The sequence below is a fragment of the Vulpes vulpes genome, chromosome 12, assembly GCF_048418805.1.
Source record: "Vulpes vulpes isolate BD-2025 chromosome 12, VulVul3, whole genome shotgun sequence".
NCBI lineage: Eukaryota > Metazoa > Chordata > Mammalia > Carnivora > Canidae > Vulpes > Vulpes vulpes.
This window is the reverse complement of record NC_132791.1, coordinates 77,206,906-77,351,084: the sequence shown is the minus strand read 5'-3', so window position 1 is coordinate 77,351,084 and position 144,179 is coordinate 77,206,906. Positions and strand designations below refer to the sequence as shown.

General features: G+C 41.3%; 1 long non-coding RNA gene across 1 annotated transcript; it reads left to right on the top strand.

Annotated features, from left to right (window-relative positions):
- The first annotated feature begins 57,954 nt into the window (after positions 1-57,954).
- LOC140594624 (uncharacterized) lies at positions 57,955-104,741 on the top strand. The gene is made up of 2 exons (XR_011995645.1): positions 57,955-58,089; positions 98,408-104,741. It is a non-coding gene; the product is annotated as an uncharacterized lncRNA (long non-coding RNA).
- The last annotated feature ends 39,438 nt before the right edge of the window (positions 104,742-144,179 follow it).

The window sequence follows — 144,179 nt, the reverse complement described above, 5'->3', positions numbered from 1 at the left end:
CCATTTTCTTTTCTTTTAAAGATTTTTATTTGTTTATTCATGAGAGACGCACAGAGAGAGAGAGAGAGAGGTAGAGACCTAGACAGAGGGAGGAGAAGCAGGCTCCATGCAGAGAACCCAATATGGGACTCAATCCTCGGATTCCCGGATCATGCCCTGAACCAAAGGCAAGACGCTCAACCACTCAGCCACCCAAGTGTCCCAAGGGAGTCCATGTTTATCTAAATATTTACACATAAAAAACCCAATATCTAAGTATCTTTTTATGAGATTCTATGAGTCAGACCTGGCTGTTAACTTTGGTTATCTGGTTTGGGTAACTAATGTGTTGGTAAAAAAACAAAAAGACAAACTATAAAACTACACAAAAAAGTGACTACAAAAAAAAAAATCAGCATTTATAGCCCATGCCTATAGAATTATGCATGTATATGTGCATAAATACACATGTGTATGTATTTGTTGATGTGTGCATGTACATACACAGGTACGGGAATGTATGTTTATGCATACATGTACACACACATATATATTGAGAGAGAGCGAGAGAGTTACAGTCTAATATCTAAGATAATTAGTTCTGTGGACAGAGATAAGCCTGACTTTCTTACTTAGGTTTTTCCTATATTGTTTAAAGTTCTATACAAAGGGCATTTATTTGTTCTGTAATCAGAAAAAGAAAAAAAGCCCATTTTGATTTTAGAAAAACCCAAAGCACCCAGGTCACTCCAAGTCAGGGAATAGTGGGAAATCTGTGTGAGAAGTCAGCAAGACCAGGTCACAAAGGCCTTTTATATAATATTCAAGAGCATGAATTTTACCTCGTGGTTTTTGTACTTCCTCAACACAAAAATCTATGTGGACACAGAAATAGGAAGGCATGGGGAGTGTGCTGAGACCACAGGAAAAGCACAAAATATTTTTCTGAAAGGCAGATTTTATGTAATACTTTGAGAAACATGTGTTTATGTGTCTTAAATAGTTTTGGTCAATGTAAAATTTGTATGAATTCTACACGGAAAAATACAGAGACTTAAAAAAGAGTCCATGCTGGGCTTTTTTTGTGTTTGTAACCCAGATCCACTCTGTAGTTAAAAATCATCTAGTGAGGGACACCTGGGTGGCTCAGTGGTTGAGCATCTGCCTTCAGCAGGGCATGATCCCGGAACACCAGGATCAAGTCATCAGGCTCCCTGCATGAGGCCTGCTTCTCCCTCTGCCTGTGTCTCTGCCTCTCTCTCTCTCTCTCTCTCTCTCTCTGTGTCTCTCATGAATAAATAAATACAGTCTTTAAAAAAAATAATCTAGTGGAAAAAAAGAAAAAAAAAGAAAAATGACTGGGAATTATTAAAATGTTTTAAGCAAGTGTGCGGCATGATCAGGTGTATACTTTTAGGAAGTTTAATTTGGTGGTTATGTCTGATGAATGATGGTATGTACATCCCTAACTGAAAAGTACTACAAAGTGAGAAACTCAAAGTGAGAGGAACAGAATGAAACCAGACTTTTGTGTTTAAGCAGGAGGCAGATGGATATAAGCAATGAGGAGGACACACAACGGACCACAGGAACTTCAGATTATGTCATTCTACTTCACTTCCCTAAGTGAACATCATAGAACTTACTCAAAATCTGGCTGCAGGGGCACCTGGGTGGCTCAGTGATTGAGCCCTTTGGCTCAGGTCATGATCCTGGGGTCCTGGGATCAAGTCCTGCCTATGTCTCTGCCTCTGTGTGTGTGTGTTTCATGAATAAATAAATAAAATCTTAAAAAAATATATCTGGCTGCAAAATAACACTGAGGTGGAAAGAAGTTGATAAATGGAGAGGCCTCCAGATCAAAGTCCCCAAGGATTTAAGCAATCGCCCACATTTGCCTTAAGTCCAGAAAGCAAATATCCCCAGGGGCTCTCTGAGTAAGTAAACACATATTATTTCTATAAGGCCATAGGCCTATGGGTGGGGCTTCTACCTCAGGTGTAGTATGCACCATATGGAAAAGGCTGATTTTGCCTCATTGTTCCAGGTGAAAAGGAGACTATGGAACCTCTTTCTTACCTTTTCCCTAGACCTGCAACCTGATCACACCTTTTGAGACCTAAGGCCCCAGGTGGCAAGAAGAGACAAAGAGGGACCAACCAAGTCCAAGTATACCCAACCAACCAAGTATACCAAGAAAAAAGCAGCTTTTGCTAGAATTTTAAGATAAAGAGAGACTCTTAAAAGTTACCATGGAAAGCTAACAGATTATCTATGAAAGGAACAACTTTTTATCCAATGGAGGAGTACCTCAACAATAAAGTAGAATGCAGCAAGGGAGAGACAGAAATCATCTGTATTTGTTCTGCTCAGGACTTGCAATGTTCTTATAATTTGAGAAATCCAGGTTCCTGATTCCAAAAAATTCTTACTTATTATCTCTCCAAATACTTCTGCTTTTGCTTTACTGGATTGACCTATAACAGGCATACAGAATCCTTTATCTATCTTTGACTCTTAACTGCATTTGCATATACATGTTTTTCTTGTCTTTCTCTTCTGTTCTGCATTCTGAGCAAATTCCTCAAAATTTTCTTCCACTGCCTTAAGGCAGCACATCTGAAATTCAATGTGCATATGAATTACCTGGGGAATTTGTGAAAGTGTTGAGTATCTCAGTGGGTGTGGGTTGAGCCTGAAGTTTTGTGTTCTATGAAACTTCTAGAATGATGCTTATCCTGAAGTTATTAGCCCATTGCTACTTTGTGTAGAAATGCTCTTATACTCTCTTCCACTATATTTTGTCTATAATTCAGTTTGGGAATAATATTTAGCCTAAGATTTATTTCAGCAATAAGCTTTCTTCTTTCAAGGTCTATATTTTTTTCTAGTATTTCTAAATTTTTAGAATAGTCAGTTTTTCTTATTTAACTTTGACCTATTTCAATTTCATAATTTTCTGGTGTCTATGTGGAAGTGAATCTTTCATTTATTTCCTTAAGCATCCTAACCATAGTTATCTTTGTCTGACTTTAAAATTATTTTCATCTGGAATAGATTCATAGGGTATTTGTTGAGTTTGATCACTGTCTTTTTGTTTTTTTTTTTAATTTTTATTTATTTATGATAGTCACACACACACACAGAGAGAGAGAGAGAGAGAGAGAGAGGGGCAGAGACACAGGCAGGGGGAGAAGCAGGCCCCATGCACCGGGAGCCCCATGTGGGATCCGATCCCGGGTCTCCAGGATCATGCCCTGGGCCAAAGGCAGGCGCCAAACCGCTTCGCCACCCAGGGATCCCTTGTATTTTTGGTTTATGTTAACTCATGAATTTTGAAATTTTGGTGTGCAAACAAAATTTCAGTGTTTTTACTTGTCTGTCTCCGAATCTCTTTCCTCTTCCTTCTCTCTCTCCCTCAGGGCTTACCCAGCACTTTTTTGTGTTGCCTTCACCTGCATTTTAAGGTTGATATTCTAGAACCATGCCAGGTTTTATACTAACATTCCAGGTCTCCTGTCTTGCAATGATATTCCAGCCATCACAAATCTGGCCTCTGATCCTGTAGGAAGCTTAACTGAGATTCTAGCTGCCAGCCTCAGTCTGTATTTGCCTCTCTACCTCTTCAGGACTATGTCTTGCTAAGGCTTGTAGCCCTAGACATATCAGGCTACAGATTGGTCTGCAGCTTCCTTTGTGATGTGGCAGACAGACTTAAACATGCCTCCATGATCCCTCATGTCTCCTCAAGTCCATGTCTATGTTTATGTCCTTGAGTATGGATGTGACCTCTGATTTGCTTCTAACCAATGGAATATGACAAAGGTGATGAGATGTCATTTCCACAATTATACTGTGTTATATTATCCCCTGTCTTGTTAACAGATCTGCCTCTCTGTCTCTCCTTTGCAGGCTCAGAGGAAGCAAGTGGTTGTATTTAGGAACCCCCATATAGGAAGAAACTGTGGGCAACCTCTACTAAGAAATTTAAACTTTCAGTTCTGCAGCTGTAAGGAACTGGATTTTGCCAACAGTCTGAGCTTAGAAGTAGCTATTTCCTGAGTTATGTTTTTGATGAGACCTCAGAATAAGTTAACAACTAGATTGCATTAAGGTGAGACCCTGAAGCAGAGAACCCAGCTAAGCCATGCTTCAACTTTGGATTTATGGAAGCTCGGTCAAGAAAAAAAAAAAAAAAAAAAGCAGCATTGTGTTAAGCCAGCAGGACAATTTTGAATAGCTCTGACATTTGGTTCATCAGAGCCTTGGAAGTAAAGGAGAAATAGCATAGAGTGGAAAAAAATATTTGAACCAATATGGACTGAAATCATCTCAAATACAATGAAATACAGAGTCAAGATAATCAGAAAACTTTAAACAGAATAAAAAAATCCATGCCCAGGATGGATTAGAAGTACAACATGCTGTTCTGAAAGTTCTCCTCTCAGTTGCAAAAAGAGAAATAGTTTGGGGATTCCTGGGTGGCTCAGCGGTTTAGTGCCTGCCTTTGGCCTAGGGCATGATCCTGGAGTGGGATCGAGTCCCACATCGGGGTCCCTGCATGGAGCCTGTTTCTCCCGCTGCCTGTGTCTCTGCCTCTCTCTCTCTCTCTCTGTGTGTGTGTGTGTGTGTGTGTTTCATAAATAAATAAATACATACATACATACATACAATCTTTTTTTTAAAAAAAGAGAGTGAGAAATAGTTAAAAAATAAGCAAGCAAGCAAAACAAACAAACAAGGCAACATAAACCATTGGGGGTAGAGAGAGATATAGACCAGACCATGGGAGTGAGAGTGAGATTTGATATTCAGAGGGGTGTGTGTATGTGTGTGTGTGTTTGTGTGTTTGAGAAACAGAGACAGAGAGACAGAACTCTAGTCTCAAAGGGAAGAACCGAGCAGCCTATCTCCTTGGGATCCCTTCATCTCACAGCCTAGAAGGCGCAGAGTCCTCACTGAAAGTGAGCCTGGTCATATAGGTCAAAGGTCAATGGGACTTGGGGTTTTTTAAAAGATTTATTTTGAAAGATTTCATTTATTTATTTTGAGAGAGACAGAGAGAGCATGAGAGTGGGGTGAAGGTTAGAGGAAGAAGCAGACTCCCAGCTGAGCAGGAAGCCCGACACAGGGCTTGATCCCAGGACTCTGGAATCATGACCAGAGCCAAAGGCAGACATTTAATGAACTGAGCCACCCAGGCACCCCTAAAAACTTATTTTGAAATAAATTCAAATTTACAGAAAAATTGCAAGATAAATATAAAGAATTATCCAATACCCTTTATGTAGGTTCACCAATTGTTAATATCATGCCACGTTAGCTTTCCTTCTACCCATCTATCTATTTATAGATCTGTGTCTCTATATATAATTGCTGAACCATTTGAGGTAAAGTTGCAGATATTATCCTCTATACTTAAACATTTTATCTCCAAATTTGAATTTCACTAGCTGTTTTCATGATGTTCTCTCCTAACATTTCCCACCCCACTCCTAGTCTGGGATCACACACTGCATTTAGTTGTCATTTTTCTTTTTTTTTAAATTAATTTTTATTGGTGTTCAATTTACCAACATACAGAAAAACACCCAGTGCTCATCCCGTCAAGTGTCCACCTCAGTGCCCGTCACCCATTCCCCTCCAACACCCGCCCTCCTCCCCTTCCACCACCCCTAGTTCGTTTCCCGGAGTAAGGAGTCTTTATGTTCTGTCTCCCTTCCTGATATTTCCCAACATTTCTTTTCCCTTCCTTTATATTCCCTTTCACTATTATTCATATTCCCCAAATGAATGAGAACATACACTGTTTGTCCTTCTCCGATTGACTTACTTCACTCAGCATAATACCCTCCAGTTCCATCCACGTCGAAGCAAATGGTGGGTATTTGTTGTTTCTAATTGCTGAGGAATATTCCATTGTATACATAAACCACATCTTCTTTATCCATTCATCTTTCGATGGACACCGAGGCTCCTTCCACAGTTTGGCTATTGTGGCCATTGCTGATAGAAACATCGAGGTGCAGGTGTCCCGACGTTTCATTGCATCTGAATCTTTGGGGTAAATCCCCAACAGTGCAATTGCTGGGTCGTAGGGCAGGTCTATTTTTAACTCTTTGAGGAACCTCCACACAGTTTTCCAGAGTGGCTGCACCAGTTCACATTCCCACCAACAGTGTAAGAGGGTTCCCTTTTCTCCGCATCCTCTCCAACATTTGTTGTTTCCTGCCTTGTTAATGTTCCCCATTCTCACTGGTGTGAGGTGGTATCTCATTGTGGTTTTGATTTGTATTTCCCTGATAGCAAGTGATGCGGAGCATTTTCTCATGTGCATGTTGGCCATGTCCATGTCTTCCTCTGTGAGATTTCTCTTCATGTCTTTTGCCCATTTCATGATTGGATTGTTTGTTTCTTTGGTGTTGAGTTTAATAAGTTCTTTATAGATTTTGGAAACTAGCCCTTTATCTGATATGTCATTTGCAAATATCTTCTCCCATTCTGTAGGTTGTCTTTTAGTTTTGTTGACTGTATCCTTTGCTGTGCAAAAGCTTCTTATCTTGATGAAGTCCCAATAGTTCATTTTTGCTTTTGTTTCTTTTGCCTTTGTGGATGTATCTTGCAAGAAGTTACTGTGGCCGAGTTCAAAGAGGGTGTTGCCTGTGTTCTCTTCTATGATTTTGATGGACTCTTGTCTCACATTTAGATCTCTCATCCATTTTGAGTTTATCTTTGTGTATGGTGAAAGAGAGTGGTCCAGTTTCATTCTTCTGCATGTGGATGTCCAATTTTCCCAGCACCATTTATTGAAGAGACTGTCTTTCTTCCAATGGATAGTCTTTCCTCCTTTATCGAATATTAGATGACCATACATTTCAGGGTCCACTTCTGGGTTCTCTATTCTGTTCCATTGATCTATGTGTCTGTTTTTGTGCCAGTACCACACTGTCTTGATGACCACAGCTTTGTAGTACAACCTGAAATCTGGCATTGTGATGCCCCCAGCTATGGTTTTCTTTTTTAAAATTCCCCTGGCTATTTGGGGTCTTTTCTGATTCTACACAAATCTTAAAATAATTTGTTCTAACTCTCTGAAGAAAGTCCATGGTATTTTGATAGGAATTGCATTAAACGTGTAAATTGCCCTGGGTAACATTGACATTTTTACAATATTAATTCTGCCAATTCATGAGCATGGAATATTTTTCCATCTCTTTGTGTCTTCCTCAATTTCTTTCAGAAGTGTTCTATAGTTTTTAGGGTATAGATCTTTTACCTCTTTGGTTAGGTTTATTCCTAGGTATCTCATGCTTTTGGGTGCAATTGTAAATGGGATTGACTCCTTAATTTCTCTTTCTTCAGTCTCATTGTTAGTGGATAGAAATGCCATTGATTTCTGGGCATTGATTTTGTATCCTGCCACGCTACCAAATTGCTGTATGAGTTCTAGCAATCTTGGGGTGGAGGCTTTTGGGTTTTCTATGTAGAGTATCATGTCATCGGCGAAGAGGGAGAGTTTGACTTCTTCTTTGCCAATTTGAATGCCTTTAATGTCTTTTTGTTGTCTGATTGCTGAGGCGAGGACTTCCAGAACTATGTTGAACAGCAGTGGTGAGAGTGGACATCCCTGTCTTGTTCCTGATCTTAGGGGAAAGGCTCCCAGTGCTTCCCCATTGAGAATGATATTTGCTGTGGGCTTTTCGTAAATGGCTTTTAAGATGTCGAGGAAAGTTCCCTCTATCCCAACACTCTGAAGGGTTTTGATCAGGAATGGATGCCGTATTTTGTCAAATGCTTTCTCTGCATCTAATGAGAGTATCATATGGTTCTTGGTTTTTCTCTTGCTGATATGATGAATCACATTGATGGTTTTACGAGTGTTGATCCAGCCTTGTGTCCCAGGGATAAATCCTACTTGGTCATGGTGAATAATTTTCTTAATGTGTTGTTGGATCCTATTGGCTAGTATCTTGTTGAGAATTTTTGCATCCATGTTCATCAGGGATATTGGTCTGTAATTCTCCTTTTTGGTGGGGTCTTTGTCTGGTTTCGGAATTAAGGTGATGCTGGCCTCATAGAACGAATTTGGAAGTACTCCATCTCTTTCTATCTTTCCAAACAGCTTTAGTAGAATAGGTATGATTTCTTCTTTAAATGTTTGATAGAATTCCCCTGGGAAGCCATCTGGCCCTGGACTCTTGTGTCTTGGGAGGTTTTTGATGACTGCTTCAATTTCCTCCCTGGTTATTGGCCTGTTCAGGTTTTCTATTTCTTCCTGCTCCAGTTTTGGTAGTTTGTGGCTTTCCAGGAATGCGTCCATTTCTTCTAGATTTCCTAATTTATTGGTGTACAGCTGTTCATAATATGTTTTTAAAATCGTTTGTATTTCCTTGGTGTTGGTAGTGATCTCTCCTTTCTCATTCATGATTTTATTAATTTGAGTCTTCTCTCTCTTCTTTTAATAAGCCTGGCTAATGGTTTATCTATCTTATTAATTCTTTCAAAGAACCAACTCCTGGTTCTGTTGATCTGTTCCACAGTTCTTTTGGTCTCGATATCATTGAGTTCTGCTCGAATTTTAATTAACTGTCTTCTTCTGCTGGGGGTGGGGTCTATTTGTTGCTTTTTCTCTAGTTCCTTTATGTGTAAGGTGAGCTTTTGAATTTGAGATCTTTCCAGTTTTTGAATGGATGCTTGTATTGTGATGTATTTCCCCCTCAGGACTGCTTTTGCTGCATCCCAAAGATTTTGAACGGTTGTATCTTCATTCTCATTAGTTTCCATGAATCTTTTTAATTCTTCCTTAATTTCCTGGTTGACCTTTTCATCTTTTAGCAGGATGGTCCTTAACCTCCATGTGTTTGTGGTCCTTCCAAACTTCTTGTTGTGATTAAGTTCTAATTTCAAGGCATTATGGTCTGAGAATATACAGGGGACTATCCCGATCTTTTGGTATCGGTTCAGACCCGATTTGTGACCCAGTATGTGGTCTATTCTGGAGAAAGTTCCATGTGCACTTGAGAAGAATGTGTATTCAGTTGAGTTTGGATGTAAAGTTCTGTAGATATCTGTGAAATCCATCTGGTCCAGTGTATCATTTAAAGCTCTCGTTTCTTTGGATATGTTGTGCTTAGAAGACCTATCTAGTATAGAGAGAGCTAGATTGAAGTCACCAAGTATAAGTGTATTATTATCAAAGTATTTCTTCAGTTTGGTTATTAATTGGTTTAAATATTTTGCAGCTCCCACATTCGGGGCATATATATTGAGGATTGTTAAGTCCTCTTGTTGGATAGATCCTTTGAGTATGAGATAGTGTCCCTCTTCATCTCTCACTATAGTCTTCGGGGTAAATTTTAATTTATCTGATATAAGGATGGCAACCCCTGCTTTCTTTTGAGGACCATTTGAATGGTAAATGGTTCTCCAACCTTTTATTTTCAGGTTGTAGGTGTCTAAAATGAGTCTCTTGTAGACAGCAAATAGATGGGTCCTGCTTTTTTATCTAGTCTGAAACCCTGCGCCTTTTGATGGGGTCATTAAGCCCGTTCACATTCAGAGTTACTATTGATAGATATGAGTTTAGTGTCATCATATCTATTCAGTCCTTGTTTTTGTGGATTGTTCCACTGAACTTCTTCTTAAAGGGGAATTTTAAGAGTCCCCCTTAAAATTTCTTGCAGAGCTGGTTTGGAGGTTACATATTCTTTCAGTTCCTGCCTGTCTTGGAAGCTCTTTATCTCTCCTTCCATTTTGAATGAGAGCCTTGCTGGATAAAGTATTCTTGGTTGCATGTTCTTTTCATTTAGGACCCTGAATATATCCTGCCAGCCCTTTCTGGCCTGCCAGGTCTCTGTGGAGAGGTCTGCTGTTACCCTAATATTCCTCCCCATAAAAGTCAGGGACTTTTTTTCTCTTGCTGCTTTAAGGATCTTCTCCTTATCTTTGGAATTTGCAAGCTTCACTATTAAATGTCGAGGTGTCGAACGGTTTTTGTTGATTTTAGGGGGGGATCTCTCTATTTCCTGGATCTGAATGCCTGTTTCCCTTCCCAGATTAGGAAAGTTTTCAGCTAGGATTTGTTCAAATACATATTCTGGCCCTCTGTCCCTTTTGGCGTCCTCAGGAACCCCAATTAAAGGTAGGTTTTTCTTCCTCAGGCTGTCATTTATTTCCCTTAATCTATCCTCATGATCTTTTAATTGCTTGTCTCTTTTTTCCTCAGTTTCCCTCTTTGCCATCAACTTGTCTTCTATGTCACTCACTCGTTCTTCCACCTCGTTAAGCCTTGTCGTTAGGACTTCTAGCTTGGATTGCATCTCATTTAATTGATTTTTAATTTCTGCCTGATTGGATCTAAATTCTGCAGTCATGACGTCTCTTGAGTCCTTTATGCTTTTTTCTAGAGCCACCAGTAGCTGTAAAATAGTGCTTCTGAATTGGCTTTCTGACATTGAATTGTAATCCATATTTTGTAACTCTGTGGGAGAGAGGGCTGTTTCTGATTCTTTTTTTTTTTTTGAGGTGAGGTTTTCCTTCTAGTCATTTTGCTCAGTGCAGAGTGGCCAAAAACAAGTTGTATTGGGAAAAGGAGAAAAAGAGAGAGAAGGAAAGAAAAGAGAAAAAGAAAAAAGAGAAAGAAGAAAAAAGGGAAAAAGAGAAGAAAAAGAAAGAAAAGAAAGGAGAAAAAAGAGAAAAAAAAAAGGTGGGGTGGGGTGGGGGAAGCAATCAGAAATCAAGAAGAAAGAAAGAAAAAAAAAGCACAAAGCAAAACAAAAACAAAACAAAACAAAAACACGGGGGAGTATCTTCCGATTCTGTATACTTTAAGTCCCTTGACTTCCCCTGGAACTGGTCCGTCCAGCTGGTCTTCTGGGGGAGGGGCCTGCTGTGCTGATTCTCAGGTGTTAGCACTTGGGGGAGCTGCTCTGCCCCTGCCTGGTGCAGGGCTCAGTGGGGGTTGTTCACCCCGTGAGGCCCCGGGAGGAAGCCACAGTGGCGGGGGCAGCTCTGGGACCCTGGAGTCAGCCCCCGCAGTAACTCCGGGTCTCTCCGTCTGCAGGGCCTGGGGGCTCCCGGGCGGGGCCACTGATCTGCTCAGCTCCGGGCAGGAGTGTCCTCGCTGACCTGGGCCCTCCCGGCCTCTGCCTGTCCCGGGGGAGGCCGGATCCTGGGCTGTGTCCCGGCGCCCTGTGGTCCGGGGCCTGCACTGTTGGATTCGTGCTCCCGGCCGCAGCCCCCTCCGCGGAGCCGCCGCCCGAGCCCCTCCGAGCTGTTCCCGGAGCCGCGCCGCCCCCTCCACGGAGCTTCTTCCTCCGCCCGAGCCGCCGCCGCCGAGCTGCTCCCGGAGCCCCGCAGCCCCCTCCGCGGAGCCGCCGCCCGAGCCCCTCCGAGCTGCTCCGGGTCCCGCCGAGCGCTGCAGCACTTAGGGAGCTCGGCGCACTCTCCGGGGCGCAGTTCCTCTGTTACTGTCCCAGGGAGCCCGAGGGCATCCCCGCCTTTCTGGGGATCCTGCTCCAATTCCCGGGAGCCCCTTTCCCCCGGGAAGGTTGGTGCAGCTCCTGCTCCTCCGGGACGGGGCTCTCCTGTCCTGGGGACACTCGCCCCGGCCTCAGCCCGGCTCCTCGCGGGCCCCTCCCCCTTGGAGGCCTTTTGTTTCTTTATTTCTTTTTCCCCGTCTTCCTACCTTGATAGAAGCGCGAACTCTTCTCACTGTAGCGTTCCAGCTGGTCTCTCTTTAAATCTCAGGCCGAATTCGTAGATTTTCAGGATGATTGGATGGTTTTCTAGGTAATTTGTTGAGGACAGGTGACTTGGAGACCCTGCTCTTCCGCCATCTTGCCCCTCCCCCTAGTTGTCATTTTTCTTTTAGTCTTTTTTAATCTGGAAAAGCTCCTCAGCCCCTTCATCTTTCACAATAGTGAGTTCTTAAAGGGTACGGGGGAGGTGTTTTGAAGATTACTTGAACTTTTAAACATCATTACAAAGCGGCCCTGGGGTCCAAAGATTTCTTGGCTGTAGAGTTTAAAACAGGTGGAAGATCATAGGAGTCACAGAAAAGGGTCCAATCCAAGGGCTGATGGCCTTCTCATCCCTGCACTGCTAATTTGGGCATTGAGCTAAGGACATGACAGCACCTCCATAACCCTGAATGGTGTTGAAGATGTTGAGGTGTCTTAGGGGTGGGAGATTCCTGGAAAGGGAGGCTGTCTGAGATTGAATTTGGCTATACTAAGAGAGTCAGGGGATGGTTGTAGTCCATCTTGGGGTAAACTCCACCTCAGAGTAGGCTCTGTATGCAGGTAAGGAGTCTCTAGGACCTGAACTTAGTCTGTCTGGGCCCCCTCAAAGGGAGACGATTTGGTGAGGAAGGGGAAGAGCCTAGTTTGGGATGAGTAAACCAAGCAGAGTCATTCTCCACCTTCCCCCAGCACCCCAACTCAGTGGTGGTTATGAATTTTAGCTACATGTAAACATCCTATAAAGGAAATGTGCAGAGCAGAGGAAGGAGATACAAGTGTTGCTAGATGCCTCACTATGTCAGCCCGGATTTATTTGAAATCAATCCTCCTCATGGATTCCATGCTCTTGGTTCTGGAGCTTCACTGAAGAAAGCAATTAAGGATATACTCTCATGTAAGAAAATGCTTTTATTTATTTATTTATGAGAAACACAGAGAGAGAAGCAGAGACATAGGCAGAGGGAGAAGCAGGTTTCCTACAGGAAGCCTGATGCAGGACTCAATCCCAGGATCCCTGGATCACGACCTGAGTCAAAAGCAGATGCTCAACCACTGAGTCACACAGGTGCCCCCAAAACATATAACATAAAAAGAAAAATCAATCTTTTTAGTGTTACAAGTTTATATAATTCATAAAAAGGACTTACCATGGAATTGTTAAAATAATAAACATCCCTACATGTTTAAGCATTTGGATTCTAATCATTCACTTATGCACAGGAGTGGAAAAATTGGGTTACAACAAACTTCAAACTTGTTATAAAAACTATTGCTAATCAGAAAATAAGTTAAAGCATCTAAGTGTACTTCTGGTTAGTATGTAATAATATTTACTTTCCAAAATCCAATTTAACATAGCATTTCAAGAAATTTAAAATGGGTATGTTTGGGGGTGCCTGGGTGGTTCAGTTGGTTAAGCATCCAACTCTTGATTCCAGCTCAGATCATCATCTTGGAGTCATGGGATCAAGCCCGGAGTCAGGCTCCACGCTCAGTGGGGAGTCTGCTTGAGATTCTCCCCCTCTCTCTGCCTCTCTCCCTGCCTGGCCTGTGAGCACAGTCTCTTTTCTCTCATATACATAAAATCTTTTAAAAATAATAAGATAGAATGTGTCGGTTTAGTTGTATTTATTGAATAAAATTAATAATAGGTATCTCTTGAAAATAAGAGCTCCAGGAACTAAAAAAATACCATAAAATTTCTGTCCCATTTCCTTATTAGCACAAACAAGTATCACTTTTACTTAGTGAGTATTATTCAGTTAACTCAGAATTTCACCAAAGTAAAAACAAAAATTTTATTGGAAATCTGAAACTCAAGAAAAGAAAAGATAATATAACTGACCTTGGTCTAGTAAGTATCAATGCTGTTATTTGAAGGGCGTGAGCTTGAGGTAGGAATCACTACATTTTCTCTTGGAGTAACATTTCTATCCAGCAGTAAACTACTAGTTAGATTTCCAACATAAGGCAGTTCCAAGACAGGTCTCATAGTAAGAGTGCTGTGGAAAGGTCTGTTCTGCTGTTTCTCCACCGGATATTTGGTAGTGATATCTGCCAGCCTCTCACTAGTCCTGTGAAGATTACACAACACAAATGTTTAGTATTTCATTTTTCTCCAAATCATTCCTAAATGACCTGCATTTTTTTAAGTTTCCATAATAGTAAACAGAATGTGCCATTAAACAGTGTTTTAATGCTGAAAATGTGACAGAGCAGAGATACTATATATAATCATAGGTCTAAAACTGTTCCAAAGGAGTATATATGATTCTAGGGATTCTTAACTAACAAGAAATTCAAATTAGGGGAGGGAAAGAAATGGCTGTCCATGATGTACATGGATTGGCAGGTAATACTTGCTACCTTCTGGAATGGCTGTAACTACAAGATTCTGGAGAATGCCATTACAAATATTTATATTTAGTAAACCAGTTTAGAGACATAAAAATAAACCATCCCTCAAAGACATTTTCAAGGATGTGCTTTCACCACTCTTGTACATTTCTCTCATTACCTCAGAGAAATTGAGTATTTGGCACCGAGAAATAACTCAGACCAATAATCTCTAGGGGCCAGGTAGATCACAGAGCTGTGATCAGAAAGGACTGAAACAGCTCCAGAGGCAGTTAGCTGATAACAGTTACCAAGGCCCTGGAGGTAGAATCTGCCCTTTTTATCTTCCACACACCCCCTCATGCCCACCATGATGCTATTTTTTAGCCACGTTGGGATATTTATTTATTTATTTATTTATTTATTTATTAGCATTTTATTTATTTATGCATAAGACACAGAGAGAGGCAGAGACACAGGCAGAGGGAGAAGCAGGCTCCCTGCAGGAAGCCTGATGCGGGACTTGATCCCTGGACCAGGATCATGCCCTGAGCCAAAGGCAGACACCCAACCTCTGAGCCACCCAGGTATCACCACTTTGGGATTTATACTGCCTTTCACCCATATGTGAATCTTTATGTATTTCACATGTACACCTTTATATAAATTAGAAAAGCTACAAAGGATAGTTCCCACCCCCCTCCCAAGGCTCTCTAGTAATAATACCAAAGATACAATCAAGAAAGTTAATTTACCAATCTGCCAGGATGTGCAGTATTGACACTTGATCTTTTGGGTTAAAGATGTAATCTTCCAAAAACAAACTCACTAATATTTCTATTTAGGGTAATTCTGACAAACAATTTTATAATAATATGCTGTCCAAATTATAAAGCTTTAAACAATTAGTTTGTAAAGATGATGAGACCAGATTAACTGAGAATATTAAGGGGAAAAAAATAAAGTCATATAAAACCAAAAAAAAAAAAAAATGGAGGAAAGAGGCTAACTGTCCTGGATTAACATATAAAGTTAAGTTTATTTACAAACATTATTTTCCAAAATTATACTATTCAATTGGTTTTCACTTCCTCACTTCCTACTCATCTCATAAACCCATCTCCATAAAAATTATGCTTTAAAGACAAATTAATAAGGTAAATCTATTTTCTATGATTCTGTTTTAACTGAATTGCTCAGTTTATTTGTCAATGACATTTGAATTTTTGATTCCTCTAGGTAGAGTTGCCTGTATTTTTCCAATTCTGCTTTATCTTCTTGAGAATTTTTGATTTTGGATATTTCAGATTCTAGCTCTTTAATTCTGAGTTCCAGTTGACCTCTTATTGAAGCATTATTACTTTCTCTTAACTGTTCTAAGTTTTCTTGAGGTGCTGCTTGTGTCTAAAGCAAATTAAAAACACAGTTTTAAAACAGCTATAACCTGGAAAATTATAGTATATTTCTTTCCTTTAGTTGTGAGTCAATGATTCAGAGAGGAATTTGAGAAAAAATAAAAAAAGGTTAAGTGTAAAATATTTATCATCAATGTCACCTGAATTAAATCTGAATGATAAAAATAAAGTTCAATCATTCTTATATTAGTACTAGTGTGATCTGATAATTCAAAGAACAAGAGAATCAATTAAAAATTTTAAAAAGTGCATAGTACAACCTAAGAATAACCCGATTCTTGATTTCTTCTCAGACCATGTTCTCCGGGGTCCTGAGGCCAAGCCCTGTGTCACACCTAGTACGGAATCTGCCCAGGATTCTTTCTCTCCCTCTGCCAATCCCCCTGCTCATGCTCGATAAATAAATAAGTAAATAAAAAAATAGAATCTTAAAAAAAGAAGAATAACCCAGGAATGGAATACGGAGCCCAGTGCAGGGCTTGATTTCACAAGCATGAGACCAAGACCTGAGCTGAGATCAAGAGTCAGCTGCTTAACCAGCTAAGCCACCCAGACACTCCACGGTAAAAGTTTTAAATCACAATTTTTTTCCTTTCCTCTTAATAGTCTTGATTCCTACAAACTGGTCTTAAAAATAAAGTGATTCTCAGGAGATCAATTTCGTGAGAATAATGATGAAAACAGAAATCTTTACAGGGAGGAATGAATGCCTCCAGAAATCTACCAAACAGATTGCTGTAAAGGAAGCAGAGGCAACATACACAATGCATATAACCAAAGTGTAATTTGTAGTGAAATAAATGCAAGCATATAACATACAGATTAATAAATTAACCTGTAAAAATAGATTGACTTCTTTTAAATTTTCTACTATAACCAATCTTGCTCTCTCTTCAATCTCCCGTTTAGACTTTTCTATTTGACTGCGTTCTACCACATTGACTTCTAAATGACTTCTGAGGTTTACTACTTTTTGTTCCAACTTCTTTATATTCTTTTCTAGTTTTTCACATTTCCTCTCTGTTGTTTTCATAGATAGTAACTCTTGTTGAAGAACTTGATTTTTTGTATCCAGGTGTAGACATCTTGAAGATTCAGTTTCCAGTTTTGCTGTAAGATCATCAATCTGCATGAATAAAACAATACGGTTTGGAAGTGGAGTGAAAATAGTATAACTAAAAACTATAACCAACATTATTTTTAAATATTTTATTTTTAAGTCTCTGAATTGAACCGTAGCCTCAAATTCTTAATGCCAAGATCAAGAGTCACATGCTCAGGCAGCCCTGGTGGCTCAGTGGTTTAGTGCCACCGTCAGCCTGGGGCGTGATCCTGGAGACCCGTGATCAAGTCCCACATCAGGCTCCCTGCATGGGACCTGCTTCTCCCTCTGCCTGTGTCTCTGCCTCTCTCTGTGTCTCTGTGCCTCCCATGAACAAATAAATAAAATCTTAAAAAAAAAAAAGAGTCACATGCTCTAAAGCGTAAGTCAGCCAGGTGCTCCCATTTTAAAATAAACTCATTTGCAATAAAATATAATCTATATTGTAGTAGTCTTAAAATGTAAAACCTTGAAGAACTTAGAAAATCAAGAACAGAGTTAAAACCACTAGGAGTTACTAAAATAGATTTCTGCTATCATTGTCTTTGCCACACAACATTTGTACTTCATTTTATGCTTTTATTTTTCTATGACTGCTTCAGATATTTCCTCCATAAAATACCTGTAAGTCACCTCTTAGTAGAAACTCTCTTATACAGGCATTTAATTTAAATAAAATTTTAAAAAAGAGAAGAAAGCCTCTTACCCTTTCCCCCATCCTAACATGCCATAATTTTTTAAAATTTATTTATTCATGAGAGACATAGAGAAAGAGAAAGAGAGGCAGAGATACAGGCAGATGGACAAGCTCCACAGGGAGCCCAATGAAGGACTCGATCCCAAGACCCCAGGATCATGCCCTGAACCAAAGACAGATATTCAAACCACTGAGCCACTTGGTTGTCCCAATACTCCATTAGTTTTTAAGAAGTTTTAGTAATATCATATTGACTTATGTAGGTCTGAGAAAATAAATGCTTTCTAAGAGAAGCCTTTGAAAATAAGACTCTAATTATTGAATCTATAAATACTGATTCTAATGCCACAAGCCCTTTTCTGAATTACAAATGATTTACACTAATTTGAATTGCACTCCCAGGAGAAATGATTCTCAGGGTTAAGAAATCACACCTCTCAGTATAAAAATTTAGTGAGATGAATCATATACTTTTGGACAAAAAAAAAAAAAAAGAATACCTAACTGAATAGTGTTATCTTATAATCCTCTGTTACTTCCACAAAACAAGAGAACATACTAAGCAACAAAAACAACCAAAAACCTGACAGATTTTCACTGATGCTGAGTTGGGAAGAACTTCTTTCTTCTGGATATGACTGATAAGTCAAGGTGAGTGGATGTGGCGGTTTTATAAATTCTTTGATACTTCGCCCATGATAATCCCTCCCCTTAAAATGTGCTGACCTTAGTAACTGGTTTCAAGTGAATAGAATTCAGCAGAACTGCTGTGTGATTTTTAAGGCTAGGTTAAAAAATGTGATATAGCTTCCACTGACATTCTTTTTCTAGGGAAGCTAACCCTTAGAATCTAGCTGCTGTGGGGAAGCCCAGGCCACCTGGTGTGTCTTCATGTAGACATTTCAGCTGAGACTGACCCAGCTAACATCCTAGCCAAAAGCCAGCTTCAACAGCCAAACATTTGTATGAACATGGTTTTAGATTATTCTAGTCCCCAGCTTCCAATCATTTCAGCTGATACCAAATGAAGAAGAAATGAGTTGGCCTTATTCAGCTTTGCCTAAACTAAACACTTGTGAACCAAAAAATGCTGTTTTGAGCAACTAGGTTTTGAGGTGGTTTATTATGCAGCAATAAACAACTGGCACAGATAACTGATATTAAAAATAGGGTGCTGCCATTACAAAAAATTAAACCTAAACCTCCTTTGAACCAAGAGGTAGGTGGAACCTGAAAGGATGTAGAGAAGAGTAAGAATGAAAACCAAAAGAGCTTCCAAGAGACTGTTAGTGGAAACCTGATGGCCCTTGAAGAGGCTGACAGCAAGGGTTCTAGGTAAGTGAAGAAAATGACACTAGAGGAAAAGGAACTCGTGCCACAAACCACTTGAAAGTAAAATTGATACGAAAGATAAACTAAAGAAGGTCTATTCAATATGAAAGAACCAGGACTAACTGGGTTCAAATATTTTTTCCACATTTATGGCCTTTCCATATGCTGAATTGCCAAATAATGCTAAAATAAAGAAATGGATCCTGGGTCAAGAACAAATCCAGGAAAACATGGCCTATGGATGAAGCCAAGACTATAAAACATTTTGTTAAGACCTCAGAAGGACTTAAGGTATGCCTCAAATTTCTTTAAGGATCTTAAGAGTATGAGCTTCACAGGAGACCTCAGGTGAAAAGTTTATCTCAAAAAGACCTGGGAGAGTGACTTTTCTACTGACATAAAATCCATTGATAGTCACAGAAAAATTCAAAAAGTTAAGAAAATTACAGCATCAAAAACACTGTTTGCGAGCCTGGACTAAAAGAGACCTAGATAGCACAGACTGAAAATAGGCCTTTGGGTCCTAGAAGTCCCACAGGGAGGAAGCAGGCTGAAAACACAGCTGCAAACACAAGTCATTTCTTAAGGACAGAACCAAGAGCTCAGAGGGGACAGACAGCAAAGAGCCATGAAGAAAAATTTCCATGGTTAAGACTAAGTCCTCACTGAAGAACTGATAGCATGCATTAGGCTGCATTTCAAACCCGCTATGGACTAGTGTCATTTCCATCTTCTTTCTGAATGTAAGAGTCTTTAGCAAGTTACCAGAATGTTGTGTTTTCAGTAGCAGAGAACTGTCTCTTTAATTCTCAAGTTTTCATTCCTATTGAGAAGACTTGCACTCAAGGGACTACAGAACCCCGGCACCTTATCCCCGCTGCACTTGATTAAGATGGCAAGATCTTGGACTCCATCCTGACCCCGATGCCATGATAACTGAGATTTGTGGGAGGTACTGGGAGGAGATGAGTGTATTTTTCATGTGAAAGGAATAATGAAAATTATGGCCGGTGGGTAAGGTACACTAAAAATTTTGTTCTTTAAATGTGTCCTTAGGTTTTAAAATATTCCATTAAAAAAAAAAAAGACTGTGGGCTAACCTTAGTAACTGGCTACTAACGAACCGAATATGGTCAATGTGATGTGTGTATTCCAAGGCTAGGCTACAAAAGGCAACACGGCTTCTGCCTTGTTCTGTATCTCAGGCTGCTTTCTTGGAATTTAGCCCCTCCTCTTATGAGGAACCTCAGGCCACAAAGAGAGTCCAGGTGAGCCAGTGTAAACATTTTGGCTTGCTTGCCCTAACTAAAATTCTAAGCAATAGCCAGCATCAACAATACCAGACGTGAAGTTTTTCTCTTGGTTTTTCTCCATTTATGATATTATTTGTGTATTTTTTCATATATTCCCTTTAGGTATGTTCCCTCTAAACCTACTTTGTGGGGGTTTTTATCATGAATGGATGTTGTATTTCATCAAATGCTTTTCCTACATCTATTGAGATGATTATGATTCTTCTCCTTTCTTTAATTAAGATGGTGTATTACACTGATTGATTTACAGATATTGAATCACCCGTGTAACCCAGAATAAGTCCCATTTGATCATGGTGGTGATTTTCTTAATGTATTGTTAGATTCAGTTTGCTACTATTTTTGTTAAGGATTTTTACACTAGAATATTGGCCTGTAATTCTCTTTGTGGTGTCTCTATCTGGTCTTGGTATCAGGGTAATGCTGGCCTCATAGCATGAATTTGGAAATTTTCCTTCCTTTTCTGTATTTTGGAACGGATTGAAAAGAATGTGTACTAACTCTTTCTTTAAACGCTTGGTAGAATTTGCCTCTGAAGCCATCTGGTCTTAGACTTGTGTTTGTTCTGAGTTTTTGGATTAGTGATTCAAGTTGTCTGCTGGTTATTGGTCTGCTCTAATTTCTTCCTGCTTCAGTTTTCATAATTTATATGTTTCTAGGAATTTATCCATTTCTTCTAGGTTGTCCAATTTGTTGGCATATATTTTTCATAATATTCCCTTATAATTGTTTGCATTTCTGCATTATTGGTATTTCTCCTGTGTCATTTGTGATTCTAATTGGGTCTTTCCCTTTTCTTTTTGATAACTATCGCTAGAGCCTTGTCAATTTTATTAATCTTTTCAAAGAACCAGCTACCGTTGATCTGTTCTATTTTTATCTTTGTATAGTTTATATATCATTTATTTCTGCTCTAATATTTTTTATAGAAGGCGGGGGGCACCAGGCAAAGGAAAAGGGAGAGAGAGAATCCTCCAGTAGATTCCTTGCTGAGGTTGGAGTCTGAAGCAGGGCTCAACTCCAGGACCCTGAGAACATGACCTGAGCCAAAATCAAGAGTTGGCCGCTTAACCAACTCAGGCACCCAGACACCCCTATTTTTGCTCTAATTTTTATTATTTTCTTCCTCTGCTGACTTTAGGCTTCGTTTGTTGTTCTTTTTCTAGCTGTTGTTCTTTTTCTAGCTGCTTTATGTGTAAGGTCAGGTGGTTTGAGATTTTTCTTGTGTCTTGCGGTAGGCCTGTATTGCTATATACTTCCATCTTAGAATCACTTTGGCTGCATCTTAAAGGTTTTGGAAAATTGAATTTTCATTTTCACTTGTTTCCATGTATTTTGAAATTCCTTCTTTTATTTCCTGGTTGGCCCACTCATTGATAGATGGATGTTATTTCACCTCCATGTTTTTGTGGTCTTTCCAGACTGTTTTTTGTAGTTGACTTCTAGTTTCATAGTATTGTGGTCAGGAAAGGTGCATGGTAGGACTTCAATCTTTTTGTACTTATTAAGGCCTGTTTTGTGGCCTAATACATGATCTATTCTAGAGAATATTCCAGATCTGTATTCTGCTGTTTAAGGATGGAACATTCTGAATATCTCTTTAGTCCATCGCCCATGGCCCAGTGTGTCATTTAAAGCCACTGTTTCCTTGTTGACTTTCTGCCGATTTATATAAATGGGGTGTTAAAGTACTGAATTAGGGATTTCTATGCCTTCCTAAAATATCCAAATTGTACACTGTGTTCATGGATACTTTTGTGACTAGGAATAAAAACAACTAATTCCAATTAAAATATACATTTAAAATAAAAATAGGGATCCCTGGGTGGCGCAGCGGTTTAGCGCCTGTCTTTGGCCCAGGGCGCGATCCTGGAGACCCGGGATCGAATCCCACATCGGGCTCCCGGTGCATGGAGCCTGCTTCTCCCTCTGCCTGTGTCTCTGCCTCTCTCTCTCTCTCTGTGTGACTATCATAAATAAATAAAAATTTAAAAAAAAATAAAAAATAAAAAATAAAAATAAAGTGCCATACAATTTTCTTGTATTATTACCAACTAGTTCTTTCATGTTTGTCATTAATTGTTTTATGTATTTGGGTGCTCCCATGTTAGGTACATAAATATTTACAATTGATAGATCTCCTGTTTGTCCACTTTGTTATAAGGCCCTTCTTTATCTCTTGTTACAGCTTTGTTTTGAAATCTATTTTCTCTGATATAAGTATTGCTATTCTTTCTTTTGACATCTATTGGCATGATAAATGTTTCTTCATCTCACTTTCAATCTGCAGGTATCTTTAAGTCTAAAAGGAGTCTCTTATAGGCAGAATGTAGACTTGTTTTTTAATCCATTCTGACATCCTATGTCTTTTGATTGGAGCATTTAGTCCATTTACATCCAAAGCAATTATTGATAGATATGTATGTGTCATTTTGCAACTTGTTTTGTGGTTGTTTCTGGAAATTTTCTCTGATTCTTTTTTGTGTCTTTGATGTTTTGCTGATTTTCTTTAGTGATATATTTGGATTTTGTTCTCTTCTTTGCATGTTTATTAGTGGTTTTGCCTTTGGTTTTGGTGTGTGTGTGTGTGTGTGTGTGTGTTTAATATTTCTTGCAGGGCTAGTTTCACAAACTCCTTTAGTTTTTGTTTGCCTGGAAAACTCTATCTGTCCTTCTATTCTAGGTAATAGGCTTGCTCAATAGAGTACTCTTGGCTGCAGATTTTTCCCACCACGTTGAATATATGATGCCACTCTCTTCTGGCTTACAAAGTTTCTGTTGAAAAAACCCCCAGTAACCTTAAGAGATTACTCATCGAAGCTTCTGATTTGTTTTCCTCCTTTTGTTTTCTTGATTGGTGTATTTTGCAAATTTAATTACAATGTGTTTTGATGTGGGCCTGCTTTTGTTGATTTTGATGGGAGTTTTTTCTGTGCCTCTTAGATCTTGGTATCTGTTGCCATCCCCAGATTAGAGAAGTTTTCAGCTATTCTTGCTTCAAATAAATTTTCTTACCCCTTCTCTCTCTCTTCTTTTACTGGGACTCTTATAATATGAATATTACTACATTTGATGGAGTCACTGATTTCCCTAGGTCAAATCTCATTTTGCATAATTCTTCTTTCTCTCTCTTATTCAGCTTCCTTGCTTTCCATTACTTTGTCTTCTAGGTCATTAATTTGTTCCTCTGCTTCCTCCTGTCTGATGTTCACTGCATCAGGTGTGTTTCTAATTGCATTTATTGCACTCTTCATCTCGGATTCTTTTTTAACTCTTTTATCTCTGTTGTAAGGGTCTCACTGATGTCTTCCATTCTTTACCCAAGTCCACTGAAAATCCTTATGGTCACTGCTTTAAATCCTCCATCAGGCACATTATTTATATCAGTCTCACTTTAATCTCTGGTACTGTGGCCTTATCATGTTCTTTCATTTGAGATAAATTCCTCTGTCTTCTCATTTTGTCTAGGTCTCTGTCAGTTCCTCTGGGTTAGAAAAGCCAGTTATGTCACCTGTTCTTAAAGTAATGGACCACTGAAAATGGTCACATAGTGCCCAGGGCCTGGCACTTCAGGGAGTGTCTCTAGGGTGTGCGGCATGCACTCTGCTACTGGGTTCTGGCTCCTCTATCCCTCAGGCCAGTCATCTGAGAGATAGGCTCTCAGTATCTGCTGCGGGCAGTGTTTGGTACTTGGCCTGAATCTAGCAGGTTTTAACTAGCTTGCAAAATGAGACCTGTCACACTCCACTGGATCTGAGACCCTGCAAAACTCTGGTCGGGACACATAGTGTTGGCAGGGGTTTGTACTGGTCTTCTGGGGGAAGGGCTTGCTGTGCTGAAACTGAGGCAAGCATGATTGAAAAGGGCAGTTCCCCTGGAGTGCAAACGGGTGGTGGTTGGTGTAAGCAAGTTAGGCAGCTGGTGTCAGAGTGGCACTGATTCCCACAGGTGGCTCTGTTTGTGCTCAGGGTCAGGGGAGGGAAATGGCACCAGCCAGCTGGTTCCTTTGTTCCCAGAGACACGTCTCCATGAACGCTGCCTCTCAGGGACATGGTCTGAGAAGAGTGAGTAATCTCTCCACTCTGTGCCCCTGGTACTCTTCAGATCACTATTTCCATGCTGTATGCTCCGAGGTAGATTGCCTGCCGCCTCTCTCCAAGCATAGTGCCCTACAGATTCTATCCCAGCCAAGCCCAGTAACCTTTAAAATTCTAGGCTTTAAGCCCCCTTCATTGCAAGAACTGCCGAAATTCAGCCACTCTCCTTTTCCAAGGCAGTGGCTATGTGCATTCCCAGGTGTTCCTCTCTCCTGCCCTTCACTATGACCACTATTCTCTCCCATTGGCAGCAAGTAGGATCTGTTTCTCTCCTAAACTATGTCTCTGTACTTCCTACTTTCTTTGAAGTGGCCTCTTCTCTCTCTTTAGTTGTGGCCTTTGTTTTTTCAGCCTTCAGGTAGATTTCTGAGGCATTTAGTATGACTTGATAGGTATTTAGTTGTATTAGTGGGACAGGGTGAGCCTAGGCTCCTCCTACCCTGCCACCATCTTCCTTTCTCTATGATATTTTTCTAAGATTCTCTTCAAATTACAAATTATTAAAACTAAGCAGGAACATTTCTTTTGAATTTCCCTTTAAGTTAAGGAAGAACAAAGACTGGCAAGCAGAGAGACATATGATTTGAAGTATAACAACTGAACTAGAAAGAGTTTAATAAGCAAAATGGAACCTTTTACCTAATTTCAATTAACTGCAATTCTAAAAGAAATAGGCAGCTTTGAGGGTTTCTAAATCAATAATCTTCATTCTCCCTTCATCAGTGATGAAATAAAGAGAACATTAGGGAATAATTTCTAATCTTTTCATTAGCAAAACAAATGTATTGTTCTTTGGCACATTTAAATTAAATACAAATTCTCCTTTATCTTACTGCAAGCTTACTTTTGTGGGGAGGTAAGACTATCTCATCTTTATATTGTACTACAATGCTTCTCCATATCATACAAATTGGCTTTGAAATTCTTTTGTAATTCAAATTGCTAACCTAATATTTGTCTCTGATAATTCAATTAAATGCAACCTGATATTTTACAGGTGTATTCTTGAAATAATGTAACGAAATGTTTATTCCATTAATTATGCATTGAGCTATCAAACTACGCTATAAATATCTCCCTATTTCAGTAAAATAAGATGGATGTGGGCAATTGCGTTTTCCAAGAATGTAAGATCTGTGCCGAGAACAGGATCGGCACCAGTGTTGTATGCACAAGAACCAGGTCAAAAGAGTATCTTATTGTGAACTTTAAAGATGATGGATGGATCAGCAAGACTTCCAAAGAGGAAGGCTGATAGCCCAGAGTTAATCTTTTATACAAATGGTACTGAGACAAATGGATATCCACACACAAAGTAATAAAATCAGACCTCTACCTTATAACATATATACAAAATTAACACAAAATATTAAGAGCTAAAATTATAAAACAGAAAAAAACATAGGTGTGTATGCTTGTGATTGGATTTGGCAACAGTTTCTTAAATATGGCATCAAAAGACAGAAACAGATTAAATATTTCATCAAAATTTAAAAAATAAAAACTTTTATGCTTTAAATGTAAGCATCAATAAAAAGTGAAAAGGCAAGGTAATGAATAAAATATTTGAAAATCCTATATCTGATAAGGGATAAGTAGTTAGAATATATAGATAACTCTTACAATAATGAAAAGACAATCCAATATAAGAATGGGCAAAAGAAATGATTAGTTCTTTAAGGAAGATATAGAAATGAATAATGACCACATGTAAAGATGCGATACTCAACATGACCAGTTCTTTTTTTTTAATAATAAATTTATTTTTTATTGGTGTTCAATTTGCCAACATACAGAATAACACCCAGTGCTCATCCCAAGTGCCCCCCTCAGTGCCTGTCACCCATTCACCCCACCCCCCGCCCTCCTCCCCTTCCACCACCTCTAGTTCAACATGACCAGTTCTAAGAAAAATGCAAATTAAAACCACAAGATAGATGGAACTCAACAGTGTATTATGCTAAGTGAAATAAGTCAGAGAAAGACGGATACCATATAATTTCAGTCATATGTGGAATTAAAAAAAAGACAGATGAACATAGGGGAAGAGGAAAAAAGAGAGAAAGGCAAATCATAAGAGATTCTCAACTATAGAGAATAAATTAAGTGTTGCTGTAGAGGTGGGAGGGGTTTTGGCTAGATGAGTGATGGGTATTAAGAAAGACACTTGTTCTGATGAGCACTGGGTATTTTTTTTATTCATGAGAAACACAGAGAGAGAGAGAAGGAGAGGGGCAGAGACACAGGCAGAGGGAGAAGCAGGCTCCATGCAGGGAACCTGACGTGGGACTCGATCCCAGGCCTCCAGGATCATGCCCTAGGCTGAAGGTGGTGCTAAACCACTGAGCCACCAGGGCTGCCCAGCACTGGGTATTTAAATGAGGAATCACTAAATTTTACTCCTGACATCAATATTACATGATATGTTAACTAACCAGAATTTAAATAAAAAATTGAAGCAAATCAAAATACCCCACAACATGTCATTTTATACTTAATAGGATAGTTATAATAAAAAATAACAGATAACAACAAACATTGACAAGAATCAGGGAAAATGAGAATCCTCAAACACTGGTGATAAAAATGTAAAATGGTGCAGCCAGTTTGGAAAATAGTCTGGCAGTGCCTCAAAGGTTTAAAAAAAATGGTAAAGATAGTTACCATATGAACTAACAATTTCATTTATAAGTATATACCGAAGAGAAATAAAATGTTCATGCAAAAACTTGTACATGGAAAAAAAAAACTTGTACATGAGTATTCATAATAGCATTGTTAACAACAGCCTAAAAGCAAAACAATCCAAATATCCACCAAATGATAAATACATAAATAAAATGTGGGCTGTCCATACAGTGGGATATTATCCAGCAATAAAAAATAATAAAGCACTGATACATGCTACAAAATAATCTAAAGACATGCTAAAGGAAAGAAGGCAGTCAGAAAAGATAAAATATTTTGTGATTCCATTGATATGAAATGTCCAAAATCAGTAACAAATCTATAGAGACAGAGAGTAGAGTAGTAACTCCCTATGGCTAAGAAGACTAGGGAAGGGGAAACTAGCATGAGGTGACAGTTAAAGGGCATAGGGTTTCTTTTTGGGTGACAAAATGTTCTAAAATGGATTGTGGTAATCTTTGAATATGCATCTTATGTTCATTACATCTCAATAAAGTTATTACCAAAAAAATATATCAAGTATGCAAAATTAACACACAAATCAGTATTTCACTGCTCAAAGCATGGAGTGATTTATTTCTCAATGATTTTAGAGTCCAAAAACTAATTAAAAATTACCTTATGTTTTAGTATATTAATCTGAATATCCATTTCCGTTTGACTGGTTTTTAAATCTCCATAGAAAGGAAGCTCTCCATTTTCATATTTATTTAACATCCTTCTTGTCATGTTTAAGAGGTTCTTAAATCTGCAGAAGGTATAGAATGAGTAAGTCAGGTCCTTTAAGAGAAAATATTTAATACTTATTTAAATAGATAATATGTTCTATCATATAAACAAATCTATAAATTATGATATCTCATTTGTTCTAATCTCACGTTGTTTGAGAAAATACCAACTAAATTATATTCCTAGGTAAAAAAATATGAAAAAGATTTTTATGACACATATGGCAGTTAAAGAGTTAATAGGGTAACTATATTAAGAGTTCTTGTAAGTTATTTTTAATATCTATTTTCAGTATTTAATATAAAAATTGATGTATTATTAAGTGGCTATCAACGAGAGACTAGTAATCCACGGTGAAGAGGAAAAGCATCCTCATCTATTAATGTTTTAAAAAGACACAAAAAATACATTTTGGTACCTACCTACCAGTCTACAAGAAGAAAAGAAAATACAGACAAAAAACATCAAAGGAGATCATTCAACAGAAAGAGAAACAGGAAATAAAAATATTTAAAGTCTGAGTTCAGAGGAAGAAGAAAGAGGCAGAGCTTTAGAAGAAAAGAAATCAGCAGAACGATAATGTATGATAGTCTATGAGACTGTTTTAAAAAGAAATCTAATATCTTGGCTAGCAGACTGTTAGCAAAGTGAGGGGATGCAAAACAATGCAGAGAAAACAGTTAAATGAGAGAAAGTATTGACGAATCAGAGCACAAGTTAAGTACTCAGCAAATAAACAGAAAGGAAGCCAGGTGGGAGCTTCAGAACATCAGAAAGACGGTTTTTTTATCTGAGTGGTAAAAATGCAATTGTTCATTTTATTCTTAAGTCAGACATATATTTTTGTGTGAATGATATATTTTATAACTAAAAAATACAGGAAGAAAAGGTAAGCCACTTGAATCAGAGATGGCAGAAGAACAGGAGAACATAGTTTTGTCTGATCCCAGAAATTCAGCCAGAGAGCTATCAAATCATTCTGAACACCCTGTGAAAACAACCAGAGATCTAAGGGAAGAATTGCAGCACTTCTACAAATAGAAGTGATCACTTTCTGCAAATCTTTTTTAACTTTCATTTTTACAGTTACATTCTATTCTTTCATTTTACCTAATTTTACTTCTTTATACATGTAAGTCATTCTATCTTCTCTTTCCTTTGGATAAATTACTCTAAAAACAGACCAAAATGTACCTTGGATATAGAATATTGCTCTGTTTTGTTCAACTGGCTGATAATATTGTTCTCATTTTGTCTTTTAATTTCCATTTTTACACTTACATTCTATCCTTCGGTTGTATCTGATTTTATTTTTGTATATATACAAGGTTTCCTTTCCTTATCATTCTGGGATGCAATTTCCTAACAAACAGACCAAAATACACATAGGATCCAGTGTACTGCTCTGCTCTCTTCAGCTGTCTAATTATATTATCTCCTTTTTTAACCTTTTTATCGTTTTTGGGTCTCTTCTGATTTGTTTAGTGTATTTCTCTGGAGTCATTGTTGCTATTTTTATAGTTTGCTCTCTCATTCATCTATTCTTCTCTGGACAGAATGACAAGATGGAAAATCTCACTGCAACAAAGAGAACAAGAGGCAGTACTGACTGCCAGGAAGCTAATCAGTACAGACATAAGTAAGAGGCTGGAGCTAGAGTTCAGAATAATGACTATAGCTGGGCTTAAAAACACACAGAAGATGCTAGAGAATGCCTTTCTGGAGAAATAAAACAACTAGTATCTAATCAAGTTGAAATTAAAAAAGGCTATTATTAGTGAGATGCAATAAAAAATGAAGGCTCCAACTGCTAGGATAAATGAGGCAGAACAGAGAAGTAGTGATATAGAAGACAAAATGATGGAGAATAAAGAAGCTAAGAAACAGAGAGAGAGAAACAACCACTGGATCATGACGGGAGAATTCAAGGGATAAGTGATACCATAAAGCAAAACAATATTAGGATAATTGGGATCCTAGAAAAAGGAAGTAGGGGGCAGAAGACATATTTGAGCAAATGAAAGCAGAGAGACCTTCCCTAATTTGGGGAAAGAAACAGGCATTCAAGTGCCAGGAGGTACAGAGAACCTTCCTCAAAATCAATAAAAAACAGGTCAATACATCAATATGTAATAGCAAAACTTGCAAATTTCAGAGACAAAGAGAAAAATCCTGAAAGCAGCTTGGAACAAGGAGCCCAGAACTGACAAGGAGAGAAACATTAGACTGGCAGCAGATGTATCCAAAGAGACCTACCAGGCCAGAAAGGGCTGGCATGATATATTCAGGGTGCTAAACAAGAAGAATATGCAGCCAAGAATACTTAAGAATATTTTATATATCAAGGCCATCATTGAAAAAAGAAGGAGAGATAGAAAGCTTCCAGGACAAACAGAAATTAAAAGAATTTGTGATCACTAAATCAGCCCTGCAAGCAGTACCTAAAGGGGGAACTTTAAGCAAACAGAGAGCCCAGAAGAAACACAGACAAGAAAGGAACAGAGACAATGCAGTGAAACAGGGACTTTACAGGTAATACAATGGCACTACATTCATATCTTTCAATAATTACTCTAAATGTAAACAAGCCAAATGCCCAAATCAAAAGGCACAGAGTATCAGAGTGGATAAAAAAGCAAGAGCCATCAATATGCTATCTATAAGAGACTCATTTTAGACACAGAAAAAACTCCATATTGAAAGCGAGGGAGTGAAAAACCATTTATCATGCTAATGGGTATTTAAAAAAAAGCTGGAGTGGCAATTTTTTATATCAGACAAATTAGATTTTAAACCAAAGACTGCAATAAGAGATGAAGGAGGAGACTATACCATAATTAAATGGTCTATTCAATAAGGAAATTGAACAATTATAAATATTAATGCCTCTAATGTCGGAGTAGCCAATTATAGGAGCCAATTTTCTTTTAAGATTTTATTTATTTATCTATCTATCTCTATCATCTATCTATCTATTTATTTATTTGACAGAAATAGAGGTGGGGGACACAAGCAGGGGGAGCAGGAGAGGGAGAAGCAGACTCCCTATCGAACAGGGAGCCCAGTCAGGGCTCGATCTGAGGATCCTGGCATCATTACCTGAGCCAAATCAGATGCTTACCCGACGGAGCCACCCAGGCCCCCTATAGGCCAATTAAAAACAAAATTAAAGGAACACATTGATAGTCATACAATAATAGTAGGGGCTTTAACACACCACTCACTGCAATGGTCAGATCATCTAAGCAGAAGATCCACAAGGACACAAGGGCTTTGGCTGACACACTGCACAAAATGGACTTGACAGATATCTTCAGAGCATTCCATCCTACAGCAACAGAATACACATTCTTCTCGGGTGCACAGGGAACATTCTCCACAGCAGATCACATACTGGGTCACAAATCGGGTCTCAACTGGTACCAAAAGATTAGGATCGTCCCCTGCATACTTTCAGACCATAATGCTTTGAAACTGGTACTTGATCACAACAGGAAATTTGGAAAGAATTCAAATACACAGAGGTTAAAGAATCAAACTGGGGAATTAAAGCACAATTTTAAAAACTCATAGAAAGAAATGAAAATGGAAACACAACTGCTCAAAACCTTTGGGATGCAGCAAAGGTCATCCTAAGAGGGAAGTATATAGCAATACAAGCTTTTCTCAAGAAAAAAGAAAGTTCCTAAACACACAACCTAAGCTAACACCTAAAGGAGCTGGAGAAAAAACAGCAGATAAATCCTAAATCCAGCAGGAGAAGAGAATTAAAGATCAGAGCAGCAATCAATGAAATAGAAAAGAAAGGAACAGTAGAACAATGAATCAGGAGCTGGTTCTTTGACAGAATTAATAAGATAGATAAACCCCTGGCCAGACTTCTCAAAAAAGAGAATGGACCCAAAGAAATAAGATTGTGAATGAAAGAAGACAGATCACGACCAGCACCAGAGAAATACAAACAACTGAACAGAACACATTCTGAGCAACTGTATGCCAACAAACTAGGCAATCTGGAAGAAATGGATCCCTTCCTATCAAAACTGAAAGAGGAAGACACAGAAACCTGAACAGACTCATAACCAGCAAGGAAATGGAAGCAGTCATCAAAAATCTTCCAACAAAAAAGAGTCCAGGACCGGGTGGCTTCCCAGGAGAATTCTACCACATGTTTCAGGAAGAATTAATCTATTCTTTGAAGCTGTTTCAAAAAATAGTAATGGAAGGGAAATTTCCAATGCTCTCTGTGAGGCCAGCATTACTCTGATCGCAAAATCATACCAAGACCCCACCCAAAAGAAGAATTACAGTCCAGTATCCCTGATGAACATGGATGCCAAAATTCTCACCAAGACGCTAGCTGGGAGGATTCAACAGTACATTAAAAGGATTATTCACCATGTTCAAGTGGGATTTATGCCCAGGCTGCAAGGGTGGTTCAACATCCGCATATCAATCAATGTGATACACTACAGTAATAAAAGAAAGGATAAGAACCATAGGATCCTCTCAACAGACGCAGAAAAAGCATTTAATAAAGAACAGCATCCTTTCTGGATCAAAACTCTTCACAGTGTAGGGAGGGAGGGAACATAATACTATAAAACCAATCGAGGAAAAGCCCACACCAAATGTCTTTCTTATTGGGGAAAAACTGAGAGCTTTTCCCGTAAGGTCAGGAACACGACAGGGATGTACACTCAGCACTGTTGTTCACATAGTCTCAGCATTTAGACAACAAAAGAAATAAAAAGGCATCTGAATCAAGAAAGAAGAAATCAAACTCTCACTCTTTACAGAGAACATGATATCCTATGTGGAAAACCCAAAAGACTCCACCCAAAATTATTAAGACTCATACAGGAATTCAGCAAAGCAGCAGGATATAAAACCAGTGCATGAAATCAGTTGCATTTCTATACATTAACAATGAGACAGAAGAAAGAGAAACTGAGGAGTTGATCCAATTTACCATTGCATCAATCACCATAAGATACTTAGGAATAAACTTACCTAAAGAGGCAAAGGATCTTCTGAAGACGACAAAACATTCAAGAAAGAAATTGAGAAAGACGTAAAGAATTGGAAAACCATTCCATGCTCATGGATTGGATGGACAAATATTGTTAAAATGCTTATGCTACCTTGAGCAATCTATGCATTCAATGCAATCTCTATCAAGATACCACCAACTTTTTTTTCAAAGAGCTGGAGTAAATGATACTAAAATTTGTTTGGAACACTAAAAAACCCCAAATAGCCAAAGAAAAGTTGAAAAAGAAAGCCAAAGCTGGTGGCATCACAAGCTGGACTTCAAGCTCTACTGCAAAGCTGTGATCATCAACACAGTATGGTACTGGCACAAAAGTAGGCATGTTGAACAATGGACCAGAAGAGAAAACCCAGAAATGGACCCTAACTCTATGGTCAACTCACGTTCAACAATACTGTTATCTAATGGAAAAAGGGCAGTCTTCAACAAATGGTGTGGGAAAATCAGACAGTCACATGAGAAGAATGAAACTGGACCATTTTCTTACACTGTACACAAAAAATAGACTCAAAATGGATGAAAGATCCCAATGTGAGACAGGGATCCATCAAAATCCTAGAGAACACAGGCAGCAGCAACCTCTCTGACCTCAGCTGCAGCAACTTCTTGCTAGACATGTCTCCAAATGCAAAAATGACCTACTGGAACTTCATCAAGATACAATGCTTTTGCACAGCAAGGAAACAGTTAACAAAACCAAAAGACAACTGACATAATGGGAGAAGATATTATATAAGACTCATGAATTACTGAACTCTACCTCTGAAATTAATAATACACTGTAAGTTAATTAATTTAAATTCAAATTATAAAATAAAAAGAAATAGAAGTCAAACCAAGATAATTTTTGATATTCTTACATGATGACAGGTAGGTTTTTAGAGTATCTGTTTTAAGAAAAGAACACTACTAAAAGGAAAGATTACCTAAGAACAAAGATATCTTGCAGAAATAATTCAAGGAGGACAATGAAAAGTGCAGTTGACTACCTATGTTAAAGGCATTGTTGTTATTATTTAAGGAATCACTGAACAGTAAATGTAGTATTTTACAAAACTTTCTATTTCTGTTTTTATAAAATAAAATTACAATTAAATCAATTAATTAATGGTTAAAGTGATGTGAAATATTATAGTCTTACCCAGTATTCTCTTTTTCTAATTCATAATTTTTCTTCACCTCTTGATCCAAACTGAATTCCAGAGATTGTTTTAACTCCATACATTTCTTTAGACTTTCCTTTTCATCGCTAGGCTTTGAAAAATTTTTCTCAAGAAAATTAGTTTCAAAAATCTAGAGACTAAAAAAAAAAAAAAAAAAAAAAAAAAAAATCTAGAGACTCCTTCTTTTATAAAATGTTACTTCTCATGAATTCATGAGTAATATGTGTTTAGACAGGTTTATAAAATACATATAAAATATAGTTTATGAACCAAATGTCACTAAAAACAGATTTCAAAAATAAGGACATTTCTTAAAACACTTAAACTGATTTTATATTTCCATCATTATTTCCTAGAATTTAAATTGCCAAAATTTACTCATGAAATACAGAGGTTTTTATCCATATTAATACTAAGTATTAATGAAAAAAATTAAAGTGGTTATACTTACATTTTAGTTTCTAAAGATGCCCTAGAAACATTTTCATCAATATCTTAAGATACCCTTGGTTTTGTGAGATCATACCTTATTAAGATAATATCTGAAAAATTCCCATGCAGTCCCCATTATAATTTTGAAGATCATCTAACTTTCGGATACTTTCATTTTCTGGAAGCATTTCAATCATTCTCTGCAAAATTTCAATTTCTTTTTTTCTTTTTTTTAATAAAATAATTTTTATTGGTGTTCATTTTACCAACATACAGAATAACACCCAGTACTCATCCTGTCAAGTGTCCCCCTCAGTGCCCGTCACCCACTCACCCCCACCCCCTGCCCTCCTCCCCTTCCACCACCCCTAGTTCATTTCCCAGAGTTAGGAGTCTTTATGTTCTGTCTCCCTTTCTGATATTTCCCACACGTTTCTTCTCCCTTCCCTATATTCCCTTTCACTATTATTTATATTCCCCAAATGAATGAGAACATACACTGTTTGTCCTTCTCCGATTGACTTACTTCACTCAGCATAATACCCTCCAGTTCCATCCACATTGAAGCAAATGGTGGGTATTTGTCGTTTCTAATGGCTGAGTAATATTCCATTGTATACATAGACCACATCTTCTTTATCCAGTCATCTTTCGATGGACACCGAGGCTCCTTCCACAGTTTGGCTATTGTGGACATTGCTGCTAGAAACATCGGGGTGCAGGTGTCCCGGCGTTTCATTGCATCTGCATCTTTGGGGTAAATCCCCAACAATGCAATTGCTGGGTGGTAGGGCAGGTCTATTTTTAACTCTTTGAGGAACCTCCACACAGTTTTCCAGAGTGGCTGCACCAGTTCACATTCCCACCAATAGTGCAAGAGGGTTCCCCTTTTCTCCGCATCCTCTCCAACATTTGTGGTTTCCTGCCTTGTTAATTTTCCCCATTTTCACTGGTGGGAGGTGGTATCTCACTGTGGTTTTGATTTGTATTTCCCTGATGGCAAGTGATGGGGAGCATTTTCTCATGTGCTTTGGCCATGTCTATGTCTTTTTCTGTGAGATTTCTGCTCATGTCTTTTGTCCATTTCATGATTAGATTGTTTCTTTGCTGTTGAGTTTAATAAGTTCTTTATAGATCTTGGATACTAGCCCTTTATCTGATAGGTCACTTGCAAATATCTTCTCCAATTCTGTACGTTGTTTTTTAGTTTTGTTGACTGTATCTTTTGCTGTGCAAAAGCTTCTTATCTTGATGAAGTCCCAATAGTTCATTTTTGCTTTTGTTTCTCCTGTCTTCATGGATGTATCTTGCAAGAAGTTACTGTGGCCAAATTCGAAAAGGGTGTTGCCTGTGTTCTCCTCTAGGATTCTGATGGAATCTTGTCTCACATTTAGATCTTTCGTCCATTTTGAGTTTATCTTTGTGTATGGTGTAAGAGAGTGGTCCAGTTTCATTCTTCTGCATGTGGATGTCCAATTTTCCCAGCACCATTTATTGAAGAGACTGTCTTTTTTTCCAGTGGATAGTCTTTTCTCCTTTGTCAAATATTTAAGATTTTCATTTTCCATTTTGAAGAGATGTATCTTATGTATCTGAGTCTGTTTCTTTTGTGATTTCTCCCCGTTTTTTATGACTTTCCAATCCTTGAGTCTGATAGTCACCTATATTTTCTTAAGTTAAGAAAAAAATGGTTTGCATGGCTTTACACTTAATTATTTTTTTATCCCATCTGGAATTACTCAGCTGACATCAAATTTGTGAGGTGAGGCTGTAACTTTATATTTTCATAAGTAATTAACGGGTGGTCCTAAAAATACTTCCTGAACAATCCTTTCACTCCTTTATATTGACACATACTTTGTACTAAAGTACCAGATGGTTTATTATTATGTCATGACCCGCACCCCCCCAAAAAACCCCAAAACCCAAAAAGGTGATTCTTAGTATGAGTTTAGAGAATTCTCCTACTGATGATACCAATACCAAAAAAACAGAAGTCATGATGGTGGTACTTGATACGAATTAAGAACTTACTAGATAACATACACCCCTCAAAGCCTTTATTTGGATTAATTCCTTAATTCTCACAGCAACCTAATAAGGTAGGCAGAATGCTCCCTGGGTTTAAGTGGTTCTTCTTTTCTTAAAATAAGTCAGTCAGAGAAGGACAAATACCATATGATTTCACTCATATGTGGAATTTAAGAAACAAAACAGATGAACATGGAGAGGAAAAAAGAAAGAGGCAAACCGTAAAACAGACCCTGAAGGATAGAGAACAAACTGAGGGTTAATGGAGGGATGTGGGGTAGGTGGGAGATGGGCTGGATGGAGGATGGGTGTTAAGGGGCACTTGCTATGAGCACCAGGTGTTTCATGTAAGTGATGAATCCCTAAATTCTATTCCTGAAAGTAATATTAGCATAGCACTATATGTTAACCAACTGGAATTTAAGTAAAAACCTGAAACAAAACAAAACAAAAAAATTACCCAGGCTTTGATTCACATATTAAATGATGAAAGAAAAAAGCAAGTCTGAATTGTTACTCCAAATACATATATGTATAATAGAAAAAGTGATGAGACTTCTATTACTTTATGAAATAAGTAAATAGAAAAAAAATAAAGGACCAGCAGTTTATCTTAGGGTTTAAAAATTATAAGCTCTTTTTTGTTGGAGACTTTTTTTTTCAGATACAATTAAATACATTTTTTTATTCCTATGTATGCAAGATGATGTGTAAAATATTAAAATGTATACAATGGTGTCTCTGCCCTCCAAAACTTCCCAACCTACCAGGGGACACAGAAATATTCCCAAATATCAATTTAAGGGTTTTCACAAACACAAGCTCATGACTAGAAACTAAGATTTTTAGGAAGTTCTGTAATTTAACACTGACATTTAAGTAAAAAAGTTAAACTTAGGAGTTGTGACTTGGTCATTTATAAAACTACTTAACTACATTTTATTTATGTAACACCATTCACCCAAAGACTATAAATTTAATTCTTACATATGTAAATTAAGACTCATTTATTATTAAAATGAGCTTCCTACTGTAGATAAGTATTACTATACCTATCAATCCTGTAATTTCAAATGTTAGTAACATTTTCAACAGTAAAAAAACAAACAAACAAAAAAAGCGACTTGAAGTACCCAACATATATATAAGTATGGGAATGATTAAATCAAGCCACACTTTTTCACATTTCAACTAAGAAATGAGGTTGAAGCCACTAAAATTATAATTCTAAAACTATACAGCACCATAAAATACATTTGGTATAAGACACTGTGCTGGGCTCAGCGGTAGACAGGCAGAAGTAAGAAGAGAATTAATGTCCTCAAAAAGCTTCAGAAGATTTAAGCATTTTCAACCAGAGCAAATATCTGAACCATATAATAAACAGTATCAAACAACTGAAAACAATAAGTGATACAATAATAATAATAATAATAATAAATGAAAAAATTGGACAGAATACAATAGTCATACTTACTAGTTTTATTGTTTTACTAATATAAAAGTTGGTTTGGATACATAACTGTGCAAGAAAATGCATGAAAACAGAAAATGGTTGTGTTAGGGTGAGAGGGCTGTGGGCAATTGTTATTGTTCTATTTCTCAAACTTTCCAGAATGTTATATAATTTGAAAAACAAATTTTAAAAGCCCACAAAACAAATTATTCATAGTATATGAACAACTGAACAAATGAAATCCACTACTGAAAGATATATTTGTGTGTCATATCAACGCATAATACAAATACATTTGATTATGTTTTAGAGGCAGGGTCTAGTCTTCTATATCTTGACATGATTATTGTAACAGACTACCTTTTTTATAATCGCAAGAGTTAAAAATAGCCAAATAATTAAAATATTAAAAAAAGGAATAAAACTAAAAATAATGGAAAATGGTTTCTTAAAAAATGAGAATATAAGAACCAAAGATCAAAGGTCAGGAGATTATCAAAGGTCAAGACAGATGGAGAAAAGCAGTCAGAGTTTTGAAAATTTGTAACCAAATTAATAAACTGGAATCTTTTTTAAAAACCATAAATTAGGGCAGTCTCGGTGGTGCAGCGGTTTATCGCCACCTGCAGCTTGGGGTGTAATCCTGGAGCCCTGGGATCCAGTCCCACGTCGGGCTTTCTGTGTGGAGCCTGCTTGCCTGTGTCTCTGCCTCTCTCTCTCTCTGAATAAATAAATAAATCTTTAAAAAAAATAAAAAATAAAAACCATAAATTGTTATTTTATCCCATTGGCTCCCATAAGTAGATAACTTCAGTGTGAATTTACAATGTAAATATTTATCATTGTAATAATCTTACTTTTTGTAAAACTTTAAGACATTGAAGATGACATTTTATAAAAAAACACATGATCATTTTATGAACAAATGTCCATTAACACAAAAGACCCTCCAACAGAGTCAAGGTGGCTCACCACCAATACTAACACAGCCCAAAAAAAAACCACACATGCTGAATGAGTGAAGTGACATCTGCTTTTCTGTTAATTCAAGGAAAATAAATACTACTAGGTTACCACCCACAATTTTCAAGTGGGAAAGTTTCCATCTTTGGTTACATTTCTTTTATATGGACAATTTGGTCCAACAACATCAGATATTATATATTTTCAGTGTTTTTAATAATAATGAGCTTTTAATGTTTAAATGTTGTAGATGTCTGTAGATGGGAAAAGAAGCATCTCAGGGAAATTGTTTGAATCCTAAAATAGCAATATTGATCGCAGGCACTTCAGAAATTAGAGACTGATGGAAGGATCCACTCTAAAGTTCTTGATTTTTTAAAAAATACATTTATTTGATACCAGCCCAATCAAGAAAACTGCTCACTTCCTTAAAAGGAGATAAAAATAAACATTTCGATTCTTGTTTCTCTCCTTAAATACATGAAAATGTGGATTCTTTTTTTTCAACTTGGGAAAACCACTGTACATTGTATGAGAATCATTTTTTGCATCTTAAAACACTGGATTAATTTGACAAAGCTAATATTTAATAGGTCAGTAGGTATCTTAGTTATAAGACAGAAAATATTTTAATGTAAATGAATTTTTTAAGACGTTCAAAAAATCCATGTGGACATTAATAAAAACTAAGCAGCTGGAAGTTATTATACAGTGTCAGGTTCCTGCCAACAAAACGTTGAAAATTTCCATTAAAATAAACATTTTTCAATATAATGCCAAAGTTGCTATAATGATATAAATCATAACTGACATGTAAAGTGTATGTAGATATGGTCCTAAGACACAATTATTTTTGAAATAATGCTTCCATAATACACCAATCATAAAATTGTTCCAAAGACAATTAAGGATAATTAAGGCCAAACAAATAAGCAGATAATAATCTTGGGAGGAGGTTTAAATTGAAAATAAATGCCTATACAAAACTTTAAAAGTAACAGCGATCTGATGAAGTGGGTTAGTCAGCTTCTTGCATTCATCTTATAAAACACTCTCAGGGGGAAAAAAATCATCAAAGACACATGAAAATTAATGTGAATTACATTAACCAACTTTATGTATGTTAATTTTGTGTATAAAGTGGAACAAGTCTTTTAAACAAACACAAAATCCATCTCTGGAATGTTACAGTTTAAAGTTGCTCTCAATAAAACTTAAAGAAATGCTGAAATGCCCTAAATACCCTTGAATCACTCAGCTCATCTCAAGCTAAAAATAAAAATAGAAACTCAAAGTGCCTAATGAAATCATGGGACCTAATATATCAATTTGCAATTTCCAAGAAAAAAAATTACTTAGGTCTTAAAAAGTTTTCCTGATACCACTGACGATTTTTTTTAAGCACAGCACAGTATTACCATAAAAAAAGGAGAAACCACATGAGAATTTAATTTTCTGCCAGCTAATAAAGAAATGAGTTTTTACTTATACTTTTGAAGTTATGAGAGTTCTAAAAAGAGGGAAAAATTGGATTTTAAAATTTTAATATATTTTTTTAAGTTTGAGCCTATACAACCAAAAAATTCTCCAAGCAGGAATGGTTTCTTTCTCTCAGAGAAAATATTTCCAAGTAGTATTCCAGACATGTTGAGATTATGCAGAGTTCTTGTTCAAGAAAGAAGCTCTACCATTTTTTAAAGAATGCTTCTAAATGTTCTTTTTGTATAAATTTTACTTTTGGGGAGAATATTAAGGCACTATTTTTTGACATAGCTGTGCTTACTACCTACAAAACATTCTTTAATAAAATAATTCAATAATAGGGCAAATAGGAATTCTTACTAGGTTTATAAAATAGTGCAATTTGTTAAGAATCAATGGTGCTCACACATAAAAAGAAGAAAAAGGATTGGAAAAAAAACACACAGAAGTAGAGATAGATAAATACACGTAAAAGAACACCAAATGGACAGTTTTCTTTATATTGAACTTCATGGTAAACAACTTCAATTAAATAAAAAGAACAGTCTAAACTTACATAAGTCCTAAAACTGATCTTGTTTTAAAAGAATGCATGAGGTATGCCAGCAAACGCAGAGGTGGAGAAATTGATGAGTTTTCAGGAAACCATTTGCAAGAAATTACGTTTGAAGACACATGCCTGATAAGCAGTTGTTCATTGATTATAACAAGATTTCAATACTGAATTAACCCGATGATAAACATTCTGTAATTCTTATCAATGTAAAAATGAAATATTCTCCATTTAAACTACTTTGTACTGCATTAGAAGGGAGAGAATCCTCAAAGCTGGCTATTATACTATTGAGAAACAATTGCCCTTTGGAAGCCAACACACACACATGCATGCACACACGCACTCCAATCATATCATCCACCAGAGCTAAATAAAATTTTCAAGAGCTCATGGAAGGAAATGAATTATTCCTAATAATTCATATATTTATATAACTATAAAAGGCTTGGCAAATAGGCAGCCCTTAACTTAGAGAGATTCAACTTTAAAAGGTCCAGTTTGTATACTTCATATTTACAGCATACTATCAATTTATCTTCATATCATGGTCATAAAATTTTATGCAATTAACACAACTTACAGTGCCCATTCGGTGAGCTTTTCCTTCCTTCCAATAATAACAGCCCAATCTCTTTTATTGATGAGCAAAGCCCTAAGAAACGTGGTGTGTTACACATCAGTAAGAATCACACTAACACAGTGTACATTTATATTGATTAAATATGGTTTTATGATATAATTCTTATAGACATTCAATTATTGGGGTATTACAATTTTATTTCTTCTGAAAGAGTTGAATTAGATCATTTTGACATGGGGTGTCAAAAATGTAATGGTCATGAGGTTAAGGGCTACTTACATATGCTATTTCATGCTTGATTTTATGGACATCAAAGAAAGTGAAATTCATCAAATGTATTCACTGAGCTACTGGTCTGATTTAAATCAACAGTGGTTGTGCATCTACCAGTAAATCCTGGGAAGCCCCATTTTTGATCCAAGGGTACTGTGCCTGTAGGATACTTCAGTTTTTCTTTTCCTTCTGTGGACTCAGGAGATACAGAATGTGAAAGTGGATGAGGGAGGGGCAAGGGTGAGGTTCTAAAATCAGCCAGAGTCTCAGAAATTCTTCTTAGTAGTCCTTGGAAAAGCTCCCATGAGAGGGCTAAATTTCTGGAAACTCCCTTGACTATTTTCCAGGGCTTTCCTAACACTGGATAAGGGTGCCAAGGGCTGAGGATGGATACAGACACATCCTGTGTATGTGGATAGTCTTTAATATCAGTGGCAATAGAACGTATGTGTGAACAATAGTGAACAAATCTATTGGGATTTGATGTACACCAGGATACTATGGTCATTTGTATGATATGCAGTAAGTGACTAAAATGTTACAAAATCATTTTTGTTGACTTGTACTATTTAAATTACTTCTTTTAGTAAGAGAAGAAATTGATGTGAAAGACAGTATCAAATCTCCAAAGGGCAAATATTTCTTCAATGCAATAATTACCATAGACATACTTAGTGTAGGAGAATATGATGGTTAATCTTATGTGTCAACACGGCTGGGCCATAGTGCTCAGATATTTGGTCAAACGTTATTCCAGATGTTTCTGTGAAGGCATTTTTTGAATGAGAGTAACCTTTTACATCAGTGAACTTTGAATAAAGCAGATTACCCCCTAGAATGTAGGTGGGCCTCATCTAATCAGTTGAAGAGGAAAAAAGTTAATCTCCTCTGCAAAGGAAGGAATTTTGCCAGCAGATGGCCTTTGAACTCATCCCTGGGTCTCTAGCCTCATGGCCTAACCTGCAGATTTTCTTATGAAGCCTCCACAATCATGCGAGCCAATGCCTTAGATTGTGTGTGTGGGTATGGGTGTGTGTGTGTGTGTGTGTGTGTGTATGTGTGTGTGTGTATGCACAGTTGCCTGACTAATACACAGATTAGGAGGGAAATGTTAAAATCTTAGAATAACTAGCATTTCCTAGTTAGTGTAGAAATAAACTGTAACATTTTAACATCTCTTAGAATAGAGATCAATAAAAAAATCAATAAAAAACAAATTTTTATTCTTTTGAGAGGATCAACAAGCCTGAGAAACCTTTAACATAAACAAACCAATAAAAAACGAGAAGACCTAAATTATTTAGGAATGAAAGAAGGCACTGTTACCAAGAAGAAATGAAAGGATTATAAGGGAATACTATAAACAGCTCGATGCCAACAAATTGGATAATCTAAATGAAAGAGACAAAGTATTAGAGATGCACTTACTAAAATTGAAAATCTGAACAAACCTTTAACAAATAAAGAGATTGAATGAGTAGTCAAAAAACTTCCCACAAAGAAAAGCCTTGAAATAGATGGCTTCACCAGTGAATTCTAGCAAATGTTTAGAAAACAATGAACACAATCAAGGTTTACAAATGTTTTCAAAAAGAGTAGGGAATGCCTCCCACCCCATCTTTTGAGACCAGTATTATTCTGATACCAAAATCAGACAAAGATATCACTAGAAAAAAAGAGAATCTGCACCCCAATATCTCTATTCCTCAAATACTAGTGACCCAAATTCAGCAACATATATAAAAGATTAGTTATCGGGTTTTAGTAGATGCCTTTCATCAGGTTGAGGAAATTCCCTTCTATTCTTAGGTTAAGTTTTTATCACCAAAGGGTGTTGGATTTTGTCAAATGCTTTTCAATGTAACTAAGTTGCCAACTGTTCATCACGGTTGCTGGCAACTTCCACACTGCTAAATCAAAGTCAGTTCTTTTTCCTCATCTTATTTGATCACTCTTTCCCTTCCTAAAACTTTACTTTTATTGGCTCCTAGTAGAATCATACCCCTGAGTGTATTTCCTTACTTCTCTTTGGGTTCTTTTCTTGCCCAAATCTACATCCATTCTATGGTGTTCTCATTCAGCTTCCTGACTTTAAATTTGACCTAACTTTGACCACTTCTAAATCAATGGCCTGAACTCAAAGCTGCCTATCCAGTTGCCCATTTAATACCTCTACATGAGTATTGTAAACTCAGTGGATCCCAACCAGCATCCTTGATGTTCCTCCACCCCAGACTTATGCTTCATGGTCTCTCCCATCTCAGGAAATGGTGACTCTACCCTTGTAGTTACTAAGTCCAAAAATGGTGCTTTCATCCTTGATTCTCTAACCTGTCTCAAAATCTTGTCAATCTTACTCTTAAACTGTATTCAGAATTCGATGTCTTATCACTACCTCCACAGAGAATATTTTGTTTCAAGCCACAGTCATTTCTTGCTTGGATTCCCACATAGCTCCTTGTTTCTGCCCTCGCTCCCTTATCCCCTCTCAACAGACCAGCCGAGTGATCCTTAAAAATGTCAGGTCATGTCATTGCTCTGCTCAGAACGCTTCAATGATTTCCAATCCCACACATATTAAAAGACAAAGAACCCCCTCAATCCTTTCCTCTCCACAACCATTCTGTTATGCCGCCAACCTCAAGTCCTGTCAACTCCTCCCTTGTTCACACTGGTCTTCTTCCTGACCCTTGGAGGCATTGGGGTCCTGTCTCAGGATCTTTGCACATTCTTATCCCACTCCCTGGAATTCTCATCCTCCATGAGGCTCCTTTTCAGGTTTTTGCTCAAACACAACCATTTCAAAGAGGCCTTCCTGAATGTCCCATTTCCCTATCTCCTCCATCATCCTATTCCTGTTTTACTTCATAGCACTTATTACCCCCTAAGATATTACATTATTTATTTAGTTGTTAGTCCAAACCTACCCGCAATATGGAAGCTCTATGAAAGGGTATTTGTTTTGATCTTTGTTGAAACTCAAATGTCTAGAGCAGCCTAGGACATAATAGACATTCAATAAATTTTAGGAAAAAATCCAGAAATATCAATGTAAGACCAGAAGAAACTGCTAGACAGAGCTAAAATGGTTGTCTCTTGAGGGAAAAGGTGGGACTAGAGGGGAAAAGGGAAAGGTACACTTGTTTTGGGTTGCAAGACTTGCAAATATTTTTTAACTTTTCAAACAATTTATTAAATAGAACCATATGAAATTGCTGATGTTCTGTTGTTTTCTGACCTACAAAACAGGATTATGAAACAATTTCATCGGCTTAACCTCATGCATGCTATTTTAGTAAAAAATTTCAAAATTAAAATTATCTTAAAAAATTTAGTGTGGGGAATACAGGAGAAAACTCAGAAGACAAAGGAAACAATTCACAGATATGGCAATGTAAATATTAGAAATATCTATATGTTTTGAGTCTTGGAATAGAAAAAGGTAAAATCCAACCAAAACATCAGAAGAAAATATGTGCAGCAGAGAGATGGCTAATATTCATGGCACAGAAAGAGCTCATAAAAGTAACAAGAGAAAAATAAAGAGCTTGACAGAAAAATAGGCAAAGATACAATTAGTTGAGGGGAAGAAAAAAAAAAGAAGAAAAACTAACAAAAAGTCACAGCATTACTCACAGTATATTGTAAGGTGTTTACCAAATAATCCTTCTACCATAAAACTACCTATCATTTGTGTTAGCATATTACTTATGAGATCTCTTCTAAAAATCCACTCTTAACTACAGAGAACAAACCAATGGTTACCAGAGGGGAGGTGGATGGGGCAATGGGTGAAAAAGGTGATGGGGACTAAGCAGGGCACCTGCTGTCATGAGCACAGGATGATGTATGGAATGGTGAACCACTGTATTGTATGACTGAAACTATTATTACATTGTATGTTTACTAGCTGAATTTAAATAAAAACTTAAAAAGTAAATAAAAATAAATAAATAAAAATCCACAAAATCTATAAGCATTTTGAGGATTTGGCTTTTTGAGGAAAAACTGAATCAGAGAGAGGTTAAAATTCCATTAATTCCTTACTCATTTCTGAACAATACAGTGTGCCAGATACTTTGTACATCAATTAACACCTCTCCTTACACCCTCAGAAACTTTAGTGGCTTCAAAGAGCAAGTGTTTCTTCTCATTCTGTGGTCAGCTGAGTGGCTTCTCTGGTCTGTGTCAGCTTGGTGAACCTTTGAGGTCTGGTGGTTTGGGCAGGGGTCTGGTTGGTCTGAGGGGTGGGATGCTCAGCAGGACAAACGTGTTTCTCTTTCCTGTAGTTTCTCATTCTCCAGTAAGCTAGCCCATGAAGCATCTCAGGGTTCCAGAGAGCAACAGAAAAAATGATCTCCAGTATGTTGGCCTCTCTCTGATCATCCAATCACAGTTTTTCTAGTCTAAAAACTGGAATACTCTAGAGTTTTACACGGAGTTTTGTAAAATGAAAAACGAAAGGGTAGCAGACTGTCAAAGATAAAGTTGAGGCGGTATACATGCACAGATGTGAATGTGAAACCAGGAGGAACCATTCACTACCTATAGGTTCTTCGATAATTCCAGCAAACTTTCTGAATCTGTTTACCTTCTGTAAAGTGGGGGGGGGGGGGGGGAATTTCCCATGACAAGGACCTGTCACCTCTTTGTTGGCCTCTTTCTCTGCCTTCATGGGAGGTGGCCTGAGAATTGAGGTGTTGTGGGTGAATCATGAACTTCTTGAAAAGAGACCTTGTGTGGGGAATACAGGAGAAAACAGGCTAAGGCCCTGACAAGCACCCCCAGGACAGGAAAGTCCTGCCCCAGAGAAGCGGGGCTTCACCAATCTTCCCGGAAGGAAAGGCGCTTGCAGGGAGCTCGGGCAGGATCCGAGGAGGGGCAGGGGTGCCCTCAGGCTCCCAGGGGCACTAACAGAGGAGGTGCGCAGGGGGAGAGCGCCACACCCCGCGGCTGAGCTGCCTAAAGGGCTGCAGTGTGCGCCCGGAGGGGCCCCGGGAGCAGTTCGGCGGGGGCTCTGGCAGCGACTCCACGTGGAAGGGGCTGTGCAGCCCGGGAGCGCGATTCCAGTGGCGCAGGCCCTGGAGTCCAGGGCGCGGGGAACACAGCCCAAGATCCAGCGCTCCCCCCGGGACAGGCAGAGGCTGGGAGGGCGCAGGACAGCAGGGAGACTCCTGCCGCTGGGGGGCCCAAACTATGCAGATCGGCGCCCCCCAATCCCGCCCCCCCCACCCCCAGCATGCAGACCCCTGCGGACTGGGAGCTGCGGTAGTTACTGCAGGAGGTGACTCCAGGGCTGGAGAGCTGGCCGCAACACTGTTGTTCCTCCTAGGGCCTCACAGGTTAACAGGATAAAGAACTCCCACTGTGTCCTGCACCAGGCAGGGGGTAGAGCAGCTCCGCAGGTGCTCACACTTGAGAATCAGCACAGCAGGCCCCTCGCCCAGAACAAGCTAGACAGACAGGGGAAAAGCAATTTATTGACCAAGCAGCACTGGAAACTTCCAGGGGAAGTCAAGGGATTTACATGATATAGAATCAGAGGATACACCCCCTTGTTTTTTTGTTTCTGGTTTGCACCCCCCCCCTTTTTCTCTTATTTTTTTCTTCTTCCTCTTTTTTTTTTCTTTTCTTTTCTTTTTTCTCTTCTCTCTTTTTCTCCTTTTCCCAGTACAACTTGTTTTTGGCCACTCTGCACTGAGCAAAATGACTAGAAGGAAAAACTCACCTCAAAACAGAGTCAGAAACAGTCCTCTCTCCCACAGACTTACAAAATTTGGATTACAATTCAATGTCAGAAAGCCAATTCAAAAGCACAATTATAAAGGTACTGGTGGCTCTAGAAAAAGGCATAAATCACTCAAGAGACTTTATGACTGCAGAATTTAGATCTAATCAGGCAGAAATTAAAAATCAATTAAATGAGATGCAATCCAAACTGAGGTCATAACGACGAGGGTTAACAAGGTAGGAAACTGAGTGAGTGACACAGAGACAAATTGATGGCAAAGAGGGAAACTGAGGAAAAAAGAAAAACAATTAAAAGATCATGAGGATAGGTTAAGGGAAATAAATGACAGCTTCAGAAGGAAAAATCTATGTTTAATTGGGGTTCCCAAGGGCACCGAAAGGGACAGAGGTCCAGAATATGTACTTGAACCTATCATAGCTGAAAACTTTCCTAACCTGGGAAGGGAAAGAGGCATTCGGATCCAGGAGATAGAGAGATGCCCCCCTAAAATCAATAAAAACCGTTCAACACCTCAACATTTAAAAGCGAAGCTTGCAAATTCCAAAGATAAAGAGAAGATCCTTAGAGCAGCTAGAGACAAGAAATCTCTAACTTTTATGGGGAGAAATATTAGATTAACAGCAGACCTCTCCACAGAGACCTGGCAGACCAGAAAGGGCTGGCAGGATATAGTCAGGGTCCTAAATGAGAAGAACATGCAGCCAAGAATAGTCTATCCAGCAAGGCTCTCATTCAGAATATAAGGAGAGATAAAGAGCTTCCAAGATAGGCAGAAAATGAAAGAATATGTGACCACCAAACCATTTCTCCAGGAAATATTAAGGGGACTCTGTCAAAGAAAGAGGAAGTCCAAGGGAACAATCAACAAAAACAGGGACTGAATAGGTATCATGATGACCCTAAACTCATATCTTTTAATAGTAACTCTGAACGTGAACAGGCTTCATGACCCCATCAAAAGGCGCAGGGTTTCAGATTGGATAAAAAAAGCAAGACCCATCTATTTGCTGTCTACAGGAGACTCATTTTAGACCTAAGGACACCTACAGCCTGAAAATAAAAGGTTGGAGAACCATTTACTGTTAAAATAGACCTCAAAAGAAAGCAGGGGTAGCCACCCTTATATCAGATAAACTAAAGTTTATCCCAAAAATGGTAGTAAGAAATGTAGAGGGACACTATATCATACTTGAAGGATCTATCCAACAAGAGGACTTAACAATCCTCAATATATATGCCCCAAATGTGGGAGCTGCAAAATATATCAATCAATTAATAACCAAAGTTAAGACATACTTAGATAACAATACACTTATACTTGGTGACTTCAATCTAGCACTTTCTACAATCGACAGTTTTTCTAAGCACAACATCTCCAAAGAAATGAGAGCTTTAAATGATACACTGGACCAGATGGATTTCACAGATATTTACAGAACTTTACATCCAAACACAACTGAACACACATTCTTCTCAAGTGTACATGGAACTTTCTCCAGAATAGACCACATACTGGGTCACAAATCAGGTCTTAACTGATACCAAAGATTGGGATCGTCCCCTGCATATTTTCAGACCATAATGCTTTGAAATTAGAACTAAATCACAAGAAGAAGTTTGGAAGGATTTCAAGCACGTGGAGGCTAAGGACCAACCTGCTAAAAGATGAAAAGGTCAACCAGGAAATTAGAGAATAATTAAAAAGATTCATGGAAACTAATGGGAATGAAGATACAACCATTCAAAATCTTTGGGATAGAGCAAAAGCAGTCCTGAGGGGGGAAATACATCGCAATACAAGCATCCATTCAAAAACTGGAAAGAACTCAAATACAAAAGCTAACCTTACACCTAAAGGAGCTAGAGAAAAAAACAGCAAATAGATCCTATGCGTGGCAGAAGAAGAGAGTTAATAAAGATTTGAGCAGAACTCAATGAAATAGGGCCCAGAAAAACTGTGGAACAGATCAACAAAACCAGGAGTTGGTTCCTTGAAAGAATTAATAAGATAGATAAACCATTAGGCAGCCTTATTAAAAAGAAGAGAGAGAAGACTCAAATTAATAAAATCATGAATGAGAAAGGAGAGATCACCACCAACAAAATGAAATACAAACGATTTTAAAAACATATTATGAGCAGCTATACACCAATAAATAAGGCAACCTAGAAGAAATGGACGCATTTCTGGAAAACCACAAACTACCAAAACTGGAACAGGAAGAAATAGAAAACCTGAACAAGCCAAAAACCAGGGAAGAAATCGAAGCAGTCATCAAATACCTCCTAAGACACAAAAGTCCAGGGCCCGATGGCTTCCCAGGGGAATTCTATCAAACATTTAAAGAAGAAACCATACCTATTCTACTAAAGCTATTCGGAAAGATAGAAAGATGTGGAATACTTCCAAACTCGTTCTATGAGGCCACCATCACCGTAATTCCAAAACCAGACAAACTCCACCAAAAAGGAGAATTATAGACCAATATCCCTGATGAACATGGATGCAAAAATTCTCAACAAGATACTAGCCAATAGGATCCAACAATACATTAAGATGATTCACTATGACCAAGTGGGATTTATCCCCGGGATGCAAGGCCGGTTCAACACTCATAAAAGCATCAATGTGATTGATCATATCAGCAAGAGAAAAAACAAGAACCATATGATCCTCTCAATAGATGTAGAGAAAGCATTTGACAAAATACAGCATCTATTTCTGATCCAAACTCTTCAGAGTGTAGGGATAGAGGGAACATTCCTCAGCATCTTAAAAGCCATCTATGAAAAGCCCACAGCAAATTTAATTCTCAATGGGGAAACCCTGGGATCCTTTCCCCTAATATCAGGAACAAGACAGGGATGTCCACTCTCACCACTGCTATTCAATATAGTACTACAAGTCCTAGCCTCAGCAATCAGGCAACAAAAAGAAATAAAAGGCATTCACACTGGCAAAGAAGAAGTCAAATGCTCCCTCTTCATGGTTGACATGATACTATACATAGAAAACGCAAAAGACTCCACCCCAAGATTGCTAGAACTCATAGAGCAATTCGGCAGTGTGGCAGGATACAAAATCAATGCCCAGAAGTCAGTGGCATTTCTATACATTAACAATGAGCCTGAAGAATGAGAAACTAAGGAGTCAATCCCATTTATAATTGCACCCAAAAGCATAAGATACCTAGGAATAAACCTAACCAAAGAGGTAAAGGATCTCTACCCTCAAAACTACTGAACACTTCTGAAAGAAATTGAGGAAGACACAAAGAGATAGAAAAATATTCCATGCTCATGGATTGGAAGAATGAATATTCTGAAAATATCAATGTTACCCAGGGCAATTTACACATTTAATGAAATCCCTATCAACATAATATGGACCTTCTTCAGAGAGTTGGAACAAACCATCTTAAGATTTGTGTGGAATCAGAAAAGACTCCGAATAGCCAGGGGAATCTTAAAAAAGAAAACCAAAGCTGTGGTCATCAAGACAGTGTGGTACTGGCACAAAAACAGACACATAGATCAATGGAACAGAATAGAGAATCCAGAAGTGGACCCTCAACTTTATGGTCAACTAATATTCTACAGGGGAGGAAAGACTATTCACTGGAAAAAAGACAGTCTCTTCAATAAATGGTGCTGGGAAAATTGGACATCCACATGCAGAAGAATGAAACTAGACCACTCTCTTGCACCATACACAAAGATAAAATCAAAATGGATGAAAGATCTAAATGTGAGACAAGATTCCATCAAAATCCTAGAGGAGAACACAGGCAACACCCTTTTTGAACTCAGCCACAGTAACTTCTTGCAAGATACATCCACAAAGGCAAGAGAAACAAAAGCAAAAATGAATGATTGGGACTTCATCAAGATAAGAAGCTTTTGCACAGAGAAAGAAACAGTCAACAAAACTAAAAGACAACCTACAGAATGGGAGAAGATATTTGCAAATGGCCTATCAGATAAAGGACTAGTATCCAAGATCTATAAAGAACTTAGTAAACTCAACAGCAAAGAAACAACAATCCAATCATGAAATGGGCAAAAGATATTAACAGAAATTTCACAGGAGAAGACAGAGACATGGCCACGAAGCACATGGGAAAATGCTTCACATCACTGGCCATCAGGGAAGTACAGATCAAAACCACAATGAGATACCACCTCCCACCAGTGAGAATGGGAAAAATTAACAAGGCAGGAAACCACAAATGTTGGAGAGGATGCGGAGAAAGGGGAACCCTCTTGTATTGTTGGTGGGAATGTGAACTGGTGCAGCCACTCTGGAAAACTGTGTGGAGGTTCCTCAAAGAGTTAAAAATAGACCTGCCCTACGACCCAGCAATTGCGCTGTTGGGGGTTTACACCAAAGATACAGATGCAGTGAAACACCAGGACACCTGCACCCCGATGTTTCTAGCAGCAATGTCCACAATAGTCAAACTGTGGAAGGAGCCTCGGTGTCCATCGAAAGATGAATGGATAAAGAAGATGTGGTTTATGTATCCAATGGAATATTACTCAGCCATTAGAAACGAGAAATACCCACCATTTGCTTCGATGTGGATGGAACTGGAGGGTATTATGCTGAGTGAAATAAGTCAATCGGAGAAGGACAAACATTATATGGTCTCATTCATTTGGGGAATATAAAAAATCATGAAAGGGAATAAAGGGGAAAGGAGAAAAAATGAGTGGGAAATATCAGAAAGGGATATAGAACATGAGAGACTCCTAACTCTGGGAACCAAACAAGGGGGGGGTGGAAAGGGAGATGGGTGGGGGTGGGGGTGACTGGGTGATGGGCATTGAGCGGGGGCACTTGATGGGATGAGCACTGGGTGCTATGCTATATGTTGGCAAACTGAACTCTAACAAAAAATTTCAAAAAAAGAAAATTAAAAAAATAAAGAATAAATATGTAAGATAAGATAGATTACATTCTTCGAAAATCTTTCTCTGATCTGCCCATCCTTTCTATCTACTTTTATATTTATAGCACATGTTACATACCTTTACCATAGCACTTATCATACCACAGTGTAACATTTATGTAATTTTTTCTAAAATTATAATAAACTCTGAGAGGAAGAGCACTTTTTATGCTATATCCCACTTTGTATCCCTTGCATCTAGCACAGTACCTGACATATAGCAGGTTATCTATATTAGCTGAACAAATAAACTCTAAGGTAAGAACTGAAAAAAAAAAAAATGACAACAAAAAATGTGGTATATTTACCCGTATCAAATAATGCAAATAACATTACAATTTTCCTTTACTTTTGCAATTTTGATCTAAATTTAATACTTCGTTAATATTACCATTAATACTGCTTAGATATGCTTTAAATATTCTTTGTATTTTAAGTATTTAATATTCGCCTAAAAAGAATCTTTTTTTTTTCAGACATGCAAAGAAAACTTCTAAGGAAAAGAACAAGGTAAACAAACAAAATATATCATTTTATTTCATTTATTATATATTTTATTATATTATTTTAATATTTCATATTTATTATTATTTTACCATGGAAATATTATTCCATGGTAAAGAATTATCTTATGAAAGGCATAGTGAAAAAAATAGAAAGCCTTTCTTTGTTGTATAGACATTTGCGGTGAAAAAATTATCAGAAACCTAATTATTTTAAAGATTTTTTTTGTATATTTTTTATTGGAGTTCAATTTGCCAACATATAGCATAACACCCAGTGCTCATCCGCCAAGTGCCCTCCTCAGTGCCCATCACCCAGTCACCCCAACCCCCACCCACCTCCCTTTCCACTACTCCTAGTTCGTTTCCCAGAGTTTGGTGTCTCTCATGTGCTGTCACCTTCACTGATATTTCCCGCTCATTTTTTCTCCTTTCTCCTTTATTCCCTTTCACTATTTTTTACATTCCCCAAATGAATGAGACCATGGAATGTTTGTCCTTCTCCAACTGACTTACTTCACTCAGCATAATACCCTCCAGTTCCATCCATGTTGAAGCAGATGGTGGGTATTCATCGTTATTAATGGCTGAGTAAAATTCCATTGTATGTATAGACTACATCTTCTTTATAAAGATCTTTTTGATAAAAATCAGTTCTTTTAAAAGGTACCTATGTTTTTGCTTTTATAAAAAGATGGATATTTATTATCTCTTTACACTTAGTATATTTTATAAATATTTGGATGACATTTTGATATAGTATTATTTATTTGTAGGTCAAAAAGCAAATGAATTCTGTGGAACACCTTGATGACTTAACTCAGTCATCTGAAGCAGCTTCAGAGGATTGCAAGTTGCAATACTCTGATTATAAGAGTTCCCTTTTGCTCATTGAACAACTTGGCATGGATTGTAAAGGTAGGGCAATCGTATAAATATAAAGCCTTTTTCTGTGTATATGTTGTAGTAATATGTGCACATCTCGTCTAGCGCTGCGCCACACAACACTGATGTGTTATAGAGCTACTCATCTCAGAAATATGTTTTATATTAAAATAGAGACCTGTTGAATACTCTCAGCCAAAGAGCTATAATTTCCACTGTAGTTGTCTAGTGGGAATGGCACACTTGATGTGTTTGTGAACTCCTCTTCTCTTCTGTGCCTTCACCCGAGGTCAGGTTACCATTATTTTTCTCCTAGATTACTGAACTAACCTCAGGACTGTTTTCTCTGCCATTCCACCTTTCGGGATCTTGGTCTACACTGCCACCATAATTATTATACATTTTAAAAAATTTACATTTCATCACGTTACCCCCTTGCTTAACTCAGCGAGCCATGGAAAATCATCAGCCTGCGGGAGTGGAGGGCTGAACTTCTGTGAACTACCTCTTGAAAAAGTCCCTTGAGGAAGCAGGGAGACCAGTGTGTGTCCGGGGCACCCACAGAGACCTTGGCAGCCAGCATTAGGATGGTAGCATCTGAGGTTGTAGGATGCAGTTCTCGGATTTCTGATATATTGGTTGACAAAACAGAAGGGATTTTTGTGTTGACCGGTGTGGGCTCTGAAAGCAGAGAAGTGCAGCATGTGTCCACAGTGTTGTTCCGGAAACTGGAAGGATGGAGTCACAGAGAGGAGATGGGAAGCCTCCGAGAGGCTCATCCTTGGGTCTGCCACGTGAAGTTTGAGAGGCTCGCTAGACACATCATCGTAGGCATCCCTTAAGCAGCTGACTAGGACTTTATTTATTTATTTATTTATTTATTTATTTATTTATTTAATTTATTCTGACTAGGACTTTAGAGTTTAGGGGACTGGGGAGTCCAGGCAACCATTCACTTGTTCAAACCAACAGAACGTCCAACACCAAGAGTGAACCCTGACGGGGTTACTTGTGGACTCCAGATGACGATGGATCAGTGTGGGCTACTGTTGTAACAAAGGTGCCATATGGTGGCGATGTGGGTGATGGAGGCGTGGTGGGGGTAGGCAGCATTTGTGAAGTCTCTGCACTTTCCCCTCAATTTTGCTGTGAGCCTGAAAGTGCTTTAAGAAATAAAGTTATTTAGAACACGTTGGTGCAGGAGAAGGAGGAGATGCTTGCTGGAATAATGTCCTCGATGAGGCCTTGTTGTGAACTTCCCTTCTCTTCTGCAACATCCCACCAGAGTTCAAGCCCACTCTGGACCTGGTGGCTTTATCACAAAATCTTCCCAGAAACCACAGGTTTTCCTGCCGCCCTAAATCCTTAATGTCCTTCACACCCAAATTTGAAAGAACTAAGGAAAAAGTCAGCGTCCACTTTGTCATCTGCAGCGCGTGTCCTACATAGACGCCCTCTGCACCTGCTCCTAATTCACAGGACGTCATGTCCTGGGGTCCAGGGCAGACTTATCTGTGTGCACTTGCCCCTCAGTGACCTCCCAGAGGTTCCATCAGTCCAGGTGCAGAGCCTGACATGGGACCGCTGTGCTTCCTCTCCTGCCTCTCTCTCCCCTCATAATCTGCCCAGAAAAAGCCCAACAAGGGTTTTTCCCTGCAGCGTTCCTGGTGTCTATGGCCTTCGTCATCCCCCTAGAATTCCTCCAGGCATTTTAAAGTGAGCTCCCCACCTCCACTCTCGTTTCTTCACTCCCACTCCATTCCAGTCTTCTCCTCATTGCAGCCAAAATGTCCTAAAAATCTCACTGGCATTCAGAATCAGTGAAGGTAATCCATCACTGTTACAAGCTAAGTACAAAATTGCATGAACATATCAACAGATGCAGAAAAGGCATTTGACAGAACCCAACCCGTATTCATGATAAAAACTTCCATCGGACTAGAAACAGAGGGGGAATTCATCAGCTTGATAAAGAGCGCCCACAAAAACCCTACAGCTAACATCACGTTAACACTGTATTAATGGTGTCCCCTCCCACCGCTCCTTCCCACAACACACCAGAAGTCCTGGCCCAAGTAATAAGGAAATGAAAAGTATGGAGCTTGGGAAGGGAGAAAATGGTCTTTGTCCACAAATGTCATGATGGTCTGTGTAGGACATCTGACTTCTGTGCTCAAATCCTACATCAAATTGTATTGAATACAAGATACACCTTGGGGTCCTTAAAATGTCATGTAAGCCCCAGGCTTGTTCAGCAGACACCTTTGTGCTGTGTTGTCCCTTGCTCACTCTGTTCTACTTACTCAGACCATCCAGAGCACCAAGGGTGGGCCTTCCACCTGCCTTCCTTCCATCTCCCTGGAGCTTCATGACTGCTCTTCCTTCTTCCTAGATCCCCTTCCCCAACCCCCAGTGCATCTCCAGGGCTCTAACAGAAGCTCCCCTGTGCTGCACTTACCGGCTGGCACCCCAAACCCTGCTGGTCAACCTCTCTAGGAGGTACCGGCATTGCTCAGCCAGAGGAACCTGCTATGGGAAGGTGGGAAAACACCTGTGGGTTGGGGGGATGAAGTCAGATGAACAGATTGTCCTGCCTTCCAAACCTCAAACAATGCTGAGGTGCAGTCCACAGAGTTCCTTCAGGGACCCCAGCCAGGCGGAGCACCCATGTCTACAGGGGTGGCCAGCTTGGTAATGTGTCTGATAAACTTTCCCTCTCTCTCTGGTGCACTCTTCTACGTGGACTCATCTCCCAATGAACCACCTATCTCCCTGTCTCATGTGATATTTTTAAAATGACCCCCCTCTGTGGACTGAAAATCCCGTTTCTGTGGTTCTTTCTGTTTTACTCATATGTTGAGGGAAAGAGACACTCAGCACGTCGTCTTTTTTTTTTTTTTTTTTTTTTGTGGTTGCTGTTGTGTGAACAAATGAATCTCAAAAGGATGAAATGTGGACAAATATGGAGAGGAGGGAAGTACTTTAAATGAAATCGATCTAGGGGATCCCTGGGTGGCGCAGCGGTTTGGCGCCTGCCTTTGGCCCAGGGCGCGATCCTGGAGACCCAGGGTCGAGTCCCACGTCGGGCTCCCGGTGCATGGAGACTGCTCCTCCCTCTGCCTCTCTCTATCATAAATAAAAAAATGAAATTGATCTGGATTTCTGGTTGAGGGTTGGCACATAGGATTTGTCGTTTTTTGGCCACAGAGACAAATTGGAAGACGCTAGAAACACTGCAGAAAAATCCAGTTGTGGACAGGTTTCTTTGATTCAGTTTGTATCCACTCCCCCTCAGCATTTAGAATTCTGCGGAAAAATAAAAAGCAATGGACAAACAAGACTGACCCATTCTATGAAGTAGAAGTATTGCGGAGGCAGCGGTGTTTGTTTAAAGGTTTTGGAATTTCTGGAAAAGCCCGGCTTGTCCGCCTCAAGTATTTTTGATCACCTGATTCCTACTCTAATCCGTATCATTTCCCTATAAACATCCTGCCGGCCTCAGGCTTCCTAGCAGCTGTTCCTAGCACCTAGCAGCCCAGGTGGAGCCTTGCAGCGGGGTTACCCGGTACCGAAGGCGCCTCGTCCTGCCCCAGGCCTAGGAGGAGCACCCGGCCTCGGTCCCGGCACAGCAGGTGTCCTCCGGCTGGAGACTCTCCTCTCGCAGTCTGGTCTTGGAAGGGTGTCCCCCCGATTTCCAGACGGTCTATCAGAGCACGGCCGGTGGGTCTGGGCTGTCCAGGTCGCACGGACCGCGCACCCCGCTTCTAGTTTTCCCCCTTCCTGGGGTCCTGTCTGCGTGGCTGGGAGCAGACCCGCGGAGGCGGCCCGACCCCGCTGACGGGGCTCACCGCATCTGCACCCGGGCTCGCCACTGAGAAGGCTGAGCCCCTGCGGCCACAGCGCACCCCAGCGCACCCCTTCTTCCCTGCGGTCAGCAGCACGGCTGATCTCCAGGAAAGCGCGCCCTGGAAGGAGGAGGCGGCTCGGGTTTAGGGCAGCGCCAGCGGCAGGACGGCGGGTCCCTGGACTGCTCGGGAGCCTCCGGCCACGCCGCACCTGGTGCGGGTCCGTCCTCCGGGCGCTGAGGCACGTGGGGGGCAGCGCGCTGACTTCGCCGCGCCCTGGCACCGGGTGCGCAGGCGGCGCTGGGACCGCGGGGCGGCCAGCGAGCTGCACGCGCCCCCGGCTACCCGCCGCCTCGGGCGCCCTGCGGGCACCCGCCACAGGTGGCAGCCGGGGCAGGGCCTGCGCGCCCGCGGGCCGGGCTGCGGGGCGGCTTGGGCGCGGCGGGGGCGCGGCGGGGGCGCGGCGGGGCGGCGGGGGCGCGGCGCGCGGCCTGGGCTCCCCGGCGCGGGCCCGGCCCCTCCCCAGATGCCTCCGCGCGCCCACCGCCCCCCAGCGGGCCGGGCCTCTCGGGCGCCCAGTGCGCAGGCGCCGGCGGGGGGCTCCGAGCGTGCGCCGGGCTGGAGCGCGTGGGGAGCGCGGCGGCGGCCCCGCGGACCGACGGCCGGACGGACCCGCCCTGTCGCCCTGCGCCTGCTGAGCTGCGAGCGCCCGAGGGTGTCTGCGCTGAGGAAGGTGCGAGCCGCGGGCGGGGCGCGGGCAGGGACCCCGGGCAGCCGGGGCGCACGGTCTCGGGCTGCGCGGCGGCCTCGTCCGTCGCCGGCGGGGGCTCCCCGACCCTGCGCTCCCGGGGCGTGGGTGCGGCGCGGGCTGTGCGGGGCGGACGGGCGCGCTGGGGGCCTGGGGGAGCTGCGGGGACTGAGGAGGGCGGGGTCCGGCTCCCGCGGGGCAGCCGCGAGGGCACCGGCGCAGGCGGGCCGAGGGCCGGGCGGGGTCGCGGCGGCCGCAGCGCGGGGAGGGGGTGGCCGCCGCCCGCTCTTCAAGTGGGAGCGCGAGCCCCGGGCTTTTCTCGGGGCGCTGCTAAGCGCGGAGCTCCCGGCGCAGGGTTTTGTAACCGAGCCTCCCCCGAAAGCGGCTGTTGCTGTTCTCGGCCCGCTCGCTAAGGATCCCAGAGAAATAATGAGGATGTAACGATTGTAGCCTGCGCTGCCGGGGATGGGGGCGGCAGGCACGGGCTCTGCGAGCGCCAGCAGGTGAGGCCGGACTGCGAGGGAGCCCCAGCCCACCTGGCCGCCCGCCGGGCACGCACGGGGCGCCCTGAGGCACAGGAGACCTGGGGGGAAGGTGAGGGGAAAGAGTTAGGACAGGTCGGGAGGGGGCGACAAGGCGGAGTGTCTCAGAGGTCAAGGAGGTCTGCAGGTGGACGGGGGAGAGGGCCCACGTGCAGACGGGGGAGGGTGCAGGTGTAGACGGGATAGGGCCCAGGTGGAGGCAGGAGAGGTCTACAGACGGAGAGAGCAGAGGTCCGTTGACGGGAGAGGGCTCAGGTGGAGAACGAGAGGTCGGGTCTGCAGGTAGAGAGGGCGCAGGGGGATAGAGGACCGAGCCTGCCGGTGGTGGTTGGAGATCTGCACGGGAAACTCAAGGCAGCCTCTTTTCCTCTGACTCTTCCACACTTCTCAGCTGCTGTGATTCCAGCCGCCTGTGTTCTCTTCTGCCAAACGCATGGCGATTCGGGCCGGGGCTTGGAATTGGGAATTCGTGACTTCTCAGCCTCCCTGTCTTGTATCGATTACAAATTAAGCGATGGGTACCGGATTCTTCCTCGGGGGTGTAGATGCTGCCGGCAAGGGCTGGCGTGGTTCCCGAAGCTCGGAATGTTGAGCACACAGCTTTGTCTGCCACCTCGGAGGCAGGAGAGCTCAGAGGAGGACTTCACACCAGGGCTTTCCTGGGGTCTTCATCTCCTCCCCGGGGGCCTGGGCCCTTGCTGGCTGTGTCCCTGGGGTGCTTGGATGTGATAGGAACTGGCCGCCCGGGCACTTCTTTCAGATGGTGAATTAGCTCTGGTGATTAGTGAATCCCCAGGCTCTCAGCACAGGCTTGGAGAGGCCATGTGTCACCTCCAGGGGGACGCTCCTTCTCCTGTCTCAAAGCTGACGTCACCCCCACCCTCTCCCCCACAACTTGCAAGAAGCAGCATTTACATTTGGGCTTCATGTGCCTACAATTCCATTCTCATTTTTCTTCACATTCTCTGGGTAAGGTAGTAGGTAACCAAGGCAAAAAAAAAAAAAAAAAAGGCGAATTGACGAGAAAAAAAAATTGTGAGTTTTGGCAGGGTCAGGTTGTTGCTCTGGTGTTAAAAAAAAAAAAGTCATTAATCAGGATTTTCCAGTAGCCAAATTGTCTTGTGCAGGCACTGAGTGACTCACAGATTGGCTCCAACTGTAATTGTGTAGCATGTGTACCATTTCCTTTTAGATGATACGACTTTTTCATTGCTTGGAAGAGAACAGATTGGAATATTTTATGCCCCACATCTGGCAATACGACTAGCAGGCTCGTCTCTACTGAGACACATCTGGGCGAAGTAGGGACCTGATGGACAAAGGCAGGGGAGCGCATCCTGTCCTACAGCACACTGCCTTTTGCTGCATTGATGCAGATGTCCTGTCCAGTGTGGGGGTTCCGTACATGTGGGGGGACTCCCACTGGGCATCCTACTGTGTGTCTGAGAGCCACTGTGCCTCGTCACAAGCTCTCCCCCAGAAATCCTCTGTTCTGGGTGAGGACATCGGTAAGCCTTGGGTGACTTACTGTGGTGACCTGTCCGGTCCCGTCTGCAGGATCATTGTAGGCTACAGAGTAAGCTTAGTGAGCAAAGGGAATACCACCTCAAATAATCCAAAGAGATGAAGTGCTTAAAATGAGAGTTTTCTCACCACAGAGATGTTTTCTCAGTTGAGCGTTCTAAGCCAACTTTTCATTCCGTTAATCCGTTCCCTCTCCTTCCAAGAAACTTCCCATTTGCAGTAGAGTTGCCCAAAGTGGTCCTGCTTAAGACAGGAATAAACATCTATTCTTTTAGCACTATTTTTGTATGGCTTAGGTTACTGGTGATTTAGATGAATTAATAAGGATTTATTTTTTTATGGCACTCAGGTTCTTTTTGCATATTCTTCATGGTGACACAAATACATCCCCCCTATGGAAACCTATTGTCTTATTTTTGTCTACTTCGTGTTTGAAATTGGGAGAAATCCCAAATTAAATATTAAAAGCAAAAATATGCTTTGCTACATTTGGGTCACATTGGATTCCAGATACCAGAATCCAATCGTCTGTGAAACTAAAGGGTTCAGATGTGATTAAGATTGTTCGAGGATTCCTTATGTCTCTTTTTAAGCAGAATATCTTTCATCTTGTGCCTACATGATGAAATCGAAGAAATGCTGTCATTCTTTTGTGACTGTATTTTGGGAAAACTTGATGATTACCCAAGGAGTTGAAGGATGTATATTTTGAGTATAGATTTTAAAGGGAAATTAATTAAATGTATCACTTATTGACCCCCTGGAAAGGATATTCTACGGTCATTTATTGGATACAATAGAAATAACTATGATTCATCCTGTGGGACAGATGGGAGTCCTCTTTAGAGCATCACCAGCATGTTGGTTCTAAAAGAATCATAGGCTACCATACAGGAAGTTAGTAGGCAAGACATCTTGTGAAGTTAAAAATCATTCTTCATCCACCCCAGTTCTGAGTCCAGGGTCCCAGCCAAACACCAGCTTTTGCTGTGTTTTGTCGCTTTGCCTGGTACTCGTGAACACAGAAATTAAGCTCGGTGCTCCATGCTTATTTATGACAAACACACTCGTTTGTAGAGAGCGGGGACTGTGGGCTTTGGGTCAGCAGGGTGGGGCTGTAGGGGGTGCAGATTCCAGTTTACATCCCACACCTGCTTTGGGAGGGCATGCACCCTTCCAGCCCCTCTCCCTCCCAGGGACTGATCCAGTTGTCATCAGCATCTGGCTCTTTGGCACAGGTACCTGGGCACTGTATGTGGGCACCATATGCAGACCCCGGCTCTTTGTTACGGCCCTCACTCTGTGCTCTGGCTTTGCCTGCTTCTGAAAGAGCTGCCCCACTGAGCCTCTCATGGAGCCCCCCGTTTGCCCTGACACTGCCTGGAGGGGTGCCTGCCCATGTCTCCGGCTGTTCTCACAGCTCCCACCACACACGTCAGGGTAGAAGGGAATACTGGCAAGGTAGAAGGGAATACTGGCACATAGGATTTGTCATTTTTTTGACCACAGAGACAAATTGGAAGACGCTAGAAACACTGCAGAAAAATCCAGTTGTGGACAGGTTTCTTTGATTCAGTTTGTATCCACTCCCCCTCTGCATTTCAATGTTGATTTTTGGCCCCATTTTGTTAATACATATCTTCACATGATTTACTAAGAAAATAAGAGTGGAAGGTAAGTTTTCCCATCCTGCCTGTCTGCCCTCAGATATGTGAACTTTAGGCTGGGTATAGAACTCTAGAGTCTAAATGATTTTGCCAAAGACTTTGGAAGGTGTTTTTTTTCCTTTGTTTTAATTCAATGTTGTTACTTGAAAGTGCCATTCTTGTTTGTTGATCTGATTTCTCCTCTCTGCCAAGAGACTCCTCTTTATCTTCCCACATGCCTTGCATGTTCAAAAAAGTTATGAGGATGTACATGTTGTAGGTTCTTTATCCCTCCCTGTCAAGATGCTTGGCTATGTGAACTCCTCTGGTTGGTAGTTATGCACCTTTGGCTTTGGTAAACTTTCATGTGATGTTCCTTTGATAATCTCTTCCTCTGTACTTTTTTTTTTCCTGCTTTTTTGTTTGTTTGTTTTTCACTCCTGAAATTTTTGTTATTTGGATGTGGAACTCATCCAAATGGTGTTTTGGTGTTTTGTGTGTTTTCTGTTATATACTTAAAAATTTTTTTTAAGGATTTTATTTATTCATGAGAGACACAGCGAGAGAGAGAAAGGGAGAGAGAGGCAGAGAAGCAGGTTTCATGCAGGGAGCCCGACGCGGAACTCGATCCTGGATCTCCAGGATCACAACCTGGGCCAAAGGTGGCGCTAAACCACTGAGCCACCTGGGCTGCCCTCTGTTATATACTTTTGAGGCCCTCTGTTATATACTTTTTTTTTTTCCCTGTTATAAAGTGATTTTATTAAATTGATTTGGACATACTGTAGGTCAAATAATATTTTCCGAAGATAACAATTATGGACTTTAAAGCTCAACATAAAATTAGTAGCTTCAAAAGTGTTAGTCATATTCCCCAGCAACAGCATGATAAAATAATTCAACTATGTAGAAATATAGAACTCTAGGACTAGCTGGAAACTCGGAAATCATTTAGCCTAATGTCCTCATTTTGTGAGAAAACTAGACTCAACGATTAGGCAATCTGCCCAAGCTCACACACCTAATAGTAATAAAGCTAGAAATCAAACCGATTTTTCCTAAAACTAAAATCCTACTGATGACATTTCAGCTGTCTCTCTACCAACTAAAAGTCTAGGCGGCTCTCTAATGCCGCAGGCTACCGTGACATGGACGAGGGTAAGACACTACAGTAAATCGTAGTCGAGGGCGTCAGGCCTGGAAGGGGCTTCACCCAGGAACTAGGCTGGCCCTCTCCTGGTCAAGGAGGACACGCAGGAGAAGGGACTTCCCAAAGGCTGTGAAAGGCTCTTATATTTTTGTTTTACTTTCTGGCAGTTTTCTCAAGGTTGTCTTCTAACATTTCTATTCAAATTTAAATTTCAACAATTTTATTTTTATTTTCCAAAACATCTTTGTTCTATTTCTATTTGAAAGCAACATTTTCTTAAATGACTCAATAGCTTCTCAGATTTCCTTGTGGAGAGTAATTTATTTTTTTTGGCGGGGAGGGTTCATTAATCTGCTTATTCTCTGCACTTTATCCTTCGCTTTGGGCTGCTTGTTTTGTTAATTTTGACTATGTAGCTCTTAGTTTACAAGGAGAACTTGTCACCCGGTGAGCTTCTCCTGAGGGAAGACAGCTGGCTGTATTGCTGGAGAACTCCTAGATCCCTGAATTCAGGTCTTCATTTAGAGCAAATCAGTTTTATTTTTGAAAAGAAGATTGGTCCAATTTTGTGAGAAGGAAGTGGTTGCCAGGCTGATAGGCATTTTGTGTGAGGGATATGAGGATTCCCTAGTGGTGCCTTAAGCTTCACCTAACACTCCATGCTCTCTGTGTTGCAGGCATGTTGTGAACCATTTGCGTAGGCATTTTTAACACTGCCCTCTTCCTTGATTGCCCTGCATCATCTTTGTCTGTCTCTGCCCCACTGACCTGGTCAGGGCATTTTGGAGCTCCTGTGGGCTAGCTGAGCTTCTTTACCCCTGTGTATTTTACTCTGTTCCTCTGCTCTTGACCAGCCACCTGTTCACCTTCCAGTTCCTGGAGATTGTTCCAACTTATGGGTCCCCACCTACTTTTCCATCTTTGTAGATTTCTTTCTCTTTAGATTCCTTTACTGTCACTTAATGGGGTCTCTGAAGGAATAGGGGGTTAGATAAAAGTAAATGCTCAATCCCTCCAAGTCAGACAGTCTATTTTATTGTATTTGGGCTTTTTCAGTTTGGGATGTATTTTAACTCTCTGTCATTATTTAAATGACATTGACCAAAATCATCCTTCCAATTTCTCCATGGCATTGTTTAAGAAAATCTGTGGATTTCAGTATTTCACAAGTAGGCATGGACATACTGAAAAATCAGTGTTGATAGCTTTGAGCTGGAGAAGCAGTAAATCCTTTATGTGAGCATGTGCCTTAGTGAGCATTTCACTTTAATACTTGCAGACATTTTAGCAGGATGGGGGCAGAGACTCCATCCTATGTGTATGAACATGTGTTAGACGTATGCACGGATCCTGCCTTATAGAAGACAGCGCAGCAAAACATTGAACTTATCCACATTCCCCCCATCCTTTAGAAGTGATGCCTTAAATGGAAGATTTCCTCGTCCCAGTTTTCTTGTCATACTTCTCTCCTGTACCTGCTGCCGAGCCCCAGCTGGTGAGGACCTGGGGAGGAGAGGGCACACACTCTGGGAAGCTCAGAATGCTAGTGTGGGACATGACAAAGTGAATGGCCCTTGGGGCGTTCCAAGTTCTTTGCAGCAACACTGAAGGAGAACCTAATCGTATTATCATCTGATAGGTCATTGGCAATAGAGGACAGGTCACTGTGAGCTTTGGTGTCGGAGTTAAGGTGTACAGGAGTCAAGGGCTGGAGTGACAAAACGCTCTCTGTGAAAATGGTTTCTTATGCTTAATTAAAAAAAAAAACCTGCTAAAATATAGCATAGAAGTGGTGCTGTATCCACTTTCAGTCCAGCAAGAGGTAATATTTATTCAAAGACACATTTTAAAAAAGCCCTGTCCCCAGCCAGAAGTGGTGACAGTTTACCTTTTATATTTAAAATTATTTATACAAATTTGCATTACCTGTGTCAGCACTTGAACCTCATAGTCACAGGATGTCTTAAAACATACATTTTAATTCACTCACATACATGTCTTTGTTTTAGGGACATGAAACAGAGTTCGATAAAAGCTTTCATGCATAAAGGATATTACTTCAGGTTGAAATTCTTTGGGGTAAATGGAGTGGAATTAAGAGTCGAGGCATAAAAGTAGCATTGTCTGATTTCTGCTTCTTTAAGTTGCTCCCTTGAATTCTGCTAGTGCACCATCCACTTTGTGGTCTGATCTTGGCCCTGGAGATGGGGGCCTTCCATGGTTATGGTCAGCTCTTGTCCTTGGGATACGTTTAAAAGAATGAGGTAACAGTTTTTTGCAAAATGGCAGTCATTACAATATTCTAGGAATTAAATCATTTGCAATGATTTAGTGTGTATTCAAAATTCTTTAAAGGGCCACTTGAGTGAAAAAAAAAAAGTATGAAAGAACCACTAGCTTAGGGAATTTGGAATTAGGAATGTGGCAGTTTCAGGAGTCTGAGGCTTAAGGGTAGAAGGGAATACCTGGGTCATGCCTGGGGACGAGTCTGAGGCTTAAGGGTAGAAGGGAATACTGGGTCATGCCTGGGGATGAGGCGATGCTGTAAAAGTGCACGGAGGAGTCATCAATGTGACTGGAATGATGGCCTTACCACCCTGGGTTTAAGGTCAATAGCACACTTCTCTTGCATCCTATTATTATACTTATTTGAGAAACTTCATTTTCAAGGAGTTGTATCTTATTTAAACAAAGTACAGTATTACCATCTGAAGTAATACTTTTGTCATCAAGATAAGGGTTCTTTGCTCAGGTATTGTGGTGAGAAATTGCTTGAATCCGAAGGTCTGTAATTATCCATTTTGACTGTCTACCATCCTCTTAGAGATTGTTCAAGGAGAGAGCGTTGGAAAGGAATGACATGTAAATGGCATCTTGAGAGGGAGTTATGTGGTGTGATTCACACCTTATAGACCGTGCCTGATAGAGTTTGCCTAAAAGGATCTCTGAAGGATAAGAGATAAGGAGTGACAATGTATCATTACAGAGATCCATGGTGAATGTCAGAGATGATTTAGGCGTATGAACCTGTGGTGGCTGGTCAGTAGGAATCCTAAGATATGATGCTGGTTTAGAACAGGTGCTTACTTAGCAGAGCGCTTGGTATATTCTTTCCAAAGAGGGATAATACATGCTCACGAATGGAAAGATATCTACGTGTTGACCATAATGGCTAGTTGCCCATAAGACAACAAACTCGAGACTCATTAGCTGGATTTAAGGAGAGCTAGAAGAATCAGGGGAACTAAGTAAATCTTTCTAATGCAGTCTTGAACCTTACCTGATAATTTCCTTATTTAAAAACAACATTGAGAAGCACACAGAAATGACAATCTCATAAAGGAAATGAGGTGGTTTTTGGAATGCTAGGGTTTATACTGTATTTGGCCGTGCTTCTAGCTTTTAAGTGGAAAGTTTCACTTTTGAGAGCCCAAGAGTTCATTCCGATAGGATATTTGTGTCTTACAGCTTCCTAATCTATAGCCAGATTTAGTTTTTATGGTTTAAATATATTGGTGAGATACTGAGTCATGATTCCTTCTTCCAGAAATCATGACATTGATTCTAATAGAGTCTAAATAGAGTTCCAAGGTTCATTGTTCTGAGCCAGTAGTTGCCATTCATTTGCTTCATTTTGACACAGACTAGTCAGAGGTGTGGATTAAGGTTACAGGATTGAAAGGCTTCTCTCTGCAGAAAAATGAGCAAGTGTGTGGTGCAGGATCTTTATTTTAGCTCCTGTCTAGAGAACTACTTTTAATCACAATGCCTTTTAAATCCTTACTCAGTAATTTCCTTACTTCCTATGAATTAGTCCATCTGGGGAAAGAAATGACACCAAAATGTACATCAAGGTGTACTATATGCTTTTGCCATTTTGGTGTTTAAAAAAGAAATGTCAGGTTTTTTTTTTTTTTTTCTAAGAGAATTAACATGTCTTCTGACGGGTAAATGACTAGGAAGTAGCTGGTGGAGTCTTTGGAACTCTTAGTGCTGCTGTGGGCTGGTGTAGCTACCTGAGTTCAGGTGGTTCTGTTTTAGCCTTAGATGGTAAAGCCATGTGTTATTGGCCAGTTACTTTTCTAATTCTGCACAATGGTAACTGTGGAATAGGGCCCTGACACATACCTTTTAGGTCAGGGACCAGTGCTGTCTGTTAAGCAGGCGAGTGCAGCACTTATTTACAGATTCCTTCAGAGACATGAGCATGACCTGGACAACAACAGTTCCTCTATCACCAACACAGACTACAGATCTTGTAAAAAATTATTACTAAAATCCACCTGTAGATCCAGACAGTTGGCGATTTAATCTATTCAAGGCAAAATTAATGTTTAGAAAGAAAAACTATTTCTCAGTGATGAGAATAGATGGAATTAAAGCTCATGGCTGTGTGAGCACATTTTATGGGAAAGTTTGAATTGTTATTTACAAAATATTTAGTCAAATTGAGCATTGCACAAGGGACCTGAGAGTTGGGAGGAGCCACAGTGGATGCAGTTCCAGTCTCCCCATCTAGAGTCCACTATGAACTTCTCTGTTTTTATCTGCATTTTATAAGAGGGTGTTTGTGTACAAGTTTATTTGAAATAGAATTCAATGGCCAAAAAAAGTGGTAATGAAGTATATGATTTTCAAGGGCCCTTCTAGGACTAAGATGATTTGATAATCGATAAATTTCAAGTAGCATTTTGGTAAAGACTTTGTTTTCCTTTTGTTTGTGCGCAGGTTATTGAGAACATACTTAGGTCTGTTACACAGTGCATGGACAAAATAAAGAATCCCTCATCAAGTGACTCTAGCAGTGTGGAGCCCACAGTTGGTAGGGGTAGTTTCTGCTGACTTCTGTGCTAGGATCAAAATAATCGTTTGCCAAATGCATGACATGTGGCTTAATTGCCCTGCCATTGACATTGAAATAAACCAGTTTTTACGAGCAGATGAATATCAGTCTTGATTAGGTTTTAACACAACATCCAAAAGTGATCATGGAATAACAGTCACTTAAAGAGAATGGTGAATTTTTCCGTAATATAAATAAGGGCCACATTTAGGATATCCTGGGTCTATAGGAATTCCTTTATCATCAAGGGTGTGGGCTTCTTCTGTCTTGTTGCTCTGCCATCCTGAACTTGTGTCTTAATTCATGGGCCAGGTTGGATGCTGGAGATCCAGCCATTTATCTGCTTTCTAACCAGAAACAGACAAAGATGTGCACACTCCCATTGTTAAGTACGTGTCTTAGGAGTCATACACAACATTTCTGCTGACATCTTACCATTCAGAACTTAGTCAAATGGCCGTTCCTCTCTTCACAGTAAGCTGGGAGAGGTAGTTTTTATTCTAGAGCAGAAAAAAAGAGTATTCTTTTTCTGTACATGGTCAGATAATATTTTATGCTTTGCAGGCCATATGGCCTCTTTTGCACTACTCATGTCTGCCATTATCATGTGAAAGCAGTCCTAGACAACACATAAATGAATAACATTGCCACATTTCAGTAAAACATAGACACTGAAATTTGAATTCCATATAATTTCCACATGTCATGTAGTATTATTTTTAATTTTTTCAGTCATTTAAAAATGTAAACATCTTCAGCTTGGGAATCCTATAAAAACAGACTGACAGCTGGCATGTTGGTCAGTGTTTACCACCCCCCGTTCTAGAGTGTCATGAGCCCACTTAAAGCTCAGGCATTCTAGAGACAAAGAAGGATTACATACTGCTAAGAAGTTCAGTCCATCAAAAAAAGCATAACAATTATAAACACATAGGCAACTAACAACAGAGCCCCAAAGTATGTGAAGGATAATTGACAGAATTAAAGGTATATTCTGTTGTGGAGAAATAAGCAGGTTTGCAATAATACTTGGAGATGTCAGGAACCTGTTTTCAATACAACCGCTACGCAAAGAGGAGTATGAGTGACACTAAAAAAGCAGCAGGCCTAATGGACATATGCAAAATCACCACCTAAAGGTGAACACACACTCTTCAGGTGCATATATGACATTCTCCAGATACACCATATGCAGGGCCATAAAACAAGTCTCAGTAAATATCAAAATATTGAAATAACACAAGTATCTTATGACCACAGAGGAATGAAATGGGAATCAGTAATGGAAGGAAACCAGAGGAAAGACCACGGTATGAAAATTAAACAGCATACTCCTAAATAACCAATGAGTTGAGGAAAAATTACAAGGGAACTAAAACAAGAGACGGGGTGCCTTGGTGGCTCAATGGTTGAGCACCTGCCTTCGGTTCAGATCGTGATCCTGGGGTCCTGGAATCAAGTCTCGTATCAGGCTCTCTGCGGGGAGCCTGCTTATCCCTCTGCCTATGTCTCTGCCTCTCTCTGTGTCTCACATAAATGAATAAGTAAAATCTTAAAAAAAAAAGAAAACAAGAGTCAAATGAATATAAAAGCACCATATACCAAAACTCATTGGTTGCAGTGCAAGTACCACTCAGAGAGGAACTTAGAGCTTCAGATGTCTACCAAAAATAAAAAACATCAAATCAGCAACCTTATTGTACATCTTAAATTTATTTTTGAGTATAGTTGACCACACAATATCAGGTGTACAGCATAGTGATTCAACAAGTCTGTATGTTATGGTATGTTCACCACAAGTGTAGCTGCCATCTGACACTATACAATGCTATTATAATACCAGTGACTCTTTGCTGTGCTGTGCAAATGAAAATCCCTGTGACATCAATTCATAACTGGAGACCTGTACATTCTACTCCCCTTAACTCATTTTGCCCATCCCCCTAACCCCTCCCCTCTGGCGATATCAGTTCTTTGTATTTATATGTCTAATTCTGCTTTTCATTTTTTTATTCATTTGTTTTTTAGATTCCACATGAGTGAAATTATTTGATGTTTGTCTTTCTTAGACTAATTTCACTTAGCATGATATGCTCTAGGTCCATCCATGTTATCTGAAATGGCAAGATCTCATTCTTTTTTATGGCTGAATAGTATTCCATTATGTCTGTCTGTCTACCTACCTACCTATGTACTATCTATGTATCCATCCATCCATCCACCCATCTATCTCACTTCTTTATCCATTCATCTATTGATGGACACTTGGGCTTCTCCAGTAAATAAATATAGGGGAACATATCTCTTTCAAAGTAGTGTTTTGTTTTCTTTGGGTAAATGCCCAGTAGTGGAATTACTGGATCATATGGTAATTGTATTTTTAATAATTTGAGGAACCTCCACACTGTTTTCCATGTGGCTGCATTAGCTTACATTCCCACCAACAGCACAGGAGGGTTCCTTTTTCTCTACCTTGTTGCCAACACCTGTTGTTTGTCCTTTTTAGTCTAGCCATTCTGGCGGGTATCAGGTGAATCTCATTGTAGTTCTGATTTGCATTTCCCTGGTGAGTCTCGCTGGGCATGTTAAGAAACTAGAAATCGAATGACAAACTAAACCTGGAGTTATCAGAGGGAAGATGATGATGATGATTAGAGTGCAGATAAACACATAGAGAATAGAAAATCAGTAGAGGAAATCAATGAAATAAAAAGCTGGTTCTTTGAAAATACAAATAAAATGGACAAACTTTTAGCTAGATTGACTAAGAGAAACAGAGTAGACTCAGAGTACTGGAATAAGAAATAGAATGTTGCTGACTTAACAGAAATAAGGATTATAAGATAATATACTATGAATAATGGTGCAGATCTTCCTTAAGGTGGAGTTACATCCCAGCAAACCCATTGTAAGTTGGAAATGTCATAAGTGAATGTGCATTTAACACATGTACTGAGCATCATATAGCCTAGACTACCTGAAACATGCTCAGAACACTTAAACGTTAGTCTGTAGTTGGGCAAAATCATCCAATGTGAAGCATATTTTATAATAAAGTGTTGATAATCTTATGTAACTTACCGATTACATAAGTGACAAATGGTTGTATTGTATGAGCACAGATGATTGTAAATTTATTAATTGTTCATCCTTGTGGTGGTTTAGCCAATTGGGAGCTGAATTTGCTGCCACTGCCCAGCATCATGAGAGCATCTTGTACCATGCATCACTAGCCTGGGAAAAGACCAAAAATTCAAATTGTCAAGTATTATTTCTACTGAATGCATATTGCTTACCCACTATTTTTTTCACAAAGTCAAATAATTATAAGTTGAACCACTATAAGTCAGGAACTGTCTGTATACCAAAAAATTGGCCAGCCTGGATGTATTAATCTCTAGAAGCACATGGCCTCACAAGACTGAATATGAAGAGGTAGAAATCTAAAGAGACCTGTAAAGAGTAAGATCAAATCAGCAAAACCTTCCAACAACAACAAAAAAAAGCACAGGAGCAAGCAGATGGCTTCACTGGTGAATTCTACCAAACATTTAAAGAAGAATTAACATCAAACTTAAAAAAAAGTTAAGGGGAGAGGATACTTCTAACTCATTCTATTGGCCGCATTACTCTGATACTAAAGTCAAACAAAAACATTACGGGAAAACTGTATACAACTATTCACGTTTAACACCTGTGGAAATATCCTGCACACAATACTAGTGAGCCAGAATTCATCAGCACAGTAAAAGAATTTTACACCATGGCCAAATGTGATTTATCCCAGGAATGCAATTATGGTTCAAGATGTCAAAATCCCTCTATGTAATACTCCACAATAATAGAATGAAGGAAAAGCCACATCATCTTGATGCAGAAAGAGCACTTGACATAATCCAACACCATTTCATGAAAAAAACACTCATTAAAGTAAGAGTAGAACAGAGCTTCCTCAACTTGATAGAAGTCACACATGGAAAGCTATAGCTAACAAGTCAGGGTCAGAAGAATGAAAATCTCCCCTATGAGCAGGGACAAATCCAGGATGCCTGCTTCCATCGCTTCTCTTCAATGTAGTTTTGAAATGTTCTAGGGAAAGCTGTTAGGCAAGAGAAAGGAATACAAAGAATCCAGATCAGAAAGGAACAAATAAATCTGTTTCTAGAAGATGTGATGCTATATGTAGAGCCCTATAGAACCTACACACAAAACTCTGCTAGAGCTGATGAACTCAGCAAAATAAACTTGGCAGAGCTTTAGGATATAAAATTAACATAAATCAATTGTATTTTCTGTGCACTAACAGTGAAGACTCTGAAAAGGAAATTAAAATGATTGCATTTACAGTAGCATCAAAGGGCATAAAATACTTTGGAATTAAGTTAACCAAGGAAGCCAAAGACTCTTACACTCAAAACTACAGAACATGGCTGAAACAGATAAAGTCACAGGTAGATGGAAAACTATCCTTGTTCATGGACTGGAAGACTTGATAAAATGATAACACTATGCAAAGCAATCTACAGATTCAGTAAAATACCTACTAAAAGGCCTTTTTGCAGAAAGAAAAATCTGTCTTAAAAATGCATATGGGGGGAGCACCTGGGTGGCTCAGTGGTTGAGCATCTGCCTTTGGCTCAGGGCATGATCCCGGGGTCCTGGGATCGAGTCCCACATCAAGGTCCCTGCAGGGAGCCTGCTTCCCCCTCTGCCCGTATCTCTGCCTCTCTCTGTGTGTGTCTCTCATGAATGAATAAATCTGTAAAAAAAATTCATGAGGAATTTCGGTGGTGCCCACATATCTAAGATGTGTATCTTAAAGCAGAACAAAGTTGGGGGACTATATTTCAAATATTGCTCTAAAACTATTGTGAAAGCAACATGGTAATGGCATATGGATAGACATGTATATCAGTGAGATAGAATTGCAAATTCAGAAATAAACCCTAACATTTACTGCCAGTTAATTTTTTGACAAGGATGCTGACTTTATTCCATGGGGAAAGAATAGCACCTTCAAAAAGTGGTGCTGGGAAACTGGATGTCCTCATGCAAAGGAATGAATTTGAATCCCAACCTCACACTGTGTACAAACATTTTCTCAACATGGATCAGTACCATCGTAAGAACGGAGAATTCTTAGAAGAAAACTTGGGAGCAGATGTTTATGACCTTGGATTTGACAGTGGTTTCTTCATTATGACACTGGAAGCACAAGCAACAAAATAAAAAAAGATAAATTAGACCTTGTTTCCTGCATAAAAGGGCATTATCTGGAGATAAAAAGTCAATCTGTGAATAAGAGAAAATATTTGCAAATCACATATCTGTAAGGGTTTAATATTCAGAATGTGTAAATCCTACAACCAACCATAAAAGGCAAACAAAATTAAAAATGTGTAAAGGACATTAATGGATGTTTCTCTGAAAGTGATCTACAAATGCTGAGCACACACATGAAGAGATGGTCAATGTCATTAGTTCATAGGGAAATGCAAATCAAAGCCACAGTGAGATAGCACTTCACACCTTCTTTTTGACCAAGATGTCAAAAAGAATGTCAAAAATAAGCAAACAAAAAACCTCAAAACAACAGCAAGGGAAAATAACAAATTTTGGTTAGGAGAAGTTAGAACTCTCATACATTGGGAATCTTAAAATGGTTCACCTTGTAGGACAAGATATGGCAGTACTCCTAAAAGTTAGTGGGATTACCACATGACCCTGCAGTTCTACTCCCCAATATATCCAAAAGATTTAAAAATAGTAACCCAGATCTATGTATGCACATGTTAATAGCAGCTTATTCACAGTAGCCAAACGGTGGAAACACTCCAGTGTCCGTCCATTGAAGAATGGATAAGTGTGTTCTGTCCACACAGTGGAATATTACTCAGCATTAAGAAAGAATGAAGTTCTGGCACATTTCACACAATATGTTGAAATTTGAAAGCATTATGCTAAGTGAAATTAGTCTGTGAAGTTCAATACCATTCCAATTACATGAAATACCAGAACAAATATGTCAAGAGGGTATAATAGAGACTGTCAGGAGCTGGGGCAGGAGGTCACTTCCTAATAGATCCAGAGTTCCTGTTGGGATATGGAAAAATGTTGCCTATCGTGTTCCTGGCTATACAATATTGTGAATGTAATGAATGCCATTGAGTTATATACCTAAAAATGGTTAAGATGGCAAATCTCATTTTATTTATATTTTGCCATCATCATGACAAAAAATTTAAACACGAGTTGTCTTACTAAGGACTAAAAGAGAGTGGGTGTCCGTGTCCATGCTTTTCCTAATTCTTGTCCCCCCACAGTCACTCAACAGTCTTCTCATAATGTCTACATTACAAATATTTATTTATTTATTTAATAATTTTTTCTATTGGAGTTCAATTTGCCAACATATAGAATAATACCCAGTGCTCATCCCATCAAGTGCCCCCCTCAGTGCCTGTCACCCAGTGACCCCATCCCCCACCCACCTCCCTTTCCACCCCCCTTGTTTTCTTATGTGTGATGGCCATGTCTATGTCTTCCTTTGTTCATGTCTTTTTCCCATTTCATGATTGGATTGTTTGTTTCTCTGCTGTTGAGTATACTAAGTTCTTTATAGATCTTGGCTACTGGCCCTTTATCTGATATGTCATTTGCAAATATCTTCTCCCATTCTGTAGGTTGTCTTTTAGTTTTGTTGACGGTATCTTTTGCTGTGCAAAAGCTTCTTATCTTGATGAAGTCCCAATAGTTCATTTTTGCTTTTGTTTCTCTTGCCTTCTTGGATGATCTTGCAAGAAGTTGCTGTGGCAAAATTCGAAAAGGGTGTTGCCTGTGTTCTCCTCTAGGATTTTGATGGAATCTTGTCTCACATTTAGATCTTCCATCCATTTTGAGTTTATCATTGTGTCTGGTGTAAGAGAATGGTCTAGTTTCCTTCTTCCGCACGTGACTGTCCAACTTTCCCAGCACCATTTTTTTGAAGAAACTCTTTTTTCCATTGGATAGTCTTTCCTGCTTTGTCAAATATTGTAGGCCATAGAGTTGAGGGCCCATTTCTGGATTCTCTATTCTGTTCCATTGATATATGTGTCTGTTTTTATGCCAGTACCATACCATCTTGATTCTTAATTTCTTTCACCAGTGTTTTCCAGTTTTCAGAGTACTAGTCTTTTGCCTACTTCATGAAATTTATTTCTATTCTTTTTTGATGCTATTGTAAATGGAATTGTTTTTTTAATTACCTTTTCCAATTGTTCCTTACTGGTATAGACATGCAACTGATTTTTGCACTTTGTATTCTGCAACTTTATTGACTTCATTTATTAGCTCCAAGAATTTTTTATATTTTTTATATTTTTATTTTTTTTCTTTAAATTAACAGCCTTTATGATTTTCAAAAGTATGTTACTTCTAGAAATTTATTTTCTAGAAATATGAGCACATGTACACATGTGAGCACATATACAGGACTGTCCATTGTTACGTTGTAATAATGAAATTTTAGGCACTTTATCAGTATAAACTTTTATCAGTAGAAGCGTTAAATAAATTATGATAAGTACATAAAGAAGAACTACAGGCAATTCTTTAAAAATTCAACATTTTTTTTTTAAATCAAAATAGTTTATTTTTGGGCAGCCCCGGTGGCTCAGCGGTTTAGTGCCGCCTTCAGCCCAGGGCCTGATCCTGGAGACCTGGAATCGAGTCCCACGTTGGGCTCCCTGCGTGGAGCCTGCTTCTCTCTCTGCCTATGTCTTTGCCTCCCTCTCTCTCTCTCTCTCTCTCTCTCTCTCTGTGTGTGTCTCTCTCTCTCATGAATAAATAGATAAAATATTTTAAAAAATAGTTTATTTTTAATTTCTTTTTATTTTTTTTATTATTTTTGTATATTTTTTTATTGGAGTTCGATTTGCCAACATGTAGTATAACACCCAGTGCTCATCTCATCAAGTTCCCCCCTCAGTGCCTGTCACCCAGTCACCCCACCCCCCTGTACACCTCCCCTTCCACTACCACTTGTTCGTTTTCCAGAGTTAGGATTCTCTCATGTTTTGTTACCCTCTCTGATTTTTTCCCACTCATTTTCTCTCCTTTCCCCTATAATACCTTTCACTATTTTTTATATTCCCTGTATGAGTGAAATCATAGAATGATTGTCCGATTGACTTATTTCACTCAGCGTAATACCCTCTAGTTCCATCCAAATGGAAACAAATGGTGGGTATTTATCATTTCTAATGGCTGAGTGATATTCCATTGTATATATAGACCCTATCTTCTTTATCCATTCATCTTTGATGGACACTGAATAGTTTTTTTTTAATTAAGAAAATTGTCTTAGACCAATTTAATTCACAATGAAATTAAGGGGAAGGTACAGAGATTTCCCATATATCCATTCCCCCACACATGCATAGCCCCCCATCATCAACAGTTTATCATAGTGTTACAATTGATGAATTTATGTTGACATAATTTTATTACCCAAAGCCATTGTATACACCATTATAGTATTGTACAGGGTATTTTTATTGTCTTAAAAACGCTATGCTCTGCGAATTCATCCCTCCCCACCACCAATCCCGGGCAACCACTGATAATTTTACTCTGTTCATAGATTTTCCTTTTCTAGAATATTGTGTAGTTGGGATTACACAATATGAGCTCTTTTCAGATTGGCCTTCTCTTAGTTAAGTTTCTCAGTGCCTTTTTATGGCTTCATAGCTCATTTCTTTTATCAGTGAATAATCATTGAGTGGACGATTTATTTATTCATTGCTTACTGAATGACATCTTGGTTGCTTCCAAATTTCACATACAATCATTTGTAGATATTTGCTTTTGCTTTCTGTGCTTTTGATATTATACCCAAGAAATCTTGTCAAATCCAATGTCCTGAAGCTTTTCATCTATTTTTTTTTATTCAAAGAGTCTTACAGTTTTAGGTCTTACATACAGGTTTGTTTGTTTGTTTTTATTCATAAGAGACCTAGAGAGAGAGAGAGGCAGAGACACAGGCAGAGGGAAAATCAGGCTCCATACAGGGAGCCCAACGTGGTACTTGATCCCAGGTCTCCAGGATCAGGCCCTGGGCTGAAGGTGGTGCTAAACCGCCAAACCAAGCCCCCCCCCCCCCTCCACCCCCGGGCTGCCCCATAGAGGTTTTTAATCATTGTGAGTTAATAATTCTTATATGTAGTGTAAGGTAAGTCAAACTTCATTCTTTTGCATGAAAGTTGCTGATTTTACTGACATTTTTTATTGAAGAAACTTTCAAGTTGCATAGTCTCAGCATCCTCGTTAAAAATTGGTGGAGCATATATGCAAGGGTTTCTGTCTGGGCCCTCTTTTGTTCTATTGGTCTCTTTGTCTTTATGCCAAAATGCCAAGGGTTTTTTGACAAGTGTGAAAGATAGCTAAATGAAGAAAGAATAGTCTTTTAACACATAATGCTGGGACCCCTAGATATGCAGCACATGTAAATGAATAATGTTGGATTCTTCTCCCACAGCATATATAAAAATTCAAAATAAATCAAAGACCTAAATATAAGAGCTAAAATTATAAAACTGTTGGAATAAAACTTAATCATAAATCTTTGTAACTCTTGATTACTCCATGATTTCTTACATATGACACCAAAAACACAAATAAGAAAAGGCAGATAAATTGTATGTGTGTACAGTTGTATGTGTAGATAATTATATATACATATGTTTTAGGCAGTTTGTTTTAAAATTAAGGAAAGAGAAAGAAATACGTATTTATACTATATTTTACAATTACATATTATTTTTATAAGATTTTTTTTTCTTAGCTTTCAATTACTGTTGTAGTAGATTATCACAAATTTAGTGACCAAAAGAGATACAAATCCATTATCTTATATCTCTGGGTCAGAAGGCTGAAAGGGGTCTCACTGGGCTAAAATCAAGATCAGCAGCACTGCGTTCCTTTTGGGCATGCACAGTAGGATTCCATTTCTTCACTTCACCTTTCAGAGGCCTCATGGCTCATGGCCACAGTCTTCATCTGCAGAGCCAGGGAGTTGGGCCATGTCCCTCTCATAGTACCATCTCTCACCTGAGAAGGACCCTTGTGATTACACTGGGCTCACTCAGAAAATCCAGGATAATCTTTCTATCTGAAAGTCACCTGACCAACCTTAATTCCATCTGCAACCTGAATTCCCCTTGGCTCTTTGATCTAATATATTCATAGGTTCTGGATGTTATGATGTGGAAATTTTGGAGGGGGGGGCTGTTATTTTGTGTACCATACTGGTGGTTTTTGTGTCATTTTTCCTATATTTGGATTACTGGCTTGGGGCACTTGCTTTCAGATGAATGAACTTAGTATTTCTTCTAAGGCAGTTCTAGCAATAAATTCTCTGTTTTTATGTATTGAAGTTTTGGAAAGTAGTTTTGCTGAATGGAAGACTCTTGGTTGACAGTTTTTTCTTTCTGCACTTGGAATATGTCATTTTACTTCCTTCTGAACCATTGTTCTGATGAGATATCAGCTGCCCATCTTTTTGGTGTTCTTTGTATCTGAAGTTGTTTTTCTCTTAGTGCTTTCAATATATTCTCTTGGTTGTCTTTTAGCATTATGATGTGTCTGGATGTGGATCTCTGCATTTTCCCCATTTGAATTTTGTTGAGATTTTTGGATATGTATATAATATTTTTCATCAAAATTTGTGTTCAATCATTATTTCTTCTGATACCTTCTCCCCTCTCTTGGTACTCCCATAACACATATGTTGATATACTTATTGATGTCCCACATTTCTTTAAGGCTCTCTTCATTTAACTTTATTCCCCTTTTTGTCTGCTCATCAGATTGTGTAATCTCCATTGATTTGCCTTAAAATTGCTTATTATTCTGCAGTTCAAGTAGGTTGAGCCACTGAAGTGAATTTTTCATTTCAGTTACTGGACTTTTCAAGTCAGGAATTTCTACTTAGTTCTTTTCCCTCCCTCCCTTCCTCCCTTCATTCCTTCCATTACAATTTATTTGCCTTTATTGATACTGTATTTGATCAGACATTGTCAATTAATTCTCTGTGTGATTTCCTTTAGTTCCTTGAACTTCTTTGTAACACATGCCTTGGTGTTTTTGTTAAACATGGCATCTAGGTCTCTTATAGGCAGTTTCTGTTGACTTTTTTTTTCTCTTTGTGAATGCATCCTTTTTTTTTTTTTTTTTTTGCATGTCTCATAGTTTTATATTAGAATCTTGATAATGTGGCAACCCTGAATATTCATCTTTCCTCTGGTACTTGCTGCTGTTTTTCTTTGCTTGTTTAGTTTTTTGAAAACTTGGCTGGACTATTTTCATGAAGCCTATCCCTGTAGTGTGAAGTGTTTTAAGTTGTTCTTGAGAGTGGACAGCCTTGCACACAGCCACTTGGATGAGAGTGGTTTCTGTGCCTGAAACCTTTTTTCTTTGCCTCTTTTTCTCTGTTGTAACATTTCTGCCTCATTTGGTATCACAGCCGTTGGGCTCCACTAATTGTCAGCTGATTGCACTCTTGTTTTCTGTAGACCCCAGGGATATAAATTATGCAATAGTTTGATCCAGTTTTATTTGGGCCCCGTTTTTGGGATGGCTTTGAGGTCGGTCTTTGGGATTTTGTTTGACCCCAGGAGGACTTTTCTTAGCTGTATATTTCCCTGTTTCTTTCTGGTAAGTTTGCTTGCCATGAGTATAAATTCTTGCTTTCATAGAGTTACCATTCTCATCTTAGATTCCTCCTAAATATCCATTGTGTTGAGAGTTTTCTTGGGCTTTAACTTAGCATAATGTTTCAAATAAAGCTACTCCCTTTGGGGCTAGCATTGGGATTTTCTGTTCTTATGCATGCCTCTCCTTTGGGACAAAATCTGTGAATTTTGAGCTGGGAGTGGGGTGGCCTGATCATCTCTACATGATGTCCCTGCTTTATGGGCCAGGTGCTAGGCAGCTGCAGTTGCATCTGATCTTCTTGGCTTGCCTTGTCTTAGTTTGTGCTGCTGCATTAACAAATTATCATTGGCTGGGTGGCTTAAATTACACATTTTTGACAAGTATTGAAACTAAGCACCAGAGGCTTCAAAAAACTGATGTTCTTCTCCAACTATATCACAGAAGTGACCAGAGTAATATTTCTGTAGTGCCTTAAGGCTTAGAATGTTGTTTCCTATCTGTGTGATATGAAGTACCATCTCTGTTTCACATCTAAAAAACCCCACTATGGACCACGTTATTCATGTGACATTTCCATGTATTCGCAGGTGAAGTTGGTAGAACTAGGATACAGGAGAAGTTTTTCTCATTCAAAATCCTACTTATACACATGGGAAAAATCTATTCCTGTGTTCTTTATTCTTTAGATAGTACATACTATAAGCCAATTTCAATATTGTGTAGTTTTAAATCTCTGGATTAAGTAAACTATAGTCAATAGGTATTTATGAAGTTGCAGTGTTTGCCAGACACTAAATTCTGGGAATACAGCCTGAACCAAACATCATTCCTATTCTAATGGAGCTTGTATTCTGCACACAAGTAAGTAAGTAAATAAAATCATTTAGTAGAGATACCATGAAGAAATGAAGTCAGGAATGCAGTATCACGAGAGTGTGGGGGCTGGTACTTTAAGAATGGTCAAAATACCCTTAAATTACTCCCTCAGATATGACTTACATTTCTACTGTTATGTTGTCCCCATGGGGCCTAGGGCAGTATTCTATTTTCCCACATGTTAATATTTTTGCAGTGAATGTGTGGTATTCATACTTAAGCAGGGTAAAGAAAGATGAATTACTTCACATTAGTGCACACTGGTTGTTGCCTTTCTGGGATGGGTGGAAAAGCAAGGCTTTATTGCCAAAGGAGATCCCAGCACACTGTGATTTTCAGAACCTTTTGAATTTTGGACTTTTGCATTCAGGGATGGTGAACTTGTACTATATTTATGAAGGCAAGGAGGCTGAGGAGGTAGGAAGGGTAACTTGTACGGGAGAGAATGCAAAGTGTAGTTCCTTCTGTTCTGCCTCACTTCTTACACGTGCATGCATGCTCACAGATGCAGGAACACAAGTGCACATGCACACTGGCAGATGCCTGCAAGCTTGCACACATACCTGTAGACACCCCCCCACCACACACACACACACGTGGGGTATATACCACAGTCCTCCAGATCCTTCCCTGATTATCGAATTGGAAGGGCTGGACTCCCAATGTAAACACTCATACATATTACAGTTCCAGTTACATGTTGGAGACCCTTTTCTGCATGAGTCATAGCACTCATTGGTGTCGAATCTGTCCACTGATCTCCAGGGTTGAACTGTGGTGTAACCTGGATTAGCGTTGCTGATGTATTTTGATAGTGGATTAATGACCACCTGGTATCTCAGTCTCTCATCTGCATATGCCATGGGTATAGGCTTTTAGGGTGGGAGGCAAATGTTTCCATCTGGGTGAGGAGAACCATGTGTGGTATTTTGGAGCAGCCATTTCAGCTGATGGTGGAGACTGTGCAGGTCTACAGAGGGTGAAGTTTATTAATTCACTAACCAAATTCTTGCCTTCCAAGGAACTGTGTTGTCCTGAAAATCACTGCTAGCTTTCTGACAGCTAACAGCTGAAATGCACCCCTTTCTCCTGCAGGCTCACTTCAGGTCATTGAAGAGCTTATTTAAGTGCTGTTCTCTCAGTAAATTAAATGGCCTAGGATGTGAAACAGGAGCAGTGGGGTGGGGGAACATCTGAGGCCAGTGATGGAGGAGATGTAGCCCTCCTCCCAGGAGGAGGTATGTTGGTGTGTCGAGGGCTAATAAGAAACAGAATATGGGCTGTTACATTGTGGATAAGAAAGTTCTTAAGCACTTTAACTTCTACAAAATTGAAAGTTTGAGAAGCTTGGTCAGGTCCCTTCTGTTGGCTGCATTTCTTCTTTTTCATGTGAGTGTTCCTGTTTGTGCATTGTTGTCCCAAAAGGACGTATGTCCCTGCCAGGATCTCATCTACCACTCTGCTCCTGGTACTGACTCTGCATGTTCTCCTATTCAGACCTTTATTCGTTTCCAGCAAGGAAATGAGAAGGACATAACAGCATGTTCGAGCCTTGTCCTTGGAGTAAGTAAGGCCAGGTGTCAGGGAGGCTGAAATGCACATATACGATTGGTTAGTCAGCCAATTCTTGTGCATGTAAGGAGGTTGCCCACTGTTTCTAAGTGTAAAATGAGACATCGGCAAGCATTTTAAAACTCTACGTTGAGAATACAAGAAACACAGGACATTTTCTGTGATGGCAGCAGAACTTTGGGGTGAGAGCTGTTGATGAATGGTTTTCATATTAGTGACGGATGATAAGGTTTTTATCAAACTCAGTGAAAGCGATCATCTGGAAGACATTTCTGGTAGTGGAACATTTCATTTGTGCCCTGTGGTAATAAACAGCCTCTTTATCTGGATATTTAAACTGTTCTTTCTAATTTACGAGACAATCCAAGACTAATGCCTTTGGAAGAACGATGCTCATGTGATCTGTAATTACACGGGTGCCTCCTCTTGGACCCAGGTGGACAGGAAGGAAGGACGTTCATCCTCTGCTCTCTAGTCCCCTTCCTGCTCTGCTGGTGGGATCACAAGGACTGAAGAGACAGCCCCCTGTCACTGATGGATGTGTTTGAATACCCTTGAGATCCTTTTATGGTCCCTTGATTTAGGGAAGGTGGAGAGGACATTTGTTTCATAAAAGTCCCGTGTGCAGCCGTGGAGGGATGTCTGCCACACGCACTTCTCAGAAGGGAGTCACGGTGCCTGAGTGCTGCTTGAGCTGCCTGCAGGCCTGTGTCTTCTGTGGGCTTCACTTCTGAACCATGTCATTGTGGTAGCATCTTCAGTGTGTACTCAGGCAAATCACTGCTCTCTGGGCTACTTAATTTACTTTGTTTCTACTGTTCTTTGTAGGTTTACAGTGACTTAGTCATGAAGCCGGAAGTGACAGGCATTGATCATTTTGGTCTGACCCCTTAGGAAGCCAACACAGTCTTGCAAACCTAGACCACTAACTGCTTAAAAGACACGTGGATCTGAAAACTTTAGATTTAAAATTAGGATGTTTTTAAAATATAAAATTCTTGGACCATTTTATTTTATTATTTTTTTAACATTAAGTAGAATAATGTCTTTATTTTGAAAGTACAGATGGTACAGAAACAAGTGACACAGGGGGGAGACTCCATTATGTATCTATCTGTAGTTGAAGTGCGATCACTTGAACGGGGACACACGCCATGGACCGTAGAACCAATGTCAGTCCTCTTCATAAGATGCTACTACTTACGAGAATATTCAACTAAATGTATATGTATTTATATGCATTTATATATGACTACGTACATAGGTAGTCTTGCACCTAGTTATTTTTGTATATGTGGATAAATGGAACTTACCATTCTTTTATGAACTTTACTAAAAAGCTTCAAATGTTTTAATTGTCCTGTTTCTCAGAAGTGGCACTTAGAGGCATGTGAGGTTTGGCATCATCTTGAGCCATAAGGATGAGCTCCTTAGGGCAAGAATTTTGTGTATCCTGGCTTCTGTGGTATCCACAGTGCTCAGAGTTGGACCATTTTATATTGTTGTTTATATACTGGGTTGTGTCTGGGGTGAGAGGAAGGCAGTCTGTGGGCTTGCAGAGAACACTGGCTTCAAGTGAGGCGGACTCAGCTCTGAACCCCAACATCCTCTCATACTGGTAACGAGGTCTGTCACTTCATCCCCAGCCCCCTGTGAGGCCTCCCCATCTGTAAGCTGAGGGTGACATCAAAGGATTGTTGAATGTTAATGGAGATGATGCATGGATGACTAGACATGGCCCCTGGCACAGAGCAGTCAGTTGTTAGTGATGGCAAGTGTTATCGGCTAGATCCTCCAGAGAAAGAAAATCAGGATAAAAATCTTCTAAGGTTAATGAATAATGATAAACAACAAAATCCCGAAGAGTCATTTGCAATAATTTGAAGTTAAGGTTGTACAAAAATGAAGATTTATGGAGTACTTGGTGGCATTATATCTCAGTAGGAAGAAGTATTGGCTTCTGGAACGTCGATGCAGATACCCAGAAGACAGTGATGAAAGGAACCTGTTCACAGGCAATTGGAGGTGTAGTCAGTCATACAGGAGGATGCCCCACAGTGGGAAAGGTAGCTGGTGCAGGAAGTTACACCCATTAACCTCAAAGGCAAGAAAACCATGACCTGATTTGTTTAGTGAAATGACACAGTAGATGATCTCTTCCAGCCTCCATGTTTTGATGTTGGTCTTTTTACACTTTATGAGTAAATTTTCATGAGGTTTGAGAAAGATGAGAGGCATAAAATCTCAGCTATTATTCAGAATCTTGCTGAATTTCAGACGTCTAGAGGGAAACTATTAGGGTTTGAACGATTTTGATGGAGTTGAACTTCTGTTTCTGCAGCTCGTGCTTGTATGTGGCCACCATGAACTAGAGGATCATTCAGATTAGGGAAAAAAGATTTATTTCTTCCTTCTCCATATCCTTGTAGGGAGAAGAGCCTGTTATATTCAGTGGAATTCTTCCCACCAGATACGTGACAGCAGAAGCCAGGCTCTCTACATCCAGGGTTCCGCTGGTAGTCGTGGGGATGTGTCACAGAAAATGCACTGGATGTGGTGAAGCCTCACCACTGGAGTGTGGCTGGAGGCCATAGGATTGTGCAGCAGCAGGTGTATTTGCCTCACCGAGACGTTAGTGTAGCTCTGTATGGGGAGAGCATTCTCTGTACCTACAGTAGCAAACCATTGAGGAGAACCTATTTGTAGGTGTGAATAATGATGCCTTCTATTCATGTGTCTTTTTTCTACAAGTGCCTCGAAGATTTTCCAGATTATTCTGCTATGTATTTTGTATGATCCTGCAAACATACATTGTTCCCATTTAGTCAAATTAATTTCCCCAGCACAAGGTGGCTAACTGTCTAGAGTCATGGAGTTAATGATGGCACGCGTCTGGAGATGGTGAGTCACAGCGTATGTGCCGTGCCGTCAGGACTCTGGCATACAGAAGAAACAGTCGGCTGCCAAGTAATGGTCCTGCTCCATGTCCTTTGCCTTCTCACCCAGAGAAGTAGGTCACACTTCTGATTTATTTCATTACAGCCTGCATGATGTCACTTTGTCCGCAATTTAGGATTTTCTGGCCAATGACTTAAAGGCTTGTCTCCTTATAGAAACTGAATTTTGAGACTGCAGAAGTCAGAGGGCTGCCTCCATGTGAGCCCTGTGCCCTCCTCAGTTGATTTTGTAAAGCACTGGGTGCTTCCCTAGCAATTTCTGTGGACTCGGAAATGTTCTGGGGCTATACCTCTGTCTCTGACTTTGAAGACTTTGTCCACGTGGATGTCCTTCCATTGGCTAAGTTGGCTCTGGTGACCATGGACACGTGACAAGTGTGGTGAATTGTGCGTGCTTAATGATCATGTCCATGGTCAAAGCTGTGAACGGGTTGGGCAGCTTGTGCTCTCTGGGTTCAGGCATCATACGATCAGATAAGGATTAATTTCTCTTGTCCCCCAGAGAACATAACTTTGGTCTCATGAGCTTCATTTGGTTTAGAAATGATTCGTGGTAAAAAGCATGATAATTTTTATAAATGGTTTACTCCACAAGGACTGTCATGCCCAGACGGAAACTTGCATCAGTTTTTTGTATGGCATTCCTCGGCGGAGGCTGTCAAATATCCCCTGTAGATGGTCTGTTTATTTTGGGAGTTTGAACAAAGTCAACCACATATCCTCGGGGGAAGTGCTGGGAGGTGACCCAGCCTGAGAGATTGCACAAGTGTAGAAGTCCGGTCCTCCGTCTGCCGTCTGTGCCAACTCTCATCCTGCTCCAGTGTCTTTATTCATTCCGTGGTGGTGAGGCTGGTGGCTCCCTCCTCCTGAACAGGTGCCAGCATTGAGCAGTAATTGCAAAAATCCTCAATTTATATCTGCTGTTGCTTAAATTAAAAAAAAAAAAAAAAAAAAACATCTGAAGACTTCATCCAGGGTATTTCTGCTTTTCTGGCCAGATTTCCTTGACCGTGCCCCCAGAGAATATTATGCAAATACTGAAAACTCAAAGGTGTACATTTTTTTACTGCCTGTGTCCAGCAAATGCTTTTCATCAAAGGAACAGAGTCTCTGCTACTACCTGGATCAGAATCTGTTTCATGGGAAAAGCATGCCTGTCTCCCTTTGCAGTAGAGAACACCACTTTCAGAAATGCTCAGTCTGTCTCGAGTCCTGGTGCCACAGTAGCCGAGCTTGAAATGGATTTGCTGGTCGTTACTGTTGGCTCTTTAACTGCTTCATGTCCAAATATATGGATTATCCAGATGACTCCTGGTCCTGACCTTCTGTTTTTGTTTTTTTTTAAAGATTTATTTATTTATTCATGAGACACACAGAGAGGCAGAAAAACACAGGCAGAAGGAGAAGCAGGCTCCCTGCGGGGAGCCCCATGATTCCAGGGCCCCGGGGTCATGCCCTGAGCTGAAGGCAGATGTCCCACCACTGAGCCCCCAGGCGTCCTCTGACCTCCTGTTCAGTGCTGCTCCATTCTGTGTGGTTTCGGTGGTGGTGGTGGTGGTGGTGGTGGTGGTTGTAGTAACACTAGCACTAACTACCCCTCCTGCCCATCTCGAGATGCCCTTGACAGCCTCTGTGCCTCTGTCCTAGCGTTAGGTGAAACAAGCTTATCCCCAGAAGCTTATTTTCTTTTAAAAATAATTTTCTTTAAAAGGTAGGGAAGTGATTGATTCATATTTACCGCACACAGTATGTAAAAAGTGAGAATTTGCCCCTCTACCGTCTAATCCAAGGTGAGGTGTCCTTTATCCAGCAGTGTCCGAGAGAGACAGAGAGAGAGAGGTGGGGGGTGGGAGGATGGGCGACACTCACTTGGCTTTAGATTCACTAGTACTCACAATTCAAACAAGTAAAAAGAAGTAGGTGAAATTAACTTTAATAGCATATTTTCTCTAAGACATGTATATTTAACATATAATTCTTATAAAATTGTTATTAAAGTATCTTCCACGTATTTTTGTACCAAGTCTTTATGCTGCAGCCCGTCTTGTTTGGGCTAGCGTGCCCTAGTGCTCAGGAAGCGGGGGTTACTGTGGACTGTGCTAGGCATGAATTCTAGACCTGCTGCTTTACCCACAAATGGCTCTTTGTATCCCTGCAAATATTGTGGGGTTTCCTATGCGAGTGCGTGGATCTTCTTTCTCTTCTTGGCAGCTGCATTGTTAGAGTCCAGACCGTGCAACAGAATGCTTGGGCCATTAATGCACTGTCTGTTCCGGTGTTTCTGGGTGTTCCCCATAGAGCAGTGCACTCGTGGGTACGTTTGGATATAATAAGTAAAAGTGAATGCACCCTATGTATTTTGATCCACAAAGTTACTGTAAGAAGCTGGTAGTGACTGTAGTCCGTGGTTTCCAGATCCTTCTTTCTGCTGTCCTGTGCCGTGAAGCCCTGTGCACACCTCCAGCTCCTTCAGGGCCAGCAGCAGGAGATGCTCCCACCAGGGTCACTTTCTTCCTCTGTATCCTCAGCAGGGTCCATTGCACAGCCTTCTGGTCCTCTTGGCTTTCAGTTGACACGGTGATCCCTTTTTTGCCCCTGACACGGAATATGTGGGGCTCTCCCATGCTGGCGAGCTCTCCAACTTTCTGGACACACAGTGGGTGTCCCCCAGTCCAGTCCAGTTCTGACTGCGGCAGCTGGGGTTATCACACACCCACAGGTGGAGGGCTCAGCCCCCAAGCCCTGCCCCGCCTCCCCCCACTTCAGATGGCAGCAGGCCCCGGCTCGCCCCTTGCACTCCTGGGCTTCCTAACTGCTAGAATTAGACGGCTGGATGGGATTTTTTGCAGAATTTTTCTCTAAGTTCAAAATTCCAGAGATGACTTTTTCCATCAGAACCTAGCACGGTGACCATGCATTAACAAAACAAATATGCCAGACTTTTTTTTAAAGGAGAGGCTGAAACATTTTTAACTGTTTTAGAGTCCGGATAAAATGGCCATATAAGCACAAATTCTTGAAATATTTTTTTTTAGATTTATTTATTTATTTTAGAGAGAGAGAACAAGCATTCAAGCAAGGGGAGGGCCAGAGGGAGAGGGAGAGAAGAAGGAGAATCTCAAGCAGATTCCTGTGCTAAGCATGGACCTGACATGGGGCTTGATTCACAACCTGAGCCAAAATCAAGTGTCAGATGCTTAACCGATTGAGACACCCAGGCACTCTCCTTGAAACTGCTTTTGAAATCAGTCTTCAAAGTGAATGACATGAGCTTAAAAAGTAAAAACAATGAGGAACCCTTCTTTCAGGATGAAACTTCCATGATGAGAAAAAGAAACAAACAGGTCCAATCTTATCTAATTAAGATATAACACCAGGAATGGAAAGGTGACTCACTTTCCATGCAAAGTAGCAGCAAGTGGGGAAATTCTGGAAAACCCCACAATGCCACAGATGAGGGGCAGGAAGAACATAAGGCTGGTTTCCAGCCTTTTTCCTATGCTGGCAGGAAAGAGTTGAGAACTACACTGGAAGAGCCACCGAATTTATCTTTCACTTTGGCTCAAGGAGAAAACACTGAAGAGCCAAAGTCCAATCACCATTTTTACACTTCCTGGCAGTAGAAGTAGCAGTGATTCAGCTAAGAGAGGAAAATCCAGAGCTATTTTTTTCACATTTGAATGTCTCTGTAATCTAGCTGCTTAAAAAGTCTACAGCAAAAGAAACTTTCCATCTCTCAGTTGGAAGAGTAAGTGAGAATATAATTATCCTTCCCTGTACTTTTCCTTTGCCTTTGAATAGAAGCGTTATCTTGTGCTACATTTAAAAAAAAAATTATTCTGTGTTTCTGATTATTTTTTAAGACAGTTTCTAAAAATTACTCCATGAGGCATTATTAGCTTAGAACTAATAATACATTTACCATAGTGAAGAAAATATTTGCTATAAGAAAATAACTGCCCTTCCATACTCTATTGTGGATCTTTCTGGGACTTTCTGAGACTTTTCTTACTGCTAAGAGAATTAGATTTTGCTCTAGGCTCTGAAATGGGACAGAATGGTGTATTAATTGAATAACCTCAATGGCCATTCTGAATTTATAGATGAACATTCACTTCTGTTCTATTTCCCATTCCAAATTTTGTCCAGCTATATTGCCCAACACACCCTCTCAGAGTTTATGCAATGAGATTTAAAAAAAGACATTGAAATATTAAAATTAAATAAAATATTCCAAAAATCGTGTGTCCACATATCGTGATACTCCAAAATTAAATAAAACTCCCTTCCATTGGGATCCCTGGGTGGCGCAGCAGTTTAGCGCCTGCCTTTGACCCAGGGTGCGATCCTGGAGACCTGGGATCGAATCCCACGTCGGGCTCCCAGTGCATGGAGCCTGCTTCTCCCTCTGCCTGTGTCTCTGCCTCTCTCTCTCTCTCTCTCTCTCTGTGACTATCATAAATAAATAAAAATTAAAATAAATAAATAAATAAAACTCCCTTCCATTATTAATTTCCCAGTGATAAAACTAAAAGATTTAAATCTTAAAAAATTAAAATCCAAAATCTTTTAAAGTCCTAAAGGGCTAATGTGTGAAAAAAATCCTGCTGTCCATGTGCATTACAAATCTGAGAAATTAAAGTCCCAAATCCCAGTTTAAAGTCTAAAATCATTCTCCCCAATTTCTCATTCTGCTCAATTTCAATTAGATGAATTTTCCATATCTGCATTCTTTAAGCAGCTGCAGCCTGGACTCTCTTTCTTTAGAGTGGCTGCATTTCAGGACCTCAAATTGTGTTTGTTCACTACTACACCACTCAGGAGCCTCACTCTGAAGGATCCAAAGCCTAGAAAATTAACATAGCAATTGTTTTTCACACCTACACATTTTAAAAAATAAAGCGATCTCTAACTCCTAGTATAGTTATCCCAAACATAATTATGTTCCAAATCCCAGTACTTAGTGTTGTCAAAAGCCAACATAGAAACTCAAAAGTATCTAAAAAAATATTTGCTTCAACTTTACTAGTCAGCTCATGATGCTTGTCAGGGGCCCATGATTGTGACCCTAAAAAACAGGATTGCACAAGAATGTTCATAGCATTCTCAGTTTTTAAAACACTTTGGAGAACCTCTCAAAAGAGGTTAAATTTGACTCTAGGAGGTTTGCCACTTTTGTGGGACCAGGGTGTGGTAGGAGCTGGGATTCACTCATTTTCTTTCTCAGAGATTGTCATTTGAGATATTCCTGTCTTTTTTTTCCCCTTAAAATTTGCAATGGAAGCAGTCCCAGGCATCAGATCCTGAAAAGAAGCTTTTCCCATTCAGTATTTTCACTCAAGTTTGGATTTCCCCTTGAGTCACATCTTCATTGCTGTAGGCTCCAACTTGGTGACAGAGCCTGCACTCTCTCTCATAAACTATTATTTTTGATATTGAGCCACAATGGCAGCTGCCACTTGCTGTGGAATTTCTTAGGGCTGTGAACCCAGCTTCCCAGGGAATGTTCATCCCCAGAACTGCTTCAGCTGGAGAATCACTTTCAGCAAGTTCCTGAAATTAAAAGAAACTTTTGATGAAGTGTACCTCTAGAGTCCTCGTGGAACAAATCCCTGCATCATTTCTACTCAAGAGACACTGCATCTTCAGGTTTGGGATATTACAGGCTCTGTATACCAAAGTGGGGAATGATTCTTAAATGCTATTTATAAACTGTGTGTATCCATAGATTCCTCCCTTGGCTCTGAATTCAGTTCAAAACATCATAAAAAGGAAGTAGCCAATCCATATCTGCTCTCAATTTAAAGTTCACTTACTTGCTAGTTCTTGAGCTCACACATATAATTTAGTTGTGTTAAATTATTGGCCTGAAGACCTGGTTGAAAAATCAAGTTGCAAAAGTGCAAATAATTAACCTCAGTCAAGATGCTCTCGTCCTTTTGAGTGAATCTTTGCCTCAGATGTACTTGTTACTGAGGCCGCATGGCCCACTGTCTGTAGAGACCCTCTAAGGCTATTAAACATGGGTGTCATTCAAAATAAAACTGTAGCAATCCAAAATCTAAAGCCAGCCCTTTCCAGGCACCATGACCATCCCACATTAGTTTAAGACCAGCCTCTGTAACACTGGCTACATAAAAACAAACACTTCCCTGTGGTCAAAGTGGCCATAAATTTCAGTGACTCATTAATGTCAAAATCTCACATTGCCTAAGACTGTGTTTGCCAAGGGTCATGAGAAGTTAGAAAGAAAAAAAAAATTACCATGATCATACTGCACAAATTAGGCCACTGCAAACTTCTAAGGACATGAATCCTTGTGGCCTGACTCTATAAAAGCCACAGACTGTGTCGCGGCCGGCGTGAGAAGGTCCGGATTCAGGAACCGAGGGCAAGGGGATGAGAAATAATACAAGAAACTAAAAGTTCATGGGATAGGAGGTTCCATGCAGCTGATGGCCACAATGGACAAGCTTTATTCTTACATGTAGAGTTTATATAGTCTCTGTAAGCAGATGACCTATTTCTCTAAGGAGAAATACATCTCATGCGCAAACATACATTGTTTTAAAAACTAACAATAGCTAGAACACCGCAAATTTCTATTACTTGTTTTTAAGCAGTAGAGCATAAATGCCACATTTAGAATAAACGGTGAGGTTTATATATTAAGTAATGTCTGCCAAGGCAGTCATATGTTAGGCCACTTCCTTGTACTATAAGGGGAAGGGTCAGGCGCCACCCCAGCAGGTTGGTCAGGCATAACAAGGAGCTTCTTGCTCAACCCGAAGCCCTAGCCTGGCGCCGCGAGATTGCGGGTTGGCTAGGGACGAGGAGTCTCGGCTCAACTTGGAACCTTGCCTCGCACTGCGGGACCGCCCCCGACAGACTGAATATCAGTTTGTTTCTGATACATAAACAGAAATGGATAGATTAGCTGTAACTTCCTACATAATCCCAAAGCCCTCAAACCTTAACCAAATACAAAGCTCTCTCTACATAATGATCTCAATGGCTTTTTTGGAGGGTAAAAAAATCCTACACTTCAAAACAGGCTCTGAGAAGAAGCTCAGAATATACAGGATATGTGAAACAGAATATACAAAAATGGTAATAACGACTATCCTTAAGCGATAGGACAATGAGTGACTTTTATTTTCTAATTTTAATGTCCACATTTTTTCTATAAAAATTACAGTTATCTATACAATCAGAAAACTGCCTAACTGCCTCTACATCAGGGAAGAGCCACGCTTCCTGCTCTTGCCTCTAGAAGCCACAGGATGGTTATAATTCTGACACTTTCTAGAAAGTGCTGCAACACTTCTGACCTTGGAATGAGTCTGGATCTCAACAGTTGTATCACTGCTAGCCTACCAGCCTCTATTCTTCCCATAAAGTTATGGGCTTTAACATAGAATCTCTTAAATTAGAAGCAAAACAGAAATAAAGCAAAGTGGCCAAACATTTGGTTTTTATCTCCATGTACCAGATAGCTTGTAAGTTCAGAAAAGCCTTGACTGCCTTCCAGAGAGTCGTAGAGAATAGAGAATATGCCACACTTAGCTAAAGAAGTCCACAAGATGGGGCTGTGACCATTTTCAATTTAGAACATCGGTTGTACTAAAAGAAATCTGAGCAGGCATTAAACATGTTTAATGTCATGGTGAGGTCTGTAAAAAATACATTTTAAAGTTAGAATATTTGACCAAACTAAATCAACTCCTAACATGATGAAAAACATGCCAGTACATGCAAGGACACAGCCCCCATCCCTAGAACCAACACTTAGCACTTATCACTGTACAACACTTATCACTGTACGGATTGAAACACTGTACGGATTGAAACACTGTACGGATTGAAACGGATTGAAAACACTTATCACTGTACGGATTGAAAAACAAAATAACAAAACTGAGCCATCTTCCCATCACCTAGTAAGAAAAGCAGTTGAGGTGTGATCATTTGAAATTCCCTTCCCTCCACTGTATGGGTAAACCAGCACTTCCTTTTCTGCAAGGATCTTGAAAAAGAGGAGAGTGTCAGGGGCCTGCTTTGGGCCATATTGTCTCTTCCTCCTCTCTCCGTCCTTCCTCAACTTTTCTCACCAAGCCACTGCTTTTACCCTCCTGGTTACCAGTTCCAATGGGTACTTTCTGGCCCTCAGCCATATTTGACACTGGCTCCACTTTCTTTCTGCTGTCACATAGTCCTGGTTTCCTCTTCCCTCTCCAACAATTTCTCCCTGGCTCCCTGGCTGGCTTCCCCCATTGCTGAAACGATTAATGTTGCAGTGCCTCAGGGCTGAGTTCTGGTCCTCCTCCCTATATAAACTCTCTGGGAGTGACTTCATCCAGCTACATAGTTTAAAGACCATATACTTACAGTGATTTATATTTCCAGGTCAGACTTTCATCCAGGTTCCAGTCTCATTAACCAAACTGTCTACTCAACACCTCCCCTGGATGTCTATCGAGCATTTCAAAATTATTATGTCCCTAATGGAGCATTCCTTCCCCCCCCCCCACCATCCCAATTCTCTTCGCCACCATCTTAGCAAATGATACCATTACATACTCAGCTGTTCAAGCTAAACCCTGTAAGTCATCTTGATTCCCACTCTCCTGGGCCTCCCAGTCTAACCTAGTACTGACTAGTTGACTCAGGCCTCAAAAAATATCTTATTTTCACTCTAGTTCAAGCTTTCAACATACCTTCCCTAGAAAGTTGTAATTGCCTTCTAAGTGGCCTTTTAATTTACATTCTAGCCTCCTTATGTTCCAATAGGCAGAGTTTGAAAACATAAATTAAGATAATGTCACTCTACTGCTTGAAATCTTTCAATGACATTCTATTGTATTTAAAATACAAATTTTTAAAGATAGTCTACATAGCACCCTGTACGATCTAGTTTCCAATTTCATCTTCTATATATATAGCCATATTTGATTTTTTTCCTATTTCTTATCTCAGATCTTTGCACTTTCCCCTTTTACTTTGAAAATTATTTCTCAGACTCTTTGGCATTTACTCTGGCTGGCTTCTTCTCCTCCATCAGGTCTTTCCTAATGAAAGTAGCATGTATACACATATTAATTACTCTCTGTTGTATTACATTGTTTTTGTATTTGTCATAGCAGTTATTATAATCTGCAATCATCTTGTCTGTAGCTAGCTTATTGTATATAAAACTTGCCAGACTATCACATCCACCCACAAGTTCCTTTATCTTTTTTTTTTCTTTTTCTTTCAAAAATTTTTTTATTGGAGTTCAATTTGCCAACATATAGCATAACACCCAGTGCTCATCCCATCCCATCATCCCCCTCAGTGCTCATCACCCAGTCACCCCAACCCCCTGCCCACCTCCCTTCCACTACCCCTTGTTCATTTCCCAGAGTTAGGAGTCTGTCATGTTTTGTCACCCTCACTGATATTTTCACTCATTTTCTCTCCTTTCCCTTTATTCTCTTTCACTAATTTTTATATTCCCCAAATGAATGAGACCATATAATGTTTGTCCTTCTCCGATTGACTTATTTCACTCACCATAATACCCTTCAGGTTCCTCCACGTGGAAGCAAATGGTGGGTATTTGTCATTTCTAATGGCTGAGTAGGGTCCCCAAATCACCTGTCCCCACCAAATTACTAGATAACCTTCAAATCATCCTGAAAATCTACAAATTCGGCCTGAGATTTAAAGAGAGAACAGCTGGAATGCTACAGTGAGAAGAGTTCGCGCTTCTATCAAGGTCGGAAGGCTGGAGGGCGGGGAGAATTAAAGAAAAGGCATCCAAGGGGGAGGGGCCCCGCGAGGAGCCGGGCTAAGTCCACGAGTGTCCCCAGGACAGGAGAGCCCCGTCCCGGAGAAGCAGGAGCTGCACCAATCTTCCCCGGGTGGAAAGGTCCTCGCAGGAAATTAGAGCAGGACCCCAGGAGGGCTCCCTGGGACACTAACAGGCACCTGGGCCCCAGGAGAGTGCGCCGAGCTCCCTAAGGGCTGCAGCGGGCACGGCGGGACCCGGAGCAGCTCGGAGGGGCTCCGGGCGGCGGCTCCGCACGTAGGGGGCTGCGGGGCGGGAGCGCAAATCCAACAGCGCAGGCCCCGGAGCACAGGGCGCTGGGACACAGCCCAGGATCCGGCCTCCCCCCGGGACAGGCGAGGCCAGGAGGGCCCAGGACAGCAAGGACGCTCCTGCCCCAAGCTGAGCAGATCAGCGGCCCCGCCCTGGAGCCTCCAGGCCCTGCAGACGGAGAGCCCCGGAGTTACTGCGGGAGCAGACTCTAGGGCTCCAGAGCTGGCCGCCGCCACTGCGGTTGTGCCTCCTGGGGCCTCACGGGGTAAACAGCCCTCACTGAGCCCTGCACCAGGCAGGGGGCAGAGCAGCTCCCCCAAGTGCTAACACCTGAAAATCAGCACAACAGGCCCCTCCCCCAGAAGACCAACTAGACGGACAAGTTCCAGGGGAAGTCAAGGGACTTAAAGTATACAGAATCAGAAGATACTCCCCCGTGGTTTTGCTTTTTGATTTCCGTTTGCTTCCCCCACCCTTTTTTTTCCCCTTTCTTTTTCTTCTCTTTTTTCTTCCTTTTTTCTTTTTCTCTTTTCTTTCCTTCTTTCTCTCCTCTCTTTTTCTCCTTTTCCCAATACTTGTTTTTGGCCACTCTGCACTGAGCAAAATGACAAGAAGGAAAACCTCACCTCAAAAGAAAGAATCAGAAACAGTCCTCTTTCCCACAGAGTTACAAAATCTGGATTACAATTCAGTGTCAGAAAGCCAATTCAGAAGCACTATTATACAGCTACTGGTGGCTCTAGAAAAAAACATAAAGGACTCAAGAAACTTCATGACTGCAGAATTTAGATCTAATCAGGCAGAAATTAAAAATCAGTTTAATGAGATGCAATCCAAACTAGAAGTCCTAACGACGAGGGTTAACGAGTGAGTGACATAGAAGACAAGTTGATGGCAAAAAGAGAAACTGAGGAAAAAAGAGACAAACAATTAAAAGACCATGAAGATAGATTAAGGGAAATAAACGACAGCCTGAGGAAGAAAAACCTACATTTAATTGGGGTTCCCAAGGGTGCCGAAAGGGACAGAGGGCCAGAATATGTATTTGAACAAATAATAGCTGAAAACTTTCCTAATCTGGGAGGGAAACAGGCATTCAGATCCAGGAAATAGAGAGATCCCCCCCTAAAATCAATAAAAACCGTTCAACACCTTGACATTTAATAGTGAAGCTTGCAAATTCCAAAGATAAAGAGAAGATCCTTAAAGCAGCAAGAGACAAGAAATCCCTGACTTTTATGGGGAGGAGTATTAGGGTAACAGCAGACCTCTCCACAGAGACCTGGCAGGCCAGGAAGGGCTGGCAGGATATATTCAGGGTCCTAAATGAGAAGAACATGCAACCAAGAATACTTTATCCAGCAAGGCTCTCATTCAAAATGGAAGGAGAGATAAAGAGCTTCCAAGACAGGCAGGAACTGAAAGAATATGTGACCTCCAAACCAGCTCTGCAAGAAATTTTAAGGGGGACTCTTAAAATTCCCCTTTAAAAAGAAGTCCAGTGGAACAATCCACAAAAACAAGGACTTAATAGATATCATGATGACACTAAACTCATATCTTTCAATAGTAACTCTGAACGTGAACAGGCTTCATGACCCCATCAAAAGGTGCAGGGTTTCAGACTGGATAAAAAAGCAGGACCCATCTATTTGCTGTCTACAAGAGACTCATTTTAGACAGAAGGACACCTACAGCCTGAAAATAAAAGGTTGGAGAACCATATACCATTCAAATGGTCCTCAAAAGAAAGCAGGGGTAGCCATCCTTATATCAGATAAACTAAAATTTACCCCGAAGACTGTAGTGAGAGATGAAGAGGGACACTATCTCATACTTAAAGGATCTATCCAACAAGAGGACTTACCAGTCCTCAATATATATGCCCCAAATGTGGGAGCTGCCAAATATATCAATCAATTAATAACCAAAGTGAAGAAATACTTAGATAATAATACACTTATACTTGGTGACTTCAATCTAGCGCTTTCTATACTCTATAGGTCTTCTAATGGCTGAGTAATATTCCATTGGATACACAGACCACATCCTCTTTATCCATTCATCTTTCGATAGACACCAAAACTCCTTCCACAGTTTGGCTATTGTGGACATTGTTGCTATAATCATTGGGGTGCAGGTGTCCCAGCGTTCCACTACATCAGTATATTTGGGGTAAATTCCCAGCAGTGCAATGCTGGGTCATAGGGCAGATCTATTTTTAACTCTTTGAGGAACCTCCACACAGTTTTCCAGAGTGGCTGCACCAGTTCACATTCCCACCAACAGTGCAAGAGGGTTCCCCTTTCTCCACATCCTCTCCAACATTTGTTGTTTCTTGTCTTGTTAATTTTCCCCATTCTCACTGGTGTGAGGTGGTATCTCATTGTGGTTTTGATTTGTATTTCCCTGATGGCCAGTGATGTGGATCATTTTCTCATGTGCTTGCTGGCCTTGTCTATGTCTTCCTCTGTGAAATTTCTTACACCATACACAAAGATAAATTCAAAATGGAGGAAAGATCTAAATGTGAGACAAGGATCCATCAAAATCCTAGAGGAGAACACAGGCAACACCCTTTTTGAACTTGGCCATAGCAAGTTCTTGCAGGATACATCCATGAAGGCAAGAGAAAGAAAAGCAAAAATGAATTATTGGGACTTTATCAAGATAAAAAGCTTCTGCATAGCCAAAGAAACAGTCAACAAAACTAAAAGACAACCTACAGAATGGGAGAAGATATTTACAAATGACCTATCAGATAAAAGGCTAGTATCCAAGATCTATAAAGAACTTATTAAACTTAACAGCAAAGAAACAAACAATCCAATCATGAAATGGGCAAAAGGTCCTTTATCTTATTGATCTTCTTCATGCTTCTGTTCCCAATACCTAATCTAACAAGACACAAAGTCAATCATCAATATATATTTGTTAAATGGAAAAAAAGATTACAAGTTTTTTTTATAAGTATTATTTTCTAATAAAAAGGAAGTTCACAAAATAAAGGTTATTATTACAATAAAACATCTAAGTGCATAATTGGTGTATTATATTTCAGTATAGCTAGAAAAAATAAATATATAAAGACAGTCGTATAGGGTGCCTCAGTGGCACAGTCGATTAACATTTGATTCTTGGTTTCAGCTCAGGTCATGATCTCAGGGTTGGGAGATGGAGCGCAAGTCAGGCTTGACACTCAGTGTGGAGTCTGCTTGAGTTTCTCTCTCCTTGTCTCTTTACCTCTCCCCACCTTTCTCTCTCCCTCTCAAATAGGTCTTTTAAAAAAATGCAGTTGTATAGAAAAGAGTAAAAGAATGTCAAAACATTGACAGTAGGTCTTTATGGGCGTGGGATTTGCAATTAATCATTGTTTTCTTCTTTATGCTTTCCTCAATTTATGTTTTTTTAATTGCAGGTATAATCTTTACATACAAGAGAATTTTAAAAGGAGAACAAGGAAGATGACAAAGAAGAGCTGTTAATCATTATATTTTCATCTCCCATAATAGTCAACTCTTCAAGACAGCAGCATTAAGGTTGAAGATCCTTTGACTCCAGTTTCACTCCTATTGCCTCCAGCACTCTGTCAAAGGAGTAAACCTTGCAAAGCAAGGGAGAGAGCTATTCTAAATAGGAATGGTCTCTGAGCAAAGCAGAAAGATGATTTTCAATGGAGTTTTTAGATATGTGAAGTTCTACTCGCAGCAAAGTGAGCATTTAAAGATTGGTTGACCTTTAGCTCTGAAAGTGTAGTTACTGGAATGCATTTGTTTTGGTTTAATGACTTACAGAAGCCTGGGGCTGCCAGGCTAGTTCTCAGGTGGTGTGTTTATTAATGTAAGCTTGTCATTAATCAATTGGACAGGTTTAAAACCAGTTCTGGCGGCTACTTCCTACCATAGCCAAAGAAAAATAGAAGCTTTTCATCCTTAGTAACCCTGACTCCTCTCAGCCAATGCCATGGGAATTGTCCACATTGCATCACTATTGTTGATTCCCCTTGAAGTGAGGTCTTGTTTGTAGAGACCTGGTTCTCAATTTGAAAATTGATCAGCGTGATTTGATCCTGATTTTGTCTTTGTATCATTTGTTGAATCATTTGTCAGAAGAGTGGCTGTGCAGACATGGATTATGAGATACCTAAAAATGACTAAAATTTTTTTTAAAAAAGTAAATGGGGAACCTGGAAGGCTCTGTCAGTTAAGCATCTGACTCTTGATCTCAGTGTTGTGAGTTCAAACCCCATATTGGGGTCCATGCTGAACGTGGAGTCTACATTTAAAAAAAAAAGGTTAAAAAATCTTTTTTAAGTATTAAAAAAGTACCTGAAAGGTACTCCAAAACCTTGACCCAATATTTTCCAGCACTGGCCAATAAAACAGATCCCATAACTACCGGAATCTGTCTTAGTACCGAGTTGCCTTTTTTTTTTTTTTCAGCTTAAATGTAGGTTGTTTCCATTTTGCAGCAGTGTTAATCCAGGTACAATAAAGTGTGTTAGCAATGGTAAAGTCACCTCCCAGTTGAAGACAATGTTAAAGGGATGCAGTTGAACGTCTGCCTTTGGATGGAGGCCTGATTCCAGAGTTCTGGGATGGGCTTCCTGCGTGGAGCCTGCTTCTCCCTCTGCCTATGTCTCTGCCTCTCTGTGTCTCTCATGAATAAATAAATAAAATATTTTAAAAAATAAATAAAAGAATACTAAAGCTTATGCTATTATCTATAATATCTTTAGTTCAGGACAATAACAGATTTGATGTGCCTCTAAGCATGAGGTGTATTCTCTATAATATCTACTGATGTGACACAACAGAGAAGGACAAATATTTGATGACCACCTCAAGTTATTCAACTATCATGAATAAAATCAGTGAGCTCAGGAGTCTGTTTTTACTTTTTTCACCTACACTTCCAGGAAATGTTTTGTCCCTTTAAATTCTTTGTGAGGCGATATAGTCTTCTGAGGAAGTTGGGCATCATACACTTGGCATGACCTAACTATTAACTCCATATAGAACAACTTGTTTTGGTCCTGGGTTAGCATTGACAAGTCTGGTTCCACATGGGAAAAAAACCTAGAAGCACATTAGGGAGTAGATCTTTTGTGTGAGTGTTGTTGTGCCAGAGTCATGGTTACATCCCAAGAATATTTATATTTCTTCCAGAGTGAGAATAGTTTTCTTCACTTAGGTGCTGGTCATTTTGATGTAATACACGGTGCTCAATTTGTTCTAAGCCTGAATATGTTTAACTTTTGGTCATTTCGTTTGAATAGTTCATGGTTTCAAACATTTGAGTTATGGTATTACTACCAAGAAAACCACCAACAATAGTAAACCAATTTTTATCAATTTAAGTCTTGGTGTTTGCATATATAATTATAGCAACTCTGTCTTTAATGTTTATCAAAAGATGTAAGTCTATCATTTCTTAAGATTATATGTTATTTTTGTTGAAAATCATTTTAGTACCAGATCTGGCCATTGTTTGGGTTTTCCAGAACTTGGCATAGGGAGATATATCCAACAATTCTTCAAATTGGCTGTGCACCCCATTTGCTTTGAAGAGTTTCCTCTTGGCTCTCTACACATAGATATTTGTGAAAGTTGACATTCTAGAACATGGACTTCTATCACAGCAAGGGGGATGGCCACATGTGTGAACTATGAAGAGAGAGGAGGACTTGCCAATGCATTTTATTTTATTGAAAAAGAGAGCAAGCTAAATTTATTTTTTAAAGATTTTATTTATTCATAGAGACAGAGAGAGAGAGAGGCAGAGACACAGGCAGAGGGAGAAGCAGGCTCCATGCAGAGAGCCTGATGTGGGTGGGACTCGATCCAGGGTCTCCAGGATCACGCCCTGGGCTGCAGGTGGCGCTAAACCGCTGTGCCACCAGGGCTGCCCGCAAGCTAAATTTAAATTATTTTTCAAATTCATTACTTTTAACCTTTAACAGATCTATTGGGTGCTATCTGGCAGGATTTCTGTAACACCTGGCTAAGATTTAGAATGTGGATATGGACATGATTGTGACCACTATGCAATAATTGTAAAAATTCAGATTGGCATTGTGCATGTAAGAATATGGCATCTCAGAGGTGAGGAAAGTCAGTGAGTGTTTCTTTGAAGAGTTCCTCTAGAAGTGGCTGAAAAAATAAGTACTTGGCAATATTCTACCTTTTGCCATTGAGCAGCAAAGAGAGAGAGAGGAGTGCCCCACCCCCAGCCTACTTCCTTAGAAGATAAGGTCAGCACCTCAGCTAGAAATGATCCTGGGTGTAGGGAGATAACAGCAAGCATGGAAAGACATTTGGCATTTGGTAATATCTGCGTGAGAATTCTCCAAGCTACTATAAAGCATGATGTCCATGGTACATTTCTAAACACCAGAAACTTCTTTCTGTGAAAGCACATGATGTCAGGAATTAAGACCTTTGATGATGCCACAACAGGAAAACAGGTGGCAATGTGATCACCAATCTTCACTTCTTTAACATCCTTGCCTACAGCTGTTTCTGTACCACTGAAGTTCAATGGTAGTAATTTAGGTTTCTCTGTGTCATCAGCTCGATATGGCACCTGGAGGCCAAAATGGCACCTGGAGGCCTTGAAAGGCAAATAATCTGAGTGGACACATATTTTATCAGTCCCAGCTTCCGCGACTGATCATTGAGCAGTGTGTTTGTGTCTTTTTATCTCAGCTGTCACCTTTACTACATTGTAGGGATCTGAGGTGTAGAGAGGAAACATTCCGGAGTTCTGGTTGTCTTTGTGAGGTTTGCTATCATAAACCCTTTCAAAGAAAGTACACCTGATTTCAGGAATGGATAGTCTCCCCTGAGCAATAGGGAGTTTGGGACAATATTTCCCCATACATTTAATAATAGCTTCTGATAAGCTTGCTATTTCATTGGGCTTGTATCACTACTATCATCTGAATTGTGATGCTTGTCACTTCATTTGAAGAGACTCCTGTCATGCCAGAGAGAACAAATCCTGGATTAATATGACCCACATTTCTTATTGTTGCTTAAGTGAGTACTATCACAGAATAATCAGCACTTTGTTTTTTTTAAGGCCAAAATAATTTGATGACATGCCCCATAACACTTTGATAGGTACTGAAGAAATATGCCCAGGATCTCTTCATTTAGTTGTATAATTCCTCATGTGAATAAAAGATGACAGAAGTCTCTGATTTCACTTTTTACCATATCACCTACTCTCCTCTGAGGATCTTGGCTTGTTTCCCATTTCTGAAGCCTAATATATTTGGAGTCCTAAGATAAATACTCTCTAAACTGTTGAGTTATTCCAAATGTGTCAGCTAGAACTTGTAATGGACGCACTTGACCAGCATAGGAAAGTATCTGAGTGTTTGATATGTGCTTCTAATATGTTCTAGAATATTGTTTATGTATACTCATTTCTCCTTCCAGATTTTTGGAAACTGTCAGTTTGCCTATCTTTAATGAAACACTAGCTTTTCCTCTATTTGTTCTGCCTCCTGTGGCCATGACAATGGACATTTGTAAGAAATAGTCTAACAGCATTGAATAGATACGATGACATTCATACATTTCTCTCTACAGACCTTTATCAATTTTGATGGTTGTGATGCCTGCCTTTATCTCATCAGAAAATAAAATGGGAGGCACTAACACACAGAATAAAGCAGAGAATTAGCCAAAATACCAAGAGAGAGGAATTTATCCCAAATGAAAGGACAAGATAAAGACCATGGCCAGAGATCTAAGTGAAATATATAAGTTACATGCCTGATGGAGAATTTAAAGCAATAATCATAAGGATACTCACTGAGCTTAAGAAGAGAAGGCATTCATCAGTGAGGCCCTTATAACAGATAAAAGAGTTTTAAAAAGGATCTATCAGAGAAGAAGAATGCAATAAATGAGACTGGAAATAAGCTTGATGCAATGAATAGCAGGCTGGAAAAAGCAGAAGAATGAATTAATGACCTAGAAGTTAAAATAATAGACAATAATAGGGCAGAACAAAAGAGAGAATAAAGAATACACAACAGGGAATAGACTTAGGGAACTCAGTGACTCCATCAAACATCATAACATTTGTGTTATAGGAGTCCCAGAAGAAGAGAAGAAAAAGGTGCAAAATGCTTATTTCAAGAAAGAGTAGCAGAAAACTTCCCTAATCTGGGGAAGGACACAGACATCCAGATCTAGGAAGCACATAGAACATCCATCCAAATCAACAAAAGCAGGCCAGCATCAAGACATATTGTAACTAAATTTGCAAAATATACTGATAAAGAAAACATCTTAGGAGCAGCAAAACAAAAGTCCTTACCTTACAAGGAAAAACCCATAAATCTAGCTGAAGATTTCTCAACAGAAACTTGGCAAGCCAGAGAAAGTGGCCCGATACATTCCAAGTTCTGAATGGGAAAAATCTGTAGCCAAGAATATTCTATCCAACAAGGCTATCGTTCAGAATAGGAGAGATAAAAGGTTTCCCAAACAAACAAAAACTAAAGCAGTTTGCGACCATTAAACCACCCCTACAAGAAATAGTAAGGGGACTCTTTGAGTGCAAAGGGGAAACTGAAAGTGTCAAAGACAAGAAAGGATCAGAGAAAATCTCCAGAAACAATGAAAAACAAGCAATAAAATGGCAATAAATACATATATATCAACAATTACTTTGAATGTAAATAGATTAAATGCTCTAATCAAAAGACAACCAGAAGACCCGTCTATATGTTGCCTAGAAGAGACTCATTTTAAACTTGAAGACACTTGAAAGACAGGGGTTTGAGAAACATTTAGCACACAAATGGATGTCAAAAGAAAGTCCAAGTAGTAGTAATACTTATATAAGACAAACTAGACTTTTTTGTTCTTGTGTTGTTTTTTTTTTAATCCTCCTTTGGTAGCAGGTAGTACTGTCCTAATGGACTGATTTTGAATGTGCTCCCTCTATTCCATTATTTGGAAGATTTCTATTAAGATTGCCATTCATCATTTTTTAACGTTTGGTAGAATTCACCAATGAAACCATATGGTCTTGGGCTTTTCTGTGCTGGGAAATTTTCGATTCCTAATTAAATTTTCATTCCTGTTATTGGCCTAAGAAGATTTCCTACTTATTGGATTCAAGATTCATGATTCAATATTGATAACTTGTGCATTTTTAAGAATTATCTATGTTTTTCTAAGTTTTCTGAGAATTGTTAGTATATAATTGTTTATTTTTTATCACAGTATGTATTTCTGTGGTTATATGTTGTATTGTTTTCTCTTCCATTTCTCATTTTGGTGTTTGACTCTTTGTTCTTTAATTAACGTAGTTAAAGCATTGCCATTTTTTTTTTTTAAACTGGTCATTACTTTCAATGTTATGTTATTGTTTGTTCTGGTCTCTGACTTATTTCTGATTTTTCTGTTATTTCCTTCCTCTACTAAAGTTCAGCTAAGTTTCTTCTTTTTCTAGGGTTTTGTAATATTTGAGCTTTTTTTTTCTGAATACAAACATTTACAGCATAAATTTCACTCTAACATTTGCATTCCAGAGGGTTTGGAATATTGTGTTTCCCTCTTCTTTTGTTTCAAGACACATTTTGATTTGTCATTTGATTTCTTATTTGGCCCATGGCTTGTGCAGTAGTGTGTTGTTTAATAGTTACATATTAAATATTTAATGAAATGGTATTTAACTATTGAAAACCAACATGGAGGAGTATTTAATAAAATTAAAATCAACTAACACTTTTGAAAGGCTCCTAAGAGAAATATACTTTTTTAAACTTCCTCTGTTGTATAAACTGCTGATGCCAAAGAGATTATTTTAAATTTTGTTTCTGTTTCTCTGATTCCAGCTGCACCCTCATATCTAAGGAGTTTTGGTCTGCTACACAGGGAGCTAAGCAATCCACTCTTACCTGACATGTACTCTGAGGTAGGTCCTCTGGTTGGATAGATCCTTTAGGTATGATACAATGTCCCTCTTCATACCTTACTACAGTCTTTGGGATAAACTTTAATTTATCTGATATGAGGATGGCTACCTCAACTTTCTTTTCAGGACCATTTGAATGGTAAATGGTTCTCCAACCTTTCATTTTCAGGCTGTAGGTGTCCTTAGGTCTAGAATGAGTCTCTTGTAGACAGTAAATAGATGGGTCTCGCTTTTTTATCCAGTCTGAAACCCTGCGCCTTTTGATGGGATCATTAAACCCATTCATATTCAGAGTTACTACTGAAAGATATGAATTTAGTGTCATCATGATACATATTCAGTCCCTGTTTTGTGGATTGTTTCTTTGGACTTCCTCTTTCTTTTAGAGTCCCCTTCATATTTCCTGCAGAGCTGGTTTGGTGGTCACATATTCTTTCAGTTTCTGCCTATCTTGGAAGCTCTTTATCTCTCCTTCTTTCTGAATGAGAGCCTTGCTGGATAGAGTATTCTTGGCTGCATGTTCTTCTCATTTAGGGCCCTGAATATATCCTGCCAGCCCTTTCTGGCCTGCCAGGTCTCTATGGAAAAGTATGCTGTTAATCTAATGCTTCTCCCCATAAAGGTTAGGGATTTCTTATCTCTTGCTCTTTTAAGGATCTTCTCTTTATCTTTGGAATTTGCAAGTTTCACTATTAGATGTTGAGGTGTTGAACGGTTTTTATTGATTTTAGCGGGGGATCTCTCTATCTTCTGGATCTGAATGCCCATTTCCCTCCCCAAGTTAGGGAAGTTCTCAGGTATGATTTGTTCAAATACGCTTTCTGGTCCTCTGTCCTTTCTGGCACCCTCTGGAACCCTCATTAAACGTAGATTTTTCCTTCTGAGGCTGTCATTTATATCCCTTAACCTTGCCTCATGGTCTTTTGTTTTTCTCTTTTTTCCTCAGCTTCCTACCTTGCCATAAACTTGTCTTCTATGTCACTCACTCGTTCTTCTACCTCATTAAACCTTGTCATTAGGACCTCCAGTTTGGATTGCATCTCATTTAATTGATTTTTAATTTCTGCCTGCTTAGATCTAAATTCTGCAGTCATGAAGTCTCTTGATTCCTTTATGCTTTTTTCCAGAGCCACCTGTAGCTTTATATATATATATATATAAATATTTTTATATTTTTATATACATATATATATATATATTTTTTTTTTTTTTTAATTCATGATGGAGAGAGGCAGAGACACAGGAGGAGGGAGAAGCAGGCTCCATGCCGGGAGCCCGACATGGGACTCGATCCCGGGACTCCAGGATCATGCCCTGGGCCAAAGGCAGTCGCCAAACTGCTGAGCCACCCAGGGATCCCCCACCAGTAGCTTTCTAATTGTGCTTCTGAATGGGCTTTCTGACATCAAATTGTAATCCAAATTCTATAACTCTGTGGGAGAGAGTACTGTTTCTGATTCTTCCTTTTGTGGTGAGTTGTTTCTTCTACTCATTTTGCTTAGTGCAGAGTGGCTAAAAACGAGTTGTACTGCAAAAAGGAATGAAGAAAAAGGGAAAACAAAGAAAGAACAAAAAAACAAAAAGCAAAAAAAAAAAAAAAAAAAAAACCCGAAAAACAAAAACAAAAAAGGGAGGGGTATCCTCTGATTCTATACTGTAAGTCCCTCGACTTCCCCCCTGGAGCTTTCCAGCGCTGCTCTGTCAAGAACTTGCTCTTCTCTGTCCTTCCAGCTGGCTTTCTGGGGGAGGGGCCTGCTGTGCGGATTCTCAGGTGTGTGCACCTGGAGGGGCTGCCCTGCCCCCTGCCAGGTGCACGGCTCAGTGTGAGCTGTTTATCCTGTGAGGTCCCTGTTCCCTGGTGGCCTCACTCCATCCCAGGTACAAGGTGGCACAGGAGGAACAAGACTGGCGGCGGCCAGCTCTCCAGCCGTGGAGGGCGCTCCCCGCAGTGCCTCCCGCCGTCTCCCAGTCTGGGGACGGGGTCCCGGATCTGCACAGCTCGAGGCCGCTGGGCTGCAGGAGCGTCCTTGCTGCCCTGAGTCCTCCCGGCCTCCGCCTGTCCCTGGGGGGAGCGCCGGATCTTGGGCTGTGTCCCCGGTGTCCTGGGCTCCGGGCCTGGGCTGCTGGAATCGCGTTCCCGGGGCCGTGCAGCCCCCTCCGCGCGGAGCCTCCGCCAGGGCTGCTCCCCGGGCCCCGCCGTCGCCGCTGCAGCGCTTTAGGGAGCTCGCCCGCGGTGTGCGACGCCCTCTCCCCCAGGGCGCACCTCCTCTGTTAGTGCCCCTGGGAGCCTGAGGCATCCCCGCCCCTCCTGGGATCCTGCCCGAGCTCCCTGCGAGAGCTGGAAGGTTGGTGAAGCTCCCGCTTCTCCGGGGCAGGGCTTTCCTGCCCTGGGGGCACTCGCCCCAAGGCCTTTGCCTGGCTCCTCACGGGGCCCCTCCCCCTTGGAAGCTTTTCTATTTATTTATTTTTCCATCTTCCTACCTTGATAGAAGCGCAAACTCTTCTCACTGTAGCATCCCAGCTGTTCTCCCTTTAAATCTCAGGCCAAGTTCATAGGTTTTCAGGATGATTTGAAAGTTATCTAGGAAAAAAAAAGTTATCTAGGTAAGTTGGTGGGGCCAGGTGACTTGGGGACCCTATTCTTCCACCATCTAGCCCTGCCCCTCCTACTCCGAGGTATTTAAAGATTTACACTGTCCATCACATAGGCCAGACAGGTTCCACAAACCAACAAACAGGAAAACAGAATCCCATTGTTTTTGTGCTCAAAAATATAAAATGCTCTATCCTGAGTTATGAAACAGGTAAAATCTACATTGTCATTGGCACAACTAGTAAGAGAGTATTGAAGTAAACAATTCTGTTCTACAACTGAAGACTTTTTAAAAAGATTTTATTTATTTATTCATGAGAGACACACACAGAGAGAGGCAGAGACATAGGCAGAGGGAGAAGCAGGCTCCACACAGGGTGCCCAAAGTGGGACTCGATCCTTAGACTGAAATCACACCCTGAGCCAAAGGCAGACGCTCAACTGCTGAGCCACCCAGGCATTCCCACAAATGAAGACTTTTTAAATAAGTCTTAAGATTCTTGTGATTCAACCAATATTTTAGGTAAACTATTTAGAGTGTTTTCAAACTTTCATAAAAGCATGGCCATTTAAGGATGTAACCAACTTCAAACAGAGATTACACCAAATCAAAGAGTCTCATACTCTTCATTTGGTTGTAGAGAAGGAAAAATTATTATTATTATTATTATTATTATTATTATTATTATTATTCCCTAAGATTTCCCTGATATTTCTTTGGAGACCTCTGCTAGGAGCTATTTCAACACACAGCATTTTCCCTTTGGCTACAGCTGTGATAGCCTGGGTGAAAGCAATTCGCTCTCAAGCAGTCCGGGACCTATATTTGCCAGTAGCAAAATGTCAGTCGGGAGTTGTTTTTCTTGTGACTGTTGCAATCAGTTCTATTTCTTACTCCTTCATCACCAAATCCCAATACACTCTTCAACATCTTTGAGTATTAGATCCATCATAGAACTGCGATAAGTAGCTGGAACTGATAAGCTATGCAGAAATATGTTCCTTTTCTCAAACTTCTGAGCCAGCTTTTCACAACATTTGCCCAAAGGTTTTGCTTCTCCTGACAATACAGGAGCTAGAATTGTTAAAGGCTACAGTGCACACCTTTATGGAAAGACAGACGAGCACCTCTGAGATATCCTCTGTAGGAATGTTTCCAACCACCAACATTTTGCCTCCAATCACCTCTGCTTGTACAGAGGATCACCTTCACAGCATCTTCAAGGGAAATGACTCCTGTGCCATGGATAGCAGCAACATCTCCCACTGAGGAACCCAAAATGGCATCAGGCGCAATGCCCCAGGATTTCAGGAAAGTTGTCAAAGCTACTTGGAGCATACAAAGGAGGATGGGTTATTTAGGATTTGAAGAATTCTCATGGCTATTCTCTATTAATTCAAGGAGACTTATGGGCTCATACAGGAGAAACAACTTGGCAATTTCTGAGGATTTTTCCCTGAACACTGGCTCACAGTTGGGCAGAACCTTACCCATCCATTGGTAATAGAGTCCATTTCCACAGAACACGAATATCAGCTGAGAGGGACCCCAAGTTTGAACTGTTCCCTCCTTGGCTGCTGATTGTAGTTGTTGCCTTAGATGCTCTGAGGATGTGATTACAAATATTTTCCTATACAGGGAGCTTGTATGGCTCCTTTTGCAAGATGCTGTGAAGGCCAGATTCTGCAGTGATACTTAAACATGTTGGCCCAGAAAATGAGTCATATCTTTCATTGGGAGCTGGAGGGATTTCCTGAACCTGCAGACTATAAAAAACGTTTCATATTCTTCCCAAGTTTCTGGGATAGCTGCTTCAACTGTCTAATGACAACATGAACATTGGTTCACCCAAATTGGTTCCACCCAAATTCAAAACTGCTTACCCTAGCTTCTCTGCCAAATTCTTGGGATTCTTCCCAAGCCTCTAGTCTTGCTGGAATGGACAGATTCAACCTCCTAGTGTTTATGCTATTTACACTGTCTAGTGCAAAGATGGAAAGATTTTCACATGGTACATCATCATCAGAAACTTAATGAGGCCATTGTCCACTGGAGATTCAGTGAGGGCCACTGCTGCCTTTCACTGACCAACCTTCAGAGCAGGAGTCCCCTGTTGCTTGTTTCTTCCAATGGTGTTCACCAAGATCTCCACTTCAGTGGCATCCCCAGCAGACATTCTCAGGCTGTGAGCCTTGATGTACTATTAATGGGTCAACATGACTCAAATGCTCTGTAGGAGCCTCTCCTGTTGCCTCTGAGATGGTCTAGTGATGAGAGTAGGTGATCTTGATTCACAGCAATGGCATTAATGACTCCCAGACTGTGGTATGGCCTTTCTAGTCCTTGATAAAAGAAGTAATAAAAATATTTCAGATTTTATTTTAAAAATTAATTATAAAGATAACAGTGATTGATGATAAGTAAATAATGTAAGTTTTTAATGACTGTCAATATAAGTAACTGCTAACTCAGGATCACTAAAACATGGTTCTTGACTTCTCCCTCCTTTACTAGCTAGCACAATGATTCACAAATTTTGGAGTGAATTTAAAAATCAGGAAAGTTGAGAGTGACATCACCAAAATAGCGATGTAGGAGACCTCCATCTCTTCACAAAGATGAACAATTAGACAGCCATCCATGAACAAAAATAGCTATGGTAGAGCTTGGGAGTCTTCTTAAGAAATTTTAGCAACACAGTGGAACAAAAAAAATTGGGAATAAGTGCACAAGAAGAGAAGAATATTTCATTTTGCCTGCAGCATCTTACCACTCAAGTTGGCACTGCTAAGTGCCAAGAGGGAACTCCCAGGCCAGAAAGAATTCCACTTAATGGAAAAGGAAAAGCAGAATGAGTGACCAGCTTCCCCAGCCATTCAGAGTACCACACAAAGGTCCCACTTCAGTTTCATCCAACCCAGAGACCAACGAAGGTGAGATATAAAGAGATGGTTAGAAGCAAAAGAGAAACAAGAGTCACTAAGAGCAGCCATGTAGCACAACCTGTTTCAGAGACATGCAGCACATTTTGCCACTGAAGAAATCAATGGCCAACTTAGCCTCCATGCAACCTCTGTAGTTTTCACTAGCTTGTACCCCACAGGTATTGATATCTGCTGATGTCAGTTGACTAAGTCTCTTCCCACTACTTCCCCTCTCTGGCTCTCAGAAGAGCCTGGAAACTGCACCAGCAGCCAGCCCAGGCCTCTGCAGGTGCACAAATGTAAAGTATAAAATGACAGCCTAGACCCCCACTGCTGACCCCATCACCATGTGTCTGCTTGGAGCTTACCCATCTAGCTGTGCACTTGCCCACTGCCAGCCTGATAACTGGGCTCCACTGCAGTGTGCATGCCGTGGAGTAAGATTGTGAAAGCATAGGAGAGGGCACCAACAGCCAGGGCTTCTGAAATTGTTTATGGGCCCAGATAAGGCCGTGTTTTCTGTCACTGGCCTATGCCAGAGCTAGCTCCTCCAGGTGTATACCCACACACCCCAGGTCTGACTCCTGACAACAGTCGACACTGCCTTGCACCCATGGCAATACCCAGCAGCCACAGTAGTGCAGGCCAGTGAGCCTGTGTTTGGACCTGTGCTTTGCTGCTATCTGGACTCCACCACAACACTCTGTGCCCAGCCCGCACATGACACTACACAGGTACCTGCAGCTAGACCCTGCAGCCAGATATGTCACTACAAGCTCTGGCTACCACCACTACCTGCCTGGTCCCTAGACATCGTACCTGGAGGTCCACTGAGGACCCCAACTGCCCTTGAAGATACTATGGACCCTTTGAATGCTCACCAAGGATCACAGAGATGTCGATTCTGTGGACCCCAGTGGCCAGAGCCAAAGACACCCATTGCCACTCATACCCCTACATTTGGTGCCCTGCATCAGCATGCCCCTACTCTGAAGTAAAAAATCTTACCTTATCAAAGTCAGGTTATAAAGTTCAAAAGAGGTGACTTCTTCAAATGCACAGATCTACCAAAGGCTATTGTAATCACAGAAAATGAGGGAAACAACTCCACCAAAGGAATAGAGTAAACCTCCCATAACTGGCCCCAAAGAAATGGAGATCCAAGAATAATTCAAAACAGTTCTTCTAAAGATGCTCAAGAAGCTATAAGAAAACACATATAAACAATTGAACAATACCAAGAAGACAATACAAGAAGAAAATGAGAAGTTCAACAAAGAGATAGAAAACATTTTTTTTTAAACACTAAACAGAAATTTTGGACCTAAAGAATGCAGTAATTGAATAATTACTGTAGAATACAGTATTGAATACTGCAAATACTGAAGAATACAGCTATTGAATAATTCAATAGAGACCTTAAATATCCGACTTGACAAAGCAGAATAAAGAATAAGTGAGGTAAAAGATCAATTTAAAGTATCCAAATAGGGGAGCCAAAAGGAAAAAGAAGGCAAAGGAATAAAGAAAACCTATGAAAATTATGGGACACCATGATAAAACAAAACAAAAAACAATGGAAGTATCACTGGAATCACAGAAGGAGGAGAGAAAAGGGGGTGAAGAGTTTATTTTAAAGGAATAATGGCTGAGAACTTCCCAAATCTGGGGAGAGATTTGGACATCCAAGTTCATGAAACTAATAAGTCACCACAAAATTTCAACCCAAAATGATCTTCAACAAGACATATTATAATGAAGCTGACTAAATCAAAGACAAGGAATGAATTTCAAAAGCAACAAGAAAAAAAAAATCTCATTCAAGGTAAGTTCCATAAGGCTAAAGCAGATTTCTGAGCAGAGATCTTGCAGGCCAGGAGATAATAGAATGATAAATTCAAAATCCTGCAAAAAAAAAAAAAAAAAAAAACACACACACACACACACACACACACAAACTGCCAACCAGGAATACTTAACTTGCCAAAGCTGTCTTCAGAAATGAAGGCAAAATAAATACTTCTAACAAACAAAAACTGAGGGAAGTTACCATCACTAAAGCTGCCTTACAAGAAATGCTGAAAGGAGTGCTTGCAGCTGAATTGAAAGGTTGATAATTAGTCATATGAGAACACCTGAAAATATACAACACATTGGTAAAGATAAACATACGCTCAGATTCAGAATACTCACACTCCAATATGGTGTTATGTTAACCACTTAACTCTAGTTCAACAGTTAAAGGAGAAAACTTTTTAAAAATGGTTACAGCTACAATGATTTATTAATGAATACACAATATAAAAAGAGGCATACTGTGACATCAAAAATATAAAAGGAGAGAAAAGTGTAGAGTTTTAATTTGTGACTGTAGTTTGCTATGAGTATGAAACAGACTGTTATACATATAAGATGCTTCACGTAAGCCTCATGGTAACCAAAAAGTAGAAACCTACAATAGATTCATGAATGATAAACCAAAGAGAATCAAAGCATACAACTAGAGAAAATCACCTATTCAGAAAGGAATGCAGCAAAAGAGGAAGAAAGGTTTAAGGGAACTATAAAAAGCATCCAGGAAACAATAAGATGGTGTAAATATGTCCTTATCAGTAATTACTCAAAATGAATATGCATTGATTTCTCCTGTGGAAAGACATAGAGTGACTGAATGGATAAAATATGTAAGACTCAAATATACGCTTCCTATTGGAGACTCACTTCAGCTTTAATATACATAGGCCAAAAGTGAACAGATGGAAAAGATATTCTATGCAAGTTGAAACCAGGAGGGAGCAGAGGTAGCTATACTTACATTAGATAAAATAGACTTTAAGCCAAAAATAGTAACAAAAGACAAAGAAGTTCATTATATAATGATACAAGAGTCAATTGATCAAGAAGAACTAATAATCATCAATATATATATATATATATATATATATATATATATATGTGTGTGTGTGTGTGTGTGTGTGTGCCTAACATGAGAGCACCTAAATATATTAAGCAAATACTAATAGATCTGAATCAGGGGCACCTGGCTGGCACAGTTGGTAAAGCATCCAGCTCTTGATTTCAGTTCAGGTCATGATCAGGGTCATGAGATCAAGCTCCATCATGGAGCAGTTCCTTGCTCCATGACAGTTCCTTAAGCTCCAGAGTTGCTTAAATCTTTCCCTTTGCCTTTGCCCCTCCCCACCCGCACCCCCACTCTCTCTCTAAAATAAATATATAATTTTTTGTAAAGGTCTGAAGGAGGAAAAAACAAAAATACTATAATAGTGGAAGGCTTTGATACCCTACTTTCAACAATGGATAGATTGTCTAGACAGAAAATAAACAAGTAAATGTTGGGGGGAAAGGGAAATAATAAAGATCAGAACAGAAATAAATAAAACAGAGACCAGAAAAATAATAGAAATAACAAAACTAAACAAAACTTTCGCTACACTAAGAAGAAAAGAGAAGAAAACTCAAATAAATAAAATCAGAAATAATTTTGTATTTCTTCCTGATTCAGTTTTGGAAGATTGTGTTTCTAGGGTTATCCATTTCTTCTAGGTTGTCCCATTTGTTGGCATATAATTGTTCACAGCAGTCTCTTATAATATTTTGTATTTCTGTGGTGCCACATGCTACTTTTTCTCTTCCATTTCTGATTTTATTTATTTGGGTACTTTCTCTTTTTTTCTTGGTCACAAAATACCTCAAATAGACAAAGCAACCTGGAGAAAGACAAAACAAGCTGGAGGTATCACAAGTTCGGTTTTCAAGATATACTATAAAACTGTAGTGATAAAAACATTATGGTACTGGCACAAAAACAGACACATAGATCAATGGAACAGAAGGGAGCCCAGAAAAAAAACCTATGCTAATTAGGTCAACTAATCTATGATAAAAGAGGCAAGAATACAAAATGGAGAACAATCTCTTCAATAAATGGTATTAGGAAAACAAGACAGCTATATGTAAAAGAAAAAAACTGGACCACTTCCAAAACCATATACAAAAATAAACTCAGATTGGGTTAAAGACCTAAATGTGAGGCCTGAAACCATAAAAATCCTAGAAAAAAACATAGGCAATAATTTCTGATATCAGTCATATCAACATTTTTAAAGATACATCTCCTAGGGCAAGGGAAACAAAAGCAAAAATCAACTATTGGGACTACATCAAAAGAAAAACTTTTGCACAGCACAGTAAATCATAAACAAAACAAAAAGACAACCTATGGAATAAGAGAAGATATTTCCAAGAGATATATCCAATAATTGTTTAATACCTAAAATTATATAGAATTTATACAACTCAACCTCCCTTCCAAAAGAAAAAAATACAATTAAAAAATGGGCAGAGGATCTGTAAAGGAAGAATACAGATGACTAAAGACCCATGTAAGAAGCCAAGATCACTTATCATCAGGGAAATGCAAATCAGAACCATAATGACATATCACCTTATACTTGTGAGAATGGCTACAATAAAAAACATCAGGCGTAACAAGTGTTGGCAAGAAGGTCTAGAAGAAAAAGGAACCTTTGTGTACTGTTGCTGAGAGTGTGCATTGTTACAGCCACTGTCAAAAACAATATGAAGTTTCCTCAAAAAATTAAAAGTAGAAATACCATGTGGCCCAGTAATTCCACTATTGAGTATTTACCCAAGAAAATGAAAACACTAATTTGAAAAGATATATACACCCCTATATTTATTGCAGCACTATTGACCATAGCCAAGATATGGATGCAACCTACATGTATATCAATAGACAAATGTATCAGTAAGAAATAAGCAATGGAATTTTATTCAGCCTTAAGAAGAATGAGATCATGTCATTTGCAACAATATGGATGGACCTAGTGGGTATTATGCTAAGTGAATTGTCATACTGAGAAATAGAAATGTGGAATCCAAAAACCTCAAATGAATAAAAAGAGAAAATGCAGAATCAGACCTATAAATACAGAGAATAAACTGATGGTTATGAGAGGAGTAGGGGTGAAGAGATTGGCAGAAACATGGAGAGTGGAAGATATAGACTTCTAGGTATGGAATAAATAAGTCATGGAAATAAAAGGCACAGCATAGGGAATATAGTCAGTGTTATTGTAATTGTATAGTGAAACGTGGTAGCCACAGGGGTGCCTCTGTGGCTCAGTTGCTTAAGCATCTGTCGTTGGCTCAGGTCATGATCTCAGAGTCATGGGATCAGATTCTGGATCAGGCTCCATGCTCAGCTCATGGTCTCTTAAATAAGTAAAATCCTTTTTTTTTTTTTTTAAAGTGGCTTAAAAAAATGGTATCTACATTTGTGGTGAGCATAGTATAATGAATAGAGAAATTGAATGTCTATGTTGTATACCTGAAATTAATGTAATGTGTTAACTATACTCAAATAGAAAAAACTTTTAACTCAATAAAATAAAAAATGAAAAAAAGAGATATTATAACTGATGCCACAGGTATACAAGTATCACAAGAGATTACTGTAAACAATTATATGGCAACAATTGTAAACCTAAAAAAAATAGATTCATAGAAACATATAACCTATAAATACTGAATCATGAAGAAATAGAAAATATGAACAGACCAATAATGAGACAAGACATTGAATCAGTAATCAAAAACCTCTCAACAGGGGCGCCTGGGTGGCTCAGTTGTTCAGCATCTGCCTTTGGCTTGGGTCATGGTCCTGGGGTCTTGGGATCGAGTTCTGACTCAGGCTCCCTGCAGGGAGCCTGCTTCTCCTTCTGCCTATGTCTCTGTCTCTCTCATGAATAGATATAAAATAAAATAAAATAAAATAACCTCTCAAGAATGAAAAGACTAGGATCAGATGGTTACATTGCTTGAATTCTATCAAACATGAAAGAAGTATTAGCAACAATCCTTATTAAACTCTTCCAACAAAATGGAGAGGAAGGAACACTCCTGAATTCACTTTACATGGCCAGCATTATCCTGATATCAAAGCCAGATAAGGACATTTCAGGGAAAAAAAAAACAAACCCAAAACCACAGATCAATAGATGTAAAAATTCTCAACAAATATTAGCAAACCAAAATCAAAAACACAATAAAAGTATCATACACTATTTGTCCATGGTTCAATATATGCAAATAAACAATAATAATAGATAACATCTTTAATAGAATAAGAGATTAAAATAATATGATAACCTCAGTAGATGCATAAAAGGAATTGACAGAATTCAAAATCCATTCATTCTTAGAACTTCAACAAATTAGGGAGAGAAAGAAACATATTGCAACACAATAAAAGGTATATAGGACTTGCCCCGGCGGTGGCCACAGGAGTTGGGGGGCGGCTGCGGGGCGCGCCCATCGTCCTCAGCTCGGGGAGGCTGCTCCCTGGAGGCTGGAGGCTGGCATCGCCCGTCATCCGCTCCCAGGGCCTCTGCTCAGGGAGGCTACTCCCTGGAGGCTGGAAGTTGGAGGCTGGGAGCGCCCGTCGTCCTGGTCACGGCCTCCACTGGGGGAGGCTGCTCCCTGGAGGCTGGCACTGCCGTCATCCACCCCTCATGGCCTCCGCTTGGGGAGGCTGCTCCCTGGAGGTTGGAGGCTGTCACTGCCCATCATTCCTCTCAGGGCGTCCACTCGTTGAGGCTGCTCGCTGGAGGCTGGAGGGTGGCACCACCCGTCATCCCTCTCAGGGCCTCTGCTTGGGGTGGCTATTCCCTGGAGGCTGGAGGCTGGCACCACTTGTCATACCCCTCAGGCCAGCCACTTGGGGAGGCTGCTTCCTGGGGGCTGGAGGCTGGCACTGCCTGTCATCCCCCTTCACGGCCTCCACTTGGGGAGGCTCCTCCCTGGAGGCTGGAGACCTAGTGGCTGCATGTGCCTTTACATCCACAGAAGGCGCTCAGCAGCCTAAAATAGACGGGTCATCCTGCTGCCAGGCTCTGAAAAGCTTTTGTTGCCACTGAATGTGTTGATCTGCACAGGCAGGAAAATGGTTTCTTTCCCCATTTGTCCGCATCCATCTGGGAGACAACGTGGGCCTCTGTGCCTCCCCTCCCAGACACACGCTGTCCACCCCCCCCCCCCCCGATACTGTTCCCACCAGATGTTTTGCTGTACAACGGAGGCGTTACATACTTCATGCAGTGTTTCCACGTCTGGAGGTAACAGGAGTCAATGTAGAAGGTCTGGAGGGGCTTGAAGAGCAAGAGTCATGGGATCCCTGGTGGCTCAGCGGTTTGGCACCTGCCTTCGACCCAGTGTGTGGGTTGAGTCCCGCATCGGGTCCCCCCATGGAGCCTGCTTCTCCCTCTGCCTGTGTCTCTGCCTCTCTCTCTCTCTCTCTCTCTGTCTCTCATGAATAAACAACAACAGAAAAGAGTAAGAGTCGTGAGGGATGGTAATGCCACTGCCCACAGGTAAGCGCTGTTGGTCGTCTTTACCAAGTGACGGGCGGCGGCTGGCAGGTGCTGCCCGGGATGCTGGAGCGTTGAGGTCGAGGCCTTTGTCTCTCCCCGCTTCCTGCCGCCAGCACCCAGTGAAAACAATTTAAATAAGGAAACCGCTTTTAAGACATTGAGAACATTCCAGATCATTCATAGTTGACTGCAGATCCTACCCGCCCCCCCCCTCCCCGCGGGCTCTTATCTTCCCTGGGTGGAAGTGTGCGAGACCTAGTGTTTCCATGCACTTGGTGGATCGCTGTGCACGTACCGAGAACATCCACCCAGGCCTCCCTCTGTGGGTTTCCAGCATGACTAGACCAGGCTACAGAGCTCTGTGGCCATGTCCCTCACTCGACATGCCAAATCGGTCTGTTTGTTTTAATACACATGCATAAAAATTTACTTTATTATTTTTAAGACAACATTTTTTGGGGGGAATAATCTCAAATCTCAGGCACATTTCAAGAAAAGAGGAATGGAATGAGCATGCCTTATGTGGCATCCACCTTTACCCCATTTGCTTCATGACCTGAGCTCACACTCACTTGTGCTCCTTGCCCTGTTACACATGCACACATGGGAAGTTCTCATGAGGGCGCGGGGCCCTTGCCCTCCGTGTTCCGACCGTGTGGGTACCCAGGGCTCTGTGGCCTCTAAACCAACCGTGCACAGCATGTGTCCTGTCTACCACCTGCAGCCAGTTTGTCAGTTGTGATCGAGTGTCTTGTGTTGTGTTCCTTTTGGTGCAGACTCCAGGTTGGGGTCACGTTTGGCACTTGGTCGCCATGTCGCCTGGTTCCTAAGTTCATCATTTTATGTGCGTCCTGTGTTCCCGTGTGGACACAGTGTCGTCCGGGTCACTCTTCCCCCGTTGACATGAGCTTGGTTTGGTGGGTTGTTTCTCCTGGAATGAGTGGTGTGGTAATAATCTCTGCTGCACACTCCTCTTTCTATGTGTGATTGCTGAGTCTGTGAATATCTATATGTGGTGTTGACAGACACTGTATTCACCAACTCAGATTTTAGTGACTTTCCACATTTTCCACAGTGGAAATGATGACTTAGCGCCATTGGTTTCACTCAAATTCCAAGATTACCTGTGAGTTGCACACATGTAGTTTTGTTTGGTGTTAGTATCTGTAGGATGGTTAGGTTTTATTTACCAAGTGATGTTTTCATCTTTCTCCCAGTTTTCAGATTGTGCTGTTGCGTCTCTTTCTTCATTGAATGACTGTTAATTAGTTGTCCGATTGGACTTTCTAAGCAGATAAATTGTAATTGGTAATTTTATTTTTCTCTTCCACACTTTTATTATTTTTTTAATTTTTTTTGGTCTTATTACATTTAGGGCAAGTAGTGTGGTGTTAATACTAAAATAATCACAGGCAGACTTAAAGTAAACAAGCTTTTGCAAAAGAAATAAATACCTCTTTAATCTCAATTTACAGATTATGTAAAAAAAAATTAGGTATGCTGTTGAAGGGAATCCGGTATCTATGAATAGGCTCTGCCTTTGTCCTTCGCTACCTTTTGAGTGAAATAGTAAATATTCTGGTATCAAGCCTTTCCCCTGTCTCCCAGTTAGGTGTGTTATTTTGATATGCAGCAGGATTCATTTGGCTATTATCTTGGGATGTTTGCGTTTTCGTGCATGGGGAGGACTGGTTTTAGGTTGAACACACTTGGTTCACATGTTTCTATCCACTTCTTAGTCTAGGAAGGGGATGTTGTCGTTCCTCCCTGGCTGTCCTGCCCTGGCGTCCTCCACATGCAGGCGCCGTGAGCTCTGTTTGCACACACATCCTGCGTGTGCGCGTGGCTCCATGGAGACACGACCCAGCTGCGTCTCGCCGCCGTCCCTCCCCGGTGGCATGTCCCTCACCACCAGCCGCTGTGCCGTGTCCCCTCCTTGACTTTTATTCCTTCTCCCGTTGCCGTTGCCTTCAGGAGCGCGTGTGCTCATGTCTGCGGGAATGCTATTAGAGGCCTTACTGACTCCATTGGCTTGTTCTCATGTAAAATGTGATTTTCCTGAGCATTGGCCTCAGAATTCACGAGCTTTCTCTGTAGACACACTGCCCTCTCTGCCCGGTCGGTGGCCCCACCTGCCCTCCACCTCCCGAGGTCAGGCATCCCTGCCCCACCACCGGCCTCTTTGTGATTTCTTGAGGACGTGTCCCTGTGTCTCCGTGGGGTGCTCTCATCCTTGCTGCTGGTCTCCTCTGCTCTCCTGCTCATGCCGCTCGGTGCTCTGTGGGCTCCCCCACCCTCAAGCTGTGGCTTTTCCTTTATTTGGGGGTAATCTTTCTTTTTCCTCTACGCTGTCTGGTTTTCCTTCCGAGGTCCCGTTGGGAACATGTTGGGACTCCGGGACGTGCTCGTCATGTCTCTCAACTTTCATTAAAGCCTCGCATTCTATGCAGGTTTGTGCACATTCCCAGGAGTGTCCTCGCCCTGTCTTCAGCGGCTGCCTCGCTGCTGTGCGTCCACCTGTGCGCCCAGCCTGTTCCACTGTGTCCCATCCCTGCGGCACCTGCACACCACACTCCCCAGGGCTGCGTTCGTGTACGTGGGCTGCTTCTCTGCGACGTGTCCTGTGGGTTGAGCGGGTGCCCTTCCTCCACAGCGGGGTGATCATCGATCATCTGTTTTTGTTCCTGAAATCCAGTTGTCCCGACAGCGAGTATGTTTATGGCTGTGAGAGTTCATACCTGGGAATTGGGGGAGGGTAGAGCCTGCCACCCTATGTAGTGTGCTAGTCGCTGGTCATGTCCCTGCCTTGGGGGACAGCAGCTAAGGGGCCACTGTGCTGCGCGTTCTGTGTGGGGTCCCCTGGCGCCCCCCATGACCTAGTGCGGCACCGCTGTCAGGGGAATGGGCCCACGTGTTGGAAACCCGTGGAAATGAGAAACGAGAAAAGTTTTCTCGTTTCAGCATCTGGCTGCACTGGTCCTTGCTCTCAGCGGTCCGGTCTGTGAGGCCTGGGACTGCAGCGGGCGCTGAACCACTGCTCCTAGGGGCACGGGGCTGGGCCTGTGAGCCATTGGCCACAGCGTCGTCATCCCCTAGTCAGTATACCAGCTGCTTCTCTGTATGCTGGTTAAAGTTGTCTCATCTACCGCATGTCATTGACCCATGTCCACGGAGCTCAGGCCTGGACGGCTTCCCAAGCGCTCACATGTTCCCTGCGAGGCGCTCTGTGGCCTTCTTGTGCTCAGTGCATTCTGACTGTGAAACCACCAGTAAACACGAAGTGCAGAGCATGCCGTGAATGGACCGAGGCTGGAGCTGGGGCCCAACGAAGTCTGTGCAGGGACTGCATGCGATGCAGGCCGCACACCCTCTTTGCTCTGCATACACACCCCTGCCGGCCTGTTAACCTCTGGGCTTGGAGGAGTCAGGGGAGAGCGAATGCGCTCATGGATCCCAAGATGAGGGGGCGCTGTGGTCGCACAGGACCCTCCTGCTCTGGGACACGGTGTCCCCGGCGTGAGCCTCCTGCATGGCCTCCTTCCCACTCCTGGAGCGATGCTTTGGCGGCCCATCCGTCCCACATCACCCGTCCTTCAGGAAATGCTCCAGGCTTCTGCAGAACCAATTGGTCTCGTCATGGCTCCAACGCCGTCCTTCAAGATCCATTAAGACGTGTTTAACACGACATAGGTCGGGGGAGGAGACTCACACACACAGCTGCATCCACCTGCTGGTAACAGAGACCCTCCCACCATCCTCCCACCATCCGTCAACATTGAGATGACATGATGTGATGCTTCGTGTCCACATAGAGAAACCTGTGTGTGCCCATGTGTGTGTGTACACATGACTACAGATGTGCACAGACATGCATTCATGTGTGTGGGTATGCACAAGCATGTGTGTCCATGGGTGTATGTGGGCACAACGCAGGTTTATCTATGCACACATGTGCATATATCTGAGCACGTAGGTGTGCATATGTATATTCACACAGTACACATGTGCATATGTATATTCACACATGCACGTGGGTGCATGCACACTGATATGTACATGCTTTGTGTGCAGATATGTTGGTAATATCTATGTAGGCACGCACATGTACACGTGGGTGCGTACATATGTAGGTGTATATGTGTGTGTGGGTGTGTGCACATGCAGATGTGCACATGCCTTGTGCTCATGTATGTTGGTACACATCCATATAGGCGCGCACATGCACACACGTGGGCGTGTACATATGTAGGTGCGCACCCATGGACGTCTGTGCATGTCTGTGTGCACCCATCTTGGTATGCATGAATGTACACGTGTTTTCTCATAGTGGGTCGTCCCTTGGTGATCTTTGTTGGGAAGTGTGATGTGAATGGTCCTGCATCTCCTAATGGGGTGCTTTCTTGCTCCTGCTGCGTGGCCCACATCCTTGCCCCCACCCCGCCTTCTGTCCCGTCCGCCCTGCTTTGCCCCACCACACGCTCCTCCTGGGTGATCTGTCGTCATGTCACCCCCACGAACGCTAATGTCCCTCAGGGTGAGGTGACAACTGTGACTTTCCTGAACCCTTTCCTGTCAGCTCTTCCCCACACAGACCCTTTCCTTCCTGCCTGCCTACAGACCACCCCAGTAAATTGTGACCTTGTCTTTGTCTCTTCTGGACTTTTTCTTCTCCTTTCCCAGAACTCTGGGCACATCTTTCGTTGCAAATATGCATAGTTCTGACCCCCATAGTAGGCAGCCATTAAACAGTAATTATGATTTATGTATCCTTATCGAATTAATGAGGCCATTGGGGAGAAAAATATAGCAAAAGCATCTCCAAGAGGAAACAATTTGAAGAATTTAAGAGTGGCTCTTGTAATCTCGATTTCTAGATGTTTATTATCTCCTTTGTTAGGAGGAACTGAGGCAGGCCGGGGTCTCTATTAGCCCTACAGGTGCAGCCTCTGCAGGCACATCTGTCGCCCAAGTAGGGAGGAGCGTAAATACTGGAGAACTGTACACGTTAAATTAAGGAGGTGACCTGAAACAGTTGTGAAATGCAGGGAGGACACGCTGATCTTGCGTGTCACATCAGTGACAGATTGTTTCCGAGGAGTGGCCACGGACATGTGGCCCGCCAAGCACAGTGCAGTGTAAGTAGGTGTTGGGAAGGGTTGTCTGCACCTGTCGTGAATCAGGATTCTCTTGGTGGACAGCTGTGGGTCCCCAGTGAGCCGATCGTGACAGCAGTGTCTGTGGTCCTTCTGCTCTGGGATGGCGGAGGGGGGTGCCCATGCTGAGGCTCTGTTTTGCTCATCTTATCCACCTTGGTTGCGTGATGGTGACTGGCATGTGGGACTTGACCCATGCCCATGTCTTCTCTGCCCTCACCACGTGTCCTGCTCCATGTGCGGCTCCAGGTGGCTGCGGGGAGGGTGTCCCTTGCTGTCCCAGCTCGCAGCTGATGAAAACCTGCCTCCCTGAGCCTTTAACCGTGTGTTGGCTCCTGGGCCACAGGCTCTGGAGGGTTCCAGACCCCAGGAAGCATCCCAGTGGGTTCCACCCTCTGGCCTGGTTCTCGCCCCATGGGCTGGTGCTGCTCTCATGAGGTAGGTGAGCGGACTGCTGTTGTGACTTTCAACAGACACGTTCAGGGAAGAGAGAGATGCATAGGGTCAAAAGAGGTGTAGGGGAGGGAGTTGGGATTTGCCAGGGCCTTGAATGCTCTGCAGGTGGGAGGATGTGACAGGGGCACAGAGCGCTGGGGGAGCCCCAGGGATGAGGATGGCCCATGGGGGGTACGGCAGCAGCAGTGTTGTGTCCCTGCTCTCGCAGTCCCTGGTTTTCTAACAGTCAGACACTCGTTGTGTGGTGCTTTCCAGCTCTGTGTTGGGCTTGTGTTGCTCCCCGAGGCTCGGGGACCATGCTAGAGGGCATGGCTGCTGTGGCGTGGCTGTGGCCGTGGACCTGGAAGAACCAGCGCCGCTGCTGCAGAGTCGTTAGCCAGCCTGGCTCTGTGCGTGGCCCATCCTGGACACCCGCTCACCATCTGGGCCCAGGAAGGGATGTAGTGAGTGCTGAGGCCATCTGCCTAGTACTGCACCTTCCACGCTGGCCACAACCACAGTCAGTGCTTCCCCTCCTGCCTCCTAAATTCACCTCTTAAGCTGGTGCCTGATGCTGGCCCCCGCACTGGCCCCGACCTTAGGGCTGACCCTGAATCCCATGCTGGCACTGACCGTGACCCCCGTGCTGACCCTCAGGCTGACCCTGACCCCTGTGCTGGCCCCAACCCTTGTGCTGACCCCCAGGCTGGCCCTGACCCTGACCCCCGTGCTGTCCCCTGTCTGACCCCCCACCCCTGTGCTGGCCCCAACCCTCTCATATTTGCTCTCTGCCATCACTGGGTCCTCTCTGGCCTCAGAGGAGTCCAGCTTTGCTGGTGCTGCTCAGGTGTCCTCACGATCATGCACAGATCGACTTTCCTCTTGAGTTTACTGTTTGTCTCGTGCACCATCTGCTGAGCCAGACACAGCGCTGGCTGTTCCCCACGCCCTCACCCCACTTGGGCTGTGCCTGGGCTGCTGTCCCCAGATGCTGCCTGTCTGGGTCCCAGCAGGGGACCATGTTTTTCCAGCGCAGAATAATTTCTCCCAATCTGGGATTCACTTTCCACGTGATGGCTTCTTCTCAAAGTTAGAGTGTATTCCTGGTAGGGTGGCTGTTTTTTGTTCATGGTTGATTCTTTGCGGCACAGATGGTAAGCCCTGTAAGAACAACATGCATCTGATCTGTTTTTGTAACTAATGCACATATGTCTTTCATCCCACGGTTACTGACTGCAGATGAATGGGCCACAGGAGGTGTCAGTCATGAGGTTAGCAGGGTTATGAGGGGGCGATCACAGGTCCAGGAAGGCCCAGCGGCGGCCCCAGAGTCCAAGCCGACTAGGTTCCACCAGGCAGAAGGCTGGTGGGCAGGGTCATGGAATGTGTGCGTCCAGAACTCTGCTGTTTGCTGCCAGTTCTGACTTTATAAAACTCCAAGCCCACCATACGGTTAGTGTAAGAGGTCATTGCAATAGTTCACCCTTTCCCGAAAACAGAAATATTGGGGCCAGAGGGACTCTTCCTGTTTGAGCTCAAGATGCACACTTCCCCTAGGGCGGACATACTATGTTTGTACTGGACTGAAGATCCGAAAGGACGTTTTTGTAATGGGGGAACAAAATACAAGTCAAGGGCTTTCAAGAGAAATCTGAAGTTAAATTATGGATAAAAAGATGTATCTGTTCAATACACTCAGCTTGTGGCTCTCACGTGAGCTTCCAGCTGCCTTCTGAGCAGGTTGAGAGGGGTGCCTACTGTGAACTGAAGAGGCAGCAGGAGGGCAGCTGGTTCAGGAACAGACACGTCAACGCTGTAGGTGATCGGACGCTGGAGTCCGCAACACACAATGTATGTATGTGCGCGGTGCTCACCATAGAAACCTTTAGGAAGGGGGCAGCCACATGCTGAGGTTGTTGGACTTCCTGAAGGCAGAGTTGCTCTTGAGGATTCCCTGAAGTCTGTTTCAGTTCCACGGTTCTAGGTTTTTTTCAGGAAACGACTTTCCTCTTCGTCTGAGACATGTCTCCAGCTCTCAGACTTGCACACGCTCCAAGGAAAGTGAGCGGTGTGGACTCTGTTGTGCTGGATTTCTGCAGACACGGTGGACCTGGGGCTTGTTCGGTGGTGAGGTCATGCTCTCTGGAGCCATACATGTCTTTCTGCTTCTGAGAGAATCCTGGGCGTGTGGCGACAAAGCCAGGGGTGCACCTGTCATGGTTGGTTCTGTCTTCTATGCTTCACGGGGTTGGTTGAGGAGATTAACACAGGCTCTGCAGCCTTGAGTTTTTTTTTTTTTTTAGATTTATTTGTTTATTCATGAGAGACACAGAGAGAGAGACAGAGACAGAGGGAGAAGCAGGCTCCACAGGGCTCCTGCAGGAAGCCCGATGCGGGACCCGATCCCAGGACTCCAGGATCACGTCCTGGGCTGAAGGCAGGCGCTAAACTGCTGAGCCACCCAGGGATCCCCGCAGCCTTGAATTTTACTCATCTAACATGGGTATGTGCCTGCCTTCTCGCTCAGGATACTTCAGACTTTCTTATGCTGTTTTCACCCTAAGGCAGCATTCATTCAGTTACCCAAAAAGGGCACTGCTTGTCCTACACTAATTTACACCAACTCATCTTCCTTTTTCCACAGCTTCAGACACTTGAGGAATTTGCGGTGGGTGGGATTTGCTCCCTAAGTGACCTGCAATTGTCAAAGCTACTCTTTGCCCCTTTTATACTGCCAGGTTGGGCTTGTACCAGGAGTGGGGCTTCAGAAATGGCAGCTCCCCCCCACTCCCAATCGTCTCTCATGCGTCAGGGTCCTTTCCCAGATCCGGGGAAGCCATTTCCAGGATCACCCACAAAGTTCTGTGTCTCAGAAGGGCCTTAGGATCTGGGATGCTCTTCAACACCTGCTGGCATCACGTTTTCCTGCCTCACTGAACCCGCACCTTCTCTAAAGCTCTTCCTGGGAATGCCAACCCATCCCCAAAATCTGGTGCTTCCCAGCATCAGGAGGGCTGGTTTCAGAATGTCCTTTGTGTTATTTTTCTTGAACTCCCAAACCACCTGCCTTTCTGAGGTTCCAGAAGGATCTGCACTATGATTTTTTTGAGCTACGGTTTCCATGTCCTATATACCACTGTGAGTTAATCTTCTCTCATTTGCTTGGATACGAACAAAGCTGGGAACCTAACCAACACTTAAAATTACATTTCTGTGTGAAACTACATTGAGATTTCAACCTGGACTGTTAGTTCTTGCTATGATTTTCCCGCCTAGCCCTCCCATTTTGAAGAAAAAAAGACAGGATGCTCTATTTTGCTGATTTCCTCTGCCAAGACCATTTGGAAACCCTTTGGAAAATTGGGCATAAGATAAGATCTTAGAACCAGAAGATGCAAGGCAGCATTCTACTGTGGTAGAGTTGTAGCTTACTCAATTAGGTAGGGTTTGTTTGGTTACAAGTGACAGATACTCAGCACATCGTGGTTGACAAACACACAGGATGTGTATAGGACCGCCATAGAGGATCACGGACATGGAAGCCAGATCTTAGGGCTCAGATGATGTGTTTAGGTGTGGATTCTCTGAGCCCTGCTGGGGCCTTCTCTGGGTGACCTGCTCCACCTGGCAGCCTATGGCAGCTGCAGCCTCACCTCACCAAAACACTATTGCCGACCATTCCAGTGAAAACCACAGCAGTGACAGTCCTTTGGTCCATCAGTAGTGTGCATACCTCTGGACTAGTGCGGTGGGCCAGCCCTGACTGGGGCATGTGCCCATGTGGACAGAGAGGGAGGTGGTCCCGAAGGAGGGTGAGGGCAGGGCCAGGGTGAGGGACAGATGCCCCCCAGGGAGAGACAGACATGTATCGCTGCAGTATTACTAAAACTGTAGGTGCTTGAGTTGGCAGCCAGAGCTCCATTTTCTTTCTCCGAACTGTTTCTTATGCAGCTCGGAGAAATCACAGGTGACGAAACAGCTTTGTGTCTGGAGCCCTGGTCAGTGAGGCAGCAGGCTTTTCCTGCTCACTCATGGTTGTAAATGTTATGTCTCTGTTCTTAATAAAGAGGTTTTCTAAGTGAGAGAGTGCTGTGTAAAAGGACGAATTCCAGAGTATTCTCAGTATGAAGTGGCCAGGACAGAGGAGCTAGATCGAAGGAATGGTCAGCAGAGATACTGACCCCAGCTGTAGGATCTGGGGTGCGTGCACCCTGGCGTTCCTGAGCACAGTGGTCTGGTTATAACACCTGCGCCTCCTCTACCCTGCATCTCCTGGCTCGGGTGGAGGATTTTGGCACCTTCTTCAGATGGTCAAGTCTTCACAAACATCCTGATTTTGGACTTTTCCTTCCTCTGTGATGGTCTTTGGCTGACTTGGATTTTTCCGATGGGCTGGCTGCAGAGTTCGTGTTCTCTAACACTAAGCTCTCATGCTCTTGTTTCATGGTCACTAAGAGCCCAATGAATAAGATTGTGTGAAGATATGTTTGTTCTCTGTACAATCTGATCCGTTTCCCCCATATGTGAAAGGCAGTTTCTTAGCTATGTCTTGTCTCCTGTTACCTCGTTTCTCTTTGACCATAAAGCTACCTTTGAAATGAGGAAGACTGTGGCTAACAGGACACTAAGGAAGAGAAAAGGGAGGTGAGTGAGCAGCAGAGGACTGGAGAGATAGAGACAGCTGGAGGAGAAGGTCGGGAGGGAAGCGAGAAACGGTTTTCCTGTGAGATTAAACACAGAGCAGCGGGGTGATATGTTAGGTAATTTGGAATATTAATGATGGACCTTGAAATGACCTCAGATGGAGTCCCAGCTGTGGCTCCTGTAAATTGTACTGTTCTCTGCTGATCCATTGCCAGGTTGCCTGTTGCGTGGTGGATGTAATACTGGTCTCATGACTGGCATGAAGTTTAAGGAAGATAACGTGTTCTGTGTTATAATGTGACATGGAGATCCCTCTATGTATGTGTCACCAGGCTTAATGGGGTGGATTTCTGCTGGTTGGGTATTACCTATTGGTGATGTGCTTCTGTCTGCAGGTATTGGGTGGGAGAAGGTATGAGTTGTGCCCATGGATATTAAAGGAACGACCTGTGTGGTGGCCAAATCAGTGAGAAAGGAGGGACCTAGAGTTTGACGGGCATGGGTTCTATTCATCTCTCTTGATTTTCAGTGTATGTTCATGGGTTTGCTGAGACCTGGGGAAAACCCCGACACTCAGGTGGGAGGGAGTGGGCCCCTGGAAGGGAATTCTAGCACCAGGGAGGACTGGGAGTGGCATCTCCCCTTCCCTGAGGATAATAGTAGGGAGCTGCTGACTGGGACCTGGGCCTTCAAGGGTGACCCCTATGTGTCCCTGAATGCCATGGCAGAGCCACCTTCTGTCCACGCTATGGTGAATGATTGGGTAAGATGCTGTATATTTGCCAAGTAGAGGTACACAGGCCACTTCCAGGGCAGCCTACCAGCTGATGACCCACCATAAATTCACAATGGCTATTACTCTACCCTAGATAAATGGATGCCTAATTTATCCATCATAACATTTGTACTTAACACTCAGTACCTTTCAAAATGGTACCTTTCAAATTAGAACAACTTCTTCATTTGGTATGTGTGCTTGCTGTGTCCTCATGTTGGCTGGCGCCCACTGGTTTGCCACTGAGACCCCCCTAATCCAGATGTACCTAGAAAGGGCTATAAACACCTGTTTATGGGTTCTCTCTCACCATTTGAGAGTTTGAAATTCCAGGGATCTTTTCACTTTTTCTTATACTCTTGATCTAATCTAAGATTTTACTTCTCAGCAAATGCTGAGCGTGGATATACATGTGCTCTATTAGCATGTGTGCTGCTTAGGTCATGCACCCCAGGTGTCTCAACCACTTCCAGCTTCTCTCTCAGCCAGCACAGCCCTGCCTGGTTTAAGTGGCTGCTTTGTGGCAGAGCATTGGGGAAAAACAGGACTGTGGGTAAAAGTTCTTCCTGTTGTTCTAAGTTAGGACATGTCTACTTCTATAGATTAACTTGAATTCAGCAACAGGTGGGATTACTTTCCATGTGAGTATATCTTAATATGAAAGAAGTGGCTTGGCTGATGGTCTCACCCCTGGTCTCATTGAGGGCACGGCCAGAGGATGGAAATCCTATCCTTCTTCAAGCATGAGGAGTGACTGTCAGGGACTTCTTCCACTATCATATCTTGTTCTCTAATAGACTTTCTCATGGGAAGTCCTGGTTTGCTGTTCTTCTGACTTGCCAAAAAGAATACTGATCCTTGTACCATTTGGTCTTTGGTTTGCCATGCTCTAGAGGAGCCCTGGACCTCAGGGAGGAGACCTCCATGTGAGTCTTGATCTGCAGTTGATTTGTGCTAAAACTCTCTTGGTGGGGATGGGTTCTTCAGTAAAATTGGGGTTTACTATGATGTACTCCCAGACCCTTTTAACTCATCTGTTCATGATCTGGAAGAGAAGACCTCTGTAAGTATCAGGTCTGCTTTCTCTTTGCAGACTGTGTGGACTTTACCGTGAACCTGACGCAGCTTGCTGCCTCCATTTCTGACCTCTGCCTTTTCATTCCTCCCAATTCTACTGGTTCTTGCAACATGTGATAATTCAAATAGTTCAAAACACATTTTGTAATGAAATTCTGCTTATTATCTCTTTAGTCATTAGTTAAAATATCAAGCAAAACACAGAGATCTCTGGCACACACCATTACACATCTTATGCTAATGGCAATGCAACGATTATAAAACAATTGCAAATATGAAGATGGAAGTGTCTAATGCTCTGATAATTGGATTTCAGACACAGCTCTTTGCCACCTATGGTTTTTGAAGCACGCTCTATTAACAAACCTATTACACTGAATCATTTGTCTGCCGTCTTGTTTGTGACATATGCCACATCACAATTTCCCATAACCTTATTTACTAAACAAGTTTAGTACTATTTCAACATGAGAATCTAAAGAGGATGAGTTTTCTTATCTAATTTATTAGTGATTTTTTAAACTGAAGGCAGAAGAATAAAAGTAGTTCATAGTGATTTATGAATTGAGATCTTAATATTGGCATGTGTTAGTTTTCTCACTGTGCCAACCTGTGTATCACTCAGTCCTTGTCTGAAACATTTCTGGCATTTCAGAAATGCTCTAGTTTTACTTAGGGACACATGTTTATTATTTATTTATTTATTTATTTATTTATTTATTTTTATTATTATTTTTTAAATAAATTTATTTTTTATTGGTGTTCACTTTGCCAACATACAGAATAACACCCAGTGCTCATCCCATCAAGTGCCCCCCTCAGTGCCTATCTCCCAGTCACCCCCACCCCCTGCCCACCACCTCTAGTTCGTTTCTCAGAGTTAGGAGTCTCATGTTCAGGGACACATGTTTAAACATAATAGCTGGATTTGATTAAATGGCCTTTGGTGAACAATGGCGTCCATAGGTAACTGCAGCGTTGGGTCTCCTGCTTTAATACTTGTGGAAAAGTGAGAACTTATGAGTGACAGGATCCTGCCTAAACTGTTACTCTGCTCTCTCAGCGTATGCATCAGGACCCTGATCTCTGTTGGAATGTCGACAACATGACCACTGCCTTATCCCAACATCCCACTGCAACCTAGGAGCTTTGGAGGAAGCTAGCTCCATCACGTGGCCATGGGTTTGCATTCCAATGGATTTAACCTGACTCAATCAAGCCTTTGCAATTGGCAAAGGGATTTCTGAGAAAGAGGTTTCCTCTCTTCTAAGGCAGCTTCTGGAACTCACTCTCTCTTCCTGGAAGCGAGCAAAAAATCTCTGGGAGTTCTGAGCAGCCGTCTTACCACCATGAGGTGTAATCATCTTTCAGTTGAAGCTGTGATCATAAGATATAAGTGGAAGACACAAGTTCCAAGTGCTTGGCATCATGGAGCCAAGGCATCAAACCAACTCTGAGGCTCTGGACTTTGCATCCATGTGAGCCAATAAATTGCCTTTATTGTTAAATGAGTTTGAGTTCATTTTTCTATTACCTGCCACCAAACACAGTGTGATTGCTACTGAGATGTGTATTGTCAAGGATCTCCGAAGACACAGAACTGATAGGATGTGTATCTGTACCCGTATCTCTGTCTAGAGAGACTGAATGTAGGGAGTTGGCTCCTGTGACTGCAGAGGCTGCAAGTCTGAAATCTGTAGGCAGGATGCCAGGCTGGAGACCCAGGACTGGGTTGCTGCTCTATGAGCCTGAAGGGCCATCACTGAAGTCTCAGTCCTTGGATGTGACTTTGTTCCAAGTGCCGGCATGCATCCCTGTCCCGTGGTGTTCTGCGCTCCTTCTGCCTCACTTTCTGCCTGCCCTGCTGGCCTCACAGTGACTGCTCTGCTCTCCTCCTGCAGAGCAATCAGAGTGGAAGATGGGGCAGCAGAAGCGATAGGAAGAATTAGGTACTTGAAAGAAGGAAGAACCTGTTTGGGGCAGAGAAGATGAATAGAGAATGTAGTTGAGAGTTGAGTTCCTTTGCTAATAATGAGATATCCATGACATTTCAATGAGATCTGTAATCCTAGAATACTGTTAATAGGGATCAGATGGAATTAAATAAAAAACATGCCCTTGCTTTAGGGGCTAGGAGGCAGCATCAGGCATTGATCAAGATAGGGACAACAGATTATCAACTAGAAGACATCCATGGCTGGCCAGTTGGTGGAATATGTGACTCTTGATCTCAGGGTTATGAGTTGGAGCCCCACAGTGGGTGTGGAGATAGTAAAAAAAATTTTTTTTAAATATTTCAAAGATGTACATGAATATATGAACTAAATTTCTAAACTGGATGGAGAAATCAGATTGAAATTAAGACATGCAGCTTTGGATCACAGGAAAAACTGAGTTTAAGGAATAATAGTGATTATGCTAACATGCTTATACTAAAGTTCCTATTTGTAACATTGAATTTAATAGCACTTTTGAATACATATTTTTGTATATAAATTTTTTTTTAAAAATTTTATTTATTTATGATAGGCACACAGTGAGAGAGAGAGAAGCAGAGACACAGGCAGAGGGAGAAGCAGGCTCCATGCACCGGGAGCCCGACGTGGGATTCGATCCCGGGTCTCCAGGATCGCGCCCTGGGCCAAAGGCAGGCGCCAAACCGCTGCGCCACCCAGGGATCCCTGTATATAAAATTTTTATTAGACATTCACATTCTGTAAACACAGAAGCTTGGTATTAAGTGAGCACCTCTAATTTAATGCCTAGAGGAAAAATAATGCTATCGTAGCACTTATCTGGACTGATAGTGTTGAAGGAATTATTTTCACATTTTTTGTTTCTTTTCATACATTCTGACTTTAGCCTAATGTGTGATACTTAGAAGAATTGCATCAGGGTCAAGGTCTGTACACATATGTGAACATGTTCCACTTTTTCTCCACATGTGTGGAAACGTGGAAAGTGGTTAATTTACATTTGTTGGAAAATAGGGGTGGTGATTGCTTTGGCTGGCGGGGTCCAGTGAGGGAGTGACTCATCTCTGTGCATCATGTAAGTGGCAAAAAGATAAGTAGAATGCATGTGGAATTTTTTTTTACATTACTCAGTTATGCTTTGCCATGATCTCTTCTTAACTATAATAGAAGATATTTTTGTTATTGGGTTGATTGCCTTTCAACCAACTAAATAGAATATGACATTTCTATATTTTCTCATATCAAAGGAGCTGTAGAGCAAACATGTTCTTCGGTTCCTATTGTCACATAGATCTCATAAAGGTTCACATTTCTTTTTATTTTTTTATTTTTTATTTATTTATTTTGTCAGAGAGGAAGGTGGGGAAGGGCAGAGAGAGAGGGAAAATTTCAAGCAGACTCCCCTCTCAGCACAGAGCCTGACATGGGCTCCATCTCATGACCCTGAGATCATGACCTGACGTGAAATCAAGAGGTGGATGCTCAGCTGGCTGAGCCGCCCGGGTGCCCTCATATATGCCTTTATAAAAGGTAAAAAGTACCTGAGATATTTTGGGAAGGTCAGTTAAAATATTTGTAGATATTAAAAACTAGGTATTTGGTGTAATATTCACGTGCATAGATTGTAATTGGGAAAATATTTTGTGATTTGGAAAGTAGGTTTTATAAATTCACCTTATTTCTTTTTATTAGGGAAAATACTCTCTAAAATACAAATATGGACCATGCTCTGCTTTGCATTCTTGAAGCCTGTGTGTGATGATCTTTAAAAACCTATTCTTTTCAGCACTGAGGAATAAAAATAGAAAGTTAAATTTGTGTTACAATTATACAGTGCAATTCTAAAGGAGGTTGAGGGTCTGAACAGCTCAGAGGTGTTGACAATTGGACGCTCACTGAGGTGCCTGCTCTCCTGACCCGGATGTTCTCCCTCAGGAACTGGGGGAGTATCCCTCTCTCCCTCCCCCTGCTCCCCTGAGTCTGAGGTCCTCCTTTCTTCACTGATGGAGAGTATGCATTTTTCCTGCTAATCAGGAAGGAGATGCTTGTTATCTTGCCCCTCAACTTTCTGGAGCCCCAGAAGGACTCATGGCTGCCTTGAGTGTGAGAGATGAGGGGATGGAGAGTCGAGGAATGATATGCCATCGAAGTGTAGTCATCACTTGAAAGACAAAACACTGAATTAGGGCAGTCTCTTGTTCAAGTACATTTAAAGGATAGACTGGGAGAAAACTCAGAAAAAGACCCAAATTCTCATCTCTAAATAGGAGTGAGATGCCATGAAGAGGGGAGGAATTTACAATGAGGTTTTAGTTTCTTTCTCCTGAAATTTAGAACAGACTTTGCCAACACCTCGATTAGGATAATGGAATTAATAGGCACACAAGTGCACTGGGCATAGTCTGAGGACAGGTGTTTTCCTCCCGGAGACCATGTTTGCAACATGTGCTGAGGATGTTACATGAATAACCTACTTAATCCTTCCAGCTTCCTTCTGAGGTTGGTCCTGTTGTTAACCTCCACTTTATTCGTTAGGAAACAGCACGCAGTGGTTATGTAACCTACATCCGGAGGCTGGGTCACTAACAAAGCCTGGATCCTGGAGTTGGTACCCTGCTCGCCTGTTTTTAGCCCATGTGCTGTGTGGGACAGCTGTGCAGCAGGAGTAGGAGGTGATGTGAAGGCACTGATTAGAAATACACAAATTATAGCCCTTGAAGTTAAAACTCAGTAGACGTTCACAGATCAGACATAGCTGAAAAAAATTAGTGAACTAGAAGCTGAAGCTGAAGAAGTATCTTAGTATTAAACACAGAGGGAACATGAGAAGCCACAGAGATGAGTGCATAGATCCGAAGGGCGAAGAATGCATCTGATAGAGGCTAAGGAAAGGGATAAGGGTGAATCAATATTTGTGATAAAATAGCTGATAATCTTCCCAGATTGATGAGCACTGTGTTCAGATTGAAAAATTGTACCAATACCGTATGACTTCACTTGTAGAATTTAAGAAACAAAAACAAAAAGAAAAAAGAGAGAAGGGCAAACCAAAAAACAGACTCTTAACCATAGAGAACACACTGATGGTCGCCAGAGGGAGGTGGAGGGATGGGTGAAATAGATGATGGGGATTGAGGAAGGCACCTGTCATGATGAACACTGGGTGATGTATGGAAGTGTCGAATCACTATATTGTATACCTGAACCTAATATTATACTGTATGTGAACTAGCTGGAATTTAAATAAAAAGTCAAGTAAAAAAAATGGGTACAGAAAAACTGTGCCACCTGCTAGTCCAGAGTAAAGACAGACGAGATGCACATCTTGACCCATCCTTGTAAAATGCTGTAGTATCCAGGGTAAAGACAGAATCCGGAAAAACTTGGTCAAGAGAACAGAAATTGCTTATAGATTAATGAGAAATTTCTCAAAGGTAACAACAGGTCCCTGAAGCTATTTGCTAGATTTCTTGAATTCCATACCTTGTCTGTCATTCAGTATTGAAGGCAAAATAAAGATATTTTCAGACATACAAGGACCTGGACAGTTTACCACACAGACACCATGCTGAAAGAACGAAAGAAAATATTTTTGAGCGTGATGAGAAATGAACCCAGAAGGATGCTAGCCGAGAGATCAAGGACACATTTATTAATAAGTGTTGATTTTAGAATAATTCATAGGTTTTCCTTTGTTTAGTGAGCAGCCATTCTTGGTATCTACACAGTAGTACTGTCAGAGCAGCTGCGGTGTGGGGAAGGCATCATGAACTTGGAGGAAAGTGTAAGCATCTTAAGTTTTTTATTCAAGAGGATGTTGGAGATGCTGATTAATGGCTTTGTTGGAAAATAAACGTATGCTTGCATATGTTAAAACTTTTGAGGGTGAAATAAAATATATAGGTACTGATAAAGTAGCATAGTGGAAATCCTATATAGAGCAGTAAAGTATAAGAAAGTACAAAGAAAAACAAAGGTGAAGTCTCAGGACAATGTAAGTCTCAGTTTATCAGTAATCAGCAATCACAATAAACATACGTGGGTGACTCAGACATGAACACAAATAGTCTCAGATTGGATTAAATACAACCTGGAATTCTTGATGTTTAAAAGAACATATGTTAATTATAGTCCCATAAAGTTACTAATTTAGTATTCACCAATAAAAAAGAACATTAAAAAATGTCTTGTAGATAGACAAACCTATGCAAGATTCATAAAATCAAGAGAAAGTTTAAGAATATGAAGAATTAGGGATGAAGAATGTGATAGAATCACAAGTACTTAAAAAGAAGGATCTTATAATGTGAGGAGATTTTTGCTGAGTAATTTGAAAATCAAGATGAAATTATTGTTTTTCTTGGTGAATACAAGTGACATAAATGGACCCAACCAAAGCTAGGAAATGTGAATGTGGATCAGTAACCATGGGAAAATTAAAATTTTTCTTAGATATGCTTTTATGAAAGACATTGGATCAGTTTTATAGGTAAATTTTATATGAACTTTTATGAATTGATAATTCTGTGTTATCTAAACTAGTTTAGGGTTAAAACTATCATTCTCTTTTAATGAGTAATTCCCAAACTTTATAATAAAGCAGAAAAAGGCTAATTTCACTTAAGAATGTAAATTTCGTAAACAAAATATTAGCAAATTGCATCTAGGTATATATTTAATAGTCTTTGTTCCAAAAATGCAAGGTTATTTCAATAATAGCATCTCTATTGTAGTAATGTATAAAATGAGCATGTTGAAAAAACAAAACATATGGTTGTACCAGTAGACCCTGAAGGACCTTGAAACAACACAGCAGCTGCTTAGGATAAAATTCTAAGAGAGAATAATGGCAGGGCACTTCCTAAAGAGGGTGAGAATATAATCAGAAACCCCACAGCAAGCCGAGGGTGATAGGGGAATACTGAACTGTGGATCAAAGCAGCAGTACCAGAATTATCACTCTAGGCCCCATATAAGTTATATGGGAAAGTAAAAGACACAGAATATTGGAAATGTCCAGTGGAAAAAGGAAGAGACCACACAAAGTCTATTAGGTAAGCAGGAACACAGATGATGTAGAGCAAATGCAAGATAAGTAAATAAAATAATGAACTGCAGTAGAGGTGATAAAGTAATGGCAAAATGGGTCCGTTCTCAGAAACTGCAAAACCCTACAGCATAGCCTTGGAGAACAGGAATGGGTTAAAGTCTATGCGGAAGAAACCCCTGAACTGTGAAATACTTGGAAAGGACATAACATATTACCAAGTGCTTGGTAGGGGGAGGCACTTTAATGGCAAACTCGGTATTAAGACCTCTCACTTCACTTCGGGTGCATGGGTGTGTGTGATATAATTTCGATAAAATCCATTTTGGGGGGCCAGCGAGGTGGGGGGAGTGGGGATTTGATTATGGGATAATAAGGTGAAGGTAGGAGGATACATTTTAAGATTGTCCACTTAAAAGTTTAAAGACAATCTGAATGGTGGGAGTTCTGGTCTGCTCGAAACACATGTCCTAATGCTTAGGAGATCAATTGATCTGCAGGACAGTCTTTTGTGTATGTGTGACATTTTCGAGTTGGTGGAGAAAATATGGCTTATTCAGCAGATATATTGGGTAACTCATTAGCCTTTGGAGAGAAAGTAACATTTCTACTTCAAAACTCAACATTTCAAACACATTAATGATCTAATCATTAGAAATGATTGTAGAATCATTGTAGAAAATGTAGAAATGCTCACACAAAATTGGGTTGAATGTGATTTTTAAATTGTGGAATCGGGAAGAGCTTTCTGATGTCAGAAGCCCTTAAAGAAGGGACTGATAGGTTTGGACGGAAGTCCTAGGAAGCCCATCCAAATGATTGAAAGATACTGTTGAGGAAGTAAGTGCACGAGGTGGCAGGAGAAGCCTCACGGCCGAAGAGTATATAAACACCGACTGCATAGTAATTAGAAATTTCCCCTAAAGGAAGTAGAAAGATCTACTGGAACAGGCAGTTTGAGTGGAAATATATTTGATCAGTCATCATAACCAGAGTTCTTCCAAATCCATGGAAACTGTGCAAAACTTTCCTCCTGGCAGAGGCTTACAGGAACCTGGTGACATGATGTGTGCCCTGGCACACGTGTGGTGGCGTCTGGGACTCCTAGCATGCATGTCCTGTGATCTGCTCCCTGGAACGTCTGTTCTGCACACACACTGGGAAACGTCTGGAAATGTGCAGAATTTTTAGCAGTTGGGAAAACCTGGAAACAAACGAAATGCCCCACATGGAGGGATTTGCAGGGTCAGGGTGAGTCTTCAGGAAGAAAGCAAGGAGAGATGCTGGCTCGGGACGGGAATAGTGCAAGGGAGAAGCAGAGAGTCATTCTGTAAAGGCAGAACCGCAGGAGGCAATGCCTGCAGGTGCACACAAAGCGTAGATGGTGGTCACAGTGGTCGCAGGGGACAGACTCACTGGTGACGGGGAACCAGGGATTACTTCCCAGGATCTGCAGTATGCTTGCTGGCCCACAACACGGGCTGATCGTTGGAACCCTACTAGGTTTGCACGTTTGGAAGGAAGCATTGTGGCATTTTGTCCTGTGCTTGGTCAGAGATTCTGGTGCCTGAGCAAATTTCAGGAGGTGCCACATGCAGGACTCCCAGCTTCCACGCAAAGTTATGGAAACTGGCCGTGGTTTTGGGGGGCGCGGGAAGCGTGAAAGCACATGTTTTGTGATCGTCCCAGTTCAGTCAGAAGAGGAGTGCTGCGTGTTGTTTCCAGCGTGATGCGATGGACAGGCCTCCTGAAGGAGGCTCCGTTCCCATTTCCTCTGACCCACGCGGCACGGCGGTGGCCTGGCACTGGCATGCAACGAGAAGGGGAGCACAGAATTTTAGGATTTATCAAAATATACTTTCTACCACGTGTGTGTGTGTGTGTGTTTTAATACTACCATCGGTTTTATGAGGGTCTGGTGATGTTTTCTGGGAGAGAGAACGAGTAATTGTTAATATTCCTGGTACCGCTTTTGTTTCTTGGAATTTGCGTGGCTCCTTGCTGAGCAGGTGCTCTGCCATCGAGCTGTTTGAGAAATGATAGTCTTGGCTTAAAGTACGGCTGCATTGGTTCTGTCGGGTCATATACTTGGAGCTGGGAAGACGGAGTCTTGCACTCCTGAGCCCTGCTGGAGAGATGCGCCCTGCCCGTGTGGGGCACGCAGCTGTGCCCCACGTGGCGCCGCTTCAGGCTCTTAGTTCAACCTGCCGGGCGTTGCTTTTCATAGACGGCGTCTCTGCCAAATTGCTGTATTTTTAATTTTTGCCGAGTGTCATGTTTTCCGTGTACATTCCATGTGTTTTCCATGGTGGGAGGTTGGTTATCCTTTTTTTTTTTTTTAATCATTTTCCCCATTTCTATCCATTCCTCACCGTAGGCTTCCCCACCAACTGAGGCATGGCCTTAAGCACGGCCTGCACCCAACCCCGCCGCGATGGGGCCCGCTCAGGGAACGTCCCTTCTGTGCTGCCTTGCTCTGTGCGTCCGCACCGGGCGGGAGCCGGCGGGCGGCGGGGCCGCAGGCAGGACGATGCCCTGACCGTGACCTCGGGTGCGGTGTTCGCTGCTGTGTTGTGGTGGGGGACACGGCAAGGGGCTCTCAGAAGGTCAGTGGGGGCTCCTGGGGGCTCCGTGGGGGCGCCGCTGGCCTCACGCGGCAGGTGGTGGTAGGATTTATTGCTAAAATTTTCTTTTACCTATTTGATGTTCTCAGAAATCGATGTTGCCCTTGGGGTGTCCGTGGCCACAGCCAGGCACATGGTCGCCCCTCCGTGGGGCTTCAGTTCTATGTAAAAGCCTTCAAGGACAGAGAAGACAAGCTTTTCCTTTTATTTAATTTTTATTTTTCTTAATTTTTAGCATTTGTAAAAGAGCTTATCTATAGATTTAAGTCCTCTCTACACACAGCGTGGGGCTTGGACTCCCAGTCCTGAGGTCAGGAGTCCCACGCTCCTCTGAGCGGGCGGGGCGCCCCAAACTCTTCTTTTTGCATGCTCTGCCGGCACCATCCTCTGACCTCCTCAGGCAAACTCCTTGAAGCTCGGATGGGACAGGTGACCGTTCCTTCCAGGTGGGGTGGGATTCTGGGTTACGAAGAACACAACTCACAACGGCTCATTCAAGCAGGACAGGAGTCTGTTACGAAGGATGTGCAGCTCACCAGAGAGCTTTCAGCAGGGCCGGGTAAAGAGGTCCTGCCAGAGGCCGTCAGCCCCACGGCCTGGGCCCCCGTGTGAGGCTGGCCGCCCCCAGGATGCTCCCTCCCCGAGCAGGGAAGTGCTGTGCGCGTGGCACGTGGGTGGCCAAGGACATTGGGTTGCAGATGTTTGTTTGGGTGTTACCCCCGGGGAGGCGGTTCCCCCCACCCCACGCTTCCCACCATGCCCACATCCCTCCATCCTTACCTGTAGGCTGGTGACAGCAGGTGTCCCCATCCCTGGTGGGGAAGGGTGTGGATCGCAGCAGGGAGGGAGCTGCCCTGGCTCTAAGCCCCCCAGCCCCCGCCCCCCCCCCCCCCATGGCTGCCCAGAGCCCTCTGCTGCTGCTGCTCCTGTCATCAGATGCATCCAGGCTGGCCAGGCAGGCAGTCTGCCACCCTCAGTGGCGAGCCGGTGGCTGTACATGGTCCTCCCCTTGGGTTCTGCACTAGGAGGACAGGACTCTCCCCTAGGCCCTCGTGCAGTGATGCCACCATGTGAAAGGTGCTCCTGGCCTTCTGGATCAGATCGCTTCGTGCTGGGCCGGTCCTGGTGTGAGGTGCTCGCAGCATCCCAGACCGCGGAGCTCCTGGTGCTGGTGGTGCCCTCCCTCTAGCGGCGGATGCCAGGCCCGTCCCCAGATGTCGCGGAGCGTCCCTTGAGGGCAGGTCGTCCCCACCACCCCACTGAGAAACACCTGATGTCTTCAGATCCACGGACATTCATGATCTTCCCTTAGCATCTGAAAATCTGTAATGATGCCCTTTCTCTCCTTGTGGATGCTGTGAATTCGAATTTTCTCTGCTTTTTTTCTTCATCAGACAGGTTTGTCAATTTTAATGATCTCTGTGAACCAGATTTTGGTAAAATTGATTATCAGTGTTGTTTTTATATTCTCTGTTTCTGATTTCTGTTCTGGTCGTTTTTCCTTTCTTCTACTTGCTTTGGTTTTAATTTGCTTTTATTCATGGTTTTCAAAGATCAAAGTGCCAGTCAGTGATTTGAGATGCCTCCCTTCCTAACCGGTGTGTTTGTTCAGTGTTACAAATTTCCCGTGAATTTTACCTTGTCAAGCCCTGGAGATTTTTGTATTTCTGTAAACATTCTTGAGAGGCGGTTCATTCATGAAGGAATATGGTCCTTCAGGCTTTGTGGAGCAGGAGCTGTGGGTGGCCCTCTTTACCCTGTCCACTCTGAGGGGTTGCCCATCCCTGGCTTGGACGGGCTGCCCTGCCGGCCGTGCTCTGGTGGTGCTCGGCTGCTTGGGTTCCATCTGTCGTCTTCTCTTAGACTCTCCTTGATGATTTTGCTATGTAGGTGGGATGTTCTTGTTTCCTAGCTGTGTTTGGGATATATTTCCTTCTCTCCACCACTGGCCCTTATACGGGTTTGGGGAAGAAGGGAGCATGTGGAGGCTTCTTCTCCCCACCTGGACCCCGTCTTTCTCGGCTTCTCTGTTCTGTCCATGGAGAGACGTGTCACCTCCCTGGGAGGCCACTCCACAGTCCCCGGGAAGGGGAAGAAGGTGAAGAATTGCTCATTCTCCAGTGCGGCAGTTTTGCTGCCGTGGTGTGGTGGACATTGGAGTGTCCGGAGAGATTTTTGGTTTTCACAATGGCAGGGGAGGCCACTATCAGCATCCGGTGGTTCAAGGCCACGATGCTACTAATTATCCACCACCACAAAGAGTGATCTGGTCCAAATGTCAAAAGAGACAACGTTGAAGAACCGTGCTTTACTTTTATGATCTAACCTCTCATGTTTATTGGGTATTCTTAGTCTGAATGAAATAATTTTGATAAAGAACCATTTTTCTTGAGTATGAGTATTTTTTGCATGCGAGCTCTAAGGACATTGAGTGCTCTGCCTGCAAATTCATTTAAATAGATTAAATTTAAAATGAACATCTGGATTTTTTGGGGTAACAATAAAATGATTTTGAAACAACCTACTGGAATTACTCAGATGCTTATCTTTTCATTGATAAAATGGCTCAGTGTATATAACCCCAACATAACCCCGTGTTGGCAATCCTACAATCCTCATGCGGATGTTAGAGCAGTGTTTACATTTCTGTTGTGCTCAGACAAGGCTAAGAACAGGCTCTATTTTGATATTGGTCTCATTTATAATAAGAGAAATTATAGAAAGTGTTCTCATCATTGCTGCTGGGTCAAGCCACGGTGATTCTGAATGTAGAAATCTAGTTTTTTTTTTTTTTACAAAAGAAAATTCACTCTTCTCAAGGTAGGTATGAACAGATCTGTGTTGCTCTGAGACAGAGATTATATAGGAAGAGCAACAAAACAGTACCGTGTGTGGTCCTGTCTACAGGCAATTGAATCCTGTTTTAGGACACAGCCGTCTCCTAGCATTACAAAGCATTACAGGTTTTCCTTGGGCAGCATCCTTGGGTTTTTTGTTGTTGTTGTTTTTGTTTTTTTTTTACTTATTTTGTTTTTAAATTTATTTTTTATTTTTTAAAAGATTTTATTATTCATGGGAGACACACACACACACACACACACACACACAGAGAGAGAAAGAGGCAGAGACACAGGCAGAGAGAGAAGAAGGCTCCATGGAGGGAGCCCAACGTAGGACTCGATTCCGGGATCCTGGGATTACGCCCTGAGCCAAAGACAGATGCTCAACCCTGAGCCACCGAGGAGTCCCTTGAGCGCTCTTGTTAGTAAATATTTTAATGGTTTTAGTTCAGCAAGTACATGTGTATTAAAAATCATATAAATTATTTGTGGGAGTACTTTCTAGTTAATTCAGAGATTTACTTGTGGAAATTATGAATGCTGTAATTGTAAATTCTTTTATGTTATTTGTCTCTTCCTTTTTAGAAACGATGCAAGCAAAAAAAATCTACCATGGAAAAATTAGCATAAATAAAAGATTCAGAGATGATCATTGTTGACATTTTGGTTTACTTTTCATATTTTCCTATGTCCTTATATGTATATATTCACAATTTGCATTAATAAAATGATTGTACCAATTATTTGAATGACAGATGTTTTAACAAATTAATGTAGTAGATTATGTAACTCTCCTTGTTAATGAAAATATTAAAAAATACTTTAATAGCCATGAAATACACCCTGATGTGGGCATCACTCAGTGGAAGTGATGTCCAGTTCTCTGGTAATGTAAATAACACCTGGACGAATTACCTCTCTTCAGCTAATTATTCTCTTAGAATAAATTTGTGGACTTAAAATATTTCAAAAGATGAGAAAATTAATTTTTTCAGCATATATTTCACTATGGATTTTACAAAAATGTTCCTGTTTGTCTCTCACTCAGATGGCACAGTTAATAATGTTTGCTTTTTAAATATTCTGTATAATTTTGGGCTCAACTGATGATTTGCACTTGGCATTTTCATTTACTTGGGTTGGTGGTTTTGTTGGATGTTTTTTTCCTCCTTTTCCCTTTTGCTTGGTGCGTCAGGGGCATGGTGTAGGGGCTTTTACTCACATCAGTATTATTAGGATGTTTATTTTACTGTTTTGGAATCCAGACCATAAGGTATTAACTCTTGTCATGTATTTATGATACACATATTTTTTTTTGCTTACTCAGATTGCCATTCCAGCTTAAACTTTATGATTTTTTTTATACGTAACAAGTAAATTGTCACACAGTCATGTCTATGAATGTATTCCTTTGTGATTTCTGACTTTGGGGAAAATGCTAAAAGGCCTTTCTTTGCCAAAATTTGCATAAATGTCCAGCCATATTTTACAGTAACATTTTATTTCATTGTTTACATGGCTGACTAATTCTGATTTATTTTGGTTGCATATCAAGTGAAGGCTATCATTCTGTGGCCACTTGGCTAACTGGCTGCTGGAATACCTGAGAACAATGCGCATGCTCTCACCCTGGTTTAACCTCCTATTTTGGGAAAATGCTAATGGGGGTAGGCTCTTGTTACCACTCTCCCTTTCCTTTGACGTGTGTTGGCAAATACTTACATTAGAGTATTTTTGGGGGGGAGGG